This window comes from Serinus canaria, chromosome 5 (genome assembly GCF_022539315.1).
Source record: "Serinus canaria isolate serCan28SL12 chromosome 5, serCan2020, whole genome shotgun sequence".
Lineage (NCBI taxonomy): Eukaryota > Metazoa > Chordata > Aves > Passeriformes > Fringillidae > Serinus > Serinus canaria.
Genome location: NC_066319.1, coordinates 1,334,145 through 1,478,323, shown reverse-complemented (window position 1 = coordinate 1,478,323; position 144,179 = coordinate 1,334,145). Strand labels below are relative to the sequence as shown.

At 41.6% G+C, this 144,179-nt stretch overlaps 1 protein-coding gene across 3 annotated transcripts; it reads left to right on the top strand.

Annotated features, from left to right (window-relative positions):
* Positions 1–23,587: 23,587 nt before the first annotated feature.
* MPPED2 (metallophosphoesterase domain containing 2) lies at positions 23,588–141,058 on the top strand. Of its 3 annotated transcripts, XM_030240716.2 has the most exons (8): positions 24,907–25,828; positions 27,061–27,155; positions 28,587–28,830; positions 65,099–65,280; positions 88,392–88,617; positions 134,602–134,717; positions 137,312–137,425; positions 140,872–141,058. In XM_030240716.2, exons 3-8 carry the CDS (start codon positions 28,703–28,705, stop codon positions 140,988–140,990), a joined length of 885 nt encoding a protein of 294 aa, XP_030096576.1. In that variant the 5' UTR covers positions 24,907–25,828; positions 27,061–27,155; positions 28,587–28,702; the 3' UTR covers positions 140,991–141,058. The 3 variants fall into 3 exon arrangements, with proteins under 3 accessions (XP_030096574.1, XP_030096576.1, XP_050831695.1); XM_030240714.2 differs by lacking the exons at positions 24,907–25,828; positions 27,061–27,155 and adding an exon at positions 23,588–23,701; XM_050975738.1 differs by lacking the exons at positions 24,907–25,828; positions 27,061–27,155; positions 28,587–28,830 and adding an exon at positions 63,564–63,632.
* The last annotated feature ends 3,121 nt before the right edge of the window (positions 141,059–144,179 follow it).

Here is a 144,179-nt window from a genome sequence, read left to right as displayed (position 1 = left end):
AAAATCAGCTCCTGTAACTCGACTTGTTCTCTCAATAATCTTGTTCAGTTCTGTATAAGCTATCAGTAGTTTAAGTTTTTTTCTAACTCCCCAAAGCCTTTATAAAATGGTTTAGGAGTATGCAGATGTATAAAGTGCTTTAGGAGTGTGAATACACGTTTGTGCTGACAAGGCTGAGGATCTGAAGTGGGGCAGATGAGGGTCTGAGTTACCACAGCCATGGCACTGCAAAGCCAAACCTTTATTTGGGCTTTTTTGTTTCACCATTTTATGTTCAAAAATTATTCCTCAAAATCAGGATTTTGAGGAATCAGCATTCTCTTCCCTCACAGACATTAGCCAGAAGGAAAATTTTCCTTTTCCAAGAGGGTTCACAGGGACAATGTGGCAATCCTGAGTGATCACAGTGTGGGCATGGCCTGCCTGGTTGGTGACAGACAGCGTGTCACCACTTAGAGCCTGCTGCAAGCTGGCACTGGCTGAAGGAGTCATTCTCTGACAGCTGGCAGTTGTGTAAACCAAGTTCATGCTTGGCTCACCCCTTGACAAATGCCTGGAATTCCAGAAGCTGCTGTGGTGGTTATCACCAACCGAAAAGCTTCTGTGGGTAATCTTGCACTGAAACTCAAGAATGAGGGAATTATAAGGTCTGAGATGTTCCTTTGCTGCTACAGTTGTAATTGCCTTCCTCTCTGCAACTGAAGGCACCCCAAATGGATTGATAAAGACTCAGGATTCCAGCTTTAGCTCTGTTAGACTCGTGGGAGTGTCTCTCCCTTTATGATTCTTTTTCTTGAGTTTTTTTAATGTGAGCTTGCTGGCTAAAGGGAGACCCTCATAAGGCTCCATGGTGATGCAGGAGCAGACCCTGAGTGAGCTGTGGGTCAGGCTGGGAGAAGGATCTGCCTCCAGGCATGGTCTGAGGCAGAAAAATCTTTCCCTCTGCTGTGCTTGCTCGTGAGAGGAACTAATCCTCCTTAGCAGAGGACCCACCATTATAGGACCCACCACACACACTCTTCCTACACTGTGAGGTGACTGAAATGTCAAAGAAAAGCTTAAATTCATCTTTCACTCAGCCCTGTGCCTTATCTGCGTGAGGAAATGTGAAAGGGCAGCTCTAATCCCCTCTCTCCAGGTGTGCATTGCCATGGAATGAGAGGATGTCATGCCAAGAGCCTGGCCTCTGCGGGGACACTCAGGGACCCCAACCCCACAAAAACCCCAAAACCCCCGGATCCTTGCAGGAAAGACACAGAGCTCACTCCAGAAGTGTGGGAAACCTTCCAGCAGCAGCAATATTTGTGCTTAAACAGCAATATTTGTTTTTAAACAGCAATATTTGTATTTAAACAGTAGTTTACTGAGTCAGTTCTGCAAGTCAGAACTCAGAAAGAAAGAGCTGAGAAAGGAAGGGCTCAGTAAACACCTGGCTTTTGATCAAATGAATAATAATTCGAGGTGGCTGTAAATAGTTTGGAGCAGAGTGTGCTGCCAGTGAGCAAAGCCTGCTCAGGAAGAGCTGTGGTTGCACTTTGAGAGTGATTCCCCACAAGCCCTGTGTCCTGGTTTAGGGCAAATTTGGGAGAAATCCTGTGTACCCCAGGACCCCCTGTCACACAGCCCAGCTCTTTTTGCCTTCCCTGTGCCTGGTTGTGGCAGGGATTCAGCCCAGGCTGTGGGGCCCTGCCTCTGCTCTCCCTAAGAGCTAAAGTAGCTCCATGTACTTTAATTGTGTCAATCCTGATTTACTGTGTCACAGCTGAGCTTGTAATCTGGCTCTGAAATAATAACTTGATGCAGACTTGAGTGGAAAAAGGTCTTGTGTAAAATCAGGAGCATGCTTTTGGTAAAGAAGAACTGTGAGAATTTTTTTTTAATATTTGGTTTTGTGGGTTTTTTTTAATCTCTGGTAAAAAAAACAGGAGTTTCATTTGTCAGACGGGTTTGTCACATCAGAGTGAAGTGAAAGGAAAATACAGTAAATAATACTTTGGGCATTGTGGAACTCAATGTAAACAGTGTATTGTTTGTACCAGTGAAATTCGTGTCTTTTTCAGCATCAGGCCACTTCTGATACACTTGTGTTGGCATCATTATCCTGGGGTAGGAAGTAGTCATTTATTTATTCCCTTTTGGCATCCATATGATTTAGAGATGAGCCATTGCCCTTCTGGATACCTAATCCAATTCTGCAGCTTTTGGTTTTTCCAGTAAAACATCAATAATTTTATATGCTTCTATTGTCTAAAGCGGTTTTGTCTTGATGAAAGACATTTTAAGTGGGCAGTGTTTCAGAACGAGACTTCTCTTATGTAGCTTGTCATTACGTGTACAATACGTAAGTAAATCTTATCTATTAAATTAATGAGAATGTGGGGAGAAGGAAATATTTTTGATCAGTGGTAACCAAACTCTGAGAACGGGGAGGAAAAAAAGATGTGCAAAGAGCTTCAAAATACAGCACGGCATTGTTTGCAAAAAGCCTGCTGTTTCCTTTATGTCTGACTGATCCGTGCCAGAAGCCCTCTTGAATTTCTACAAGAATAGAGCTTCAGATCATCTGCATTCAGTGCCAGAGTCATGGCCCTGGAACCGATAATTGCCTCTGACAGGATTTAATTACCTTCTGCAGGACCTTTTCTCTGTTTGATTGGAGACCACCCCCCGCTCCGATCAAACCAGACAGTAATAACACGCCGTGGCGCCGGAGCCAATCCCGCGAGCGGCCGCCGCCGTGACCTTGGCGAGCCCGCGGCGAGGGGCGGCCACCGGGGCCACCGAACGGGGATGGGACTGTCCCCGAACGGGGCTGGGGCTGTCACCGGAGCAGGGCTGTCACCACTGAAACGAGGCTGGGGCTGCCACCGAACGGGGCTGTCACCTGGGCTGGAGCTGCCACGGAAATGGGGCTGTCACCACCGAAACGGGGCTGTCACCGTCACGGAAACGGGACTGGGGCTGCCACCGAAACGGGGCTGCCACCGCCAAGCCGGGGCTGTCACTGCTCCAGGGCTGCCACCAAGCCGGGGCTGCCACCGAGCTGGGGCTGCCACCACAGAGCAGGGATTGTCACCGCTCCGGGGCTGTCCCCACGAAGCCGGGGCTGTCACTGAGCCCAGAGCAGCCAGCCCCGTGTCCCCTGGTGTCCCTCCGGGGTAGCACGGCGGGCTCAGGGGACCCTCCCGAGCTGCCCCTGTTAATATTAACTTAAAGCCTGCAGTCTCTATATTATTTAGATTTAATGTAGAGCCTAGATGTACTCCGTTCTTCAGGAAAGAAAACCCAGCAGTGGGCTCTTGGAGACCTAAGGCTTTGCAGCTGAAATAGCCGCAGGACTTAAGAGTGTGGTAGTTTTTAGCAAGTGGCTTCTCCTTCTCAGAAATTAGGCAGTTTTGCCTGTCTCTCATTCAGCAGCTGAATGTCCTGACAGCGTGAGTGCTCGGAGAGTTTGAGTTGGCCCATCAGGTGTGCAGAGCAGCCACAGCCCTTGGCCTTGGTGCAGGTAAAGGCTGGGCCCTGCTCCGGGGGTAGGTCCGGCCTAACTTAGCGCTGTATCTGCTGCTTTCTCCGTCTTCAACTCGTAAACGGAATGGAAGGGGAAGGCAGGGGTGATTCGGTGTCATGGTAACTTGCCCAGCTCTCCTCGGGCTGTGGATAAAGACAGGGCCGGAGGAGCTGCATCTCGCTCGCATCACTCCGGGAGCAGCGGGCGGTGCTGCTGCGGTTCCGTTCCTCGAGGCTGCGCTGGGGAGAGCAGCATCGCTCTGCCCTGCACCACGGCAGTGCCCCTCGCAGCCTGAAAAGGAAAACCAGAGAGAGGGATCGCTGACAGAGCTGCAGGAGCAGTGTTAGTTGAAGAAACTGAAGCACAGAGGTGGGGGGGAGCTTGTACAGTTTTTGCACCCCTTTGTGCAAATGCCTTGTCTTCATTTTGCTGCTTATCCCATTTTACCCTTTTCCTAAGTTTGCATATAACTGATGTTCCTAGATGTTTCCATGTGCTCTCAGCAGGAATGATGGTGATGTGAGGCTTTCCTTATCTCCAGGCTAATAAATTTCCATAGGAAGACACTGTTTGGTGGAAATAAGCAAATAAGTGTTTTATACAAGGCAGCATGTGTGTGGGACTGGTCTAACCAAAGCCCAGTTTAACTGAGAGTAGTTTCAGCTTTCTGGTAACAGAGCAGCCTCTGAGGTGAAGAGACATTAGAAAGAGAAATGTGAATGTGTGGTTTTTAAAAATCTTCTTCCAAACCCCTGCTAGCATCTAGCAAATCATGCAGGCTGCTTGCATAGCCGGAGATGGCAGAAATGCTCCCAGCTGCAGTGCCAAAGCAAAGCTCTGAGAGGATCAAACAGACAGCGGTGTGAGCACAGGTCCCCACAGAAACATGAGGGAATATCCACTAACCCCAACTCTGGAAAATTTTTAATTTCCAGAATGGACAAAAATAGTAAGAGAATAAACCAGAGAGAGAGTGTGTGTGGGTGTTGGAGGAGGGTGGATGGAATCTGAGGCAAGTTGCATTTTATTTTTTTTTTCATTTGCCCAGACAGATTCCACTGTGAACATGTAATGGTTTTCACTGAGGCACTGTGTTATTTTAAGGTAAATCTGCTGACTTCAGAATGCATAATCAGTTTCATGATCGTAATAAATTATATCACATCATCTCTGGTGGGAAAATGGAAAGAAACACACAAAGCAAGGGTGCCAGGGCAGCTTGCTGGTTAGCATGCTAGCTTGGAAACCATGTCTTTCTTGCTTTTTAAGGAAATAATTTCAAAAGCTTCCAGGTCAATTAAAAGCTCATTCTGAAAGCTTTGTAGGCACTCACAATTTAAATCTGTCTGAAAGATACTTTTGAAATCGCCGTTGCAGTTCAGTTCTGCAGCTGTAAATTGGGAATTGCAGTACTTCTCGCAAAGGTGGTGTGTGAAAAAAATATATTTGAAAGCAACTGAAGCCAAATAGAAGCTCTCTGAGGAACTGGGGTAGACAGCCAGCCAGCCTACACAGGCTGTGGCACTGGGAACATTTACTCACCAGCAGCCACAGCTTAGGCAGTTCAGGCATCTCCCCCCTCCTGGCAGGGTGTCCCCAGTTCTTGCATTTGCTGCCACAACTGTTTGCACAGCAGTACAGAGAGCTTGATCAAGGAACAGATCCAGCTGGTAAACGATAAAATACATGCTGACTGCATGGCAACACAAACGACTGTGCCAGCCAAAACACTGCTTGGCACGTGGAGCCCAAGCACGGAGGATGGGAGCTGCTTCAGCAACCTGCTGCCAAATGCAAAATCTCAGTCCCTTTTTATTTTCTAGGCACCTTAAATGTTAATCTAGAACGGTAAAAGTTGTGTTCTAATGAGCAAAAAGACCATGGTCTGATGAGACAACTGCAAGGCTTTTGTCAGCGATTTCTATCCAAGGAAAGCTGGCTCTGTGATTTATGTATTAAAAAAACAGAAGCAAAATGAAACTAAAGTTTTTTAACAAGGGAAGTAGCTCACAAAAAACATGACTTAGTCATACTGTTATATTTTGATTTTTCCAAGGAATATAATAGAAAAGTTAAGAATGGACTGCTGTCTTTAAAAAAGGCAGCTATAATTTTTTATAACTTTCCTTAGAAACTTGTGTTATGTGTCTTGTCCAGGATTACTTTTTAATTACCACTGCCCAATTGTGAGATAAATCATTGCTGCATTACCCTTTTCTATTTGAGATAAAGATCCTCACATGTAGATTTTTTCTTTCCGGGCTTCAGTGGTGGTACACTAAAAATGAATTTCATCTATTCCATGTGACACAGGTTGTTTAACAGGAAAATGTTTTTATTAGAAGAACTGGGTTAAGGGTCCATCTGGAACCAATTGAATCCTCTAATGGTCTAGCCCTCTATTTCTAGAGGGAGAGAGGAGAAAAAGCAGAGAGCAAATCCAGGCTAACAGTGTAGTTCTGCAGTGTGAATTTAAGAACTTTCCCCTTTGCTCCCCCAGCCTCTCATTCCTGCTCTCTAGCTGTAATTTGCCACGTCTTCAGCTTTGTGCATACAGCTATTTTCATGACTTGCTGTAAATTACACTCTTCAAATCACTGCTCTTAAAAGTCATCATCAAAAAAAGGACGGGGGGGCACTTAAATGGGGCAAGTGAGGGAAGAGTGAATTGTGCTGGGAGAAAGGAAATGGGTCTGAGGGAAGCCCAGGGCTTCCTCAAGGCCCTGTCACTTGAGGCAGCCAGCCCATGTGCCATTTAATTACAGGCTCAGCCATAGGCTTGGGTGCTCAGCAGCCCTCCTCAGATAATCCTGCACCTCCCAGGCCAGCACGCATTATATTTATATATGAAGCACTGGAAAAATGGAAGGCCCTGTATTGCAGCTGGGTTCAATGTCCAGGGTGGTTCCCAGATGGATTTCTGTTATTCCAAGTGGCTTTGGCTGAGCTAAAAAAGAAAAAAAAAAAAAAAAACGAAAAGGAAACATTTGCAATAACATTTCTTTAGAAAGGAGTTCATATCAAAAAGTCATTGAGGCAGCAATTGTCCTGATGTTGCATTGTTTATAAACCCAGAATTTAGCCTTATTTATTTTCATCTTCGTGCACAATGTTAAGCAATTTCTTTCTCAAGTGCAGAATGGCCTTTTAGATATCAAATGTTTGCTACTTGTCCAGGACAAAAAGGGCTACAGCACATACATTAATGTATGTCCTGGGATTCTCCATGCTTCTGATTATATTACTTCTTGAGTTTCCTAGCAGAAAGTAAGAGTCATTCTGGATATATATCACTGGACTTGTCTTGGCCAAAAACCACCTTAAATGTTTGTTAGTGATAAAGAAAAAGCGATATAGGAAAAAAAATTCTCCCAAAGGAAAATAATTTTCCTTTCTCAAGCTGGCCATTGAAAACATTTATATTTCCAAGTCAGGTTGCATTATTAACTCGTATCAGGGTGAACTGATAGCAAGACGTGGAAAAAGAATATTATGTTTCTAATAGAAAAAAAAACAGCTAGGAAGTCTGAAGCTGTGAATTTTGTGTAGCTCGTGTTCCTTAGCACCACATCTCTGGCAGAAACAATATAGGGTAGAGCATAGTGAGAGGAAATGAACATAAAAAGTGTTGATTGTGTAATAGTGGTGGATGTATTCATGAGTGTGTTTGGGGAGGAGATAACTGTGCAGTTCACTCCCAACCTCCTCTGCCTAAATGCACCATGCAGTTATTTGAAAAACCTTATGAAAAAGATAAAATCCTAAGTGCAAAGAGCCTAAAAAGGCATCCACATTGAGAAACTGTACCCAGTTGATTATTCAGCTGGCAAAATGGGAATTTCAAGTTGCATAGACAGCTAATTGTGGCCTGCCTGGGGAATGACAGGTCTATAATTTTTAGTTTTGTGCACATTCAAAGCCAGTCACCTTGACACTTAGCAGTCCATTATCTGCTGGCCACCAACCATATGATGATATTCAAAGAGTGACAGGTCTTTTCCATTACAGAATGATAAAATGCACTTTGCTTTATTTGGATAAAGCTGTCTTCAGAGACAGCACAAACCAAATGCTTATCTGATCCTTGCATGCAACAATGACACTGAGACACCTTTTACTCCACAGGGCTAACCTGGTTTTTCTTGGATTTATTTTTTGTTGTTGTTGTTGTTCTTTTGGGATAAAGATGAGTGAAATTGCTATTCCCAGTATTGTTTTCTAGGAGAACAGACAAGCTGGCATTCATATCTACGATTTCTTTCAGTATTAAATAAGACAGATTGCAGGAAGCATTGGGACACAGGTCATGCAACTACATGATTCATAATCTAAGGAGAAATGTTTGGGGTTTTATAAAGAGACTGTTTGTTTTCAGTATGAATACAGAGCGAGGTCAAAAAACACGTCCCATGATACTTGCTATCAAATAACAAAAAAACCCAACAAATCAGGCTGAGGCTTGGCATTTGATTGCTGCTCAGCCAAGGGGCTGGATCCCATAGCCAGGGGCTCTGGGTGAGGTGAAGGTGTCTGTGCCTCTGTCCCTTGAGGCTGGTGCTGGAAGAAAAGCACAGCTGGGAGGGCAGGCAGGGCTTGGAGGGTGTCCCTCAGCTCGGGGGTGATGCAGGGAGGGCAGGAAGTGTTGGAATTCAGGACATCCCTCTGGCTGTCCTGCATTGCCAGGACCCCTGCCAGGGGGCTCAGAGACCCTGGCACACAGCCCAAGATGCCTGTGGTTTTGATTATGACCCATGGAGCAAGTTACCAACCTTAGATGAAGATCTGCAAGCCACGAAAGTATGAGTAGAGTAATAATTAGTTTGTCACGGGGTGAGAAATGGATTTTTTTGGGTTTTTAGAATGGGGGTTCAGGGGCCAAGATGGAGGGATCTGGGTGTGTCCTGCTTTTCTCCATCTTCTTCTTGGCCTCCGTCTTCTATTGGGATGCTGGCACTTTTAGACTGGTTTAGTGTAGAAGCTCACTGTCTAACATAGATGATAGGAATTGGGAAGTTATTGTAAATATTGTACATGTAGTTTTTAGTGTAAAAAGATAACACTGCCCCAAGGATGGGCAGAGTGCCTCTGACTGTCCTGCTGAGCAGACCTCAGCAGGCCAGAGAAAGAATTTTATAGATAAGAAACAATAAACAACCCTGAGAATGAGAAGTGAGGAGTTCTGACTCCTTCTTCGACTGCTGGGCTGGGAAAAGAGACTTTCTAACACATCTGGGGGTCACTGTGAGCAGCTAGAGCCCCGAGAGGGAAACTGTGCAGAAGCCACAGTGGGTGGGGGGAGCTGTCCCACCGGGCAGGGAAAGCCATTCCTCCAGGCAATTGGAGCAAATATATTGACAATTGGAGCCTATTTATATGAGCATATCACAGACATCTGGAGCACAGGAGCTCCAGAACCTCACGGGAGGTGGGCCCACATCAGCCATGAGCTTTGTTTGGCCTCAGCACCAGACTCTGTGCCAAACCCTTCTCCCTGAATTTTATTTCTTTATTGCTGAATGTCAGTTCTTAGCTGTGACTTCTGAATGTGCCTTTTGAATAGCTGTTGTGAAACTGTTCTTGGAGTTTCAGCAGAGAGTCAGGATTGTTTTTCTTAGCCAGCAGGGTCTGCTCCAGCTCCCAGGGACATTAGTGGAAAGATGCTGACTGATTCATGACGTGCTGGAGCAAGGTCTATAGGAGTAACCGTGCAGAGATGGGCTTTTCCAAGACATAACTTTTATCAGCACTTCATTTTGTAGTGATCTTAAAAATGATAAAGATCCTGAGAATTATGAATTTACAGAGCGCTTTTCTTGAGCGGTTGGAGTGAGCAAGAGTGACTTTTGCCACTGGAAAAAATAATTAGTGGGTTTTCCAAATGATACACAACTGTCATTTCAGTGTTAAATACTACATACATACATACATACATACATACATACATATATATATATACACATATATATATACACATATATATATATACACACATATATACACTTATAAATATTATCTATATATAAATTTTATATATTTATATATAATACTTATTAATATTATCCATATAAATATATTCGTATATACTATAATAATAAATATATAATAATATATAAAATATATTTATATGTACTATAATACATAATATTTTATGATATATAAATGTATTTTATATAATGTATGTTATATAAAAGTATTATATATTATATATAGTATTTATAGACACTATACTATATTATATATAAAATATATCATATATAATGTATTTTTATATACTATACCAATAGCATATAATATATAAAAATACTTAAATACTTATAAATACTTTATATATATAAATATATAAGTATATATACTATGTATTTATAGTATATATACTTATATATTATAAGTATATATACTTATATACTTATATATTATATTTTATATATTTATAATATTGTATAGTATTTATATATACTATACAATATTATAAATATATAAAATATCTAATTTATTTATGTATACTATAATATAAATATATATAATATATACTTATATTCTATATAATATATATTATATGCATAATATATACTATATATATTATATTTATAATATAGTATCTATAATAAATATATTTATATATACTCTATAAATACTACTTTTTAGGTCCTTGCTTACTCACAAGCGAGTGATGGTAAAGCTGCAATATTTTAATGACTTTTTCCCCACAAAAATACATTTTGCATGCAAACTTTGAATCTCCTGTGTTCTCATATGTCCAGGGCACTGCAAGTATTTCTGCCCAGCTGTGGAGGAAAGGCTGATGAGCAGAGCAGAGCAGTCAGGAGGCTTCATTTGTTGCCTACAAGCTGCAATAATACTAATACACCTTTTACTCTGCAGAATTGCTTGTACTTGGGGAATTGTGCTTTCATCCAATTTTCTTGCAAATAATGAACAAGTTCCTCCAGGTTTATTGGCACTACCCTGTGCACACTTTTTTTTTTTGGTGTAAATTATTTATTCTGCTAATTTAACAGCAAACAGTCCTGGCTAGTGAGCTTAGTGAGGCAATTTCATAGCTATTGGTTGTAGGTTAATTATTTAGGGATTGAGATATCTCTGGTAATGCCAAATAAGTACAGCCCCCGTCAGAGAAAGCAATTGAATGTGTCCAGCTTTTCCAAATCTGGACACTTGCAACCATTATTTGATGGTCATTAAGTTTGGTGTTTTATTCAAAAGAATACAAATGTGTTTTTTGAGGGAGCCCACAAGTTAACCCTTGTAGCTCCTTTCCCAGGAGCTTTTTTTTTCCCCCAGGAGCTCCCAATCAACTTTTTGATCCCTTTGAGCCAGCTGACCAGAATATTCTCATCCACACATTCTGTTCTTGTGGAAATGGAGGCTGTTAAGGATGGTTTTGGATATGTGTCTTGTGGGAGAGCTGAATTCTTTGGAGGCTTTAGACACATGAATGCTGAGGAGGCCACAGATAAATCACATTTAGGACTGCAATAAACACCCTCTGCTGATTTTTCTCCAAGGTGGGGTGCAGACACACACTGGAGCTGGCTTCACTGCTGTAATTGTCCCTGTGTTTAGGGAGAGATTTTGATGCCAATCATTTGTAAAACATTAAATATCTCATGTCCTATAACATCACTGTCCAGTTTAATAGGTATCATGTCATTTCTTTAATTCAATGAGGAAAACATTATTTTATGAGGACTTTTCAGCTGAAATGCCATCACTGGGTGATTCATTTGAGGGACTAGAGCTGGGAAGACAATGTCAGAAAAGCAGAGTGAGGAGAAGGCTGTGAGCAGGGCTTGGTGTGGATAACATGTTGAGGCATGGTTGTTTCTCTTCTGCCATCTTTATTTCTGCAGCAAAATTACTGCTCTGTGCTGTGCCTGCCTCTTCAAAAAGCACTCAAGAAAGCCCGGCAGAAGGGCAAGAAACTCTCATGTTCAGGTTCTAACTCCTCTTCAGTAGCAGCTGGAGGTGTTTTATTTTTTAAGATGGGGTATTCTGCTGGTTTTTGGGGGGCAGTGGGAGTTTGGGGTTTGTTATTCCTTCTCTTAATGCTTGATTTGGGCTGGTTTTGGTGGATTCATTTTTCATGCTAAATTTAAAACCAGTTGCAGGTGGTGGGGAAGATTTGAGATGCTCCTTTTCCTTTCCTAAGGCAGTTCCTTCTGCAGTTTTAGTTCAGCCTTCACAGAGGTGCTTGCTCCCTTGGAGATGAGCTGAAAAGGTGCCCCCAGGAATGGGTTTGTTAAGGTCTGCCCAGGGTTCCAGGTGGCTGTGGGGTGGAATAAAGAGGTGCTTTGTGCAGGAACTGCTGTTGTGTTTGGGATGCAGCTCTCCAGCAGAGTGCAGAGCAGGTAGGAATGGCTGTGCAGAAGGGGTGGTGCACAATTCCCAAGCTGCATCACCAACTCCCAGTTTACTCCCAGTTTTTACCTGGTGGCATGGAGACAAAGCTCACAGCCTCTCTGCCTGGCAAGGAGGGCACAGGGCTGGTTTGGATGCACTCAAACTGATCAGGGAAGCTGGAAATAAGGACACCTGAAAGATTCAGGGGTTTCTGGGTGGAATGTAACATTTTAAAGCCTCCAGAGAATAGCACATGGTCTTTCAATGGCATGAAAATGAACTCTTTCAATGAGTTCCCTCATTTTCACATTGTTCTTTGGTATGAAATGTTTAACAGAGATTCCACCTGCCTGTTCCACAAGTAGGTCAGCATTTGATAACTGCATTAAAATTGTAGTTTCCTAAATCCTCTCTCTCTCTATAATCCTGCCTGTCCCTCTCAATTTTTCTATGTTCTAAGGCGCCATTATGGAGAAAATGTAGAGTCTTTTTTTGAATTATTTCTGAGTTGTCACCCACCATGAAGCTGTTTTGTTTTAGGTTTGGGTCACATCTCTTCCCCAAAAGCCTCTGGAGACAGACATCACAGATGTGATGCCACATAAGAAAGGTTTTGTCATGTAAAAGTACATGTCTTTTTGTATTGTTCTGGAAAAAAACCCACAAAGTGTTTGGGCCTGTGAAAGTGTCTTAAAGAATGTATTTGCAATATTTAAATATATTTGGTAATTTAACTCTTCAGCCCAGCATTCAGCTCATTTTCACTGTAGCCTATCACTTCTGGTGTGACATTACTGAAAAGCCTCTGATTAAAGCCAGCTCTCTTATGCATACTTTACCTCTGTGACCTTTGAGTAGCTTGAAACCATTTGAACTCTGTCTAAATTGGATCCCCCTGGTTGTAAGTGTTACTGCATGTCAGTTCTGTGTCAGTTGGATGGAAATCTTGCTGCAGAGGATGAAAGTTCACAGCTCAGTATTAATCTACTGGGCAAACTACATCTAATGCCTTCAGTTTTCTTGAAATATAGCTCCTGATGACCTCTGACAGGTAAAACACAATGCAGGATTTTCTAATATTCATTTTCAGTGTAGCTATTTAAAATAAGGCATGTATCATCCTTCTGTACCAAATAAATGCTGTGAGAGACAAAATTAAGAATAGTGACAAGTGGATTACTGGACATGGAGACTTTGGTTAATAAAATATGTCTAGGTCCATTACTCCACAATTGTCTTGGAATAGGAAATGCAAATCCTGGCTGTGCTAAAGGAGGGTGTGTAGGGATGAGCTGCTGGCTGGGATTCCCTTGGTATCTCTTGGATGAGACTTTCAAACTGCTGTGTGAGCTTGAAAAAAAAAATTCCTGAAGCTGCATGGCTTCTGGAGCAGGCAGCATAAATCACTGAGTGCTGGTGGAGTCTGTCTCCAACTCACAGCCAGGAACTTTGGATTTAGCACCAGCTACTGTTTTAAAAGAGAATCTGTACAGATTTGTGCAGCTTGGATGACACCATGATCAACATCCTGTGCTGTTACACAGTGACAACAGTGGCACCTCTGCTCTTGTCATTGGTAGGGAGAATTCCAAGCACATTACATTTGGGTTTGCTTTTGAAGGGGCTTATTTGGGCCCAAAATCCAAGCCTATAAAAGGAAAAATGTCCAATAAGTGCAGGTTTGTAAGTCTTCAACTTCCTCTCACTTCTCTTTAAACTAACAGCAACACTCATACCTCTTTCATGGCAGCAAGTTTGACTTCTAAACATTTGTTTGGAGTCTGAAAGGAAGTGGATCCTGCATTCCTTGCAAATCCCAAACTCTCTAAAAAGAGTGGGATTTGGTGGGAAGAAAGAAATCCAGCGCTGAGCTCTGCTCTGCAGGGGGATGCTGCTGGTGCTGGGAGGGATGCTTGTCAGGCACTAGACAGGAATCAGATCAGTTTTTCTCAAAGCCCTGCTGCAGTCCCACTGAGAACTGACAAAGTGTGGGCCTGGAAGGAGCCTTGGGCTCTGCCAGGAGCCTGGGCTTCAGCCCTGTGTTTAGAGAGAAAATTCAGTCTATTGAGAGTGTACCTACTCAACAGCCTCTCTGGAGCCCTTCCAGCTCCTCTGGTTCTGGAGCTACAGTTTGTCTTTACAAACAGATGAGTGAGATAAAACATCCAATCTGATGGCTCCCATCCTGTCACTCCTCCCTGGGAAGTACAAAACAATGGTAATAAATCAGCACTGCTATGGCCAGAGGTATTTTAAGACAGTGGCAGTCAGATCAGTTCTTGGACAGCTCAGGAGCATATTTTCCTCTTGTTTCTATTTTTAAACCAAGGCTTCTAAAATCCTGACAGCTTGGCTCTTTTTCCTGTGACTCACACAAAGAAATAAATTTTTGATTATAACATGTGCAGGGGCCCAGAGTCCAAAACTTTCAAGTTCTCTTCTGTCAGGGGCTCTGAGGCCTGGAATTGAAGGATAGATATCAGATGTTGGAGATGGTCCCTGTGGGTGCAGAGTTGGGGTCACACTCATCTCTGGGAGACCAGAGCTCACCCAGAGGCAATGCCACAGGACTTTTCTCTGAGTTCCTACACACTTTCTGACATAAATGCAGAATTACAGCACAGGGACTCTCACAACAACGTAACCAGGACAAAGTATTTGAAGAAATGGAAATGAAGCAGCTTGCAGACTATGGCAATCTGGTGGCGGGTGGGCTTTAATCATTGATTTTTTTGCTGTGTTAATTTGGCAGTATTGAACGTTCAGACCCGACAAATAGGTGGAAAAGTGCACTCTAATGAAAATCCATCAGAAAATAAGGGAATGCTTCAAAGTACCAGGAGAGTGTGCAGGTGGATTCTGGGCTGGAGGAATCAAAGCAGGGACTGACAGCAGTGATCTCTTCCCTTGCTGTTCATTGGCTCACACTGTTCATTTTGATAGAGACCCCCAGACATGGAGGAGTAATTTTCCCTTTGTAGAGCTCCCATATGTGGGAAATTTTCTTCTTTAGCTAACACAGAGGGCTTTATGACAGGCCAAGCTTGAAAGGGTAGAAGGAAGCCAACAAGAGTGAATAAAATACTCTGGTTTCATGGTTTTTTGCATATGGAACAGCTGGCTAAAAAATAATGTGTACCTAAAGTTTTTTACACTCACAGCTAATGTCTAATCTCAAAACCAGGAGATTGACCTCAAGGCAGGCAGAATGTGTGCTCTTTTCAATTGTATCGGTTTAACTAGGAGGGAAGCCAAGGCTTTCAGTGGCACGAATGTGATCTTGTATTGCCTGCTCAACATCAAGCATAGCCCTCAGCCTGAAGCTTGGACAGAAGATTAAGTATACATGCTATTCTAGATTTGTCCTTCTTAAGGCTAGCAGTTTTGTTCTAAATGGGAAAAAATCACTGATGATTAGCTTATCTTCTGGTGGTGGATAAAGCCACAAGCTGATCTGGAGAAGTTTTGTGGCTGAATTTGTTTTGTAGGCTTGGCCTTATACTGGATATGGGCTTGTGGAAAGCTGGAACTGAACCCCTACTTTTTCCTTTGCCTTCTGCATCACCACATTTGTGTTTTTAATGTTTTCCTTTTGCCTTCTCCCTGTCTGAGGTGGGACATCCTGTGGTGGTGTTTGCAGGGGTCCCAGGATGAGGGAAGAGATGAAAATCTTGACTCTATGTTTCAGAAGGCTGATTTATTATTTTATTTTATATATATATATATATATATATATATAAACTATGCTAAAAGAGTAGAAGAAGGATTTCATCAGAAGGCTGGCAAGCAAAGGAAAGGAATGGAAAAGAATGATAATAAAATCTTGTGACTGACCAGAAAGTCTGAGACAGCTGGACTGTGATTGGTCATTAATTAAAAACAACCAACATAGACCAATCAAAGCTGCACCTGTTGCATCCCACAGCAGCAGAAAATCATTGTTTACATTTTGTTGCTGAGGCCTCTCAGCTTCTCAGGAGAAAAGATCCTAAGGAAAGGATTTTTCATAAAATGTGTCTGTGACAACATCCCAGTGGGTGGGGCACTGTGGCAAGGAGGGTGGCACAAACAGAGCCCCTGCCCAAGGCTGTGCAAATCTGAATGCACAGCAGGAATCCACAGGAGCCCTCCCTGGGGGCACACCAGGGTACCCTGGTTAAATTCTAACTGAGACTTAGAGCTGATCTCCTGAGCTGGTTTTCTCGAGAAGGCAGTTTTCTGAGAGTGGTCCCAGTTTGGGATGGATCACAAAAGATGGAATTGTGATCAGTGGGTCTGAGGGGGCAAAGTAACACTGAAAAACTCCTCATCTGCATGGTCTGGGTTAGCTGGCAGAGAAAATGACTTTTTAACACAAAGGTTTTGAGGTCACCTCATGGGAAAAGAGATCAGAACCCACACCTAGATTAGTTTAGAAACCTGAATTTATTACCAGAAAGTCCTCTCAGGATTCCACTTAGCATTTTCCTACTAAGCCTCCTATCTGTATATTCCCTAGTAGAAATCCCTTCTAGATAATATCTTCTAGATGTTAGATATTATTAGATACCAGCTTTCTAATTAGGCTTATTCATAATTAATCTGCATAAATCCATATGCAGAAACATCTCATTACGATTCTCTCAAAATATGATGCAGGACATGCGAGAGACATTTGTGTGTACTCATTTTCCATTTCATGGTTTTCTGCCATCCCTGGGTGGGGTTGAAGGTAGAATTTAGTTAAATTTTCAAATTTTAGAAGTATCCACTGCTCAATGTTGATATTGCCTTTTGTACATGAAAATGTTGATGACTGTAATGAGAGATACATATTTTAATTTATTGATAACACTCTTTCTATAATTTCTGTGTGTTTTGTTGTTTATTTGTGTGGGTTTTTGGGGATTTTTGTGTTTGGTTGTTGGGGGTTTTTTGTTACTTCCCAGTCTTTGCTCAGCTCTGCAAGCACACTGAGATGTGTCAGGAGGAGTAACATATAGCTTGCAGTCCATCATCTGCATTCCCTTTGCATTAGGTGTAACACTGGCATGAAAATCAGAGCCCCTGCTCCAATTTTTCCAGCTGTCTCTGTCTCCCTGTGATCTTTTTGTACAAATTTTCTGGCAAGTCTACGAATATGCACGCTTATATCCCTGTCTTGGGCATACATACACATTTTTCTATCTCAAAACACGGGTAGAGCTAAATAGAATAATTCATTTTTTTTCCCCAGTAATATGAGTGTGTGTTCACTGATGTAGGCAAACATCAGTAAACAAAACATACATCTAGTATACAAAAATTACAATATCTTCTTTCTTTGTCCTCTTGCTCTCAGATCTCTACGTCAGTTTGTTTTGTTTTCATTCAAAATGTATGAATAAAGCAATATCAGAATCTTTTTACTGCCATCATCAGGTCTTATTTATACTTTTACAGCTCCAGGAATTGTTAACTTTTAGGCAATAAATGTCATCTTACTTCTGAGGTCATATTTATTTTATTCCCCTCAGTAATATTATTGCTTTAAGACTGTAACATGTTTTCTATTTTGGTGTTTTCCTGTTCCCCCCAGGGACTGGAGCTCTAACAAGGATTGGCCACGGTGCTGTTCTCATTCTGCACATGGTTCTGGGTAGGCAGGAGAGAGTGCCAGGGCTGAACATGATATTCTATTGGAGCAGCTCCTGCCAAGGTTTTGGGCTTGAGCAATTTGGAGGAGACGTGATGTCACTGTCTCCATCAAAGCTGTACTGTATATTTGTTTCAAAAACAACAATTAAAATAATTTCTGCTGGGTTTCCCTATTTTTTGTATCTGCTCTCTGGTTTCACAGCCTTTGCATTGCGTTGCTTGTGTCCTGGTGGTATTTCTGTTTCATTATTTTTCAAGCAGAGGTTGATGACACTGATTTAGCAGTTTCTCACAGTTCACTGCTCCAGTTTCCATCAAATTATACTTGTAGTTATGCTAGACACTTTCATCATCAATTTCCATATGCCTCAAAGACATGCAGGGCCCAGTTTGCCAACACTGAACTCAAATTCCAGGCAATAACTGGAACAGGTGATTTCTGTTCTGAGGGTGCCTGAAACAAAGAGTGCAACATCCCTCAGTTCTTAGCAAGTGTTTTCAGCCTGGATGCTTTCAAAATCCAGACAATAACTGGTAAGGAATATTGATCTTTTTAAAATGCCAGATCAAGGGATAAAAATGAGCATTGACCAGAGCTGATCCAGTAGGACCTTCACCATTCCTTCCCAGAAAGCTGGCTTACATTAGAGCACTGCCTGTGGATTTAAGGTTTGCTCTTTCTCCACAGAATGGGAGGATTTCTAAGCCACATGAGCTGTATTTTCTGTACAGCAGAGTCTGATAATGATGATAATTAGCACACAGTAAAGATTTTGGCTCCAGGCTCTTAGGGTTATGTGTACCTTCAGATCAGCAGTGTTACCAGGACATTTAAAGTGACAAGGCTCCTGAGAAAGTCTTTTCCTTCATTTAGGGAGCTCAGATTGGAAAAGATGTCCATGTAGGAGCACCTGACACCTTTAAAGGCTTTCTGTTATGCTCATCCTACAATTTCCTGTCAGGGCACCACAGTTCTGACCCAAAGGAATCTGGATGAACCAGAACTAGCTGCAGATTTGCTGGAGAGCACGGTTCTTCGTGTCTGTCAAAAGCATGAAGTTAATTATGCAAGGCATGAAGTGAAGCTCTATTTGTTTAGATGTAAAGAGGTTAACTCTGAGTAGCTGTTGACAATAGTCATCATCATCATCAGATTAATTTGCCAGTAAATCTGTAGTCTTCAAAAAAAATATGTGTTGAAGATAACACAGGAGTAATACTCTCTCCTCTGCAATACCATATAAAATGCTTTTCTTGCACTGAGAAATAAGATCTATTTCAGGTTTGCAATTTGCTTTCCATGTGGAATTTTGACTGATTTGGAGAATTTCATACATAACTCTCCATGTAACAGGGACCTTCTCTCAGGAATAGAAAGAAGAATTTTTCTCTGTCTGCAGGAAATTTCGGTTTGTGGAGACTGACATTTGAAAAATTCAAAAGAAAACCACTTGACAGAATCTTCTGTCTGAAGCCAGAGGGACAGGGGTAGAGTTGGAGTGTAGACAGGAGGCCACCTGGTATCAGTGTGACTGCTCAGACCCAAGGGGACACAGTTCCTGTTACACCCAGGAACAGAAGCAGTGTGTGGCCAGGGTCTGCCACAGGAGAGATAATCTCTGTGATGAACAGGGCAGGGAGTTAAATAAGGTAAAGGTCAAGGAGAGGAGAGGTTTGTAAGACACTCTTCTCTAGTAGCAATGCCTGTTTTCTGACACACCATCAGATTTTGGTACAAAATTGTTTGGTACAAAATGGGCTATGAGTGCCTGAGCTGCAGGTAAATTAAACTGAAGGTTTTCCCATGCACTGGCTTTGACTCAATGAATAATTGAGTAAAATAATAAACTAATTAAATGATAAAGTGATCACTTGGGGGAAAAGGCCTCCACCTTTTAACAGGCAAATTGAACTGCAATAAATAGGATGTTCAAACACCCACAGCTCACTGACCAGAGTGTGACCCCCAAAACCTCTCCTTGGAGTGTGCCCTGAGCCTCCAGCACCCGGGAGTTCCTGCAGTGATGCCTGTGCAGGAACTGCTCTCCATCAAGCCACACTTGCATCGTTGTGTACATACACAACTGGAGTCACTGCCTTCTCTGTTGTGAGGAAATAAATCACCCATGGATCCTCCTTAATTCTGAAAAAAAGAATGTTCAGTGGAATGTTCAGGGGGGGGAAAAAAAAAAAAGTAATTCTTTCTTTTCCAGGTACCATGACTGTCAGTTACACTGGGAGTTCTTAGAAGGACAAACAATTCTCCTCCAGCTGGGTTTTTTTTGCATCACTTTATTTTTATAGAGGAAAGTAGGAAAATTCCAATGAAATATATAATTTTATTCAATTTAAAGGGGCGAAGCAGCAGACAGGCATTATCCTGTGACAAAGTTCTGGCCCATCAAATGTAAAAGACTGCCCAGAGGGCAGCTGGTGATATTTCCTTCAGTAATCTTACCTGATGCTCTATCAGCAGAATAATGACATGCTGTTGTGTATCTGCAGATTCTGACAGAAAGCTCCAATTTCAGTTCCTTTTGGCAATTGTCACTTTCCTCCCAAAGCTGGTGTTTCTAAGGAAAGGCTGTGGGTTCTTCCTGAAGTGTTTGCTGGAGTATTGAACAGTTTATAGGCCTGTTTGTGAGGGGGGGAAATGTCAGATAAAAACTCAAAATGGGACAGATTATGGAAGTCCAAAGCCATGAGGTCTGGGGGGTTTTTCAGCTCTTAGGATGCAATTAGCTGCTAGTTCCAGCCTGCAATTTTGTTAAGAAGCCCTAAGAGCTAAAAAACCCAACTTGTAAAATTGGAATCCTGTTGTTTTGGATTTTTTTTTTTCTGTTTGTTTGTTGTTTGTAAGTAATACTCTGTTTTTTGGTTGTTTTCATGTTGTTGGCCAGCATGCACACCAAATGCCCTGTGACTTATGGCCTGCAAGTGAAAGGACAGAGCAAGGGAGAATCTATCCAAACACATTCAGCAAATTTGGAACCTTGTGGGGCTCAGTGGGTGAAGCCCAAACTAATGCAGTTTTCTTTTGTTGTCTTCTGTTCCACAGTTAGGGAAGAATTTCTGCTTTAATGGGGGGAACAAGCCTATTAAGATAGTTTTTGGTAGAACTGCACTAGTTTGTGCTGACATATGGTAAATCCAGTGACTTTTGGTGAAGATTACTACCAGTGGCCACCCACTGGACCAAAATCTATTTTGTTAAAATGTCAGGAAAATTAAAATATGTTAGGAAATTAAAATATGCATTGTCTAGTACTGTACCAGCATGTTCCAGTCTCTGCAGGCTGAAACTGAATTGTCTTCAGTGCAAATGAGAACCCTTGGTGCTCTGGTCTTAAAATGGCTAAAAAAAAACCAGGAAATTGAAACAAACAACCCCAACCTCTCTGGTACTGTGTCCAAAGGACAAATAGTGTGAAACACTGGCCTGGCTCTTTCAGGAGGTGCAGCACACACTGTGCCAGCCTTGGTCCTGCACTGCTTTGTGCCAGCACAAGAATTCATGACACTGCTGTGGGTCTGCCTCAAAACCCCCTCTGCCCTTTTGGAAGGAGCCTTTTCAAAATCTGAATTTGTTCTTCACATGTGGTTTGGGGTGTTTGAAAGGGTTTTTTTGTTTCAGTTTGGTTTGAATTTCTGTGTAAAAGATCTCTCAAAAATCAGATTATTTAAGGAATGAGTGCTCAGAGGTGGGCTTGAAGTTAATCGTTCTTGTAGCGCTTTACAGATATTTAGGAAAATTTTTACTGAAGTAAAGAGCAAAAATAGGTAGGTGTCTGTGGTTGAGGGTGTCTGAAGCACCCTGTGTGTGTCTCAAAAGCTGTTAGCTCTGTCCTGTGCTTGGCAGAAACTGGAGGCAGTGATACCTATGAAATGTATTAAAGATGACATAATAGATTGTGAAGAATGGGTGTGCTTTTCTGGATTCTGTAGTGTTTTATAATTTTGAACATGCATCTCCTGAATCTGTGCATTTGATGATAATCACTTTGGATTTGTACACGTGAAAAAAACAAAATCCAGTGCCAACTCTGAACAGAACTAAAGTTTCATATAAAACATACCTTTCACTATCATTAATAGGCAGGGAAAGAAAAAAATTCAGGGAAAGAAAAGCTGTTTGTTCACTGTTTTGAATTTCACCCAGCTAGAAAAATCAGTTCTGTGACACTCAAACACCACATTTTCTTTTTAGGTTTCTGAGTTTATCTCTAAAATCCTCTTGTCACGCGTTTGTTAACGAATTCATGTTCCAGCCACAATATAGATATTTTATTTTTGTGTGCTTGCATTTTGATGCTGCCCTTGTGAATTAATGAAAAAAGGCAGCGGGGTTCTACTCCTTCACTCAGAAAAACTCTACTCCTTCCCTTTAAACAGTTTAAGTAAAATATTTTTTCTTTCCTATAGCAACTCTGGGGCCAGCATGTTTCTCAGGTGAGTACCTCTTCGGAAAGCATACTGAAAACAAGCAGTTTGTGAGAGGGAAAAGTTCTGCTGGGTGCCCTTAGCAGAAAATGTTTCAGAGTTTGTAAAGTCATATATGAACAAAAATGGACTGGGCGAGGAGGCTGACCCACAGCAGAGCAGAAGGTTTTTCCTGGTTCTGAGTGGATCAATTTCCCAGGTGGGTGGGGTTCCCTGTTCCCACCAGAGTGCAGGGACACGGGTGGGATGCTGGATTGCTGGTTTTACAGCTGGGTCACAGGAAGCCAGCTAAAAATACTGTGCAGACTCCATTCCAGGAAGAATTTCCCTGGAAGTGTTGCTTTGATATGGTCAGGAGGACGACTCATCTGTGGGCCTTTTTGTCTGAAACAGGAATTTTCCTGTGGTGGCTCACAGAGCTCACTTCTTTCAAAAGTTATAATGACTGTAAAAAACATCAGAGTGGAAGGGTAAATTTGGGAAAGAAATCTTATGCCATTTAGTCTTTTTCAGGTTGATTTTTCTTAGTTTGCCATGTTTCTAAACAGGATGGTCCATCCCAGTGGATTTCTGCCTGGCAATACAGAATACCCTTCTCATGGCTTTCAGCAACAAAGAAGAACCTGCCTGCTTGCCATGCATATCTGAGGGCTGTCTAGAGTCAAAATTACTTACTTAAAATGTATAGGTCACTTATACTCATTAGTAGAGGCCTGCTATTTATTTTCTCTCTGCTCAACTATTCAAAAATATTTGAGTTTGCTCCTTGCGTCTTTCTTTCCTTGCGTCTTTCTCCTCATTGTAATATATTTTTGGAAATCTCTCCTTTCCGTTTGCTGTCTTGAAAGTAAAAAAACAAACACGTTAAATCTTTACTTTGTTACTGTTGTGGCCGTTGACACAATCGCTGTGATTTTGCAGGGGTGAGGGGGGGGGAAAAAAAGGGAAAAAAAGAAAAAAAAGACAACAGCCACATCCCTGATTTTATTTTTCCTTAGGAAAGCCCCACTTACCCAAAGACAATGCTCGGCCTGAAAGGCGAACCCTGGTGTTTCTGGTCGCTGAGGTGAGCTTACCTACAAAGGAGCAGGGGACCGCATCAACACCCGCTGTAGAAAGGTGCGGCTGAAGATGCCAAAACCCCTTCCGAGGATTTGGGGGTTTTTAATTGTTGCTGTTATTACTTATTTATTTTGTCATCTCGGCGGGCAGCGGACGGAGCCGCTCGGCGATGCGTGGTGCGGGGCCGGCCGTGTCTGGGCTAGCGAGTCTGGGAAGAAAGGGGGTCCCGGGGGGCTCCGGCTCTGTGACCCCGGCTGGCAGAGCCGTGCGCCAGCGCGGGGAGCCTGTGCGGCACTTGGGAAATGCAGCAGCGCTCGCTCGCTCCCTCCCTCCCTGCCCGGGGGGGTGAAGTGCGAGGCAGCGGGAGGAGCCGTGCGTGTCTGTGTGTGTGTGTGTGTGTGTGTGTGTCTGTGTGTGTGTGTGAGCGAGCAGCGCCGTGGCCGCCGTGTTTCCTGGTGCCTGCTCCCTGACCCCAGTGGCAGCCCCTCTCACTGCACCGCGCCCGCCCTCGCCGCCGCCCCGCTGCCGCTCCCGCAGCCGGAGCCGGGCCAGAGCCGGAGCCGAGCCAGGGCCGCCGCTGCCGCCGCCGGGCGCCGCCGCGGGGTCGGGCGCAGGCTCTGCCCCGGCCGCGCCCCCGCAGCCCCATGGAGCGGCCCCGCTGCCCGCGCTGAAGGCATCCCCGACCCGCCCGCAGCGGCAGCCGGCGGAGGGAAGGTGAGCGGCCCCGGGCCGGTGTCGGGAGCAGGGGGGCACGGCGGGGGCAGCGGCGCACAAAGCGGCGGGTTAGAGGTGCCGTGTCATGGGCGGCAGCGGCGGGGGCGGGCGGCAGCTCCGGCGGCGGCGCCGGTCCAGCCTCCCGCGAACAATGCTGGGGATGAGCGCGGCCGCCCGCGCCCCCGCCGTGACCGCCCAAGCCCGCCGGGTCGGGTCGGGTCGGGTCGGTGAGGCGGCAGCGGCGCTTCCCCGCAGCCCAGGCGGCGATGTCGGCAGCGCTGAGCGAGGCTGCCCTGCCCTGCTCCGCTGCCCAGGCCGTGCCCTCGCTGCCCTCCGCCGCTGCCTGGCCGGGCGCGGGGGCGGCGGGGCGCCGGCGGCCCGGGGGCGGCCCGGGGGCGGGGGCGGCGTACGGGGCCGGCGTGCGGGGTCGGGGCGGGGGTTGCGGCGGCGGGGCCGGGAGGGTAGGCCGGGGAGCTTTGTGCTGGCTGGGGCCAGCGGGCGGGCGGCAGCCGGCGGGCGCAGCGCCGAGCAGCCCGGCGGGCGCGGGGACGGGGCTGCGGGCACGGAGGGAGCCGGGGATGGGGGCGAGGGGTGGGGGGACACGCCGCAAAAGTAAGGAGGGAAAGGCGGGTTGGCTCCCCGGCGGAGTTGCCTCTCGCCCTTTCGCCGGCAGAGAAGCCGCTCTGAAACCCTGATCCCGGAGGCCTCAGATACTTGGAGCCTTCGGAGGGGTTGGGGCCGCGGTGCGGGGGTCGGCACGGCAGCAATAAAAAGCGCCGGGCATCACCCCCAGCCCGGCCCCGCCGTGCTCGCCCGCGGCTGCTGAGGAGTTCATGGCATCCCTCCCCCGAGCCGAGCATCCTCCTCCCGCAGCCCTTTGGGTGCGTGGCACCGCGGGGACGGCGGCGATGCGAACTTTTGTGCGGCGCGACACGTAGGGCGCAGACGGGGCAGAAATGCCCCCCGGTGCCGCGGGGCGGGGGCAGGGCAGGGGGCGCGGGGCGGGGGCTGCGGCACACGCCGGGACGGGGCCGCGCCGGAGCCATTGGCCACCCGGAGCCATCAATCACCGGGGGGCGAGCCCGGCGCCCCCCGGGCCGCGGCCGGGGCGGCCCGGGAGCCGGCGGCGGGCGGGAGGAGGTGGGGAGCGGCCGGGGGCCCAGGTACCGGAGGTCGGCGGCGGGGGAACGGGGCGGGCGAGAGTCGGGGTCCGGCCCTCCGGTGCATCCGCCGGGCTCGGTGGGTAGCGGGAGCGCGGAGTTGTAGGCAAACTGCAGCGCAGCATCTCGGGGACCGCTGGCGGGTCCCGCGGGTCCGGGAGCGCTCCGGGGGCCGAGGCGCGGCCCCGGGCGGGTGCAGCGTGCCGTGTCGGTGTAACAGCGCCGGGATAGCGCACGGAGCACCAGAAGGTGTTGACACGGGGTTAACCCTTCCCGGCTCCTGCCTTTCAGCGTTTTCTGCTACAGCCCGAGCCCAGCTAGAGGCGAATTTTTGAAATTCAGATGAGGAAGGCGTAAATATTTTATTTGGAGAAATGGTTTTTTCGCGTGCCTTCTTGTGCATAGGCAGGGCTCGTGTGAGTGGCTCTCTGTGCGATGTAAGGTTACATTGAAATTGACTTAGCTGGGCAGATTTCGTGGCAGTTTTTTGACAGGGCGGCAGTGCACAGGTTTACAGTTATCTGCACCCACGCTTGGGCCAGCCCTGTTCCAAAAAAGCGCCGGTTTATACCTGTAAGGCTGGGCAGAGTGTACAACGGCACATCTCCTGTCTTCCTACAAATACAGACTGCGAAAGGATAACAGCCTGTAGCTGGGAAAAGGCAACATGCTGAAAAAGCATCATTTGGGTTTTTAATATAGCCATTTTTAAAACTGCCTCGAAAGGCGCAGGAGATATTACGTGTGGTTTTCCTTGATAGATGGGAAGATAATCCAACTCTTATTTTTTTGTTTGTAATCTTCAAGTAGTGCTCATAGTTGGAGAAAGAAGAATGGTAGCGATTTGAAGAAGTCTCTTTTAATTTTTTTTTCTTTTAATTTTGGGCCTATGATACGTTTGTTTTAAAGTTTTGAAGTGTTCAGCTCCTTTCTTCTGTTTTCTTCAGAGACGTTCACAGTAAAGAAGGTAATAATTAGATACTTCTCATAGTTGAGCTGTAGTACTCTATGGAGTATTAAACGGAAATTAAGAGAATTGACAGACTAGTCAGCTTCAAATTATATATATATATATATATATATATATATTTTTTTTTTTTTTTTACCCCCAGTCTGGCATTTGTTGTTGAATTTAATTTTAAAAGAATGCTTTCTTTAGCTTTGTCTCAATTTAAGTACAGATTTATTTTTAAAATTAAAGATTAGAACAATGGGAAGCAATTGCATCTTATGCACTTATAATCTGACTGAGAGTCAACTTAAAAGTATTTAATACAGCTTTTTAAGTGTCCTCTTATCATTTGTTTTATGCCAGTTAGTTGTAATTTCTTTCTGTAACATGGACTGTTACAAACATTGTAAAAAATGCCTATTATCTTTATGTATAATTCATTCTCATGAACAAATTAGATTTTTCTTCCATGAGTGAACTATACTATGAAATTTAATGTTCTGACCTTTCTTATGCTGGGTTGTTGAAAACAGTGTCATTTAGCTTTCTTGAAAGCCCAAGCCTATTTTTGTTGTTGGTTTATTGCATTGTTTTATATTGTTGCTTTTAATTGCGGAAAAAATAACATTATGCATGTAATTTTCACACTACTTCTTAACATATGAAGGCTCCAAAGTTCTTGCAGTGTAAAAGAAAAACTCAGGTTTTTTTTTTTTTTTCCTGGGAGCTCTGATGGCCTATCTTGTTAATGACAATCATTTCTCTGGCAGGAAGATGTTTTCATTTGTATTTACTTCTCAGTGCAGGGCAATTATGCTGCTCTGCTGTTTCTCACTCTTTTGAGAAAAAGAACTGCAGCACTTGGAACAGGACCACAGTTTGAAGCAGGTGTTGTGTTTTACTGTTATGCAAAACAACACTGAAATATAATTGTTGTAAAGGAAATTCAGGAAACAGCTGCAAACTTGGCGTGGTAACCACTACATTTTGTGAGCAGTTCTTGCAGCATCTTCCATCACATCTAGCATGGCAAAGATGTGTTCCAGCAGAGCTCACCCTTGCTGGGTTTTGCTGCTGAAACCTTGTTCTCATGAGAGAGGTCTCACGGGGAGGACCAGGCTGTGACCACAGTTACAATGCTCTGCCATCTCTAGTGACAGCTTTGAAATTGCTGCTTTTCCTTTTCATTTCATCTTCATCTTTTTTTTTTATTATTTTTTTTCCTTTTGCTTTTTTTTCCCTTTCAGTGCTGAAGAAGATGAAGGTTAGAATCCAGTTACTAGAATGAAGGTTGCAGAATGTCTCAACCCAACCAACATATGGAAGCCTACATAGGCCTGAGGTGGTAAAATAGTAAAATAAATGGCCTATAGCAAGCCATCTGCCATTTGCAGAGCCTTTTCATAGTGCCTCATGCCAAACTGGAAATTAGTCTTTGTATTAAAAATATATTTTGAATACAAATCAAAGATTTCAAATGCTCAGCCATACACATGGCAAACACATTTCTATCTGGGAGCTAGGGAAGCCCAGGGAAATTGCACTGGAAAAATATTGCTTGGTTGGATGCTCAGGGCTCTTCTCTTTCCCATCCCTTTGTCTTCCCAGTAAGCAAGGATTTACTTTTGTGAAATGCACTCCAGGCAGGGAAAGTCCACTCTTGCACGTGGCAGCTGCAGGGAGGAATTCCAGTGGGTTCTGAGAGTGGTGATTTCACCCAAGTCCTTGCGGCTGGCACAGCGTGTCCCAGCTGAGGACCTGCCTCTAAACGGGCCTGTTACAGAGCTGCTCATCTTGAAAGTGTCCTTGCAGCACGGGCTGATCCATTTCCACTGAGCCCCTCTGAAGGGAAGCAGCTGAGGTCTCCTCAGGTTATTGACCGCAGAAATCCAAGCTCGGATTTTGCGCTGGAAGCTCAGCAGAGCATTTTTGGGAGGTCCTGGCCCTTGGCTTGTGCTGATATCACGGTACACATCCCGGCCTAACTCAAAAGTGTGTTTAAGAGCACTCTGAAGAATCCAAAGACAGGGATGCAGAGAGAGGGAAGAGCCTTTTTCTTTCATTTTACGCAGAAATGTTTATGCGTAAAATCGCGCTAAAGTCAGATAAATAGTTGCTGTCTGCTAACAGCGAGTCCAAACCGGTTTCACTGCTAGTGAGCTGTAATATGGATATTTTGTTAATATTGCCTCCATACTCATCTTTCTCTGGGCACTCAGATACCTCGATTCAAAGGTATTTGGGTGTGCCTTTTGCTGTGCAATTGTCACGCGTTCTTTACATCAGTTTCTTGTAAGTTTCTCAGCTGTTAGTGTTCCAAAGCCACGGCAGCGGCTTGAAAACAAGTCTGCATATTTGTGGAAAGTCTTTTGTCCTTCAGGAAGCTGGGTCCACTTGTGAGTTTTTTGTGGCTGCAATTAACACGAGATGTTATTTAAAATCAAGGATAAGAAATGGGGAGTGTTTAACTGGAGCTTTCAACGCAGATATTTTATTCCCCTTCCCCCACCCCCTGAAGATAAACCCTTACTTTAAGCATTCATCCTTTGGATGTGTCTAATGATGATGGAATTGGATGATGAGGTAATTAAAAAAAAACCAGAGTAGTAACGCATGGAGAGGGGTGATGGGTACATCAGGAATATAGAAAAAGGTCTCAAATCTGAGTAGGTCTCGAATGTGAATGGAAGTCGGGAGAGCTTGGAGCAGTAGGTCAGTGTGTGTTTACATCTCGTGGCTCACAGCAGCGTGTGCTGTCTGTCTCTCCTGGCAGAGGTCACGGAGTTGATGCGGAGCTGCTGGGAGTCGGGATCTGCCCGGAGCACAATGCCCTGCCCTGCCCCTGGCCTTGGGAAGCTGTGAGCTGGCTCATGTCCATAGGGAGGAAGGATGGCTCATGGAATTCCTTCACAAGGCAAAGTTACCATAACGGTGGATGAGTACAGCTCCAACCCAACGCAGGCGTTCACGCACTACAACATCAACCAGAGCCGCTTCCAGCCTCCCCACGTGCACATGTGAGTATCCCTGCCTGCCGTGTGCCTGACACCGGGACTGCTGCTCCACGAGGGGCTGCAAAACGGGGAAATTGCCTTGGTTAGCCACGGGAGCTGAGAGAAAGAACGGGAGCGGGTCTTGGACCCGCTGTGTGTGAGGGCTGAGGAGCCGCGCTCCATCCTCTCCTGGAGGGAGGCGCTCTGTGCCACCACCTCGGTGGGACTCAAGCTTGTCACTTCACTGATGTCGCTTTCACTCGCCTGAGGGACCCATTGCTGTAAGATTTAAGCTCCCTTCCCCCAGCGCTTACACTCAGCTGCGAAATAGGCCTAATTGGGACTAATTGTCCCCCCCGATCAGTGAATCCTTTGTCCTCCCGGTTGCGAGCGGAACGTGTGCCGCATTCCACATTCCACCCGCAACCTGCCGCACAAAGGAGCCGGGGCTGCCCCGCCGCTCCTCTGGGGAGCTGCAAACCCTTCCAACACCTCCTGCAAACTCCAGCCCTGGCCCGAGCCCAGGGAACACCGTGGAGAGCGGGGAGCTGAAGGTTCCTCCTTCCCTCACCTCCTTATTGCTGGCTGCTGGGGCACCCAGGGTCGGCACCTAGGCACAAAGGGCTGCTCGCTCGGCAAAGCACCGGTTCCAACTCTGAATTTCCTTCCCATTGTTTAGTGGGGTTTTGATCTTTATCGGTTATTTATGTGAAGGTTCTTTTTCTCTTAGCATTAATGGACTGAAAAGCACGTGAAACTAAAACAAAGCCGACATCCCTGGACATCCTGCGAGCCATTGTTAGGAAGGATTTTGAACCATGTCACACTATTGAATTTGATAAGGATTTTGCATAATAAGGGGGGAAAGTTGTATGGTACTTCATTGCATTTTTGTTATGTAGAAGCCTGCCGGAAGAGTCACAATGTAGGAGTTCAGCACCTTCTAATAGGATTTCATGTGGTTACAATGTTCCTAAAGGCAACTTTGGGAAGGATGCTGAGGAGTGAGTGTCTGTCCTGAATTCACTTTTCGAGGTGGAAAACTTCCCATTAATTACATTTGATTTGTTACTACCACGCTGATGATGTAACTCTGATTTTTAGAAACATTTCCGCGTCTCGATTCACTTTTCAGACCTTTTGCCAGCAAATTTCTGTTGCGTGTTTTGCACTCCAGGCTGGGCTTCTGACTGCCGTTAAGTACAAATCTTATTTAGAGAACGAATTCAAAGCAAACAAAAGAAAATCAGAAAGCAGTTTTAAAGAACCCCTTCGCGTGGCTATTGACTTCAGTGGGAGCTGAATTTAGGACTAAGGGTGGTGTTCAACACTGTAAAAATTGCTCTTGCTTTGTTTAAAAACCTCACAAACATACTCCTCTAAGGGATAGTGTTAAATGATACTAACTTGATGGATGTCATGAAAGATACTTGTTTGGGAAAAACTCTGTAGTTGAAATAAACACTGAAACTTCAAAGTACTGACAGAATTTTAAATAATTTTTAACTTCCATATTACAACTTTCTTAGGATCAGAAATTCGGGTCCAGTTAAGGGTGTGGCAAATGAAAGGAAGATCAAAATTTCGAAAAACTGGCAGTGAATTGGTCTCAGATTGCCAGTGGAAGCAGAGACAGAAATGTTCCAGTGCAGGAACTGAGTTCAGGTGCAGGTCTGGACAGTAAGTGACAGATTTTAGAGAACTTGTTAAGAAAGGAGAGAGGGGATCCTCCACCAGGTGGGACGAGGACAGCAAGGAAGTGAAGATCTGGGTGTGCTGAGGGTTTGTGTGATGTGAGAACAGAATTGTTGCTGGGGGAGCCTGGATTATGTGGTGGCCTCAGATGGAGCCTTTATTTGGCTTCTTAATGAAGTGTAATGGAAGTTTTATGTGTTCATCTGAAAGAGGTTGTCATCAAGAGAGAAATCTTAACAGAAAATTGGTAAAAGCAGTATTAACAAAGAAACCACGATCTTTTTACCCTGTTCTGGCTCTGTTAGTGCTACATTGCTGCAGCTGCCAGGATTGATTTGGTTTTACAGTCTGCTTTTCTTTGTTGCTGTCTTTTAAAGTAATGCATCTGTGTGGTTTGTTGGTTTCTTTTTCTTGGTTTTTTTTGTTTGTTTTGTTTTATTTATTTTTTTCTTATGAGGGAGTTTAAAAAGGATCTATTCTCTAGTGAAAAATTTATTTTAAAAATCATGGGATGAAGAGAAATGAGTGGAGCAAGACAGGGGCTGAGTTTTGTGCCATGTATGTGAACAGCAGGGCAATCAGGACACAAATCAGGAGCTGGGTGCAGCTGAAGGACAGAGTTCTTTGCTAAAGGAAATATTGGTTTTAAAAGTCCTTTCCTTATGGATACACTGTGCAAAGGTGAGAATTGGTTTCTTGGCCTACACTGAGCCATTTACAAGGTCCTGTAACCTCTGGGTCTAACTCTGATTTTACAGAGAGCCGAGGAGAACCCATGGAATATCACCAGCATAAATCTTGGGGAGTAAGGCGCTCCTGGCACTACTTCACATGTCCTGGGCTCCTTCTGCCACTTTTATTTTTTGCCTTTCATGTAGTTCAATCAGCTGGGATAGAGTTCTATTATCTTTATATGTATTTTTTTTCTCCTTAGTCAGTTTGTTTAAGCATAGCGTCAGTTAACAACAGAGTGTTTATTACAGCTCCCTTTGCTTGGGCTGGCAGGAGCAGCAGCTTTGTCTGTGTAACTTTTGAATCAGTTTGTCCAACCATTTAATTTAATTTAATTTAATTATTTTAATTTCTCTACTAATTAATATTTGAACAGGTATTCCAAAGGCAATTTTTGCTGCACAATTGTTTTGCATAAAGGGATGTAACCTTAAATATTATTTTGTCATCTCCAAGCCATGCTCCCACCCACAGCTTTCAGTTACTTAGTTACACTTGGACTCTAACTTACATTTAGACTGTAACTCTTAGTTACTCAGACTGTTACAAAGTGCTTGTATTTGATTGCTTTGTCCACTTTGTGTTTAGTTTTAATTAACAGCATCATCTTAGTTCCCTGCTTTCAAGGGCAGCTGCAAAAAATAAATAGCTGTAATATAGAGATTAAAATTGTAACACCTGCAACATGCTTCTCTGTGCTTCGTGTTGATTATAATTCTTTTGAAAGTTTTCATACTTTCAAATTTTTTGGCAAGAATTGTGACTTAAAGAGGGAAGTGCTTCTTGCTCCTTAGGTGTATAAGAGTATGTTTGAGGGGTTTTTTAGGTGTCTGTTTGTTTATTTTTTAAACTTAACCAGCTTTTAAGCCTGTTTAGACTTTTTAAATATTCTGTCTGCGGCTGCTAGCAGTGGTACCAACAATACCAGGGTGCAGCCTGGGGACAAATCCAAATGAAAAACTCCTTCCTTTATTTTCAACCAGACAGAAAAATCTTCCTGTTTAGGTACAACACCTCATTCACTTGCAGGGGGAAAAAAAAGGAGAAGAGTGAAATAAACCTGGTGTTTCTATTATGGGAAATGCCCCTTTGGACAGGCCTGTCTGCTGAGGATGAGGGAATTTTGTGAAGATAAAATAATAAAATAGCTGTAGGCTGAGCCTTTTGGAGTAGTGGTGGCTTCTTTTTTGGGGTAGTTTGAATGCATGTTCACACTTTGTTATGGTTTAAATTCAATAATAGGGGCGTGAGAAAGGTAGGAGTTTCTGTGCCAGAGCAAAAGTCCTCTAAATAAGTTTATTCATACCTGGAGATACAGTTTTCAAGCTGTAGCTATATAATTTTACTGCCTTTTCTGTACTAGATCAATCCCCCATGTGAATATTCTTATTTTAAAGAATATAAGCATGGATTTATATTGGTAGAAATATATGTCTGGTTGAATAATATATGTAAATGTCTGTGTGTAAATGTATATATATATAAATATGTGTATATATATCCATAAATATATATCTAACTCTATCTATCTATCTATCTATCTATCTATCTATCTATCTATCTATAAAAACCCTGAAACTTCAAAGTAGGATACAGTGACAGAATTTTAAATAATTTTAAACTTAAATGCTGCAACTTCCTTAGAATCAGAATTTTGCTTAAAAATTTTGGTTTCAAATCAGAATATAATAATAAAAAAATAAAACCACAGCCGTTTGATCATAAAAGGGAAAACTTTCAGCTGTGATGAAACCTTACATTGCTAGAGTCTTATTAGACTACTAACCTTGACAAGAGGGGATCTTGGTTTGTTGTTTTTTTTTTCCTTTTCTTTTCCTGGGGAAACCATCCTGCATTTAATGGGCTTTATAAACTCCCCCTGAGATTAGTGGGAAATCATGGACTTGATTTGCAGCAGCCTGGATTTTTGTTTCATGTGAGCTCTGTGATATTTGGCATTAGCAAAATATGAACATCATTTGACATTTACAGAAAAGTGGAGCTGGTGCATGTAATGTTACTGGTTGAGAGAAAAAGAGATTCAGTCTTAGAGCAGTCAGCTGTACCTTTGTGACTGACTGGGCAGGGCTGTTTCAGCTGCTCCTGATGTGAGAGATGTGAGAGAGCTGCTGTAGTTTTGCTGCAAATTGTTAAATTGTTGGTCTGGCCATTAATAGCACTATATATATATATATATATATATATATATATATATAGTTATTAATATATAAATATAAAAATATAGGTATGCATTACATATAATATGTTTATATATAAATATAAAAATGCATAAATATAAATAAATATATATAACTATAAAATATATATAATATATAACTTTTATATATAAATATATAAAAATTTTTGCAAAAACATACACAGCTTACGGCCATTCATGTTTCTTTTCACTACTGATTTTTCCAAAGAAATAAATATTTATTTCTTATTAAGTAAATAGATATAAAATACATATTTGCTATACATATATTTATTATAAATATTTATTTAATGTAGAATTTTACAGTCAATATTATAAAATTTTATATGTATATAAATAAGTATATATAAATATATACTTATTTATATTATATAGAAATGTATATAATATATATATAATAATAATAAATATATATTTATTATAAATATATAATAGTCTCTGAAGCAATCCAGTGACATTTAAGTTGTGGGAACAGGAGTACTTTGAATGAGTGCACTTCAAGCAGGGATTTTTTCCTGGGGTCCTGGCTCTTGCTCAGCTCACCTTGGTGCAGGTTTAGCCATTTAGAAAACTCTTAGTGGTGCCTGTGCACATCTGTGTGAGTGAAGATCTCTGCCATCTCATTGATTTTCACACTGTTCAAAGTTACTTGTGCAAAAATCTAAGCAGCACCCAAGTTCTAAACTTAAATTTTAGGTGTAAAATGAAAAGCATTTTTTAAAGAAACTACACTTGTTTGGGATGCTGGAGTGTGGAGCATACTGCAGGTGTTCATACAGTGGTGGTGTAAGGCTCAGTTTTGTAATTAAAATTCAAATTTAGGCCCCTTGTATTGCGTTTATACAGTGCAGTCATCATGTGCTAAGCACTCTTGAAAAATTGATTAAATTTCTGACCTTTCTTTTTGTCATTGCAAAAAGGAATAATACCAACCTACAAAAAATGGCCTGACATCCCTGGAAGGCTAATGCTGTAAAAGTGCCAATATTATTATTATTATTATTATTATAAATGTAGGACAGGTTTAAAATAATTTATTTTTGTCACCATTGCCCTGTTATTACTGTCTTGGCACATCAGCCTGCTCTAAGACAGAAGGCAGGTCTGGTTTCAGGTGGGGATTAACCCCTCTTGTGCTGGGGGACCAGGCTGCCAGAGCAGTTTGTGCCTGTCCAAACCAATCCATCAGTCCCTGGAGTTCACAGAGGGGAGATCCCTGCTGCAAGGAGAGGTTTCAGGGCTGGACCTGCTGCTCCTGCCTGCCCCTGGACAGCTGGCAGAGCCTTTTAGGGGCTGCTGGATGGACACAGACAGTCTGTCAGAACCCAGGACATCCCTCTGGCTGCCCTGGATGGCTCCAGCCCCTGCCAGGGGGCTCAGAGACCCTGGCACAGAGCCCAGGATCCCTCTGCCTTTGATTTTCACCCATAGAAAAAATTACCAACCTTATATGAGGATTTACAAGCCATGAAAGTTTAAGTAGAACAATAGTTAGTTTGTCACAGAGTGAAAAGTAGAATTTTAGAGTTTTTAGAATGGGGGCTCTAAGTCCCAGGATGGAACAATTTGGGTGTGACTTGTCCTTCTTTCTCCTTCTTCTTGTCCTCCATCTTCTGAGTGATGGTGGCACTTTTAGATTAGCTTAAAGACAAACCCTCTAACATAAGTATTAGAAAGTAATTGTAAATAAAGTACTCGTAGTTTTTAGTATAAAAAGACAACACCACCCTGAAGGTAGGCAGTGTGCCACTGACTGACCTGCTGGACAGACCTCAGCAGGTCAGGAAAATAATGTTACAGATAAATACAGAAAATAAACAACCTTGAGAACCAGAACAGAAGAATCCTGACTCCTTCTTAGGCTGCCGAGCTGAGAAAAGAGACTGGGCTGGGAAAAGAGACTCTGACACATCTCAGGGTCATCCTGACCACAAAGACCCCCAAGAACAGTCCAGGATACAAATGTCCTTCTAGTGGGATGGGGTTTTTGGTTTTGTTGGATTTTTGTTTTGTTTTGTTTTTGTTTTGTGTTTTTTTTTCCAATGAGCTACTTCCAGTGATCTCTCTCCTGGTGTGGCCTCACCAGTGGAGGGTCACAGGGGCAGCCAGCACAGGGGGCTGGCTTAGTGTGATCTTAACTTGCTGGATTTTTTTTTATTTTATTTTTTTAAAATATCTTTAGCATTTAACACACTGGTTTATATTGTGGTGGGCCTGGCAGTGCTAGATTAATGGCTGGAGTTGATAATCCAGCCTCAGCAAATCCATAATTCAGTCACAGCTTCTTCCTAATTAAGAACAGCCACACAAAACTTCAGCTACAACACACCACCTGAAAGTTTCAACCTCAAAATCGCAGCCCCATCAAAACTGAAAATAAATGGGTGAGACTTGAATTCCCAAATGCCAGCAAGCAAGCTGTTTGTGTCTGCTGAAATCCCTGCCATGAAGAATGTGCTCATGGATCCACCAGTGGGCAGGGAGAGGAGGAAGGGGGTGTTTGTTCACCTTTGGTGCAGAAATAAGCCTGAGGAAGGTTTTTCATTGATGAAAATGTGCTGCTAAAACACCTTGTGCAGTCAGCCTGGCTGCTGGTGCTGAACCCTGAGAGGGAGGGAAGAGAAGTTTTTTTGAGTGTTGGTGTTCTTTTGTGCTGCATTAATCCTGCAGAGCAGCCTTCAGGTCACAAACACTTTATCTGTAAGGCCCCACTCAGTAGCTGAGCACTAAAAGAGGAAATTTTCTTTACATGATCTGGCTCTCCTCTGTGGTGTTGGCTGTAGGGTTCATTTAGTCACACTGAGACACAGCTGAGTTGCAATTCCAAGTTCATGTACAGCCCACAAAAGTGTGTGTGTCTCCCAAAACCCTTTTGGGAGAAGTGTGGTGGGATGTGGCCAGGAATGCTTTGTGCAGCAGGGGCTCCTGCCACACTACCTTGTGCTCACCCAGGAAACTCTTTGCTGTGAAGCAGTTTGACAAAAAAGATGGAAATAGGTGGCAATCAGGATGTTGTGCTGTCCCTGGAAACTTGTGAATTTTTTCTTTTTTTTTAAATACCAAGGCAGTAGGGATATTGTTGTGGAATTGTTCTTGCAGAATTGGAGCAGATTCTTGCTTTTATTTAATGCTTGAAAGGTGAGACACAATCTGTCGTGTGAAGCAACTTCTAGAGGGTGGATTTCCAAACAGAGAGTTAACAACGAAGTCTGCAGGCCCCACACTGCAAATCCCACTGGAGGATTTCTGGCTCATGGTTTTCTCCCAGTGGCAGGATGAGGCTGCTCTGCCCTGGCAGCAGTGATGAGGGAGCCTGTTCCCATTGCTGTGACACATGGCTATTCCAAGCAAAGTGCTGCAGCTACCTACCCATCACACATCTGACTCTTTTCTTTTGCAAACACTTGCTGGAATTTTTTTGTTTGACCCATAAGCAGAAGGAAAGCTCTGTAAACAATGTGAGTTTAGATGTCTGTGTTATATGTTAAATTTTTATATGCTTATGTTTGGTGCAAGAAATTTAGTGGTGCAAGAAGTTTATTTCAGAAGTGATCAAGTCTTGGTTGTGGATGTTGATTTTTTTTGGTACTCAGTGCTGGCATGGTAATTTTTTGAGTTTACATTTCTGATCTTGAGCTCCCAGAGGTGGCTTAATTTTGGAGTCAGTTGCCTAACATCATGGAAAAATTCAGAAATGGAGGGCTAGTGTGTCTCCCTGTCAAAGGAACAGCTTGCTTTTGAATTCTGTAACATGCCACAGTGTAGCTTGAGAAAATAAATGCTTTTAGGCCCAGCAGAAGTACAGTGAGGCAGGGACATACCTCTAAAACATCTCTGAGCATCTCTGGGCAGTGAGCTTGTGAAGCTGCTGCTGGGAAGGCAGAGCCCAGCATTACCTGCTGGGTGGGCAGTCCCCTCTGTCCTGCCTGGGGAAATCATTCCCTGCACAATTCATCATTTCCTGAGTCCCTAGGAGTGGGTTTTCCAGCAAGCTGTGAGTTTTGGTCCTTGGAGCAATGACTTCTTGTTTCCAGTGGTTTGACTCATACTTGGCATGTGCAGCTGCAGTTTTATGGCCTTGAGGAGGTTGTTCCTGCTTGCAGAGGGCCTGAGAGTGGCTCTGAGCTCTTCTCTGTGGTGTGAGTGAGCATCAGAGCAGTGCAGAGGAGGCTGCATGCACAGAGCTCATGGCAGCTACTTCAGGAAATCCAGCTTGTTTGCTGGGATTTGGAAATTCAAGTCTCACCCATTTCCTTTCAGTTTTGGTGTGGGCCATGCAGGTTGCAGTTTGTAGCTGAGTTTTGTGTTACTGTGTGGTTGTTTTTAATTAGGAGGAAGCTGTGACTGAATTATGGATTTGTTGAGGCTGGATTCAACAACTCCAGCCATTAATCTAGCACTGCCACATCCACCACAATAGAAACCAATATGTTTTGGTTAAAAAAACATATAACATAACATTTGGTTAAATGTTAAAAAAATAATTAAATTTAAATGTTCAAAAATTTTTACTCAATATGTTTAAAAAAAAAATCCGGTAAGTTAAGATGACATAAAAGAAAACAGCAAATGTGTGAGCACTTAAAACACTGAAGTCAAACCAATTCTGTCCTGTTGTAAATGAGACTAGTCTCCATTTAATGATTTTTATTTTGCTGCCTTTTTCAGACCAAAAGCTAGGGTAGGATAATCTTGCACCCAGTAATGTTCTTGGAGCAGTACGAAGTGGTTGGAGCGGAAAACAGCAAGTTTGGGTTCCAAACAATAAAGTTTAGGTACCTGGCATTGCAGTAATTTTATTTATCTCCTGAAGAGCTGGCCATAAAGCCTGGTCATAACCTCGATAAAGCTGGAGGCTCCCCCAGCCCTGGGGCTAGATGTTGATTCACTGGAAGGAAGGAGGGCTCTGCAGAGAGACTTAGATCGGTTGGATGGATGGGAAGAGTCCAACAGCATGAAGTTTAATCAGTCTAAGTGCCCAGTTCTACATTTTGGCCACAAAAATCCCCTACAACGTTACAAGCTGGGACAGTGTGGCTGGACAGTGCCCAGGCACAAAGTGACCTGGGGGTGCTGGTCCACAGCCAGTGGAACACGAGCCAGCAGTGTGACCTGGTGGCCAAGCAGGCCAGTGGCTCCAGGCCTGGATCAGGAATGGTGTGGCCGGCAGGAGCAGGGAGGTCATTCTTCCCCTGTGCTGGGCACTGGTGAGGCCAAACCCTGAGTGCTTGTCCAGTTCTGGCCCCTCAGTTTGGGAAGGATCTTGAGATGCTTGAGCGTATCGAGAGGAGGCAACAAGGTTGGAGAGGGGCTGGGAGCATTTGAAGGAGCTGTGGCTGTTTAGCCTAGGGAAGAGGAGGCTCAGAGGTGACCTTATTGCTCTCTACACCTTCCAGAAGGGAGGTTCTAGACAGGTGGGGTTGGTCTCTTCCACCAGGCAGCACTGACAGAACCAGAGAACGAAGTCTCCAGCTACATCAGGGAAGGTACAGGTTGGATATTAGCAAGCAATGTTTCACCAAAAGAATAATAAAGTCCTGGAATGCTCTTCCCAGGGAGGTGGTAGAATCACCATCTCTGGATGTGTTTAAAAAAAGACTGGACATGGTGCAATAGTCTGTTGGAGGTGTTAGGGCACAGGCTGGACTTGATGATCTTAGAGGTCTCTTCCAACCTCATCATTCTGTGATTCTGTGAATGCTGCAGGATCTGCTGCTGCTGGCACACAGGGCTGGGCCATGGGCAGTGCTGCAGCTTTCAGAGTGGGGCAGAGCAAGCCTACAGAGCAGCCCATCATCCAGAATTCATCAGCCCCAAATACAGTTGTCCTCCTCATAGCTGATAGATCAGGCCCTTTTTATTTCTGCTGCCAGCCAAGTTCGCCTGTGTTTTCCACTGACAGAGAAATGCTTGCTCTTATTTTTATGTGCCCTGTTTTATAGTGGGCATATTTTCTAAATTTAAATCATTATGTGGAGGGGAGTGACAAATAAAATCCCAACTGTCTCCTGTCTTCCCTAAAAGATTATTTAAATTACTGTGCAGTGTAGTATCTTTCAAGGTTTGCTTTTGTCACAGGTTGTGAATTTCATATTCCCAGACCCTCTCTTCCTTGCACCCTGGCTGGCATTAGGGCTACAAAGAATTCTGCTGGATGTTGAAAAAACCAGCACCAGAGGCTTCCTTGCAGCAGAGTCTCCACTTACTGCAGTGGGCATTAACTTATATCCAGCACATTAGACTTAAAAGCACACAGCCATTAAGGGGAGCTCTCCCTTCCCAGGGGGGCAGCAGATGGAGAGGGGCTGGGGGAGGGCAGGAGGAAGGAGTGTGTGAGATGGAGGCACTGGCTGTGATGGAGCTGGAAGGCAGTAAACTTGTATTTACCACGTTTACAATTTCCCTGGGATAAGGGATTGAGTGTAGTGGCTGTGAGCAGGAAGGTCAGCACATTACTCCTCAATGTTTGCCTATTCCATCAGGTGATGGGAAGGAGAAGGTGCCAGTCCAGTCCATCTTCCCTCCTGCTCCTCTCATACAGGGAGCACAAAGAAAAAAGTCATTACTTTTTAATTACTCCAGCCTTCCTCCTTTCTTAAAGCCACTTTTGGCCAGCAGTGAGCATTAGCAATGGGTTATTTGCTTTCCTGTGAATGGTGAGGTAGTAGTTTTGGGGAAAATAATGTTCAGAATTAAAATTTCATGTCAGCCAGCATGTTTAATAAATAGGAGCCTTGTCCTATACTTGTGAAATGCAGTGATTAGTGACATCATTACTGCTTCCAGTGGGACAGGACCTGCCACTTAAAAATGCCAGATTAGGCAGCTCCCTCAATTTTAAGCAATGATTCTTTCAAGGACTTATTTTCTCTGGCTGTTAGCAGTGTGCATATAAGATTATGGTAATTGGCAGATATTAAGGAAGAGGGAAATTTCGTCTTTGTGCTGTGTTTATTTTGTAAATTTAAAATCATCCAGGCATTTACTTTTCCTCTTGGTGCAAAGCAGTGAATAAATTCAAACTAAAAAAAAAATCATATATGAAAAAAAAATTTACATATAACCCAGGTGTAATCTTTGAATTACTTGAAAATTTGTATATGTAATTGTTTCATTTTGATCATATCTCTCTTGACATTGGTTTGATTTTTTAATCACCTGGTTTGTTAAACAGGGATGTTTGCAAGAAGAATTAATTTTGTTCTGTCCTCAATACTATTCTGTACCTTGAAAGTTTCCACCTATGTGGAAAAAAACCCTCTTTGGGTTTTTGAGAGAGAATTATTATTCATATTGTGACTTGTTAGATGTTTTGGAAGTTAATTTAATTGTTTGTAACAAGTTCTGAGGACAGTTTTTTTCCTACAAATGCATAATGAGACTGCACAGATCAAATGCTGTAGTAGGAATTTTAGACACCCTCAGAGAATTAAAATGCTGATGGTAATGCTAAGAGTGGTATATGATTTTTTTCCCCCCATTTTTTTATCTCCACTGTGACCTTTGGTGCTGTTCTGCTCAGCTGCTCTGCGTGGCTGCTGCCTCAATGGCAGGATCACACACACACTGCTCCTCTCAGAACCTGGCACATCTCTGGCACAAAACACAGACTTTTCATTTCTTGTTGGTTATCTGCCACCACCACCTCTGTGCCTTGGAGAAGACAGGTTGGTTTAAAAATGTGTGCATGTGGAATGAAGGCTTCATTTTCTTTGAGTGGGGCAGGGAGGAAATGCCTGGTCTCAAGGAATTAACAATGGTCTGAATTTGGGGGGATTTGGTTTTGGCTTCTGCCTCGTTCATTTTAGATATCATTATTACAGAGTTATTTTCCTGAAAAGAATCTTTGCATCCGGTCTCGATTGTCAAGAGAAAAATATTAATTGAGGTTGAAAATGAATTTTGGATCACCTGGCTTCCTTGAGAGTCTGTTGATACCATTATTTCATGCTGTCATTACTTTCAGAGAGGTTCCTCTCAGCAGCTTTCACAGATGTCATTCCAAGGCATGAGAAAACCTCTTGTGAATCATTCATTCAGCGGAGAGTTAAAAGGTATGAACTGAAGCTCCTGGAGCCAGGAAGTTGATGGATGGTTTTTTTTTATTAAGTAGTTCAAATTAAATTATTAGTTCTTATTAATTAGTTCAAATTAAATGGGGTCCTGTAGAAGATTTGGAATAAGAAAGACATGGCAATTTTCTGTATATCTGTCTGTAAAGACACAGTGCCATTTCTTTGGGTCCAGACACTTACATAACAAAATACAGGAGGAATGTACTGGAGATGACCAATAAATGGAAGTAAAGAAATGTATAGATAATCTCAAATACCTAGAAATAACCTGAGATAAGCTGTTGACCTGAGGTAATGCTCTTATCACAGCTTGGACATATAGCCATATTTATTTATTACAATTTTACTGTCTGCCCATGAGTTTCCAGCCCTAGCATGAAGTGCACCAGTGTGATATATATATGAGATATATATGTATGAGATATATCTATATTATATATATATATATATATGATATATATTGCTGTGTTGGAATCTGTCTGTCTTTTGTGTCTTTGTATGTGTTTCATTATTTTCCTAACAAAAAGGGTTTTTTAGATTTTGAACTTCCAGACTTATGCCTTGTAGTTGTTTTCATGGGAGCATGGCCATGCTGAGCAAGAGGGTGTTTATAGGAATTAAAGAAGGATATTTTCTTGGGTTTTGTGGGGTTTTTTTTTTGGTTTTTTCCAGGCACCAAATGGCTGTCAGTGGGGTAGAATTTCTGTTTGTTTAGTGTGTTATTAGATAATGAGCTCTAAATGAAAAATCAAGCATCCTGCTAAGTGTCCTCTGAGTCACCTAATCCTAAGCAGCATGCTCTGCATTCATAGAGCAGAGACAGTGCTGGCAGGTGTGCTCCAAGAATTCAGGGATCTTCTCTTTTTTTCCCTCTCTATTTTACAAACAGAAAAAGGCAGAAATTTAAGAATTTAAATGTCAATTCTCTCATGGTATAACCAAAGTAAAACGTGACATATAACATAACATATAGCATATAACATATAACATAACATGTAACATAGCATTTAACATATAACATATAACACCTATAAAGTATAATATATAATAGAGATATAATATAATATGTAAATACATTATACTAATAATATAATATAATATAATATAATATAATATAATATAAATATAATATAATATAAGTAAGATAAGAGAATAAGGAAGTAGAATATAAGAAATATAATATTAATATAATATAATGATAATAGAATGATAATTATAGTATAATATAATATAATATAATATAAATAGAATAATAATAATATATATAGATATAATTAATAAAATAGATATAATAACTATTTCAACTAGCATGAAAAAGTTTAATATGAAACATGTCCATGAGATATAAACATTTGCTACCTGAATGCACTAATAGGTATATGAAAGTTTGCCGGAGAGCAGTGGAAGCAGGAGTATGAACTTGGTAGCCTGAACAGTGGCTATGAAAGAGAGGTGACCAACTAGGACACAGAGAGTAACATACCACATTGGACATAAACAATAACCTACTTTTTCCTTACGTGTAGTGGTTTTGGTTTGTTAATTCAGGATTTCTTTAATGCTGAGAATTTTTAACATTTTAATGAGTGTGGTGGGTTTCAATGTCGGTTAATTACTTAGATATTATTATTGTTGTGAGGTAGGAAGACAGGATTAGGAGAAAGGTAAAGTAGGTTTAACATTTTAAAAGGGGATAAAGAAAATTTTTTTAGATGACCAATAAATGGAAGTAGAGAAATGTATCAATGATCTCAAATACCCAGAAATAGCCTGAGATAAGCTGTTGATAACTAAAGGGAAAAAATGTAGTAAGAATTAAAACAGATTTTTAGAATGCCTTTCTTCTCTTTGCAACTTTTACTGATAATGTAAAGAAACAAACCCTAAAATTTATAGTTAGTTTACTACATTTAAAATAGCCTTTTTTTTTAGTTTACTTAGGGGGAGAAATCTCTCATGTTAATGTTATGGAGATTTCTCTACAAGATGAAAAAAATAGGGTTTTGTGGTTCTTTTACGAGAACAGTAGCTGCTGGGGGAAATTGGTTATTGTGAAGTTTTTCACAATATGCTGCTGCCTGTGTGTTTGAAATCCTCTGCAGAGCTGCACTTGTGTTTTCTCAGGGGAGCCTCGGGCCTGTGCTTTGGGTGTGCCCTCTGCCATGTGTGATCCAGCTGCCAATTGACCTGGCAGCTCCATCAGCTCGGGAGGGCAGCAGTTCAGGGGAGAAAGAACCACCTTCATTAACCCCCCAGCATCTCCTGGCACTTGGCAAAGGTGGGCTGGGTAATTACAGCAAAGGCCTGAAGCTGAGTGGAGACATTTCAGGAGGTATTTCCCCCACTGTGAGATGACACAGGGAGGGGACACCAGTGTACGTGTGCAATTTAGATAGCTCTGGATGCTGCATCATAAATATGCACCGGATGCAGGGGAGGGAAGAAAAAAAAAAAACCCAGCACGTTCTCTCAGGATGCTGTGAGGGCCAAGCAGCATCTCATTAGGGACAACTTCAAAGATCAGTTCCTCATGTCCACAAAAACAAATGTAAATTATCTTCTGTGAGCCTGCTGTTAGCAGTTGCACTGTTACATTATGCATGGAGCCTAGGCTGCACATGGTATCAACAAACTGTACTGGGTTTCATTTTATTCAAGGCTGTTTATTAACTTTGCTGTTTGTTTGTTGTACTTTTGGCTAATACAGTATTTGACTTAAAATTTCCTGCTGTATTAGCTGTTAGCAGTGTCACAGTGCCTGGGAAGGGCTTTGAGGGTGCCTGTGTTTTCAGAGAGGAATGGCAAACAGGCAATTCCCTGTATTGGCAGCTTCACTTGCCTTCTCATTCTTCTGCTTCCTGCACTCACTGAGAGCGTGGTTGATCCTGTTCCCTCCTGGAATGAGACTTGAAGGAGCTTTCAGTGATGCTGCTCTGCAGCACCTGACTTTAAATGTTTATGGGAATGGTAAAGGGGGTAGAACTTCCATGCTGTGTCCTTTCACTGCCCCATCATGCACATTAAGGCCAGCTTGCAATTGTTGCTGGGGAAGTGTTTTGAAGTGGTCAAATGCAGCTTCTGTGCATGGAAGGTTTTGTGGCAATTTCCTATGGGATCAAAGTTTTTGAGATTGTGTTCACTGTCCTTGCAGAAACAGCAAGATGCCGTGGAATATTCTCCTGACCTGTAGTGCTGAAAAAGGAAAAATTAATATTTGTGTGTTTTTCTTTTCTTGTGGTACTTTTGCCTTTTTTTATGGCCTGATCAGTGATGAAAGGAAGCATCCACTTGCACACCCATTCAAGGCTTGGGTGTGGTGTTGAACTCTGGGCCAGCAATGTGATCTGCACAGGGATTCCACCCAGACCTGCACCTTGGGGCTGCCTTTGGCTGCTCTGACTGAGCTCTCTTGTAACATCCAGCACGGCTTGAGTGCTTCCAGCCATCCTTGTTGTACTCACAATGCCAAGAGGTGTGTGAAGAGAGCTTTTATCAGGTCTCTTTTGCCCTGCTTGTTTGGGGGTGGTGGTGCTGCTCCTGGAGCAGCCCACGTGCCTGTATTGTGCAGCAAAGTTGGGAATTCAGAGAAATCCCTGGAGTTTGGTGTCCAGTTCAGCTCTGGTCACCATCTGTCCCTGTGCTGGCACAGCAGCCTGGAGGAGGAGCTGGGCACAGCAGGAAGGGGACTGGGAGCTGCAGGGTTGGCCCTGGTGGTGGAAAATGAGGTTATTGATCTGTATCCCTGCACAGATTGGGATTCCCTGTGTTTAATGTGTGCCTGAGGGTTTGCAAAGGTGCTTCACAAGACACAGCTGTGAAGTGGCTGGGTTGTGCTGTCCTGCGGTGCCAGCTGCTCTAGAGTTCACTGTGTGAAGTCCAAGGGTGGAATGAACCCACACGAGACCTCTGTCCCAGCAGGACATGAAGAATTTCCCAACATTGCTCAAGGTTGCTCCTTTAATATGAGATATTGCTCCTTTAATATGAGGCAATTTCTATGTCCTGAAGGGCCTGAGTGCACCTGTGGGGGGGATCAGTGAGAATCTTGAGTTTCTGCAGTGCTTTTGGAGCGTGCAGGGTGCTGAGCTGCCAGGTGTTGCCACAGTGGTGATGGTGCAGGGATTGGTGCAGGAATGCAGGAATGCCAGTGCATTTTGAACTGTGGGACAGTGTCTGCAGAGCCCAGAAGGGCTCAGTGTTTGTCTCAAACACCCATGGTCAGCTGGCTGTGGAGCCAGCCAAGGGTTGTTGGTAATAACATAACGTGAGGAGGGACAGGATGTGGCTGGAGACAGGGGCCATGTGGAGGTGGGCAGCACTTTTCTGGGACAAATACCCTGGAGATAAGCACAACACAAATGACAAATGAGATTCAGAATAGGCATGAGCTGTAGGAGGGAACAGGACCACCAAACACCCCCAGAGTCCTGCAGCCCATTGCCAGAAACGTCTGGAAGAGCAGACTGTGCAGGATAAACTAACTTGCATAGCAAGTGAAAGACTGGTCTCCAGGATGAAAATTCTACAGAAATCTATAATCCAAATAAACCTCTAATCTAAATAATATATAAGAAGGTACCTACCCCCCACAAAGCCCCACAGGGGCTCTGCAGCTTGCCTGTGCTGAGGCTGTGGCCATGGTTGTTGGATCATATCTACAGGAAAATGGACATGGACTGAGTGAACCAGCCTGACCTCCTGGAGCTAAAGAATGAGGTCATTTTCATGGATAAAAAAGCTGATGCTGTGAGAAGAAAGAAGCAGCAGGAAAGCTGTTAACAGGCAGAAGGGTGTCAACCCCGTAAAATGATGCTTACAGCATCTACCAGTCAGATTAATGAAAAGATCCCTGCGTGCCTCATGGACAAAGCAGAGCTACCAATCAAACAATGCATGACAAGATAAGAAGTAAATATAATAAACAACGTTTAGAAGCACAATAAATGGCTTTTTCTTAATTGACATTGAATCTGCAGAGTCCTTTGTCTCCTCTCCCCACATGGTCCCACTGCAGGTGGAATGAGTGGGGCCTTGGGCAGGATGGGATGTCTTCCACCCTTGGAAACCCTAAATCTCCCTTTAGAACTTGTACCAGGGCAGTTAATCTGAGCAGAGGCCAGATGTGCACTTCAGTGCAGCTGGTGTACTTCTGATGTTAATCATGTCAACAGATCTGCCCAAGAATGACCCAGGTTGTGCTGGTAAAGCTTATGGTCTTGGTAGGAAGTAGCCTGATAGAGGCAAAAGTCTTGCTACTTCCTGGGTTTAGGGGTTTTGTTTTGTTTCATGTTTATTGGGTTTTTTTTACTCTTATAAAAATATTGAAACACTTATTTTCTCTAACAAGCATCACATTCTAGTGCAGAGTTGTCTGAATTTTAACAGAATTTAAAAAAATACCAGCTCCTTCCCTTTGGAAAAGTTGCTGCTTCTTCAGCTGTTTTTTCAAGTCTAATGAGCTAAAATGCCTCCTTTAATTTTAATATTTTTTTTTTTAACAGAGAAGAATTTGAGGAATCCAAACATCCCCGTGGTGTATATTTGTTATTTGTTTCCACATGTGTCTGTGTGTGTTCATGTACATGTAGCTGGTACCCAGAGATGAATGTTTGCATGCACTGAGAGCTTTGCTGTTTTTTGGAAGCCTGCTTCCTATTTGCATTCTCTTGAGCTGGATTTCAAAGCCCTTAAACCCCCATCAGGGCTCGTTATCTTGCTGAGGAGTGATCAGTTGGATCAGAAGTTCAAGACTGTGTGGGGAGGAAGCCTTCACTTGACATCATTGTTGAGGGCTGGCTCCCTGTCTGCCCCGGCAGACAATGTTTGAGCAGATAAGATAAGAGGTGGCAGTGATAGTCATGCTGCAGGGTTACTGGAAGGGCACAGCCTGGCCAGGGGACTTGAGAGTTCTGATCCTTGGTTGTAATGGGTGATTGAGATGTTCTTCTCATGGGGCTGGCAGTTAATGTGGCATTCATGTCACTGTGTCCCTTGGGAAAAATGAGGTGACTGCAGGAAAACAAAGAAAAAGCAGAGTCAGTGGAACTGGACAGAACATCACTTGGATTTTTGTGTGTAGCATGGTCACTTGGTGCTTTTACTGCTTCAGGAGCTACATGAGACCTTGTGAGGATACAGTTTTGGCCAAAGAAGATATGAAAGGAGTGAAGTGACAGAAAAGCCTGTCAGGTCAGGGCTGAGATGGTGTGACTGGAAGGTGTGAAGAAGGTTGTGAAATACAACCCCTTAGAACAATTAGGAAACTGCAGCCAGGACTCTTATTATCTCTAATATATTAAAAATATTTGCTTTACTTTTTTTCTTCCTTCATTTGTTTCGTTTGCTTTTAACTTGCCTGCTCAGGGGTCTGCTTCCCACCCAAGCCTAACACCATCTCTAACAGGAGTCATCTGCAAGCCGAGCATGCAGAGCAGGATCAAACTGTGTCTGCAGATAGAGAAAACTCTCATTAGACCAAAGAGCTCCTCATTTTTGCCTTAAGAGGAAAAAACACCACCCCACTCAACACCTGGGAGAATGGCTGTGCTGATGGAGTGTGCAGCAGAAAGGAGGCAACTGTGCCCTGCTGCTCCTTTGCTTCACTTGTGCTCAGACCCAGCAGACTCTGGTGAGCTGAATCCAGCCCTGGAGGGGCTAGGCAGCTTCCAGGAGCAGCCCAGTCAGCAGCCGCCCCGTGGGAAGGGGCAGGTGGAACACAGGAGGACAGGTCTGCCTGGCTGCTCTGGGAATCCTCCTCTCTGGGCTGTGATGTGCAAGTCTCCATTCTCAGTCAGGGGAGCAGCTGCTCTGTGAGTGGGACTGGGAGGAGGTTTATGGGAGGAGGTTTGGCTGAGCACATGCCTGCTTTTGGGAGGATGTGAGCTCCGGGTGTAGGTTCTGGCTTAGGGGGAGAAGAAGAAGGAACAGTGGCCTTTACCTGTGAATGGAATGGGTGTTCAAGGCCTTTAACCCTTGACAGCCTTCCTGATGGATTATCTCCCCTGGGCCAGAGCTTGCTCAAACACTCATAAAAGAGAGAATCACACACTAAGAATGATCAGGGAAAATCCAGGGCACAACAGGTCCTTGTGGTTATCACTTGGGTCTGTTTTGCTTAGCAGTGTGAAAAATGACAGCAGGGTTTGAGTTCAGCAGCACTTCCCGTGCTTGCTCCTAGCTGTAAAAGTGGCTGTGCATTGTCTTAGCCCCAGAGTGCAGCTCTGACATCTGATGCACTGGTGGCAGTCCCAGGGCTGAATTCTCTTTGTCCCACACTCCCTCCACACGTTCCCATCCGGCTCGGACTGGAGTTCCATTTTTGCTTGGACTGGAGTTCCATTTTTGCTTGGACTGGGGCTCCATTTTTGCTTGGACTGGAGCTCCATTTTTGCTTGGACTGGAGCTCCATTTTTGCTTGGACTGGAGCTCCATTTCTGCCATCAAGCTGGGAACTGAAAAGGTGAGTGGCACATGCCACGAGCCAGAGAGCTTGTTAAATTCCTGTGAGGCTAGGTTCCCTTCAGACAGCTGCTTGCCTGAGCTGAGCACAGCAAGGCAAGCCCCTGCTCCCTGATGGCTTGGTGCACACCCCTGGCAGGTTGCCTCAAGCTGTGCCTCAAAGGCAAGTCTGTAATTCAGGCTATTTTCTGGGCCTGCTTGCTTGGCAAAGGTCAAGGGCAGAGCCATTGGCTGGCTCATGTTTGCTGGGGGGGACACAGCATGGCTTGTGAGGACAGGTATGGTGACAGAGTGATCTAAGTGAAGTGATTTTGCTGTTTTTGCAGAAAATATGCACCTGTGCTTGTTAAACTGAGTGTATTTGCTGCTCTCTGGGTGACACTGTAAAGGGTATGCAGCTCTCAAGCCACAGTAACAGCAAAGTGTTGCTTTGGTGAGGAAGGGTCTTTGGGGAGATGGTGATGTTTCAGATAGCAAAATGTCATTTGTGTGGGTGAGATGAGCACAGCTCTTTGGAGCTGCATGGGATTCTCTTCATCACTTGAAGGGGATTGTTAAAAAATCTGTCATGTTATTGACAAGGAGAGGAATAGATGTGGTTCTTGTTACTGTAGGTAACAACAGTGGAAAAAGCAAGTGCTAGAGATGGGTTCTGAGGCAAAAGGAGTCACTAGTGGAAAGCCTCTGAGCATGTCACCTTTCATTTCCTACAGCAACATGCAGGCAAAGCCCTTCTTGAGGAAAGATTTAGATCTGAGTTGATTTTCCAGGAGGTGGAGAGACCAGAGCATTTTAATTCTAGAAAGGCATGGGTTTGGCCTTTGGGAGTATAGTTAGTCTCAAGTCTTCACAATCTGCAGAAGATGAAGGATCTCAGGATTTTATAGGCTGGAGTAAACCAGTAGAGTAGACCTAGATGGAATAATGAATTGCAGAAGGGATTTCTGGAACAGGCTGGAGTATCTTGCCAGTTTTACCCTTAAGGGCTGTATTCATTATGAAACAGTCCCTAAGCCTGCTCTTGACTGCCAAAACGTTTGGAGGGAGGAAGGAGGAGAAAGGTTGCAGGAAATTAGTCATTTCAGTCAAAGAACTGAGACTCTTAACTGCTAATTTTGTGTAATGTAGGTGACTGTAAGAGTATTGATGTGAACAGAGTGGTTTCACCCAGCTCACATTCCTGTCCTATTATGGTCACTGTGAACTTTGGCTTTATTGACTGCAGGCAGTCCTGGTGCTGTGCAGCTGGGGATTGCACTGGCACTGCCAAAGTACAGAAATGTACAGAAAAACTACAGCCCAGTGGATCCAGGAAAGAAAGAAATGGTTAAGACAGCTGTTTCCCAGGCTTTCCATGTTTTTTCAAGTTTTTTTTCTCTTCTTTTTGTCTCCTTAAGGAACTCAGAGAATTAGCCTGTTTCCTTAAAAACTACCCTAATAGTTGTGTCTTTTACAGAGTATTCAGTAATGATTTTTTGCTGCAAGCTCATAGAAGCATTCTTTTTCTTTTTTCCTTTGCACTTCCCCATAGCCTTGCAGAGCTGTGGAATTCTGTTGTAGTCTGTCCCTGGAAGGTACCTTTTCCTGCTCCTTAATGGATGAAATCAAAAGAGCTAGGATTTCCTTTGCATTTACTGAGAAATATGACTGTGGATGGGTAGGTGGGTGCAATTTTACATGTATTCTTAGTCAAAGCAAAAGTGGTTTTGATTGTTAAACTGAAAAGCAACAAGCCCAAATTAGTAGAGCTGAGTGCCCTGATATTCCAGCTATTTGTGTGTTTTGGTTTTGTCAGTGTCAGTTTTATTGCTAATTTTCAAGAAGCTGAAGCTTTTCTGAAGTTTCTATTATTGGACCACCTATTAAAAACATATAATTTTCTTCTCCTTTTAAGTACTAAGAGGAGTATGAGGCTGGAAATCAGTGCTGTGTATCCATATAGGGGAACTGACTCAAGACAGTTCCTATAGAAAAAGGCTGTTCTGCAGCTGTTACTTGAAAATTCCTCTTGGTGTGGGTAGTGATATTCTCTAGGAAAAGTGCTTCAGCTAAATCAGAAAACAGGCCTGTGCCTAATAAATGGATTCCCCAGGGAGCCATATAGGGAAAGCAATGGTACTCTTAATTCACACAGCCTGCCTGATTTCGGAGTAACTGCCTGTTTTCAGGCTTTGAGAGACCAGAAGATAAATAAAAACTGGAAAAGACCCCTGTATAAAAAATAGGTGTGCAGTTTTGGGGTGGGTTTTTTTAGCGGTGTTTTGTTTTGTTGGGGAAGACACTGGTTTGGGTTTTTTTTGTTAGTTTTGTAGTTGCTTGGGGTTTTTTACCTCATGTCGTGTGGGTTCTGAGGTATCTTTAGCTCATTTATGGCAGATGTGGTGGAATTAATCTCTGTGAGTGTCTGGGTGTAGCACAGACTGTGTGAGCTTAAAGGCTGCACAATTCAGTTTATGCCTCCCCAGCACCCACCACCAGAGAATGCATTTCACCCACCTTGGTTGCTCCCATCTAAATGGGAAATGCTGGTTTCTATTTGCTCTGCTGCAGATAGGATGTTTTGTGATTTTTGCATGTCTAATTGCACTGGCTGAAGTAATGAAATTCCCTCTTTTGTTTTGGAGCATAATCAGTGAGATTGCATTTGCATTGCTTATAAAATGAATCACGGAAGTGAAATTGCATTGCCCACATCTCATTTTGTATCGTAAAATGTTATGTGCTGCAGCTCGTTTTCCTCCTTCCCAGGGCTTCTCCTTGTGATGTTCTTTCTCTAAATCTCAAACTGCAACTATTTGCCTTTTGTACTTGACACAGGAATTACTTTCTGCAGTGTGCTCCTACATCTGTCATGCCAGCTAAAATCCTGGTAGTGCTCAGCACAAGGGTTGGGGAACAGTGAGTTTTCAAAGCTTTCAAGGGCAGCATTGAAAGCAATATTCTGTTGCATATTCAGCATTATTCAGTTGGTCTGTACGATTAGCAGCAACCTCTGAGTCATAGGTGGCAATGCCTTCCTAGCCTTCACAGATGGAAGCTGGATATTGAGAGGTTTGGCTTTGGAATTTTCTTGTAGGAAACACTGAAACCAAAATGATTCTGTTGTTCTTCCCCCTTTTCTCCTGCCTTTGTTGCTGGCACAGAGGCAAAAGTAAATGTGTTTTTAAATTGGGTTTTCTAAAAGTATCCCTGAGGTAAATTTCTATCTTGACTATAATTCATTCTTGGATTTATTTGATTTTTGGGGATACATCTTTGGAAATGAACAGTTTAATGCAATAAGAATAATTGCTTACTGCAGGAGCCGGTAACAATTCTGATAAATATGAATGTCCTAGATACTCCCACTGAGGACTTTGAAGTCATTAATTTTTATTATAGAAGTATAAGCAAAACACAAATGTTCTGAGATAACCTGTGGCACTGTGGCTGCCCACAAACACTCTGCCTATTAACTCCATTATAGATAAAACCTCCTGATCCTGTATGCAGCACTGCTTCTCTTAATATTGTATAAACGTGATGTGTGTCAAATAAATGCCACAGTCAAGTTAAAGTGATGGCACAACTGAAACAGTCAGTGCTGGTTTTTATCCATGAGATATTTTGTATTTTCCATGAGAAGATGGTGGTCTGGATTTCAGCAGCCTCTGCCACATAGAAGTACTCATGGAAAATGAATGAGAACACCAAATAATAAGAGAGATTTGAAAAAAAAAAAATTAAAAGCAGGGAGAAAGCAAATCAGAATGAATTGTGCATTTCCAAGGAGTATCTCCAGCTGGAGTTTCCTTTGTGCAGCTTTCTGCTAGTGAAGATATGAGATTTTTTGTTCTGTCCCACAGCTTTATCCACCAAGCTTTTTCTCACTTGAACTAATGTTTGTATCTTGAAATATTGTGGAATGTGTACTGTTTGACCTGAGGTTTTGTGGTCATAAGTTCTTTAATACTGGAGAGAGAGAGAGAAGGTGGGGAGAGCTATCAGGTAGAATCTTTTTAGCTGGGGATGCATTTGGCCCAGTGTTTAACAAATAAAAGAACCTGCTTTCAGTGCCTGTGGCCCAGCCCACTGCAGCCCCTCCAACCCAGCCACCAAGGAATTGCAGTTTTGTTGATTGAATCCAGTTCTGCCTGGGACTGGATTTCATGTTAGATGTGTGTCAGGGAGACTCTGTTAGCTATAATGAAGACAATTATGTTGGAAACATAAAGGGTAGAAGGATTAAAGTGCTAAATTTGCTCCAGCAGAATTTTAAGCCCAAAGTGGTCTCTTACCTTTCTGTGTCTCCAGCAAAGCTCCTGTGAAAGGTTGAGAGCATATCTTAGGAGCATAAATTGGGTTTTGGCAGTTAGGTGGGGATTTTTTTTCCCTTGCTTTTGTTTTGTTTCATTGGGTTGGGTTTTTTGGGTTTTTTGGGGGTTTTTTTGGGTTTTTTTTTTGTTTTTTTTTTTGTTTCCTCCTCTGCAGCAAAGAAAATTTCATGAGATAATTATATATTTTTCTATACACCCTGGGACTGCTTCAGATCTCTCACTAGTCTAAATCTAGAGTTCAACCTGAGCTTAAGACAACTGGTGTCAAATTTTTTTGCAGTGGAATTTCTAGGAGTACACAAATATTAGGCCAGCTGTGTGACTACTAGGGCACGAAAGCTTACCTGATTCCAGTTTTTAATGTGGCACTGAGCTTTTTGTTACCCTGGATGCTGGGTAGAGACCTGTGTTTGGTGCTGGTAGAAGGCAGTCCATAATCTCCTCTCTATTCCTGTTAGACTCTAGGGCTTAACTTTGGAGGGAGAGCTAAATGGTGTCTGAATATTATCATCTTCCCTGTGGAAAGCTCCTTAAACCTCAGGAGGTAGACAAATGAAAAGAAACCATTGACAAGGGCTGAAATGGCTCATACAGATGAGACTGAGTGCCTTTTAGGACAGCAGGGCTGTTCTGCAGGGTTTTATTTAGTAGGAACACAGTGTTAAATGCTCGTGGTTTGATGGGAAGCATTTTATGGCTAACACCTTGGAGAAGCTTGTTAGAGCTCAGGTGCATCCTAACAGAGACAGGTTTTTGTACTGGTTTGTGGATTCTGGGAGCTAGTCAGAGAAAAAAGTCAGATAAGCTTTACCAGGCATTCGTCTGGGAAGTTTTGAGAAAGCTCAGAGTAAGAATTAAAGCAGTCCTACACCTTGTGTTCTGAACTTCTTGTTAATTGTAAAGTATTTACAAAAAGAGTGTTATTCCTAATTAACCAATGGTGTAAAGAGTATTAATTAATGACCAGTCAAGTCCAGTTTTATCATAACTGCCTATAAAAAAAAAAGTGTAGCTTTTAAGAAGCTCAACATTTTACCTTCTGAAACCTTAGAGTCTGTATGTCACTGTATTCCCCCATCCTCAATGCAACAGCCACACTGGTTCACATGCACAAATTCATATTGCAGGTAACACATGATGTCTGCCAATTCACTTTACAGTAGTATGTGATGTTTAAAATGTGTGTCATGCTGCACAGCTGCTAGGACACTGCTTTTTGAGTTCTGTGCTCCCTTCTGTTTGTTCCTCCTAACATCAGGGACAGTCCCACAGGCATGCTGGTGGCATTCTGTGCCTTCAGGAACTCAGGTGTTTGGTGGCATTCTGTGCCTTCAGGAACTCCACAGTGGTGTTTGGTGGCACTCTGTGCCTGTAGTAACTCAAAAGTGTTGTTTGGTGGCATTCTGTGCCTTCAGTAACTCCAAAGAGGTGTTTGGTGGCATTCTGTGCCTTCAGTAACTCTGAAGTGGTGTTTGGTGGCATTTTGTGCCTTTAGTGACTCCGAAGTGATTTTTGGTGGCATTCTGTGCCTTCAGGAACTCAAGGGTGGTGTTTGGTGGTATTGTGTGCCTTCAGTAACTCTGAAGTGGTGTTTGGTGGCACTCTGTGCCTTCGGGAACTCAGAAGTGGTGTTTGGCATACTGTGTCTTCAGGAACTCAGGAATGGTGTTTGGTGGCATTCTGTGCCTTCGGGAACTCAGGAGTGGTGTTTGCCCAGCATGAGTTGCCTCTCCTTTGAGCAGGGCTTTTGTGACTCATTTCCATCAGCCCCGTGGAAGCCAAGCCAGGAGGGAGAGCAGCAGGGAGGCCCGTGGTTGGCAGCGTGTTTAGGAGAGGATGGAATTGCATCCCATCCCTTGGAGAGGGTGTTACCTGCAGGTCAGGGAGCAAAATGACTGAGCAGGCTGAGGAGGGAGGTTCTGGCTTGCACTGTGTCCTTAACTTGTGGCTTAAAGAAGAACACTTGTGCTTCTGGAGCTGAAATTTCAAGTAGCCACTATGTCTTAGACCAAATATGTGCTGGGGGGAAAAAAGAGTCAGAACCAGCCTCAAGTGGTTCTTTGCAAACACTCTGGGCTTAGTCCTGTGGGTATCTGAACCATGAGTATTTGTTTCTGAAACTTGAAGAAAGGTTTCACATTTAATAGCAAATTCCAAAATTTTATGCACCTTCAGGTCCACTTGCCCCCTTTCCCTGTTACATAAGAGTTATTGTCTGTTTGGAGAATTTACCATCTCCAAGGAAATATAATGAATTATGCAGATGAATTATACAGGTATGTAGTGAATTATATAGATGAATTCTGTGCACTTTATGACATTCCAGATATGATTCTTAATATAAATGGGCATCAGCAATGGAATACCTGCTGCAGTACCTGCTTGTGCAGTTCTGTTTTGGCAGAACCTTGTGACCTTGGTGCCCCTGATCAGAATTGCCCTAATTTCTGAGGAGGATGGCATGTCAAGTTAGAGCAACGTGATCTGTCCTGGAGATCTGCCTCTGCTTGTTTTGGGGTGCCTTTTTTTCCACTGCATGTTGGAAAAACTGTTTTACTGTTGAAAGAAGGGCTCTGTGGTTTCCACCCTAGCAGTAAATCCAGCACATTTTATGATTCCTTCAGTTGCAATGAAATTATTGGAGGGATACCACACATGAATTTAGCCTTGCTAAATATACCAAAATGTGCAGTTTTCAAACCTCATTGTTCTTAAATTAAAGTTGGATCTAAATTTGGTTTAGATTATACTTTCTGTGTGTATTTCATTTAGGTTGTACTTTCTGAGTGTATTTCAGGAGTTGGTATTTGGATAGATTATAGTAGGGAAATAATAAAAATCTTTCAGTGTAGAGAGCTTTTTGACTTACCCTCCTAGTAGGTGCAGTTTTGCCAGCAAATAAGTTCTGTCAGGGTGGGAGATAGATAATTTATAGCAGTCCCCCAACAACAGCAGCAAAAGAATAGGGGAAAGGGCTTCTTAATGAATTTGAATTGAAACCACACCAGCATAAGAAGGGTTATTTTATTTAAAGAAAACTTCTGTCTGGGCCCTAGAGTGATGCTGACACTGGTATTGAAATTATTTCAGTTCTGTTTTGCTTCTCTAACCTTTATAAAGCCACTGATAGCTAAATTTTAGAAGGTATTTTGTTGACTTAAAAGGAATTTTTTTCTTCAAAGGGATGATTAGTAGGATTTTCAAAAATTCTCAAGCAATTCTGTTTCTGAATTCCCATTAGTATCAAAGGAGAGGTCAGGTACTTCAGAAAAGACCAGCTGTCTGTTTGCCCCTCAAAGAACACCATGGCAAATCTGGATTTTAGCTCTTTCTGCTTTTATTACTGACCAGAATCTGGGTTTAGCAGAGTTTGGAGTCTTTAATTAGTTAAGGTTTAAATCGGGCTGAGAAGATCTATTATTATAAATTCCTTGTAAAGGAGAGTTTTCTTAAATTTGCCCAGATGATGACAGTGGGTAATATAGGTCTTTTCTGTTTAATCTCATAAATCTCACTGGAAGTAAAACAGCTCCAGAACCTGTAATAAAAAGATCCATCATTTCCCTGCAGCTATAATTGTTGGAAGCGTTGGCAGTAAGCTGCTGAGCGCTGCACTGAATCCTCCTGTGGCTTTGGAAATGTAATTTATTTTTTTCCCCCCCCACATTGCAGCAAGACACAATTAATGCCATTTCTGTAATAAATATCAGACCTCTGCTTTACAGCTCTCCAGACCCCTCTGAGGCTTTGGTGGGTGACACATGTACGTGGAGGTTTCCAGGAGAGGTGGGGCTTTCCAGCAGGTTTGGGGGAGTCTGTTCTCACATGTGTGTGCTTGCACAAATCAAATCTACCAGGGAGAGTGTGGAAAGGTATTTGCATCCCTTTGTTTTCAGTCAGACAAGAAACCAGATGTTTGGCTTGGTGTTTGAGCAACTGGAAGACAGATTCAAGTTAACAAAAGCATTAATATGTATGATTTAAACAATTAATGGCTGACAGTGGCCAACTAAAGCAATGCTAAATTTGGGCATTAATTTTGTGTATTGAGAGGAAATTAGTGTTTGGCTTTGTGTCTTCAGCATGTGTTGTATCACAAAATCAGCTATGGGCATGTAAATGTTTTTCTGATGGGAGAACTTAAATGACATTTCTGTGCATGTTTTGAAGGTTTGGAAATTAGGATATGATTTTTTGTTTCAAAATGTAGGCACATGTACAGTTTGCTATAGTCCTTCTAGCCTGTGGCCTTAAAAACTCAGTTGAGAATTGTGAAGTTGGCCTAGTAGCATTGAGGTTTGGTTGGTTTGTTTGTTTTAAATAAGAAGAATTACACATCTGTTACTCTCATTCCATTTCTTGGATGCTGCCAGGCATGCAGGTGCACTTCATGCTTTTTTCCTTCAGCTGAGAGATTTACTGATAAATTGTAACAGAAATTAATGAAGCCACGAGTTTCATATGATTGCCCTATTCCAGGACTTGGGACTGGCTCTAGGAGCAGTAACAAATATCACAACACGACAAAGCTGTGAGGTTTGGATACAGAAACTAATAGATTTACACTGCAGTTCTCACAGAAAAACCCATTATTTTCTCCTGAATTTTCCATGCCAGAGGGAGCATGTGTAGAGACAGAGGTATGAATTCAAAGGAACAAAAAACTGAAGATATAGAAAATATATTGCTTTTGTTTTCCCATTTCAAAAAAATTTCTTCCATGGACTTAGCTGAGGAGGGGGAACTAAGCACTAAGAAACAAGCTTTTAAAAGTGGGTTTTTTTTCCAGAAAATATTTGTATTTTAATCCTAAAATAAACACACCAAGCTAATTGGCTCTTTGAAGAAGTATTTTGTTTGCAAATTTTGAAAATAGGACTAGAGAGAAAAGTATGAAATTATACGAGAGGAAGCTAAACTGTAAATAAATACAGTGATGACTATTCACTGGAAGCATGAGTGGGATGCTTTTTAAAAGCTAGATATAGATCTGTTTTAAATACCTAGGTACCAGAGAGGAAATCTCCAAGTGACTCCCAAAACAGAGTAAGTGCAACAACACCCCTGGATTTGATGTGGCACACAGATGTGAAGCCTGTGCTGAAATGGATGCATAATGAATACTTATTTAGATGTCATAAAGAATAAACCCACAAATCCAGTCACAGATATACCCAGTGGAGTAATTAGTGAGATGAAAAGCCAGCATGTGAAGTGACACGGGCTGGGAAGGACGTGGGCCCATGTGTCACGGCACTGTTCATGCATCTGGAGTGCCTGGGGACAGGAAAATGTCCTGCTTTGCTGGTCACCTGTAGCAGAGCCAGCCTGCAGAGGGCTGGGCTGTGAGCAGCAATGATGCTGGTTTGGGCTCTGGGGCTGCAGGAGGGGTTGGTTTGCAGCATCTGGTCGTGTTCTGTCCATTGTGGGTGCTGGGGAGTGATTTACTCCATGGCAGGAACTGGAAACTTTCCTGGCTCAGTGTTAAAGGTTTTTATTCCTTCTCCAAGGATGAATTGGTTTCTTGGGAATCCATCTGTGAGAGGGGCTTTGGAGCCTGCATATCTCAAAACCTGAGAGAGCAGGGCAGTGAACAGTCTGTGGGTTGGGCTCTCTAGCCACAGGCATTCCCAGGCTAACCCACCCCTGCTAGGTTAAGTTTTTTCTGACTCAGAAAGAAAATAACTAAAAAGCATTTTAAAAGCTTTTGTTCTATTTTCAGTCTCACGTAAAAATACAAATGTTTCAATTTACAATATAACAATCAAAAACTATTCCTTAATTACAATACATTGTTTCTTAATTTATTGATTTTAATCACATTATGCTACAAATGTTTTAAAACTAATCATCTAAAATGACCCCCTCATAAGTCTTATTACAATACATCTTCCATAGTTTATTTCTCTAAAATATCTAGTCTTATTTATTAAACCAACCTTGAAAGCTTATTTGTAGTTCTATTTCTCTCTCAACAACATCTTATTCCAAAGTATTTCTAAATTAACATTTCTTATCTCAAAGCTTGTACACAAATACATACTATATAAACTTTCAAATAAACGTTAAAAATTCTCTACAAATTCATTTCCCGCACACTCCAAGACCCTTATTTTCAGCATTTGAACTCACCCATGCAGAATCATCCTTTATCATCAAAACTGATTCCTTTCAGGAAGGTGGTGCTTGTGTGTTTTCTGAGGTTCTTTTGCAGCAGGGTCCCAGTGTGGCTGCAGCTGTGTCTGTAGGAGGGCTGCACTGCCCTGCCTGTCTCAGAGGAGCTTTCCAGCCCTGCTGATTTATAAGACATCCTTATGAGTAACTGGGGTAGGCTTGGGCTGAAATGCACAGTTAACATGTCTCCTCTGGGGCAAGACATCTTAAATCAAGTCCTTTGCCCCTGTGTTGTTGTTGCATTAGGGGTGGCTGAATAAAGCAACACAGATTTTGATGTTGTTAGAAGGTAAATGTGAAGTTTGTTATACATCACATTCTTTTTATAGACAGCTCTGAGAAGGTCGGACCTGACTGGTCCTCAATTAACACTCCTCACATTACTGGCTAATTAGGAGCAGCACTCTTCTTGTGCACACCTTAGAAATACAGAAGTGCAACAACACCCATGGATTTGATGTGGCACACAGACTTGCAGCCTGTGCTTAAATGGATGCATAATGAACACTTATTTAGATGTCATAAGAAATGAACCCACAAATTGAGCCACAGATGTACCAGTGGGGTGCAGGATAATAGGAACAGCACTTTTCTTGTACACATGTAGTGTACTTAGAGTGGTAAAAAGAACAACACTCTTCCTGTACACATATAGTGTACTTAGAGTGGCTTAGTAAGAGCAGCACTCTTCTTGTGCACACCTTAGAAATAAAGTGCAGCAACAACCCTGGATTTGATGTGGCACACAGACTTGAAGCCTGTGCTTAAATGGATGCATAATGAACACTTATTTAGATGTCATGAAAAATGAACCCACAAATTGAGCCACAGATGTACCCAGTAAGTACAGGAGTACAGGAAGTAGGAACCAACACATTATTATTATCCTGAGTACCGGATGATAGGAGCAACGCTCTTCTTGTACACATGTCGTGTACTTAAAGTGGCTAATAAGAAAAACACTCTCCTTGTGCACATCTTGCAAGTAAACAACCAGTTTAAAACACCAGTTGTAAAGATTTAGGATTCTTTTAATTCTTTCTCTGAGCTTTCTCAAAACTCCTCAGAACAATGCTTGGGGAGTTTTATCTGGCTTTCTCTCTGACCAGGCTGTCAGCATCCACGCCCCTGTGCATGTGCAGTTCCTGAATTCAGGCCCCACTCCCTTGCTGGTCAGACCCCCCTGGTATGGCATGTGCTGCTCATTCTTGCTTGTTTCATCTCCCACTTTGAAAGCCAGGCTGGGGTTTACTGCCTGATGGGTGAAGGCAGGGTGCAGCCCCAGGATGGAGCAGTGCCTGGGCTGCTGTGTGCAGAGCTGGCAGGGCAAGGGGCAGCACTCAGCCCCTGACCTGCACTGATCCACCTTGGGAGGTGCTGTGGGTCTGGGGAAGGGACTGCTGGGTACCACCTGAGCAAGCCAAATCAGAGCCTGGATAATGCTGTCCTTTCAGGCAAGGTGGGAGGAAATGCATATTTTGCAGGAACCCCCATATTTTGCAAATCTGAGGGACTCTTGGACTCTAAGTGAGAACCACTGGTGGTAAGGGCAGTTTGGTAAAGCATTTATCTGATTAACAAGGTTCTTGCACAAGTGTGTGAAGGTTACATTGTCCCTTCTGATTGCTGGACCCTTGTCATAAATGCATTAAATGTGACAGATCTTACATTACTGTCGTGATCTCACAAAGCAGTCATTGCTCAGCTGCCTTTTGGGATTTCATTCTGGGTCTTACATAAGCTTTTTAAAAACCAGACAAGTGCCTGATTTTCTGAGGTGCAACATATCTTGTGTTGTTTCCTGTTTCCTGGTTACTGTATTAATCCTAATATATGAACATTTAAATTATTCTGAAACATCTCTTAGTGCATCTTTCCGTGAGCATGCCGCTCCAAATGGAGTAATCAAATAATCTGTGAAGAGTTTCAGTCTGCCATGTCAAGAAGACTGAAAAAACCAAATTGGTGGTGGTGATGGAGAATGCCAGAGTAAGGTAAATGCATTGTGTTTTCAGCAAAGGTAAAGAACAAGCTGAATTTCTTAGGTATGTGCTCTGATTCAGCAGAATGGTGGTGGACATAAATAATTTGGATTAATTATAATTATTGTTATGACTAATTATAATGATTAGGGCCAAAATAATTATTTTATTTTATTATTTATCATTTTTCCTGCTTGAACTGCAGGAAGGGTCAGATGCAGAACTGTCCCAGAGATTTCAGCAATGCCAGTGTGCAGCCCCCAGCTGCTGGGCTGTGAGTGGATCAGAAAGAAGGGTGAAAGTAGAAAAGGAAGAAGGTAGATCAGGAGGAAGGGTGATGCTCACAGCCCAGGGTGTCACCAGAGCTGTGGCAGGGCAGTGCCTTGCCTTCAGAGTCCAGTCCTCTCGGGGTGCAGTGGGAAGGGAGGCTCTCCTATTGCTGTTTGCCATGCTTCAGTCCTGGGTGAAAAGAAAACTTGAGCCTTTAGGGCTGGCAATAACACCTCTGTTATTAAGTTTCTGCTGAAGGACTGCTTTGAGTATGATAAATGGATGGACTGAACACAATCACCTGCAGTACCTCGCTTGGAAATACTCAGTGGAGAAATACTGAATGAGAGAAGGAAGCTAAGACGTAGAAAAAAGGTTACTTGGCAACATCATGGTGTTTGTAAAGGAGAGAAAGAAGGGTCAGGGACTCAATGAATTTTGATGATAGACTTTTCTGTAAGTCACGGCACGAATGGAAAAATCCTAAACCAGGTTTCAGTGCCAGGCTCTAGTGCAGAACAGGCTTTGGTTGGAAGCTGAGAGAAGAGCAAAGCCTGGCTGCTGTGTACAAACAGAATTGGGCTCCCCAGGGCAGGCAGTGCTGGTTTAGCTCCAGCAGAGATGCTCTGAACAAGTTGTGTGCTGATGATGGAAGCTGGTGTTCATTATTTGTGCTGTCTGGAGTAAACATGCTGGGAAATAGAGAAATGTTGATTTGGGGACCCCCATATTTTGGAAGGAAGACACCATGTAGGAAAGCACTATGATTGCAGTTCTGCCCAGCTTGCCAGTGCAATTTCGATGGGTAAATTAATTTTTCTCTGGAATAATAACTGAGTTAATTTCAGACCCTTGCTGAGAAAATAAAATCCATTGATTGTTGGATTTTTCTCCTGCGTTTCTGCAGTGGTAACAGTTTCATGGCTCAGGTAATTGTACCTGGTGCTTTGGGTGGAACAGGAGGTACAACACAGAACCCCAGAAGAGTCATCCACCAAATTCTCTGCTCTCCAGTCCAGCTGGCAGTATAATCTGGTTTTAAAGTAAGCATCACCTTGGAGAGCCTGAATTTTGCAAATTAATTCCGTGGCCCATGTTAACAAGGGATGGTACTTGGATACAGCTTGATTGGAAAGACCTAATTATGGTACCTAGGAAAAGTCAGTCTGACAAATATCTCCCCCCTACTGCTTCCCCCACTAATATTTTTGCTGTGAATATTCTTAACAAATAGAATAAATATTTAATAATATATAATCTATTAATGTAATATAATATAGATAATATCTAACAGATGTAACAATCAATATAATATAATTTAAAATTTCCAACAATGTTAAATTCTAGCTCAGTAAGATCTTGTTAGTAAGTGCATTCCCACGGGCAGTTTTTCACTGGAGACCAGGACATATCCATATGGAGTCTGATTTCTGGAGCCACTCTAAAGCTCCCCAGGGCAGGGAACTGATTTGAACCCTGGAGGATGCTTCTGGTCTTTCTCACCTGTGCAGGGAGCTGAAATTCAAGGCACTGGCAGAAATTTTCACACAGTTCAGTGTACAGTAAAAACTAAATGCTAATTTAGTTTACAGTTCAGTAAACAAAAGCAATACTTCAAAAGTCAGTATTTTCTTCAGGTTTGTGCTTTTTTTTCTATTACTGACCATACATCTCATCATAGCTGTGGGGATTTAGGACAAACAAATTCACAGTGATGTCTACTGGTGTTTGTTTTCAGTGTGGAGAGCACAACTAATAAAACCTGTTTAATTTTATTTTTACTTTCAGGCACCGATTTTTGAATGCCTATTGTGCCAGTTTGCCCAAATAAATCTTATGAACAGAATTATTTTGGGATGCTTTAAAGTAGCTGGAGCTTGGTTTCACTAGCCTGATAATTTGAGATGTAAGTGGACTATTATTGTGACATAACTCCTAAATACCTCAACATTTCTAGCTGAAGCTAAGCTCTAACCATGATCAAAGTGGCACATCAATGGAATGAGCTGAAGTTTTGTGGAATTGGGGTGGGATTTTCTGTGGCACTAATCCAGATGCTATGCTATTCAAGTGTTGAGCAAATCAAATTATGGTAACTCTGCAGAGAAATAATTGCTTTCCAAAGTAGGCAATGGATTGCCATTTGTATTTAAGTTTTTCTGTTACAAATTAGAGCTTCTAACCACTAAGTGTGCATAAAGCATTTTGATTACCTATTTTTTTCCTATATTGTGCTTTAAAAAAAAAAAAAGTCACCAAAACCCAAATGACGAGTCTTCCATGATGGGTCACATGTAGTTGGTAAGATCAAATTACCAAATACAGCTTGCAAATAACCAGTTGAACTGAATTTCTAGCATTGTTGGCTATAGAAAAAGAAAAGTTTTGTATGTGTGATAGCACATCAGCCCTGACTTTATAGATTCTGGGATGATGAGCTCAGGATTTTGTTTAAGTTTAGGAAGCTGCCACTAGACTTGGTTCAGGAGTTTCCAGCCTCCATTAAATCACTCCTGAATGTACTTTATTGTGTGTAAACAAATGCTCTGTGCTGGGATCTCTAGGAGAACCTGTGCCCTTGAACAAAATCAGCTGCTGAGTATTGCATTTGCTGGGACCCCCGTGGCAGGAAGGAATGATGGATCTGACTCCATGTTCTTAGAAGGTTAACTTATTATTTTATGACACTATATTTTATTAAATACTAAACTAAACTATACTAAAGAATACAGAAAGGATACTTACAGAAGGCTAAAAAGATAATAATGAAAACTCCTGACTCTTTCCAGAGTTCTGACACAGCTTGGCCCTGATTGGCCAAAGAGTCAAAACAATTCACATGAAACCAATGAAACAACCACCTGTTGGATAAACAATCCCCAAACACATTCCAAAGGAGCAAGACACAGGAGAAGCAAATGAGATAATTATTGCTTTCTTTTTTCTCCGAGGCTTCCCAACTTCCCAGGAGAAAAATCCTGGGGGAAGGGATTTTTCAGAAAATGTGAATGTGACAGCTGAGCTCAGGTGAGAGCCGTTCCTGGCCCACCTGGCAGACTGGTTATCCCATGGCCCCTGTGCCTGCCCATGGATAAGGCACAGGATGTAAAACATCCCAATTCAAAATCTCCTAAATCCACTTTTTCCCATGTTTAAACACACTTTAGTACCACAGAGTAGTACCTTGTGTATATTTCATCTTCCTTTCCTCACCAGGTAAGTTTTTAGCAGCACTGGGTTTTTGGCAGAGCGCGGCGTGTGCCGGTGGACGCGTGGCTGCTTTCCTGGAGGGAGCAGCCTGCTGCTATCTGCAGTAATGGATGTGAGGGTTTGAACCTTGTGACTGTTGTGGGATCTTTGTGTCTGCTCTAGGGTCGACCCCATCCCATATGACACTCCAAAGCCAGCGGGCCACACGCGCTTTGTCTGCGTCTCAGACACGCACTCCAGAACAGATGGCATCCAGATGCCCTACGGGGACATCCTGCTCCACACAGGCGACTTCACCGAGCTGGGACTGCCCTCCGAGGTTAAGAAGTTTAATGACTGGTTAGGTAAGGAATTACTGCCTTTTGGTGACCCCAATTAACCCCTCCTGTCCCAGTGTCACTCACTGTCTGCTAATTGAATTAGGGCGCTCGAGAATCTCCCCCCGCGCTCGCTCCCCTTGTCTGAGTGTCATGTGCTGCTTCTAGCCTCACTTGTTAATAATAATAATAATAATAATAATAATAATAATAATAATAATAATAATAATAATAATAATAATAATAATAATAATAATAATAAAGACAAATTCAGAGACTTTGCTGCTCTTCTGCATTCCCTTGGGGAAATGATTCATTGCAGCACCCTGGGGGTGCTGAGGAGGTGGTGGCACCTCATGCAAAGGGTGCAGTTTGTCCCCTCAGCTGGTGCTGGGGTGTTCTGTGTCCAGTCCAAAAGCTGCTGCTCGCTGTGTTTTGGGTTTGCTGTAACTTACTGCAGAGCTGGAAGTTACAATGTATTGGAAATGATCAAAGTCCTTCTTCCCATGGGGCAGAATCAATAATACTGTTTGGAAGAGTATTATTATAAATATATAATAATAATAACAATATTTATTATATCTATAATATTATATATTATAATAATAATAATTATATATATAATATTATAGATATATAATAGGAAGGTATTATTGTAAATATATAATAATAACAATATTTCTATATCTAAATAATGTCTATATCTGTAATATTATAGATATATAATAATACTATATATATTATATAATTTAAATTATATAATTATTATATATTATATAAATTATAATGCATAATATATATAATAGATAAAATGTAAGAACTATATACAATATCTATAATATATATTATATAATATATATTTTATATATTTACTTATATAAAAGTATATATATAAAATATATATATATATATATATATATATATATATAAATATATATATTATATTTGGAGAATTTTTTTATCTGTGGGGGGTGATATTCACATACTTGTCCCTTTGATTTGGAGTACAGACATTTTATCTTTGATCATGGGCTGTCAGCTTCTTTTTGGTAGAATACTGTCTTTAGGGAGAGAAAAAAAAAAAGAGCTCTATTCCCAGAGACAAAGATAATTTTAAAGATAGATAATTAAAACCTTTACCTTGAAACAACTCATCTTTAAGAAAGTATCCCATAAGTTAACACAGGCCATAAAGACAACTGTAAAAAAAGCTTATAAAAAATAGAAGAAATTTCACAATTACAAATTTCCCCAAGCAGATACTATCCATAAAAAGAAACACAAGAAATCTATTTTCTTATAGAAAAGTCTCCATAACACTAACAAAAAAGGCTTGTCTCCCTAAGTAAACTAAAGAAAGATTATTCTAAAAGTAGTACACTAACTAACATTTTAGGATTTGTTTCTTTACATTATCAGTGAGAACGAAAAGGTTATAGAAAGGTGAGAAGTGTCCTAAAAGTTATTTTCTAATTTTTGTTACTTTTTCTTTTAGTTACTATTAAGAAATTTCTCTTTATGCCCTTTGGTAGTTTTAAGCCTGCTTTACCTTTCCCCTAGTCCTACCTCACAACAAGATATAAGGGAGTACATCCTAGTGAATGCACTGGTGATCAGCCAGCACTAAACCCACCACACTCATTAGTACATTAACCCCAAAAAATCTCAAATTAACAAACCAAACCCACTACAAACACCTTTAATATTCTGCTATATTTGACAGCAGTGCCCTGACAGCATGTTGCTGGAACTGAGGGCAGTTAAACAGCAAGAGCAGAGAACCAAAAGGAAGGAGGGGAGCTTCCAAAAGGAAGGTGTGGGAGGCTCCTGTTGTTGGAAATGCCACTGGCAGGTTGGTTGCAGACTGCCAGCTCTCCTCTTGCTCTAAGGGCTGAAAGTGACTTGAGCAGCTGATTTTCAAAAAGCATCAGAATGGATTTTTAAATATATTTTTAAATATAAAAGGTATTTCGAAGCAAATCTCTGTCATCAGGTTTTACTGCACTCTCTCTTGCCTGCTTGTGATGGCAGCATCTCTGCATATTTTATCCTATGTGTATCTTGCCTCTTTTATCATCTCTACATACTTTTATTGCACTGGAGTTCCTTGGCTGACCCTTCATATCAAGAGATATGTAAGGGACATTTGATTTTACAAAAGGAATATTTAAATAGAAGGACTCCTACATTGTCTGTCTTGTCACCCTTCTTTGCATTTTCTTCATACTCTTCTTTTTACCTGACCTCCTCTGATTTCCAAAACCCTGTTTGAATTTGAATATTTTATTGCTGTGCACATAGGAGTGGGCTTCTCTAACCACACCACTGCAACTTAGCTGTATTGTTCCTATTTCTAGAAGGAAATAGAAATTTCTAGAAGGTGATCCTAGATTTGATAGGCTCAAACCTGTCCTTTTTCTGTGTGCAATTGCAGCTCCAGAGGAGGAATTGCCTCTTGGAGGGCACAGATCTCCCTGAGTGCATTGCTGAGAGCAGTGTCTGGCCACCTGAGTTCCTCTTTGGCCCCTGAGTAATTTCACAAATTTCACAAATGCTCTTTAGGTGCAGCCAGAGCCTGTGGCCAGTGCTTGGCATTTGAAAACACTCAGGGCTGCAGAAAGCCAGCCCAAATCATCTGCCAGGGCGCTTTCACCCTTCCCTGGGGAATCCTGCAGAGCTGGCAGCCTCTTGGCATTCCTTGCATCTAACAGAGGGGGTTCATGAGGATATTATTTTAGCACATGGGTCCTTGGCTTAACATTCCCAACAGAAGATTATAACCCTTTGGATAGGTTGTGTTCCAGCCCCAGTAACTTACCAGGGGGTTTTCTTAGCATATATGCATGGTTTCTTGTGGAACACAGAGTAGTGTTTATTGGAAAAAGCAAATTTTGCAGGCAGTTTCACTGAAACTGGAAGCTCTGACTGTGTGAGGGCCTGCTGGCTTTGGCCTCAGGCTTTCATAGTTCAGGTACAAAGAAAATCTGGTTTTACATGCTGAGAGCTCACTTGCATCTTCTCATATATATGTCTATATGTATGTATATATATGTGTGTGTGTATATAAATATATGTGTATATATATGTATATATATATAAATGGGTATATATACACATATATGTGTATATATATATATGCACATGTATATGTATAGATACACATATATAAGTATATATATGTGTGTGTATGTATATATAATATATTAATATAATATATATTTTAAAATATAATATATATTCTTATACATATAATATATTTATATATAGCATAATGTAATACAATATAACATAATAGAATATAACATAATAGAATATAACATAATAGAATATTATACATATATATATATACATATATATATACACACACATACACACACACACACATATATATATATTTTAATTTACTTATTTATATATATATATATATATATATATGACAATACCAGTTATTAGGTTCCTGGCTCAGGGCAAGCCCAGCAAATTGCTTCACCTGTGGGAATGTTGATAAATACTTGCTTCAGTGCAAGTATTCCTCACCAGGAATCAAAACACCAAAGCCAGCCATGTCCTTTTGCCTCTCTTTTTTCAGACTCCTGTCTCCAAAATGTGTTAATTGTGTTTTACCATTTATTATGTTATTATTTTCTGTGTGTGTTGTGAAGATTTATTGCCTTCAAGGATGTGGGGTGATGATGTGCTGCAGTTAAAAAAATACATACGAGGAGCAAGAAGGATTCCTTTTCCTTCCTCAGCAGCATCTTTTTTTCATTGTAGTTGGTAGGAACCTTGTTCCAGGACTACACACTGAGAATGAAATGCATCAAATACAAGGTGGTCCTTACAGAAAAATGTTTTTCTGTGTTTCCTGGCTCTGGTTTTCTCCCCTGGCAGCTGTGTTGTGAAGCTGCAATGTAGACAAGGCGTCTGTGTCATTTGTGTCATGAGGGAGAGAAGCCAGATTGAAGCTGGCTTTCAATCTGCAGCTTAGCTTACCCACTCTGTGGTAAAAACCAGGTCTTGCTTACATTAGAATTATATCATGGCAAAACTAAAACACAGTGGCTGTCCACAATTTCTCCTGGCAGTAAAGCCAAGGGGAAAGTTGAGAGGTGATTATTCTGAGCTCCTGCCTTGCTTGTCCTCCACTGGGCCTTCCATATCCCAGTCACACAGGGCTGAGAGCACTGCCTCAAGCCCTGCTGGTTTATATCTTGTGAGTTTTGCATCCCTTTGCCACAATTTGGGTCTTTCACCTGGGAAAAGTGTTCAGCATTTTGCCTGTCCATTTCATCCACACTCATCCTTCTTCCTTGCCTCCACAGCCCAGCCATGGACCTTGCTTTCCACACTCCCTTTCCCATTCTCCCCAGTTCTCAGCCCTTCCAGCAACTTTTGCTAGTTAAATGCTTTTTCCCTTTGGCTGTGACATTTTCATTATTGGTTTTGTGTGGAAGTCAGCTGGTTTATACATTGAATAACCTCTGTGGTCACTTAGTGATTGCATCCCCTGGCTGAGGTAATTTATTCACTTTGTTTTGGTGTGAACATGTCCCTCGGGTCTTGTAACTGCTGTAATCACTTGACCTTAGGGACTGGTAGATGCTTTAAACACAGTTATTTTAAATTTATAATTGTTTTCATTAAAAATCTCTTCTGCTAACTTAACTGATTTTGTAGTAAACACAGCATTACGTGCTGAGGAAGAATTGAGATGTTATTCTGTGCCAAATGTATTTTTTACTGAATGTTTCAACTTGCTATTATTATCTCTGCTCATATTTTTCCCATCCATTCTCATTCAGTCATATATGTGAAATGAAATAGAAGAATATCTAATTATAGCTCTGTCTTCATAGTGCAATATTTCCTTTTCTGGGTGATGGGAAGTGATTGAATAACCCATAAGAAGTGAAGGGAAAGCAAAGATAAATTCAGGCAGATAGATCTTTAATGAGTTGATATGTTTATTTTGCTCAGTTACTGTGGGCCTGATTGTGCATATCCTTGCTTGTGTGAATAATTTGAATTCAGTTCAGAATTTTTCCTCAAACAGCCCATTTTGTACTTTTTTCTTTAGTGTTTATATCACACTGTGTTCATTTTTTGGTTCTGGTTTGTTTGTTTTTCCCCCCTGCAAGGTTTCTGTTATAAAGAATATTTCTGCACGAGCTTCCAAAATCTTGCAGTGGTAGACTTGGATAAATTCACTAGGTGATCTTGCTCCTGGTTATTGTCTGTGGGGCTGAAAGTTGAATTTAGCTAGGGTTTTCCTAAGTTGTTCTAGGATTTAGCAATTTGCCTCTTTCATGTTTAAGTCTTGCTTTTGTTCTGAATGTTTATTTCTTTAAATTTCTTTATGATGATGACTGTAAAAACTTTGTGGATGGTTTAGTGGCCAAATACATATGGGTTTGTATTGGAGCAAATATTTCTTTACCTGTACTATGTACTTGCCTCAAGTATAAACATTGTTGCTAGAGCTAAAAAAAAAAAAATCAGCTTTATTTTTCTGTGCTGTAGTTCCTTGACCATGTTACTTGAAGTGAGAAGAAAAGAATGATTATATAATTTTAATGCAGAGTTTTTCTTGTTGCCTCTACATATGTGGATGTGGTCCTCAGCAAGTATTGTCAATTATTTTAAAGTTCATTTTTTGTGTGACTATTTGTAACTGAAAATAGCAGCATCACCTTGGAATTGCTGGTTGTTACGTGGATTAGATGACAAAATATAAATGTGGTGCTGGTCTCAGAACTAGGGACAGACACTTGGTTCCAGTCTACAGTTAAATTTATGCATTAGTGCTGTGGAAATTTGAAATTATATTCAAAACTGTTAAGCCAGACACCTGCCAGAATGTGTTTGATATTGAAGATAGCATAACTCAATTTGAAAAAAATAAAATAAAAAATGAACTGGACCAGAATAGTATAATAGCAAGATCAAGCTCTTTTCTTATCAGTGTTTAAAAATGCAGGGTCACATTCCACTTTTATCCTTTCTCAATCTCTCTGGTCTGGCTTAGGTATCTGGCTTCATCTCCTCCCCAGGCATGGCTCATTCAGGGTTTAGAGTGAGTGTGTTCATTTTACTAATGCACACTGAGGTCAGCTCCAGTGTGATCAAGTGTTTGTTCCTGAGGGCTTTTGCTCCCTGAAAGTGTATTTCTGATTAATTTGGCATCTGACATCACACTATTTCATATAAACACACAAACCAGTGAGTTTTAAATTTCTCCAGAGTCAGAGGGGTATTAGCTCAAAGTATTCTGGGGTAATTCAGAACCAGAAGGAAGCCTGTGAATATTTTAAAGTTAAATTATGGCAATAAAAACAAATCCCTTCCTTTTTTATAAATTGATTTATTTCTGATTTGTGTTTTTACCATCTGGAGCATATTTTGAACTCTATATTGCTCTGCTTGTTAGAGCTAGAATGAATAATTGACTAAACATAAAATACCATTTTGATGAACAAAACTCTGAGCACTTGAAAAAAAAAATTGCATTCATTGCAAGTGAAAGAAAATGCTGAGGTGGCTTTAATCCTGTAAGTGTGTGTGAGTTTGGCACAGCTGTTCTGGGAGAGAGGGAAGCAACTCCCTGAAAAATCTGTTAATCCAATTTTGGAAACAACTTTGTGTTCCAAGATGGGCCTGGTGAGAAGCTTCAGACACTGGGGGGGAGTGGAGATATTTTATTTACAGGTTGAGTTGGTGCTGAGGACTTGTGAGGTTTTTTTAGTGATTTAGGAGTTCTATGGGTTTATGTATCTCACTCTGTCCTTACCAGAAAGTTTTAGAAACTTCTTCCTAGTTTATTTAGGGTTTACTGCTATATTACTGCTTAAGAATATTTCCTTTGCTTTTGTTTTAACTCAAATTGTGTTTAATGTCATCTTTAAATTCTCATTTGTACTTAGTTTTCAATTTCCATATGGCTTGCCTGAATTAATAATCTCTGCTCAGCTTTTACTAGCATATACCTTTTTATGATCTATTATTACTAATTTTTATCTTTGTTTTTTCTTCTCAAAATAATACAAAAATACAATTACAAAAATAGTTTGAATATTTCATTTTATTATATTTATAAAGTAGTGGGAAAATACAACCATATTGATTTTTGATAATAGGCTGAATAATTTTTCTTGATGTAGCAAGCTGTAGTGCAGTGTGAAAACAAAGGCAGGAGAAAGTGCAAAATTCTCCTTTTGTGCTGGGGTTATAGCTGCTTTTTCATATTTATCCTCTGTTCTGGGTCAGATGTGAGATGCTTTGTGGCAAACAGAACCCCAGAAGTACAACTTAGTAGGTAAAATAGAAGCCATTGGATAAAATGAATGTTGAGGTAGTAAAATTCCCACTGACTGAAATGGAATTTATGCCATTATTTAATTGCCAATGTAAAATATATTATGAGAAGCAGTGTAGGATCATTCCTATCTGATCAGTTCTTTCTTGTTCTGCTCTTGTTATTCCTGGCAATTCTTCATAAAGAGATTTCACCAAAAATCCATTTTTGCTATCTCCTAATGGTCTCTAGAGAAATTGAGGGTTTTAAACTGTTTGCTGCTAAAGTGTAAAATTCTCTTTACGAATTGCCATGGTCAGTCAAAGCAAATATAAAGGTGTTATTTGACAGCCATTAGAAAACTTGGCTCAGGTAAAATGTGCTTTCAAAGAGAATAATGTTCTGCAGTGAGTGGCTCTTTATAAGTTTAAACTAATATATTCATTTGGTGATTTTCAATGAAAGGAAGGAGCCAGTGAGCACTGCAAAGTACTGCACAATTCTTGAATGGATTTTCAATCACAATAATTGCTTGGTCATTTCTTGGATCTGCTTCCCTGGGCTGCTAATGTTGTCTTAGAAGGGGGAGGGGATGATCAGGTTTCTTATAACAAGCTATAACCAAACCAAATGTATTAAAAAAACCCCAAATAATTCTTCCTTTCAATTCCCCCTTTCTCACAATCCACTTTGAAACAGAAAAGGGATTTATGGTTGTTGTATTCAGCAGGCATGGGACAACCAATGCCCCTCAAATAGAAACTTTTTCATCAGATTCCTCCTCCAGTGCTGCTGCCACAGCCACCTATTGAAATGAGAATGGTTTCAGTGGAGAGCAGTCGAGGGATGGATTCTTTGTACACCATCAGTTAATTCCTTCACTTGCAAATTTAATGTTGCATCAAAAATACAAAGTGCAAAAGTACTTCTCCCCTACATTTTCACACCATGCACGCCATTTTAACAATAGCTAATTAAAATGAGCCCTTCTGTTAGCAGAGCATCACGTTGCAGGCTGGGAAGAACAATGGTTTAGGGGTGGAGGAGTTGCTTTGAGCAGAGAGGGGTTGGGGCTGGGGAGAAAGCACTGCAGATTTTAGTATAATGTGAAGTGTTCAAAGAAATTTTATTTCATCATAAAGATTAGCAGGCTGTGTAATTCAATTTAAAGCTGGTTGGTGGTGTTCTGTCTATTACAAAGCCTTTTTTTTTTTTTATTGCCACTATTTTTTAATGTTGTATGTGACTACAAAACCTCATAGACAGCAGGAATGATCTTAGGGGTTTTGTGCTTCCCACCTGCCTTCCTCTTTTCCATTCTGCATGTTAGGAAATATGTGAGATTACCTTAAACTGAGCTACAAAACAGTCCCTCAGTGAAGCACCATCCCGGATTTTTTTTTTTGGCTTGTGTAAAATAATTATTTTTGTGGCCCAACAGCCACTGAAAGTAAAGACCTGTTAAAAATGTACGATGGAGAGGATGGAATTGAGCTTAAAACTCAAATGTTAGCATTTTTTCACACTGGTTGTGGACATTACTGTGCTGTAGAAAAGCAACATGCAGCAATTTATGGTAATGCACGACTGGCAGACCTTTCTCTTACAGTAATTGCCTATACTAGGGGGTTAATAAATGTTCCAAGAATTACTGACTTCTTTTTTTCCTTGAAGAAAAACAGAGAGCTGCTTATTGCTGGCTATAACCAGCCTGAGTAGCTTGCTCATTAACCCTCTTGTTGCAGGGGGCTGACTGCTTGGGCTTGGGCAATTCCAGCATGGGAAGGATGTGTCTTGGCACACAGGGGCTGTGAAAGAAAGTCCTGTCTCCCATCCACCCCTGTCAGGTCTGCTAGGAGACTTTCAAGCCTTAATTGCCTGTATTTAGGGAGTAGATTGGTTTTGGAGGGTGGGTGTAATGTTTGTGGGCAACAACCACTGGTAAAGGAGAAAAAGAAGAGGAGAACCACTTTTCCCAGAGCTAAAGGAACTTTTGTATTCCTTGTCCTGCTTGTGCTGGGCGTGGCAGTGAATGATGGCACCTGCTCTGTAGGGTGGCTCCAAGAGCCACAGGAAGCACCTTCAGCCCTGGGAGTGATGCCCTGAGAAGGCTGAGATAGAGCAGAGGCTGGACAGAGCTAAAGAATAAAACAGGGATTTGTTAAAAGGCCTCCAAGGGATACACCTTGGGCAGTACAAGAGCCTGGCCAGGGCTACACCCAAGATGGACTCCAAGTCACAAGTTTTCACACTTTTTATAAGTTTTGGTCCATTTACTTGTTGGGGTTAATTGTTCAATTACAGCTTCAGGTTATGAAGTCCCATCCTCCCAGTTTCCTCTCCTCAATTTGCTGCTGTTTGACACTTTTTGGGCCTGAAGCTGCAGTGGTGTCCTTGGGCTGGAAAAGGAGGGTTTTGTCTAACTAGACTGTGAAGAGAACTTGCTAACACTTAATATGAAGTTCAGAGTTACACACTAAAGCAGTACAAAATCTGGAAAATATGAAATCTAAACCTGAAAGCATCAGGTTTAATGATGCTTTAATCATGCTAATGATGCTTTCTGTAGGCTGACCTAGAACAGAGACTAGAGAGAGTTAAAGAATAAAGCAGGGATTTATCCAAAGGATCTCCTCCACGGACCCACCTTGGGCAGCACCAGAGCCCAGCCAGGGCTGCAACCAAGATGAACCAAAATGGCCCCAAAATGCACGAGCGCTCCCGGGGTCTCTCCCTGGGATCAGTTCTGCTCCATTTGCACCTTGCAGTTCATTGTCCCATCCCAGCTTTAGCCCAGGCAGTCCCACCCTGCTTGTTTTTCTCTCTCCAGCCCACGGGGTTTGTGCTCTTGGGCTGAGATTTGGATCATTTGTCCTTGGTGCCCAGCTGGAGCAGGAATTGTTTTGTCTCCCTGCTCTGTGCACAGAGCTCACCATCCCCTCATGTGAAGCCCAGACCCACCCACTAAAGCAGCACAGAATGTGAAACATAGAAAAGCTGAAACCTGAGGCATCAGGAGGCCTCTCTGTGTTCCTCAGCCAGTGACACCAGGCTGGGCTCAGTGCTGGCTCACGGGAGGGCTGGATTGTGGTGGCCCTGCCCCAGCTTTGGGAATGTTTGGGCTGTTTCTCAGGACTTGTGGTGGCTCTGAGGCTCAGGTCACATCAGTGCCTGACTTCACTAGGCTGTTCTGGTCTCTTTGCCCGTCCTGCACCCCAGCTGAGAGGGGACAGTCACCAAAGCCCCTCTGGCCACTGATGGTGCCTTTGGTGGAGAAGGAACAAAGCAGCACATCAGGGAACAGCAGTGTAAGGAGAGAGGCCATGGAAAGCCAACACGGGGAGAACAAAATAACATCAAACGGGGGGTGGGGTGGAGACTACAAAGAAGAGAGAGACAAATGAGAGCACAGGAACACAAAGTACTGGACCTGCTCTTTTTCACTTGCTTTTTCCAGAGCTTCATCTCTTCTTGGTTAATAAAATTAGGATATGAGAGCTCAGGAACACTCTGTACTTTGAATTTCCTGTAATTTTTGGTAAGTGAACCATAAAGACCTCAGAATTATGTGCATCTTTTCTAATGAACCAGAAGCTTTCACATCACAGGGCAGGCTCAGGGTCTCAGAGTGCAGTAGCTCCTTTTCTCTTGAATGTTGCCATTACATTTTTTTGGCATAACCAGCCAACACAAAGGGTTCTAAGTTTAAAGCAGAGTTGCAAATGATAAAGAATTACCCACATGTTCTTACTTTTCCCTGAGCTGCTCTCCCCCATCTGTTCCTCTGAAGGCTCCCTGCTCCCTCAGCAGTGCTTGGCATTTGCCTTTACTCCTGAGAGATGAGCAGAGAAGCTGCAAGGATTTGCTGCAGCTTTGTGCAGGAGATGTATCCTGAGCATGGCAGGGAAGGAATTTGCTCCTTCTCTTCTCTTCTGCCCAAGTTTCAGTGGCTGCAGGGAATAAAATGATGCTGTAGCTAGACTTGTGGTGCTGAGAGTAGAGGTCCTGGACTGCTGTCCCCTCTCAAACCCCATGAGGCTGCTGAGGGGCTTGGAACACAAGCCCTGTGAGGGAGCTGGGGGAGAAAAGGAGACTCAGAGGTGACCTTATCACTCTCTACAGCTCCCTGCAAGGTGGCTGTGCTCAGGTGGGGTTGGGCTCTTTCTCCAGCAACTGACAGAACCAGAGGACACAGCCTTAAACTGCACCAAGGGAAATACAAGTTGGATATTAGGAAAACATTTTTTGCAGAAAAGGTGAGAAAATTCTGGAATGGCTGCCTGGTGGAGTCCCCACCCCTGGGTGTGTTTGACAAAGCCTGGATGTGGCACTGGGTGCCAGGGTTCGGTTGAGGTGTTGGAGATGGGTTGGGCTCCATGATCTTGAAGGTCTCTTCCAACCCGGTCATTCTGTGAATTATGGGAATTTTGGCAATACCCAAGGAGGTGGTGGAGTCACCATCCCTGGGTGTGTTTAAAAACAGGCTGGATGTGTCACTGAGTGCCAGGGTTTGGTTGAGGTGTTGAGGATGGGCTGGATTTGATGACCTTGAAGGTCTTTTCCAACCCTGTGAATTCTGTGACCCACACTGCACAGAAAGCCACTCCCCATTTGCTGTAAATGACAATCCTGTGCCGTTAGCTGGAGTGGGAATGGCAGGAGGGGATGCCCTGCTGTGCTGGGCACCCAGGCTGCCCAGGGACAGGGGGAGGAAGCAGACACCTCTGCTCTGGTGCTGGAAGGGGTCTGGCATTGCAGTGAGGTACCAGAGTGTGTCCAGCTAGAGGGCAAGCAATACAGCTGTTCATAAACAACTGCTTCCCTGAGACCAGCTGTGAAAACAATGATGCTTGCCTGCGAGGTGAGAGGGCAAAACCTGGGCAGAAAGGAGAATAAATAAGGAATAAATTGTTACCTTTGCCTTAAGTGACTGAAATAGCTGCTCTCTGGATGCTTTGTGCCAGTGACCAGCTCTGATTCAGTGTAGTTGTCGTGTTATTCAGAACTTTGCCTGCATATCATGGCTTTTTACAGCAGCTTTCTCATCCCATTTTTTTTTGTTTCAAAGGCTAGAAAAGATGGCTGAAATGGGTAAGTCAAGAGAGATTCCTACTCTGCAGAAAGCACGCTAGGTGAAAAATTGCATGCTCCAACAGTTACCCATAGCATTTAATTACAGAGAAGTATTTATTGGTGGACCAGAAGAATTGCCAGTGTCCTCCTCTGCACTAGGGTACAGCTGCTGCATCACACACATTTTCAAGCACCTTGTGAAAATGTTGCTTGAACATTTTCAAATTCACAACAATAAGTGCCATAAATCTCACACATTGATTTTATAAATGTTTCCCTCCTAGGTTAGAGGCTTACAATTATCCTTATTGAGAAGCAGAGATGGCAGCAGCAGATCTTTCCTTTTCCAGTATCAGGGGCAGGAAAGATCAAGAGTTTCACCTGAATTCTGTCAAATAAAAGCATGCAAACTCTCTGTTGCAGAATGGGGTTTACATTGCATACACTGTTTTTCATTTTTTCTGTTTTGTCCTGCCTTTGGAAGGAGAATTAGGAGGTATTTCATTTTTCTGCAATGAAATTCAAAGATCTGGATTCTTAAAGAAAACTTCAGTGTGAATTTGACTGGTCTGCTGCGAGGTCCTGGGATGCTGCAGCACAAATTACAGCCAATAAACTGGAAATTAAACTTCTGCAAAGCCAGTAGAAAAGAGGAGGTGGCAAGAAACAGTAGCAGGGATGAGACAGAGAACTGGGAAATCACTGCTGCCAATGTCCACAGTTACCACTCCAAACCTTTATCAGGCTTCAAGCTTCCTTCTCAGTCTCTTTTTAGTGTTTGTGCTCAAACTCACAAGGAAGGGATCTGTGCCCTTCTGCTCAGGGAATTCTGGAATTCCCTCCTGCTCAGGGAACTCTGGATGGCCAGGAAGAAAACCTGCACAAGAGGAATTCAGCTCCTTGCAATAACATGATACAGCTGGAGTGACTTGGTTCTCTCTCTCAGTAGCTAAGGAACCTCTCTGTGAGCTGGGTTCCTCTAAAGGAATTTCCTTAGGGGGCTCAGGAGATTCCTGGCATCCAAGTTCATCTTGGAAGACTGTAATGGAATGTTTAGCTTTTCTTTGGAATAATAAATTTAAACAGGGGTTCAGAAGATAGTGCTGGAGGTTCCTAAAGACCTGCCTGGACATCTGAGCTGACTCATTTCTGTTTTTCTCTGTGCACCTTCTCTTTGTGTTCTGTGCTCCACAAACAGCTCAGAAAAGGCCTGGAAGGTGGAGGTGGGTCTGGAACACACATATCCCTGCTGGATATTGCACTCTGGAAGTGGAGTTTAGGCTCAAGCTTTTGATTTCTGCCCTTTCCAACTTAGAAAAGGAAGGAACAATTAGAAAAAGAAGGAGCAACAGGAAGGAAGGAAGGAACAGTTCCCAACAAGCATCAGTATTGCCACGTGAAAATATGTTTAAAACTGCCTTGGAATATCAAACTTGCTTCTTATACTTCAGTGTTTACAAATAAAAGCACAGGCCTTGGTCACAGGGTAAAATCTCAAGAGCAGCTAATTGCTTTAGCACACTGAAGAATGTTGCATTCTCAGAGTTATTAAAAAAGCTGTAGTCTTGCTTTTAGGCAGTAATTCCTGCTTTTAAAGCCTCTGGGATATTTAAAAAAATATTTTATCTTATTTCTTCTCTTTAAGTTTATTTTCCTTCTGATTATTCTTGCTATCCCTGCCTTTATCTTTCCTCTTATCATTATGGACATTTATTCACATAACACTGGTACTGACAGCTGGATAATTATAAACCCCAGTATGTTTTGTAGTTTCCCAACAATATGCTCAAAAATAATAATTTTAAAGGAAGTATTTCAGTTCCAGGTATAAAATCGAGAAGTTATGCAGGATATAATGTATCATATAAAGAAAATAGTTTTTAGGAGCTTCTTGTTTATGTATTTTGAGATTTTTCTCTTTGTAAGAAATGCTCTGGATACCTTCCTGGGATACAGAAAAAAAGGAGATATTTGAAGGGATTTTTTTTCCAGAAATACTGACTGGGCTCTGCCAGGCCAGGAGACAGAGGAAGGTGATTTCCTACTGCTTTGTGCATTTGTAAGTCCTAGAGACTTCTAAAAATGAGAAAACAAATGATTGGAACTAGCTCAAGGACTTGGGAAACAGGAAAATGTTTTGGAGATCATGTGTTTCCCTGGTTGGTGCATGTATTTGTTCATATTTAGATAGGTGGGCAGGTACTGGGAGGATCCTGATGGGGGGGTTGGGGTGTGTTGCTCAGTCCTGTGGGCAGAAAGGGAAGTTCAGCTGCTTGTTTGAAGGTCTCTGTCAGTAAGATAGAAGAATTTGGGGCAGAATCTAGATCTGGGTCCTGCACTTGTAATTCTCATTTCCTTCACTAAGTAGTGAAGAAATGATATCAAAACTTGTTTCTGTTTTAAATAAACTTTTTATGGAAATTCTCGTCCTTTTAGCTTTCCCTGGCCTTTTGCAGTGTGAAAATCCATGTACATTAAAATACCAAGACATTGTCTGTGATAATTATGATTAGCTTAATTACCTTCTGTATAATTGTTTCTCAAGATGACCTCCTTTTTGGTGGCTTTATTCATTTATTTTAGAGGGGGGGGAAAGACTTAATTGGAACTGTAGATGACAAAGATAAAGGGGATGTTCTGGGAAATAGGTCCAGATCTGTTTGTGTCAGGCAGTGGAAGCTGGTTTTTTATATTCTTAAGATTCATGGAGAAAATAATTTAAATTGATACAGTACGTGCGTGCACAAGGTAATATCAACAACCAATATATTATTTCAAAATCTGGTGAATTTCTTCATGGAGGATTAGGTTATATAGTGTGGTGGGCTCCAAAAAGAAAATAGAATTGTGTATTGATGACTTTAGAAATATTATTTGAGGGCAATAAAATGTTCTCTGGAATTCCCTCCTGAGTGGAGAAAATGGAGTTTGTTTGCAGTAATTGCATTTTCTAGCATTTGCTTTCGTGCTTTCCAATATGAGTTAAGCCAATTGGAACCTGTGATTTTGTTTTGCTTATTGGCAAAAGCACCATGTAAATTGATCCGTGATGCATTTATAGAGAATGCTTTGAAAGTTTTGAGAGAGAGATGCCTTTCTCTTATTAGATTTAGATAGTATTAGGGTTCATTTTTATGTTTAAGCCTATTGCAATAGTAACCAAAAACGTTTCTTTTCAATTAAGTCTAAATTAAGTCCAAGAAGGACATTTCTACTTAGCCCTACTGGCACTGTGAAGGCAGAGCTGAAGCTCCAGACTTGGTATTTGGAGTTCAAGGTCACAGGCATTTGGAACCACACGAGGTCCTGAAATTGGTCTAAAATTGGTCAGCCCTGCTACATTAAGGTCTCGATTGCAGGAGAAGAATCCAAAGTTCTGTTGGACAAAGCAGGGTTTATTTCTCTGTGTGCACAGTGCACACACAGAGCCTGAAATGCAGGGGCTTGATGCAGGTGGCTCTGTCACTGTAAATACAGGGAAATTCTGTTTAGGGAAGCAGCCTTCAGCTCTGCCAGACAAAAGGTCTTCTGGCCTGAAAAATCTCTGATGGTTTCCCTTAAAGGATCCCTTGGAAGGGGCACAGGGCAGCAGCACAGACCTGGGTATATAAATTGATACCTTCAGGTACCAATTTGCTGTGGCAAAGAGGAGAGGAGCAGGAACTCCCATGAATGCAGGAAGCACTTGTGAAAATTAAAAGGGACAGACAAGGCTATTGGGATTTCCAGGTAGGGTGGTCTCAGAATTTGCCAAATTTAAAGAGAAACTTCATGGCTGCCAGCTCCTTTGATTTTAAGTTATGTGATTTGTTTTTTCCCCTCTTGAAAGCTGTCTTTTAGGTTGCATAATTAAAAGCCTGAAAAGAGAGCTTTTCCAGGGACTAGCAAGCAATCTGTGCTGCTTGCGTTTCAGATTTCATAATTTTAAAGTCAATTTGGGGGGACTTTTTACACCTAAAGTTGGCAGTGCTGTGAGCTGCAAAATCTGTAGGTTTTTTTTTTTTTCTTTTTCCTTTTGCTTTTGAGGTTAGGCTGAACAAAACCTTCAGATTCTGTTTTGAAACAAAGAAACTCCACATATTAATTGTTAAAACTTTAGTGAAGATTTCCATGTTTCAATAACAGCAGCCCAGTGAAGTTCAAAACAAGCTGGAGATCAAAAAGCAGGACAAGTTATGTCAGAATAACGCAAAGGAAGCCGTGGAACGCTGAAGGGAAACAAAAGCTTGTCGCTGCATTTCTCATTTCAGCAGACAGGAGGGAGATATTAATCACAAACAGTTACATTAGAATAATGTTATGGTTGAGACATAAAAACATCAAAGCAAGGAATGGTGACAAGTGCAAAAGCGTGGTTAGATCAGACCTGTGGCTGAGCAGGTTCTGCAGCGCACGTGAGGATGTTTTGGCCTTGTGCTGTGCAAAATTCACTAGGTTGTCTTGTGGAAGAGAGAGAATGAGTGGAAACTTGGTGTTAGGCACCGGTGATGGTGCACATCGGAGTTGTGTGCAGTGCCTGCAGGGGTGGAGCAGCACCTGAGCTCCCTCGGCACCGCTCAGCCGAGCTCCACATCCACCCAGTGCTTCCTTGCTTTCATGGGTTTATGGCTCAGCCCCGGCATTATTGTAACGTAGTTTTTTGTGTTTAATGTTCCTTAGACTTGGTTTTCCATTGCCAGCATGGAGGAAATCCTAATGCATGAGTTTGAGAGGAGAAGGCAGCAGACTCTGAACCTGCTGTGTGGCTCGATCCGCAAGCGTGAGTATTAACGCTAGAGCTGTCAGGCCTTGTGGAAATTAATGAAGCCTGACGGCTACAGAGGGAAAGGTCACAGGCAGAGCTTGCACTCACCTAACATTTCTGTTTTGTTGTGTCTAACAGTGCTCTCAACAAAGGGGAGCTTTAATGTACAAGCGTTGGATTTATCGCAGGGATTCCAGGGCCCCAGCCTTTGCTTCTCCCTGTGCTGCGATGCGATGTTTTCTTTGCATAAAGGCAAAACAGTTTCGTGTTCGTTCATCCTCTCCTCTTGCTGTGTTGCCCACGTGTGTTTTGCCTTTATTTTTTTTTCTTCTCCAAAACTGGAGGGGAAAAGAAAAAAAGAAAAAGAAAAAAAGTGGCATCAGAATTGATCTCGGAATACTTTTTCACTGGGAAGACTTTGAGAGATCTCGTGCTTCAGTTCTTTGTACTGTTTTAGAAGCATGCTCTGGTTTTGTGCATGTTCTGTTTCTTATTTGCTGCTTTTTTTTTTTTTTTTTTTTTCTTTTAATTGTTTCATTGTGTAGGTTTCTACAGACACAGGCAGCTAAGCTGCATAGAAATTCATGGGCTATGTTTTCAGCCATGTGTTGGTTGATACCAGTTTGAGCTGTTCTGTTGAGGGCTTTTTGTGAAGGCCGACTTGACTAAAACAGCCAAAATATTTTCATAGTCAGTTGGTCAGTCTCATCTTGGAAAAAGTGTTTTTCTTGCCCAGTGTTGGATCTCAGAACCTGAAGTGGGTTCTTGGTGGGATAGGCCCAGCTTATCCCGTGGAAGCTCAAGTCTGTATAACTGTACTTATGCAGTCTAACTCACTTACTGCTGCTGAGGGAGAAATAGCAGCCTTTGGGCCATTCTGCCTTTGTTTTAAAAAGCTGGAAGGAACCTCTGTGTGTTGGGACTGTGCTGTAAATGCTGGGCAGAGAGAGTGACCATGGCCCTGTGATGCCAAGGGCTTTCCATGAGAAACCTCTCAGGAAGAAGTTGCAGAGCTGCTGACCAGAGCTGGGCTCTGCTGGTTGCCCTCAGCAGCTGCAGCTTTGGGGACTGAAGTGTGCAGGAGCACCACAAAATCTGCTCCTTCTGTGTTTACCCCTGGCTGTGTATGGGGCTGGTTATAGGGGAATACTCCATGACCAGTTTTGCACTTTTGGGGCAAACACAAAATACTTTAAATTTGAGATGATTCACTTGCATGCACATCTCTCTCTCTTGTGCAGTTTTCCCTCTTTTTAAGATTTATACTTCAAGGCTTCTCAGCCTGTTTCTCAGCATATGGCCAAAGGGTTTATGAGGCTATGAAACAGGCATGAATAAAGCTCCATGTTTCATGGAAGTGTTGTGTGGTTTGAATAGTTAATGCATGTGTATGCATATTCAGAGCTTTGCATCAAAACCACTTGCATTTACATTTGTGTGTAAATACAGGTTTCTACCACTCTACAGACAGCCAGTGTCACATTATTTCTCATTCCCCTACCTCCCTGTGGGGTTTGCAGGTAACAGTAGTAGAAAAATAATGTGATTTTCTATTTTTATAGGGGCTCAGCAGTTAACGTTCACTGCCAGGCACACTCCTTTTCATGTCTGGCAGCTCTGCAGAACTTGGGTTGTGTGACTAAACTGTACTCATATGAAGCATGCTATTAAAATGGGAATGGCTGTTCAACAGATTAAGGCTTCCTAGGCTCCAAGTGCTTAAGGGGAATTTAAAGAAAGCCACTGAAACAACTCCTTAGGTAGGTTAAAAAAACCCCACAGACCCCTGGCCCCAAGCTTGCCCTCTTGTCCCATGTAATAGATCTATTTAAAGTCAGTCTGTTATTCAGCTGACACTTGCAGTGGTGTAAGTGGCTGTAGCCAGCAATGGAAGTTCTGCCTTAGCAGCATTCAGACCCCCACTCCTTTTTTGCCACATCATTTTTCATCTTTTGCCCATTTTTCATTTTCATCTGATGCACTCTGCTCTGTGCCCACCAAATCCTTGTGTGGGCAGGAAGGTGTCATGGCACAGGCGTAAAAATGAACCTCTGGGGGACAAAGGTACCTGGGACTATAGCCTGAGGGTTGACTTGTTAGACCAGTCACAGAAGTTTTCTGAGACTCCCAGATTAATGCATTTACTGTAAACAATTCAATTTTTCCAAGGCATTCAGAGATAACCATTGTTGCCTTTGTTTGAGCAAGAGCAGTATTGACCTTTTGGCTTCCAGAAGAGAACATTTTAATTGCAGTATTTTCTTGATCAATGATTACATTGTGCCCTGGCTTGGACTGTTAAGAGCTGATGAAAAACATCTGAACCAAAATAATAGATATATTTTGAAGATACACATGTGCACACCCTGTGTATGTGTGTTTACAGACACAAATACTCCAGTATAAATGACTCTGCTTCACAGACTTAGTGCCCTGCTTGTTTTTGGTAGCTGTAATTTTAGCCTTTTGATCTCACCTATTAAGCATTTTAAATAAACTCAGTTATTATGCTGAGAGTTAATAATGGGGGTTTCTGAAGTGCTCAGCCCAGCAAACAGATCCCACTTTTTCTAGCTTGGAAAAGGATTCTTCTAATTGTTTTCCAGAGTCACAGTATAAGTTTAGAATGGATGATGTTGCTGATGCATAATGGAAGATTTGATAGTTGGGAAATCAGACTAATAAAGACCAAAAGTGGCTAATAAAGACTTAGTGAAGGAAAATGAGGAAAAGCCTTCCAACCTGTGTGTTGTGCTGTACAGGCAGCACTGATGCAGAGACACAGAGATTAATCTGGTCAAGATAAATCTAAATTATCATGGAGTAGGAGATTTTTGAAGATGACTGTTTCTATTTCCATATTAAACACAAGGTCAACAGATTATAGACAAAGGGCAGGTCTGCCAAAAGAAAACAAAATATTTCAGAAATTTTATCAGAGAGAGTGGATGTTGGGCAATGCCATGGGGCCTTTCAAGAAGGAAAAAACCAGAATGTGATGAATAAATAGCTGATCTGATTGCAGGTAATTTATTACTGTGATTAGTGCTATATAGTCCTTCTCCTCAAGGAAGAGAGAAGAATTGAATGAGACTTTGCCTTGTTGCTGCCCTGGCTTTTGATGTGTCTTAGTCCTAAAAATACCAACAGCTGTCTTCACACCAATTGCAAGAAATACTGTCTGGGTCCCCCCTACAGATTTCAGGTGCTTATATAAAATGTCTAATGCTAGATTTATGTGTTTTAATAATTACTGATGTCACCATTAGTTTGCCTTTGCATGTCCTGTGTGCCTCCAAAGTAAGCCCTTATTTTTAAAATGTCAAGATAAAAAAATACTGGGCAAAAATGCTCCAGGCTTAATTGGGCATAATATCAGCAAAACGTGCTGGTTTTCTAGTCTATCAAAACAAATGAAAGTGTAAAGCTTGGACATGTATCAAGTAAGATGAAGAGTTTTCTGTGTTAAAACAGGCAAATGTTGATAACTTAGCTGAAACCTGAATTTAACTCCTCCATCCTACTTCTCTGAGAATATTATCACACCTAGCTTGTTTTGGGGGATTGATGGTTATGACAAGTGTATCAAATTTCATGCTGGTGATATCTTTTATGTTTCCTGGGAGAAGAGAAAATAGCAGTTTTATCTTGTGCCCAGGAGTCACAGAGAGCAGGAATTGTAGGTACATGCTGCACAGAGTTTTTAAATAAAAATGCATTGCAGAGCAGCACGTAGTAGAGATGGGCAGGGGGAGGAAAGTGGGAAAGGAGTGAGTCAAAAACAGTAGAGGAGCATTTATTGCATCTCCCCAACTTTTATTTTAATGCAGCACCACAGAGAGTTATGAATATGTATTTTATTCAGTCCTGAGGTGTCTATGAAAAACACAGTCTGCTTGGTTTTTTCAAGGGATTTGTAGCTTTTTGGTTTTCCATCCAGAATTCACTAATTTTGCAGAGATGATGTTTGCACCTATGCCTCGTGTAATTGCTGTTTCTGTGCTGTAAATGCTGGAAAAGCAGAGGGTTCTGACTGGTTCCCCTGTAAGTCCTATTTAGGGGAAAAGTTAATCTTGTTGTACCTACTTACAGCCTTACTCTGAAGCTCACTTTTGAAAAGAACCCAAACCAAACAGTTTCAAAAGTTGAAAGACAAGTTTTAAACTAGCAAAGCCACTTCTGTTCAGGAGCACTGTACTCACAAGAAATGTGTAGCATCTGATTCTGTCTTCCCTGGGACAGGTGTTGTGAGTTCCAGACCTGGAAGACAAACCCAGAGATTTCTATTTCATTTTGCTGCCTTTCTGAGGAAAAAAAAAAAAAAACCAAAAAAACACCCAAAAACAAACTGCACAGAAATCCCCATAACAAACCCAACCATTTCTAAATCATTCTTAGTAATAAACACCAAAATGAAAGATAAGGTATGAGACTGAGAAATCAGGCTTGTGGGGAAGGCAGGAGCAGCTAGCTTTGATGCAATCCTACGTGGGATTTTTGGCAAGTCACAGTGGGACAGATTTTGTAAGAGAGCCTAACTTCTGCGAAGACACCACAGTATGGGGCTGCATTTTTAAGGGAGCTCAGCACCCAGTATGTTTATTTGGAAGATCTGGCACTGATTGCTGGTACCAAGTGCTTGAAAATCTGTTCTGAGCTCCAAAAATCTGGCTCTGTGAGCATGATCCATGCCTCCTTCCAAACAATGGTATTAGTTCCTCTGAATTGAGGGGAGCAAACATGTGATTCCTTACTTCTGACTCTGATGGTAAATGATTTAATCAGATTTTCCTTTTTTCTAGTTTGTCTTATGTGGCTGAGTTTCATGGTTGCTTCTACTTTTGTGCTTTTTACAAGAAATGAGATACTAGCATAAAATTAACATAAACATAAACACAAACATAAACATAAACATAATAATAATAATAATAATAATATAAAAGTATGTTGCAAATGAATTGAAGCTTTTGGGAATAGGTCTTGAATAAATGTGGATTCTTTGCTTTTTTTTTGCCAAGGTCAGGATTAAATGTGTGAGAAGGTATTTTTTGTTCAGACTCAGATGTTTATTAGTTCTTATCTATGTTTCAGTCTCACAAGCTGTGAGTTCTGCAGCACTTCACTCTAACAAACTGAAAATGGAGCTGTATCTCCCTCTCTACAAGGCCTTAAGGATAAACTGTCCAATTAAGAAATGGCACCTAAATTATTGTTATTTTAAACCCAACAACCAACCATGCAATGTGGACTCTTCTATCCAATTACACAAACCCACCCAAACCCATGGAGAAGAAGGTGAAGAAGAAGGACCAGCCTCCACCCTAAAACCTCCATCTTGCTTTATATATATTACTGTATTCTAAAACCTTAAACTCTGTTTTCCCCCTGTGATATTACACACTTCTATTCAAACTCCACACCCACAATCCCAGTTCTGTCATTCCATTTTGGAAGCTTCTCCACAGCCTCAGGTCAAATGCAGTGCTCTCTTGGGGGTCAGTACCTGTCAGCACAGAAAGTCTGAAATTCTCAGCAACCAGGGGTTCCAACAAATAAATGCCACTGGAATACAGATGAATCCAAATAAAGCCATAATTTAAAAAACCAGCAGCCCCAGCAGTCTGCTCTGGTGCTCTCAGGACACGGCTGGCAGGCATCCTGCACTCCTGTTCACCTGCAGGCTCCTCACTGCTGGTCACTGCTGGGGACCGACCTGCATGAAAGCCTGGTGGGCACATTCAGGTGAATAACCCAGCAGTGCTGTTCCATGCCCCCTTTGGAGCTGGTTTGGCTGCCAGCAGCTGGTGTTGCTGAGCCCTGCAGCAGGGGCTCTGTGCTGTGCCATGGCTTTGTGTGCCATTCTGTGCATTTTCAGACCCTGTTCCACTGAGTGCAGGAGGAGCAGCATCCGTGTGCTGTGCCCAGCACGGAGATGCTCCCAGGCCTCGGGTGTTCCGCTCTGTCACTGCTGGCTGGCTGCTTGTTGTGGGAGGAAATGTGCTAATGAAGTCCTCTTTTTTGTTATTTCAGGAAACCTACCATATGAATATAAAATAGTGATTGCTGGGAATCATGAACTGACATTTGATAAGGAATTCATGGCAGACCTTGTTAAACAAGATTACTACCGCTTTCCCTCTGTGTCCAAATTGAAACCAGAGGACTTTGACAATGTTCAGTCACTTCTGACAAATAGTATTTACTTACAAGATTCAGAGGTAACAGTTAAAGGATTCCGAATATATGGTGCCCCGTGGTAAGTCTCAATTTCAACTTTCTTTGCTGTTTATTGCTTGAACCCCAGCAGGAATCATTCCTGCTGAACCTGCATGAAGCTGCTTTGTTGCATTGCCCTGCAGAATAGAATCAGACCTAGCTGTAACCATTCTGACACAGTTGCTTTTCTTTTTAAATTTTTTTTTCCTTTTCTTTTTGGATAGATAATCTCTATTTAGCCATGTGTGTGAAATAAGACAAAAGGAACTGTAACTATTTCTGTTCTGCCTGCTGAATGCACCTAAACTGTGGAGTCAATACTGACTCTGTGCTTGTGGATGAACTGTGGTGGCATTTTGGGATGCATTAGGGAAACTCCATTACATTCTACAAAGCTAAGCTATTTATATCTGCTGTGCTAATAGATTAGTGTGGTGGCATTTAACACCCACACAGCACAAGGGCACAAGGCAGCAGGTGCTTTAAGCCTTATTTTTGAGCAGTTCTGGGCATTGTTTTCTTTTGCTTGTAAAGCTGTGATAACAGAATTTCAAACCACTTTTGGTCTCATTCCACCCATGTGTCAAGCATGTCACGCAGGAAAGATTGCTGCCCAGTTTTATGCTGAGGAGATCTTGCCTTGTTTTTTCTACATGTCATTTAATTGTGATGCCTGACATCTTTCTCTGGAGCCTTGGGTAGCACTTGTTCTAAATTCTCATGCTAAGAACAGCCACAGTCCTCTCAGGCTGTACCAGAGACCTGAACTTGAGTGATGGTGATAATCACTCTGTTGCTTGGAATTCTCAATTGTCAGCAGAAGCACCGAGATGCTAATTTATGCACACCTATAAGAAGGGCTTTTTATGAGCTTATAACTTATTTTTGATGTCAGGCTTGCTTTAAAGGTGAAAGCAGGAGAGGGGTTGAACCAGGAAATGGGACAAACCTGTACATGCAGTAGAAATTTTCCCCTTAGCTCATCCTGGTTGCCTTGGCCTGCAGACCTTGGTGGCTGGTGGGGCACCACACGCACTGATGCTTCTGACAGTGCTTTCTCCTGGTCCTGTTGTGTGCATCAGTGCTGGCTGGAAAGCTGTGATCTAGCTCTGTATCTCACATTCTTGACTAGAGCTGCTAATCTTTTCATTTAAGTCATAGCCTTTAGCTACTAGTTTAAATCAGCCTGACATTGCTTAGCTAAAAAAAGAGTAATGCTCTAAATCCTTGCAATATCAGCAAATTGGGAAAGATGGTCTTAATTCAGGTTAGGAATCATCTCCTGGAGACATTTCAAAGTAATTTTTTTGTAATAGCAGCACAGAAGGCCTTGGGTAGTGAGGTGGGTCTGAGGCTTGCTGCAGGGTGAGGAGCTGAGGAAGATGTGCTGCTGAGGTTGGGGTTGTGTTCAGCTGCTTTGGTGTGTGTGCATCACACTTGGAGGGCCTCTCCCGTGATTAGGGAGTGCAGGCATATTTCCAAATTTATTTGGATCAGATTTAATGAACTCAGCTTCCTGCAGCACTGCTGGAGAGACCTGGAGAACACAGGAGAGAACTGTGTGATGCACCTTTACATTTATATGTGCGGGCAACTCATGTTCCTTTTTCTTCTCTTTCCCTTCCCAAATCTGTAATGGAAATCTGTCATCCTTTGGTCTCCAGCTGCATTTAGAAGTTCTTTCAATTTGCAGGTGTGCACATGGATTTAGAATGTTTGCTCTGCAATATTAAGGGACATCACATCAAGGCCCTGAGTTGTCTCAGCTGTAAAAAGTGAATGGCATGTGTCTCCTGACCTAGTCATGGAAGACAAACCTGAATTAATCTGTCCTATCATCCATTGATAGCTGGATTTTTCCCAGTAGTGATGCATGATAAAGGAAGCTAGATTATTAGAAATTGACAGTGAGCTCGAACCAAGTGAGGACTTCTCTCTCCTGGTCTTCATCTGTGTTTAGCTGCCAAAAATCGTTGTCAAATCATGTCCTGAGCAGCTGTTGGTGTGGAGTTGAAGCTATCGTTTTCAATTCAGCTTTTTAGATCCATCAGCCAGTCTGTGTTGAGAGCAGAAATGTGGTATTGTCCGTGCATTTCCCCCTTTTTAAAGTTTAATGATGACAGTTTTTAGAAAATGTGAAAATTTACTTTTTTGTGTTTTAGCCAGTCTTTCAGAGGAAGAAAAAGTCCCATCAGATATTAGTAAAATCTGCTCTGATTTTGTTTTGTGCCTGGAAACTGAGACAGAATGACCAGACAACCATTTCACCACTTCTTAAATTTTTGTGCTCTCTCTCCCCTCCAATCACGTCTTACTCTATTCTATAAATCTTCAGATTACCCCAAAGGAGGAGAAGTGGTGGGATTTTGTGTGTATTTACAGGCTCCTTACCCAAATTAATTCTGTCCCAGAAATGGGGCACTGCTCATTAACCCAGAAGATGTGCCAACCCTAACAAGAGATAAGTTGGCATGTTCAATTTATGTGCAGTTTTGTAAGTATTTCCAGAGGGGAGGAAAAAACATTTTCTCATTTGCTGATAAAGCTACAGGTTTTAATTTAAAAAAGAGGGATCAAACCAAGAATAACAGATGTGATTCTGGAGGTTTGAGCCTGTCAGGGGTTTCTAAGAAGTAATTGCCAGAGTACTGGGAAGGCTGGCTATAATTCATCTATCTAGAAAATGTAAATTGCCAACTCAGTGTAAATACAGAGAGGAAATATCAGTTCATATTCATTATATGCTATTACTCAGGGTACATCTAAAAGCTTTCTAAAGACCTAAGAGAATTCCAGTAGTGCCTCCTAACTTACAATTTAGCAGGATTTGTGAGTAAAAAAAATAACTTACAATACATGGGAGCATTGGTGTGTGTTTGCAATTGGAATGTGCTGTGGTGCATAACAACAGCCTCTGAGGAGCAGAAAATTTGAATTTAGCTTGATAGTTCTGAGAGCATTAAATGGCATTAGCTGGAGGGAAGTTGAAAAGAAGAGTCTCAGCTCCTAAAAGAGAAAAGTGCAAGGGTGGGACATAAATCACATTCAGAGCTCTGCTCATTTTCTGAGGTGAAGAATGTAAGTGACATTTTCACACCTTAAATAGGAGATTCTTTGATGTACCTTGAAGGAACAAAATGGCTGAAGATTTTCCATTTGGTCTATAGATAACAATCCACAAAAACATTCCCCTCCTTTCTCTTCCTTCTCTTTGCCCTATGAACCTGGCTTGTTTGCTGGGAAAATAATTGATAGTTTATGCAGTAAAAAATTCTGTAAGGTTCCAGTGAAAACGTTTCCTCCTTGGGAAATTTGAAATTGAGGTGTGCTATTAAACAGGATGGAAAATAAAACTAGATTTATGAATTTTTAAATCTTCAGACTCCCTCTGTGAAGTAAACATGAGCATAACTCATGCTGTGAAAGGGTAAGGAGACAGTCTGTTTTTACTGCAGCTTTGGGTGCTGAATATGCATAAGTGAATTAGTGTAAGTTTTACTTATATTCAAATGTTATTTTAAAATATGTGTTGTTTTTTTAAAATTACATTTGAAATTGTTCATCTGAGCTGAGGGCTGAATTTACCACAGTGTGCTGTAGACATTTGGATACAAATATTCTCTCAGTGTGTGTTTTCTAATGAAGCTTTAAAAGCACTCAAACCACCAGAGAACTGCAGTTAACTGGAGACAGAATTTGTTTAAACCACATTCTGACAGAAACAATTGTTCAGGGAGAATATTTTTCACTGTTTTATTTCATTCTGCTGATCAGCTCTATAACTTTTGTATGTTTTTGCCTATTTGAAAGAGAAAAGTAATTGAAAAGAAAAAAACTGTCCTGATGTACTTTACTTTGTGTGCATTGGAATTCATGATTCTTACCCTGATGAAGAAGGAGGCAATAGGTTTATTTATGGATTTTAAATTCTGTTCTGCATAAGAATTTCACAGAAAACGTCAAAAGTTGCAAGTGTAAAATAATCTAACAAATCAATCCTTTGCATCATTTTCTGCTATGACAGTATGTGAGCTAATTCCACTCACAGAGTGAGAAGTAAAGCTGCAGGTCTGGGACTTTCAGCCTATATATTTGTTTAGATAACTGGAGATACATATATCTTTTTGAAGGAAAAAATGCGTAGGGCAAATATATATGTATAAATATATAAGCAAATATCTACAATATAGCATATAAATGTATATAATTATCTATATAAATAATATATAGACTTTCAGCCTATATATTTGTTTAGATAAGTGGAGATACATATATCTTTTTGAAGGAAGAAAGGTGTAGTGTAGATATATAAATATATATAAAAATATACACAGTATTATATATATATTTATATATAATATTAATATATATGTATACAGATATAAATATATATTAAAAATTATATACTTTTAGCCTATATATTTCTTTAGATAACTGGAGATAGAAGTATCTTTTTGAAGGAAGAAATGTGCAGTGTAAATACATATAAATATATAAATAAATTTTTACAATATAATATATATATTAATATATATATTCTACATATACATATTAAAATATATAAATAATACATATATAGACTTTCAGCCTATATGTTTGTTTAGATAACTGGAGATAGATGTATCTTTTTGAAGGAAGAAATGTGCCGTGTAAATATATATAAATATGTAAATATAGAAATAAATATCTACAATACAATATCTATAATATAGTATAGATAATATATACATACATACATATATAAATAAATAAATAAATTATATATATATATATATATATATATATATATATATATATATATATATATATATATGTATATAGTGCTTATATAGACTTTCAGCCTATATATTTGTTTAGATAGCTGGAGATAGATGTATCTTTTTGAAGGAAGAAATGTGTAGTGTAAAAGCTAATTCAGTATAAATCCATGGATGCCAAAGGTTACCAGAATCAGCTTTATGTGGATAACTGAAAAGCACACAAAGGTATAGGATGGCAATCAATTATTTAAATAATGCCTGAAATCAGTGATTTGCATTGCTGTGATGGACATGAGTTCCCCCAGAACGCAGGTGGGAGTGAAGCTCTCCCCCCCTTCAGGACAGCAGAATTGTTCAGCAATATCCTGCACATTTGTCAGGCTGGAGCTGGTTCAGGTCTCGAGAACAGAAGCACAAAGCTGGCCTCCCACTTGCTTTTAATGAATCCTAGTGGGTTTTTCCTGTGTCCAAGAATTTGATCTGGAGGGTGATCCAGAGGTCAGGAACAAACGGCTCACTATCACTCACGTCTGCGCAGCCAAGGCTTTCATTTGCTTTTTTTAGTAACTCCAGAGGAAGTGCCTGAACTCTTTTTTCAGAGGCAAAGTTTTAATTGGCATAGATAATGCAACCTTAAGAAAGCAGAGGCAGGTTCAGCCATCTCTTTCAGAAATAATGTTTTGTGCAATCTTTTCTTTTTAGCCCAGTGTAAAATCGGGGGTTTCATCAAATGATTTTACATCAGTTCAAAATGATTTCTCTGACTCAGTTTCTTTCTCTGCTTCATTTGCAATAATATTTTAGTACAGGCAGCTCCAAGTTAGTTACTTCTGCCTTGTTCTGATCAGTGTTTTCAGACTCTCTGTTTATCCTGTCAGAGAAGTGTCAGAAGGTTTTTTTTTTTCCTTTCCAATTATAAGTTTTGTAATGCATCATGGGTTTTGCTGACAGTCTTCAAGTTCTTGAAATAGCAAGCAAATTAACAGCAGATATTGAGCGTGAGGACTGGAAAACCAATTGGCAACTCAAATGATGGGATTCAGATACACTGATGGGTTGGAATGGATCTCATTTCTTTTATTTTCATGGTCTTAGCTGGCAATTAGCTCCTGTCTAAAAAAAAGGAGGGATAGAAATTGGGCTATTCAGCAATAAAGTTCTTCTTTGCTGTTTAGTGGTGAGGAAACCAGGGGAGCCTGGACAAGGCTGTGTGTGTTGCACCACTTTTTCAGGAATTCTGGTGTTTATGCAGTAGAAGTCAGCAACTGAGAGAATTATTGGCAAAGACTGAAGTCTCCTGTCTGTATGTTAAACAAACACAGCACCACTGCAGCGTGGCTGTGTTTAAAGGTGCAGGCTTCTGTTTCGTTTTTCTTGGCATTTCTCCTCCAGGTCTCTCAGTTCAGAATGGAAGAATGAATTCCCCCTGGTCTAGAATTGCAAAGGTTTGTTTACATTTTTTGCCTTGTTGGGAATGTGGCTGATTTTTCTTTGGTCTCCTTGATATCAGATTCACTTCCAAGTAAAAAAATTGTCCTGTTTACTTTTAAAAGCTTTCTTTCTTTTTTTCTTCTTTTTTTTTTTTTTTTTTTTAAATAAAGAGTGGGATGTCTGGCATTTTAAATACACTCATTCAAAAGTATTTTTTAATCCTGTGGCACAAACCTGCCCTGTTTAATTCTTTGGACAGCTCTGCATCCTGGCACTGGGGAAGATCATGAAGTCTTGATCTTTTCTTCAGGTTTGACTTCAGCAGGAATACGAACTTTAGAGTATTTTTTACTAGTGTTAACAAATAGACTGTGCCTGTTTGTGAGTGGAATTCTAGCCAGTTAAACCAGATATAAAATGGTAGCTCTCCTAAATCATTCCTGGTGTGGAAACAGGGATTTGAATTCTTCCACAGCAGTACAGACAAATGATTGTGGAAATCTGCTCTGAGTCTCTAATTCTTGCTCCATTTTCCTGGAGTTCAGGGAAAAAGCAGAGAGGCAGAAGGAGTCAGAATGAGCTGTGGTGGTGGGGTGCTCATTATTCATGGTGGCCTCCCCATTTGTAGGTTGAAGTATGGTTTGCTCAACAAGAAGGACATTTTGATAGACAAGCTGTGCTTCTACTTGTAGTTTTGCTTTGGTTGGTGTGCTTTTAGTTGCCAGAATCAGCAGTTTGCTTTCCTTTAGCTGAGCACTGGATAACACAGTGGTCACTGTGGCCTCCATGTGCAAGGAGCAGGCTGAAAGTATTCACCCCCAACCTGGAGTTAGCAAGAGAAGGAAACAGAATGCTGCAAAACTCCTGGCATTTTTAACTCTGGAGCGCCAGGCTTTGTCTTGGGAAGGGGTTTGAAGCCCCTTAAAGAATGGGAGCTGGGAAAGAGGAGTTGTTAAGGCAAATCTGGAGATAGGCTGTTCTGTACAGGGCAGGACTCCTTGCAGTGTGTTGATGCTTGCTTGAAGAAATTCTCCTGCACTTCAGGACTCCTGCTTTTCCATTTCCTCTCACCTGCATGTGCCCCACACCTCTTTGTGGTGGTCTGGTACAGAAGGGAAGACAGACATAGCTGAGAACAACATGCTGTTCAGGTTAACTGCAAAATTACCTCTCTCTAGGACAGCCACCTTCACAGCAGGAGAGTGGAGAAGTAAGAGAGGGGCTGCAGCTCTGACAAGCTGACACCAGGATGGATTTTGCATTGCGTGGTGCTCTTCAAGCCTCATTACTTTCATTGCTTCATTTCCCCTATGCCCTGAGCAAGAAGAATTAGGGAGCAGGTGGATGCTCTGAGTGGCAGGCAGAGAAGCCTGTTGGAGGATGTGCTGGGTCTGGCTGAGCTGGAGCTTGTTCCTCACAACACCATCCCAGCCCTCTGCTCTGCCCTGGGGGCTGCAAGGGTCCTAACAACAGGCCTGTGTTTGGCCACAGCATCAGCACTGCTTTCTCCAACACCCCTCCCCTCCATCAGGAGGCTGGGCAAGATTTTGGAGAGGAACATAGTGAGACACTGACCACAGGAATATTCCATACCATGTGATGTCAGCCCAGATAGAAAAGCTACAGAAAATGGGGGGATGGTGTTTGATATTTGCAGTGTTTGCCTTCTGGAGCAAGCACTCCATGTGATGAAGCCTGGCTTCCTGGGGAGTGAAATGAATGAAATTAGGATGGAGGAGGTGACAGGGAGGAAGGTGGTTGGGTATGGGAAACAGATGCAATCTACACGTGGTTTGTTTCACAGTTCATCTATTCAGGACAAACAGGAGAAATGTGGGAGAATTTACATTGCAGGTAGAGTTGACAATAAAGCTCACGTGATGTGATGGGGGTAAAATGCAATAGAAATGGAGAGGCAATTATTTTTTATTTTTGTAAATCCAAAAGTAAGTGACTAGATTTTGTTAGCTCCCAGTGAAGGGTAAGATTTGTCATGACTGTCTTTCAGATGATTTGGGTCATGTTTATCTAATACTTATTGATCACAATGCTAACTTTACTGACATGTGTATAAAATGCTTAGAGTAATTCTCAGAAGCTATGAAATAAAGCAAAATAGCACATGCACTTTAAATAAGAGACCACTGATTGTGCATCTGAGCATAGACATAAAGGTCAAGAGTGACAACTGCATTCATCAGGATTTTCATGAGAATCTGTTCAGTAGAATAGATCTGGCACCTCATTTCAGAAGTGGTCAACACTCATGGATTCAGCTGAAAATCAATGAGATTTCATTGGGTATTTATAACCACCCCTACAAGGTTTAGCTGCTGGTCTGGATTGTCGTTTGTGTACCTGTAAAATGTGAGGATTGCTGACATTTCTAACACAGCCACTAGGACAAAGGGAATAATGCTTCCCAGGAGGTGATCTCGTGGTGATTTGAAATCATCTGACACCTCTGCCATCGTGTTCATTTTGCAAGTAGTGCAAGCACTTGAGTTTTGTGTCTCAGATCTGCCAGCCTGCCTGTCCTCTGCTCCTGGAGGACTCTCACCTTCAGGTTTGCTCCTTCACCAGCATTTGTAGGATGGGTAGAGCTTGCAGGAAGGCTCTGGGGTCTGGTCCTTCAGAAAGCCAGTTGATTTTTGTGCATATGTGAATCAGTGTGAATCACTGACAAAAGCTGATATTTGCAGCTGCTAACTGTATTAATCTCTTGAGTCAGGTTTGTTGTTATTTATAGTTGTGTATCACCTCCAATTTTACATAAAGCAAGGGAAGGCTGTCTTTCAGTCTCCTTTTCCTGGCACAGATTTTAATGCATCTTGTTTTCAAAACTGGGAATGTAATAAATTTCAAGAAAGGTGTTCTCTTTAACACTTCCCTTGGTGTTCCATCTGGGCTGCTTGGGACACTTCCCTTGGCCTGCACTGCAAGAAAAAGGAGAAAGGCAACCTGAGTTGTTAGTCTGAAAGCTCTAAGTGTTCCCATTTTTGAACATGGGATGCCCTAAAACACTGTAATCTCAGTTATGGCTCCCTGAATTTGGTTTTTCAGTTTTTAGCAAGCTTGGCTCCTTCTTCTGTTTATGAACATAACATAAGTTTCATGTTTTTTGAGAAACCTGCAAAGTGCTATTTTAAGGAATATTGTCTTCCACTGCCTAACCTGCAGATCTTTTTTCATAAGCTCCTGGATTTATAGGGTTCAAGAGCTTGCATTGCTGCATGTATAGAGGTGGAACATTTGGGACAGCTTGGAAAATGACAGAGTAAACAAAGTATAGATCACTCTGCAGAGCTCCTTGCAGGGCCAGATGGGGTATGGGGCATCTCTGCTGGGCTGCAGCATCTGCTCCCATATTGCAGGGGTTCTGAAACAGTTCCTCACGTGCCAGGATTGAATATCTGACCCACAAATGCACAGCTGAAAAGTGTAGTTGCTACCCACTTTAATCACCTAATATCAGCCCAGAAATCCAAGTGACCTGAAAGAGTGAGAGGAAGAGAAACAAACCAAATAAACACCTATTTTGTCATTGTTTTGTGGATTTTGGGGACAGAACATATAGACATATATATATATTTATGTGTGTGTGTGTGTATATGTATGTATATATATGTGTATGTATATATATATATATATATATATATATGTATATGTATGTATATATGTGTATGTATATATATATATATATATGTATATATATGTATATATGTATGTGAATATTTGGGGACATACTATAATTTATATATAAAATTGTTAATTATATATCTAGTATATATTCACTATGTATAAATTATTAATTATATATTTATATATAGTAATAATATATTATATATATTAATAATATATATTATGTATAGTAATAATATATAATATATAATACATAATATATATTATATATATATATTATATATTATATATTATATATTATATATTATATGCTTTATCTTATATTCTATTATGTTATGCTATATTATTTAATATACATTTTATATACTTATTATAAATATTTAATAATGATATATAATTATATATCATTACATAAAATTAATACTATATATTATATGCATTTATTATATGCACATATAGATATATATTTTCATATCTATATATTTGATATATTTATTATATCTATTTAATAATTGTATATTATTATTAGCATAGATAGATATAGATTATATAGATGATATAGATATAGATATAGATATAGATTAGATAGATATAGATTAGATAGATATAGATATAGATGATATAGATATAGATGATATAGATATAGATATAGATATAGATATAGATTAGATATAGATGTGGGGACATGCACAGACTGGTGGTTCATCTGGAAATGAGCTGTTCCAGCACACAGCAGCAAGACCTCGCTGTAAGGATGTGCTGATAATTACTAGCAGTCAATCTGCCTAGAATGTACACCTTTTCTTATTTATATTCCAGTCCTGTAACCTTCCCTATTCTCTTGTGCTTTTGTCCTATTAATCTACAAAACAGGGCTTGACTTGTGATTAGTCCTCAGAGGTTGTTTCTATTAATCAGGCTGCAAAACAGGTCTGCTTGGATGTTCTGCTGCAAGTGCTTAATGTGCTTTCCTCATCAGCCCAGAGCACAGAGCTGCTGGGCCTGTCTCCAATGGCACTGAAATCAGGGAGGTGTCTGCTGCACTTTCTTTGTGTTCACATCTTGATTGTGGGGCTGCAGGAGGGGGAAAACAGAGGGAAATAATTGCAGTTCTCCAGAAAATGGCACTAATAAGTGACATTTGTAGCTACGTGTTGCAGGACAGGTCCTGTCACAGCAGAGCCACTGCTTTACCTGTGTTTTGGATGTGAAGAACCTGCCCAGTTATAAGTGTGAGGATTAAAATTCAGACCTTGCTCACAGGTGGGACTAAGTTTTAAACTCTTGGTAGAATTTGAGGGACAAGTCTATCCCCATTACATTCAGTGTTTCATTTAAGAGAATGTGTATTTCTCTGCAATAGGTAGAAAGCCAGAGAGATTTTTTGTGAAATATATATATCTTTAAAAATAGATTTATTTCTAGATAAATATATATATTTTATATATATATATAAAATTTTGTATATATAACAAGTTTTGCTTTTATATATAGATTGATATATATATATATGTATATGTATATATGTAACAAAAGAATAGTCTGAGAGCTGGTTTAATACCAACCCCCCCCCCAAAAAAAACAACCTCCAACTGAACTGTTTGTAACACTTGAATTATTAGAACTTACCATAAAACTTGAACAATAAACAGCGTGTGTAGTGAGAAACTAATCTAGCTTCATTGTAGAAGAAACTGCTAACTATAAAAATGGAATGATTTATTCTTCTAATTAAATGCAGTGTTTCTTGCCTTTAGGAGGAAAGCACATATTTTAAATGTACCAAAAGAAACAAACCAGATCAGTAGTTATTTTTTCTATTTTGTTCCTTTGGCTTTATTAATTTAATTTCTTTTTTTAAGTTTTTGTGATGTTGATGACATACCCCTTAGTCAGCTCAATCAAGCTCCCGAAGGAGATTTTCACAGCAGAGCAGGAGAAGGGGTTCCCAAACCAGATTTCCACGGCAGGAGAAGGGGCTCCCAAAGGAAATTGTCACAGCAGGGCAGGGGAAGGGTCCCAAACCACTTTTTTCCACACCAGGGCAGGAACAGGAGCTCCCAGGCCACTTTTTTTCACAGCAGGGCAGGAAAAGAGTTCCCTAAGGAGACTTTTCACAGCAGGGCAGGAGAAGGGGCTCCTAAACCAGTTTCTCAGAGCAGGGCAGGAAAAGAGTTTCCCAAAGGTTTTCCCCAGCAGGCCAGGAGCAGGGGTTCCCAAAGGAATTTTTTCACAGCAGGGAAGGAGAAGGGCTCCCAAAGAAGATTTTTTCCAAGCATGGAAGGAAAAAAGTTCGCAAAGGAGATTTTTCCCAGGGGGGCAGGAGAAGGGGCTCCCAAACCATTTTTTGTCACAGCAGGGCAGGAGAAGGGGCTCCTAAACCAGGTTTTTTCACAGCAGAGCAGGAGAAAGGGTTCCTAAACCACATTTTCCACAGCAGGGCAGGAGAAGGGACGCCCAAACCAGATTTTCAGAGCAGGGCAGGAGAAGGGACACCCAAATGAGCTGTTCTTTGTGAACTCCTCCTGGCCAGTCTTTGCTGGGGGTGGAGCTGGAATTTGGGTGTGCCACCCCCTTCTCCCTGTGGCTAAGCCCGGGTGCTGCAGAGGGCTGCAGAGAGGAAAGCCATTTTTCAGAGGTTTTAGTCACCTAAAGCAGTAAGTTGGAGAGTTTGCACTGTCCAAAGTGACTCATCCCAATTCTAACCATGGTTAAATAGAACTTTAGACTTTTTCAAAGCCACCACTGTGAAATTTTACATATACTGTTCTTATTAGGAATAGAGAAGAAATAGGTGCTCTAACATGGTTTTCTGTAGTCAAATTCTCTGGTAATTTCATTTTCACATCTATTTCTACTTTTTTTTTTTTCCCCTCCTTGCTTCTTTTTTTCCTCCCTCCTTACCATTTCCCCAGTTATCAGAGAAATCAGTCTTCCTGCATTGATTCATTTCGACCAGAGTCTGGAAGGCACAGGGAATCAAATTAACTAATATTTTACTTTTGCATGTGATTAATGCTAATGCTTACAGAGAAGAAAATACTTTGCTGTGATTTAATTTTCATTCTCCAGTTGAATCCCAGTGATTTAATTTTGCAGAGGGTTGTCTCTCTGCTTCTTGTCTCTTAAGGAATCATGGAATTCAGAGATGGAGAAGACCTATTAAATCATCCTGCTTTTGCAGGATTGTCTCCTCCACTGTATTTTTGAATATTAAGCCCAGTTTTAATGAATGAAGAAAAGCAGTTTCAGTTAATTCTTTTTGAGGTTATACCTCAGTGCAGTGAAGATGTTACAAATGGGAGCTCATATTCTGCTTATACGTTTTCTAGGTTTATTTTATTTTAAAAAATAAAACTGAGCCATGTTTGATGAGGAGCCTAAAGATTTCTTGTACCCTGCATGATGTTACTTTTCTAGCCTTGTGTCATTTATTTTATACCCCCAGCCTTCATAATCCTTTCAGATTTCTCTCTTTTCCTCTTTGTTATTTCTGGTGAGGTGCCTGATATTCTGGGGTATTTGGTTCATTGATTGTCTGGGCTGTAAAAAGAAATAATTTGGGGGAAAAAAAAAGAAAATATATTTTTTCCCCCAAATTTCCACAAAGCTTAGACCCAAACTGCAGGATTCTGGCACTGCTGAATGATGAAGGGATCCTTGGATGCTTGAACCCTGCTGAAGGATGGTGACTGTGTTTTTCCTCTGCTTCTGCAGGAGGTCCAGGCTTGCATCAGGCTCTGATGGGGTGGTACAACCACGTGTGTAGCCCAGATCATTTTATTCTCTTCCCCATTCATGTTGCAAGCCCATGCATAATTTGCTGTCGGCTGCTGCCCCTGGGTCTTTTATTTTAGCTTAGCAGGTTTGGGCTTCTTCCTCACACTGGTTCTGTGTGCTTTTCAATTCTCTTCAGATGTATTAGCCTGCATTTTTTTCACAAGGAATCCCCTTCTCTTCCTTATCTCAGTGTTTTTAACCTCCTTTGGCATCATTTCTTCCCCCACTGTCATGTTTATAACACTTCTCAGTATACTGAAATCTGTGAATTTAATTAATGCACTGTTTACCCCTTCTTCCAGATCATTAATAAAGATGTTAAATAAAACTGATCCTAATACCAATCCCTGTGGCAATCTGCTGGCACCTCCCTTGTGCTGCTGCAATTTATTTATTTATAGCCTTTTAGCCACTATTCAGCCATGTGATAGTCTTCACAAGCAAGCCAATTTTAGGGGTTTTGAAAAGGGATGGTGTCACATTTTTGCCAAAGTCTGGGTTGATACAATCTACTCTATTATTTTAATCTACTGATTTGACTGAATTTAATATATGTACAAAAATTAAATGTGATGAAATAGAGCTGTGGTTTTGGAGTGTTTTGAGATCTTGGCAGCTGAGTAGCTCTAATTCTGCTTTCTTAGAGCAATTACACCTCCTCCACCCCCACCCTCCCCGCACCCCAGCTACACCAGCATTTTATTCTGGGCTCAATTTAGATTTACTAGGAGAGGATTCTCAGCATTGCTCTGTAACTCAGAGTGTGCTGAGCAGTGCCATGCTCCTCACTGCTTCTCCAGGGCTGGATTTTAAATACAAAACTACTGTGGATGGAATGGTTCTGGTAGTATTTCAGTTGTGTAGTGACAATTTGAATTGTCTACTGCTTGTTTGGCTGCAGTCATCATTTTGTGGTTTTTATATACATATTTAAAAATATATATCTATATATAATAGATAATATAAGCTCAAAATTATATATAATTATAAATATAATTAATTAACTATAATATAATTAAATTATTTATAAATAAAGTATTAAATATAAATATAATAATTATGTATTAGTATACATATGTCTCTTTGAAATTTTATTTTTATTTGTTTGCAAAAGCAATAGCAAACTCTTGTCTTAATTTTAAGTACACACTTTCATCTTTGTGAAATTTTTCAGATTTAGCTGTTTAAGTTCAGTGTTGGTTTGAGTGCTTTCTTGCTGTGCAGCTTGAGGGTCTGTAGAATTTGTTTAATAGCACACTGAATCTGGATTTCCTTTAAATTCAAATGTATTTAAAGTGGAATAGGAAAAATTTTGTGCTTCACCTCTTCACTGTGTGCATCAGTACAAACTGGAATAAGGAGTTGTGCCATTGAATGAAGTCAATCTTTCACTTTCTCATACTAAGTTTGGCTTGATTTTACAAGCTTTGTGCAAAAACCCCATTTTTACTCTGCAAATTGTATTGTGGAAAACTCATTTATCCCACCTTGGCTGGAATGGCACACCCTGCAAAGCACCACTGAATCACCAAATCTGGGCTAAGAAGAGGTGTTAAAATCTGGCTGACAGGCCTGATTTAGGTCTGTGCTAGTGCAGAGCTCTAGAGGAGCACAAAAGCAGAGCAACCTGGCATAAAGGAAATGACACAAGGCTAGAAAAGTAACATCTTGTAGGGTACAAGAAATCTTTAGGCTCCTCATCAAACATGGCTCAGTTTGGAGTTCTTTTAAAATAAAATAAACCTAGAAAACGTATAAGCAGAATATGAGGTCCCATGTGTAACATCTTCACTGCACTGAGGTACAACCTCAGAAAGAATTAACTGAAACTGCTTTTCTTCATTCATTAAAAATGGGCTTAATATTCAACCCTGCTGGTTGGGCTGGGCAGCTCTGAAGCCTGAGCCAAGCCCCAGTGGGACTGTGCTCAGGAGCACTTGGAGCCAGGATTTCTCCCTTTTCCCCCAGCACTGAGATGCTGCAGTCAGTGCCTTTAAACACAGCGATTTTGGAAGCATTTAAGCACCACTGGAAGCATTCAAACACCACTGGAAGCATTCAAACACCACTGGAGCTGGAGAGAGGAGGGTAGGTTGGGACAGGCTTAATCTCAATTCCACAGTCTTAGTCTGAGCTCTGCCAAATTAACCAGTAACAGCTTCCTCCCAGTCAGCTGGGTCTCTGTTTTCTTCTCCTGAGTGCAGTTAGGAAGTGTGTGCTCCAAATTTTGGACTGGCCAGGTTTATACTGGGTCAATACTTTGCTGCAGTGCCTTGGTTTGGGGTTCAGGGACTTGACAGAGTTCTAGTGTCAAGTACACCAAAACAGGATTTACTGTCTTGTTGTGGATGGTGGCTTCAGAATAGAATTAGTACTTCAGTAAGGCCTGCATCAGCAGGGATTGGTATTAGGATCAGTTTTATTTAACATCTTTATTAATGATCTGGAAGAAGGGGTAAACAGTGCATTAATTAAATTCACAGATTTCAGTATACTGAGAAGTGTTATAAATATGACAGTGGGGGATGAAATGATGCCAAAGGAGGTTAGAAACACTGAGATAAGGAAGAGAAGGGGATTCCTTGTGAAAAAAATGCAGGCTAATACATCTGAAGAGAATTGAAAAGCACAAAGAACCCCTGTGAGGAAGAAGCCCAAACCTGCTAAGCTAAAATAAAAGACTCAGGGGCAGCAGCTGACAGCAAATTATGAGATCAATAGTGAGTGATGGCCCTTGGAGGGCAGTGAAACATTGGCACAGACTGCTGGAAACACCCAAAGCCAGCTTGAATGGGGCCCTGAGCAACCTGGTGAAGGTGTCCCTGCTCGTGGCAGGGGGGTTGGAATGATTTTAGTGTGCTGTACATTAACGCAGTATGGGGTGGAACTGAGTTTTTAAATTTGTTTGCAGACTGCTGTGCTTGCTGTGAGTGTGCCTTCAGTGAGGAGAAACTTGTGGGTGCCAGGAGGGTGAGAATGTGGGTGAGGGATCAGGGAAAGGGAGTCCTAGCTTTTTGTTTAATTTCTCTCTCTCCAAAACAAGTAACAGTTATATGACTGCCATTTAAACAGGAATTTCAGCGCATGAAACCACTTAGAAAGGGCCAAGTATTGCTGTTAACTTATTTTTAGCCAGGTGAATCCAGCAAGGTTCTGAGCAAATTCAAGCCTTTCCTCCTTGGTTTCAGAGGTGAATCCAGCAAGGAATCACCTCTGAAATTCACAGGAATTTCAAGCACATGAAAACACCTGGAAAGTGCCAAGTATTGCTGTTAACTTATTTTTAACCAGGTGAATCCAGCAAGGTCCTGAGCAAACTCAAGCCTTTCCCCCTTGAGTGGTTTCAGAGGAGCCAGAGGGAGGTGATTTTTGTCCCTGGAAGTCTGTGTGCTTGCAGGGGCTCTTGTCTGGATCGTTGCACTGCGGAGCTAAGGAGGTGTCTGGCTTTTGCAGGATAAGAAGGGGCGTTCTTGAGATACTGTTGAAGTGGAATAGATAGCTGTGTTACTTGAAGTGGGAGCTGATAACGTGTGATTTCAGGACACTTGAAGCCCTCTTCTCCAAAAGAGGAAGGTTAATAAATAAAAACTGCAGCGCTCTGAGTTTACTTCCTGAAATTTCTGCTTTGGGTGGTAAACACATCACTCATTAAGAATTGGTTTATTAAGGAAGATTGGAAGAATGCAGAGAGGCTGCAGAGGGGATGGGGTCAGGGAGAGCCATCTGGCACAGAAATCTGTGCTCTCCTGTGCTGTCCAGCCCAGCTAAGCTGGCCTCCTGCAGAAACTGGTCCTGGGCTAAGCCTGTGTCTGGCTCACTGCTGAAAACTTCTCCTCCCAAGGCACAGGTGAGCTGGACAATCCCAGCCGTCCCAAACTCCAATTCCAGCCCGTTGTTTCTTCCCCACACTGCTGCTGTGCTGCTGTGGATTTTTAAATTACACCCACCTTGGCACTTATTATCTGTGGGGAAGATACTGAGACTTCAAAGGAATGGAGGGTGGGCCACACGTGAGCACCTGTGGGAAGAAATGCACCTTTGTGCCCCACGAAATAGTACAAATATTCATTCCTACCTCCTAATAACCACCTCCTGCTCTTTATTTAAAGCCAGACTAAATGTAGAAGATTCAATCTCCAAGGAGAGGCACTTAGCAGGTATTTGAGCAAAGAGTCCTGCAGTCCAGGCAGTGAAAACTGACACTGCTTCTTACCTTCCATCAAAAGCCCTGTTGAAATGTAGGGCCTGTTCTTGTATATTTATTCAGGCATCAATCACAATCAAGCCTCCTGCTGGTTCATCTGTGAGGGCATTGTAATCCTATTTTTATCAGTTCCTTCCTGTACAACAGACAGTTAAAATAGCACCAGTAGGGCTCACAAATATCTTAATGCTTCAGTTCCCAGAGATATCAGTGACCAGAGGAAGAGTTTTGCCCAAATTTCTTCCTGAGCTGATAAGGGGGATAAACAGGGCTGAGGTGCAGGGCGAGGGCAGTGGGAAGGGCAGCCTGGGATGGAGCTCCAGGAAGAGCAGGCAGCTCTGCTCCGAGAAAATCCTCGGGAGCACATGGAAACAGGGGCTCCTCTTTGGGGAAGGGTTCTCTCTTTTCTGCAGGCTGGGCTGGGTCAAGTGATTTTTGTAATTTATTTTGATAAATAAATTACCTTTGTTAATTACCTTCTTTTATTTATGTATTTTGGAATTTATTGTATTCTTTAAATTCTCATTTATTTATTTTTTATTCATTATTTATTTATTTTAAATTTTGTTTGTAATTTATTGCATTCTTAAAATTCTAATTGATTTATTTTTATTAGTGATTCATTTATTATTTGATCTCACCTATTAAATTAATGTATTTAATATATAATTATATACTTAATTAATTTCATTTATTTATTTATTAATGTATTAATTGTATTTCTTATTATTTAATTTATTTTTAATCTCACTCAATTCCAATTAATTATTTATTTAATTGTTTGATCTATTATTGTACATTTAATTAATTATTTCATTTTATTTGAATTAATTATTTTATTATATTTTTAAATTTTATTATTAATTTTATTATTTAATCTTACCTAAATTTAATTTATTTAATTTATTATTAAATCTTAATTTGTTACTTAATACTTATTTTATTTATTTATTTATTAATAATTTAATCTTAATTTAAATTAATTATCTAATTTTTCAATCTATTAGTAAACATTTAATTCATTATTTTATTTATTTATTTATTTATATTCTGATTAATTTTATTTAATATTTAATCACACTTTAGTTATTTAATTTATTAAATCGATTATCATTTTTGCAATTCATTATTTTATTTACTTATTTTTATTTTGATTAATTAATTTTTTAAAATTTATTTTGTAATTTATTGTAATTTTTTTGTAATTTTTTCCACCTCTTTTTGCTATTTTACTTCTTAAATCTGCAAACGATTATTTATGTGAAGGAAACTGAGTGACAATAATTGGCAATAATGTCTTTTTTTTAAACTTGGGACAGTATGCTGCTGACTTTATTTAAGAAGCAGCATAAAAATGTTATTTAATAATATTTTTGCTCTTCTTTTTGTACATATACTTAAATATTTGCTAATTATAAAGTGATGAATTATGCTTTTTAATATCTTTTTTCATTAATTCCAGCTGTCTTTTGATGCAAATTATTGGAAATAATTTATAAATTACCACAGAGAATGTTTTAAAATGCATTCTCTTACCAGAATGAAACTAGCTTAGGACTGTGAATGCATAAGGGAAAAGTTCATTACAGCAAATTTTATCTTATAAGGCAAAATATTGCCTTTGTCTCAGCTTTTTCAACCAATCTATTGTTCCTGGTCAAGCCAGTCTTTCAAGATTTCAGAGATAATGGACATAGTGTTTTATACTTAGTTTTTATTCATAAATTGTTGGTGGTACTTTTCCTGGTTGGATTCCCAGGTTTTTGGGTTTTTTTCCTTTTCATTTTCATCAAGCATTAGCATGTAATACTTATATGAATTAAACCAAAACATGCATTATTTTCTAGAAAAGCAGAAATGAATCCTGTAACAATTCTTCCAACAAACTGTAATTCTAAGAGTTTATTCAAAGACTTCTTTCAGTTAAGTGGCTTGACCTTTAATTTTAGGAACAAGTAAATATTGCTTATTTTTGGGGATATTAATAGTTTTATTGTATTATTCTAAGTGTAGACTTTGTGTGGGTGGTTACACCTTTAGGGTAAATGTTGAAAACAATTAGCTGTCCAAACCAGTAATAATGTACTTTATATAAACCAGAATTTGCTATGTAAAAACTCCAAAAATCCACGTGAATTAAATCAGAAATATGAGTTTGCCTTGCTACCACCCTTTGTTTTTTGAATCTTAATTTCTGCTGCAAGAGAAGCCACGTGTCAGGCTGCTCTTCTCCTTCCTGTAGGGTCTTTTGTCCCCCTTTTCTTCTAGGGGTGGCAGCTGCTGGTGACACTTGGGTTTATGTTTAGCTACACAATGTGAGAAGTTTGCACCAAAAAAAGTGCTGAAGATTTCAAATGGGGCCCCACCTGATTTTTTTTTTAAATTTTGGCTGTTAATCATTCCAATTGTGCATTCCAAAATACCCTTTTCCATGGAAACTTATTTAAAATAATTTGTGCAAGAAAGCAACCAGTCAGTAGTGTCTGAAATATTTCTGGAGACCTTTTGCTAGAGATAAAGGAGGCATCAGTGTTCTTCCACCATGAAAACAGGCAACAAATAATAATGAGGCATCCCACTCACTGCAAACAGAAATTCAGCGCACACAGCAAGCTGGAATTCAGTGTTGCTCTGCTCCTGGAGCTCTGTGGCAGAGATTGGCACCAGGGACACCTCCAGGGAAGCTCCAGTGCTCCTGGTGGTGCTGGAGCTCATGGATTCTGTTTCCCAGGCATTGATTTCCCACAGATTTTCTCCTTTGCCTCTTTTGTTTCTGTCATGGAAGGGCCCTGTGTTTTTCAGCCCAACTTGAGCTCCCCCAGGGGAAGTTTAGGCTGGGAGAAATTCTTGACAGTGCCATGGTCTGGGTGACAAGGTGGTATTAGGTCAGAGCTTGGACTCAATGAACTCAAAGTTCTTTTCCAGTCTAGTTAATTCTGTGATTCTGTCACAGAAGCATCATGCTGAATTGTGCACTGAAAACCTTAGATAATCAGAATTTTGTAGCAGCTGACCTTACAACATGGTCAATTAAATCTTTCTGTCTGAGGTTAGGTCAGGAAGAAATTGTGCCCATTTACAGTAATCTAGGTTTTTCTTTTGTTGCCGTTCTTAACTCTTCTTTCAAGAAGAATTAATCACTTCTGGAGGTGTGGCATGTAAGTTAATTTAAAAGTTGGTCTGACTTTTTCTTCAAGTGACAAGAAGGTGAATATTGGCATGAGCAAAGCTGTGATTCTAGTTGGAATAAATAGTGGGGGTGGAGGGGGTTGTGACTTTCACATCACAGCTTTAACTTTGGTCCTAATAATATTGCACTTTCTTCTCACCTCACTCTGGTGGTTATATTTCAGGTGAAGTCATTTTTACTTCAGCAGAACCTGACAAGAAAGGGCAAACTTTGTGAGGGAGCAGGAACTGCTCATTTTGGTATTCTGTCCCAGCAGCTGGGTTTTTGGTTTTTTTTTTTTTCATCAGGGTGGTGATTCCTTCAAGGCACAGGACCCTGAGCACAGGATCCTGCTGTGCTGCTGCTCCTGGCCAGACACACTGAGCTGGGGGAGTTGTGCAGGCGGAAAGGCTGCTGGTAAAACTCCAGGTGGAGTCTGCACACTGTGGTCTCTGTGCTTGATTTCTCAAATAAGGCATGGGGTGGCTGAAAGTAGGGGGATGAGTCCATCCTGCCAATAGTGGTGTGAAAAATGTCACTTGTTAAAGCAGCTCCCCTGAATGAGTGTCAGTAATTGTGGGTTTGTGGAAACAGGGTCTCTTTCCTCTCCCTCACTGTGTTTTCACCATTCATATCTACTGTCTAATATTTTTAATGGGGATTTTAAATAATACCTATTTTAAATAACAGGTAGCATGCCACTAATCCTCTGTTTAAAATTTTACTGACTCTAAAGAAGGTGTTGCTTTGTAAGCAAAGTGGGGTCCTGAGCTCATTTCCATGGACTCCCGTGAGCGTTTTGTCTTTCTGATTCCACCTTTATGGATTTCCAATGCTTTAGTATCATTGTCATTAATGAAATGTGTTTTGCAATAACTCTGCAGTAAATGTCTTGCCAATAGCCACCTCAATTCAATCTTGATCCACTTCAAATCCTTGGGCAGAGCTCTCCTCCTTTCAGTGGGAGGTGAAGTCTCAGTGTCTGGAAGTGTCGGTCAGACCTGGGATGAGAAGACAGAGGAACGTTGTTCCCTCCATGCCAAGACAAACAGGGAGATTGTTTTGATATATCTTGCAGTCAAGGAGAAGTTAAAACCTTGCACAAACCTTGCCTTGTGTGCCTGGAGCTCTCCAGCTGAAGAAAGCCATTGTGCCTGGAGAGGTTTTGGTGAACACGTGCTTCAAGGTTAAAGGGGAGATTATAAAACACGGGGAATGGCAAAGTTTTTTTAAGGATAAATTGGTTAATTAGGAAATGGCACCTAAATTATTTTTACTTTTAACTTAATAATTAACCACTTGTGGCCCACAATGTGGAATTTTTTATCTAATTACACAAAACCACCCAAACCCATGAAGCAGAAAGTGAAGAAGGACCAGCCTCTACTCTAAAACCTCTATGTTACTGTAGTCTAAAACCTTAAACTCTTAAGTTTTTTACTACGTGATATTACACACTTTTATTTAAACTACCCACCCATAATCCCAATTTTATCATTCAATTTTAGAAACCTTTCCTACAGCCCCAAGCCAAGTGTAATATTCTCTTAAGAGTCAGTGCCTGTCAGCACAAAAAGTCTAAAATTCTCAATAGCCAGAGTTCTAACAGCTATGAAGTAGGATCTGATTTTGGTATCATGCTATAAAACATGGCACTTATTATAAATAAATGTACTGTTCATCATAATGAACTATCAAATAATTACCCTGTGTGAACTGCTTTTCATAATTTAGTTTCTTTAAATATGCTAAAAAGTATATCTGCTGCCATGAATACTGTGAGCAGAGGCCCCTGATAATGAAGTCATTTTCTCTTTGGGAAGAATAGAATTACCATCTAAAATATTTATAGGAAATATTTCAGTGAGTGTAGCAAGTTCACTTTGAAATCACCATTTCCTATAGCTTGAGTTCAACAGCAGTTAAAATATCTTTGTGTAACACTAGAAGAAGTTAAAAGTGTTATTGGTCTCTATTTTATCATGAGTTCTGTTGTCAGTGATAAAATTCCCAAATGTACCAAATAGAGAAGAGAAGCAGAGCAGAAAAGAGACATTTGATTATTGAATATCGAATATTAGATTTTTGAATAAATAAAATGTCTGATTAGTAAAGTTTGGGATTGAAAAGTTGAGATAAAAAAACTAAGATGACCAGAAATTTTGGTGCTGAGCTACAAAATTGGCCTAGAACTTGCTAGGTGCATTTTCCAGCCCTGGAAAACTTTCTGAGTCTGGTCCTCTGAGTCTCATCCAAAGCTCCTTGAAGCCAATAGGATTTTCCCACTGATCTCAGTAGGCTTTAAATCATGTGTTTGATCCTGGGGTTCTTAGACAACTGATGAGAAAAAATTTAAAATTCTGTACTTGGAGTTCTGACTGACTCAGGACTCAGATTTGCACTGTGAAATGCAGCATGCAGGCTCAGCCATGGCTGCATCTTGGTGCCAGCCTGGGCACCTAAACAGCTCAGAAAAACATATTGGAGTCTCCAGGCCTGTAAGAGTTTACAAAAGGCTTTTTCTTTATGCCTTCATTGCAGCTATAGTATGAAAAGTCGTGTGACTGCTGTGTCTTCTGTGGTTTCTCAGTATTTCAGTGTATTGTTTAAAGAACTTCCTTACACTGAGCAGGTTATCAGTTCATTATGCAGATGAAAAATAAAAGATTAAGGATGAAAGTCAGCTCTCTCTGAAATCAGTAGCGTTTGCTCCTCAGTTTTGTAAAGAAAGGATGTCATTTCAAAAGCTAGTTTGGAAGACAAATTCTTTCCAATAAAGGCATGGCCAATAAAGTTTCACACTGGAGGACTAAAATTAATAGAGTACCCTTCTAATTCTGACTGCTTGTCAGCCCTACATTACTTGTTGGAGATGTAAACACAACTATTTAAAACAGCATGTGAAATGCTTCTGAATTTCCTAAAAATTATCCAAACATTCAAGAAATCATTTTGCTTCAAAAAGAAATTTTTTTTTCAGCTTATGCTTGTGCAGGTGCTGCAGCCCAGTACAATCATGCTTTGGGAAGGCTAAGGGAAACATCCAATCCACACACCACCTTGAGAATAAACATATTTGTAATGTGGGTTGAAGAAGAGAGCTTTTTAAGTTAAATTGTGTGGACTTGAAAGCATCAATGCTGAATATTTTATGTGAAGCTTGTCAAGGGCCCTTACTAAAATAGCTTAAAAGCAGTATCACAGTTGCCTTCTTAGAAGCATTGCACACAAGAGGCATGTTGAAGGGTTTTCAATATTGCCAGAAGTTGATATATATATTTTTTTGGGTGTCAGATTTTATGTGCTGGATATATACGTGCATGCTCGTGTGAACAAACACCTATCTCACCACATTTCTGCAGAAGCTTTATTTTATGTAATGCATCATGTCCCTTAAGGTGCAGTAAATCTGGGGCTGGAGCCTTGATATTGGTTGGTTTTTTTTTTTAATTTAAAAGTTGCAGTGTGAAACTAAGCAAGAGTTCCTCAGCTCCCTGTTTTCATGGAGGAGACTGAAAGCAGCACTTGCAATCCACCCCAGCTGCTTTACACACTGCACCCTTTGCAAAAAGGGTTTTTCTCTTGCTCTGTGGCCCATAAGGGAGCCAGGGAAACTGCCTTGCACCAAATATTTCACTTCTGAGCAGCTGAATTAATTAAGTAAGAAACCTATTAAGTATTAATAGGCTTGCATGCACTGCAGCTAATGAAAACAGGTCATGTTTGGTCCTGGTGCATTGTAAGAAATAAAGTTACCTCTGTAAGGGTGTCATGAAAGTGACTGAAGCACTGCAAAACCTTAAATGCACTGGAAAAATGACTGACAGCCATTGCTTGTGTTTTAAACACTTGGTAATTCAACTGGCCAAATACACCTTCCAATGAAGCAACTAGGCAGAGGCATGGCAGTGAACACTGCTCTCCCCTTTGTAAATTCTATAAATTTATAAATGAATTTATAATTTATAAATAAATCTAAAAATTATAATCAATAATAGAAATTCTAAAATTATAGATAAATATTTATATTATTCATAAATATAAATATTCATTATATATAATTATGGATCATATGTTATAATAATATAGTATAAATATTTATATTATTTATAGATAGAAATACATTTATAAATTATAAGTGACAATAGAATTTGTAAATATAGGAGAAATATGTAATTCAGTTATACATAAAAATATGCTTGAATACAATTAGGTGTAATATATTATTATAGTATATTATAGTGATGAGTATATTATAGTAGATTATATTATATTATATTAATTGATAATTATATGATATAGTAGATTATTCATTTATATTATATTATATTATATTATATTATATTATCTTATCTATATTATATTATATATATTATTATATCTATTTATATTATATTATCTTATATTATTATTTATATTATATTATATTATATACATTTTTATATTATTTATAGATATTAGAATTTCATAAATAAAAATTTATACTAGATTTTTTCCTAATAGAAATTAAGTAGAATAATAAATTTAAAACTTATAATAGAAATTTCAGGCAGAAATCGAGCTGCTCTAGCAATCTGGTGAACAAAGTTTGGTAGGGCTTGTAGGTTTTGATGTGCAAAGTGTGTCAAACTCCTTCAACATGCCAAATCCTTGTGCTGATTTCATGGCTTGGTTGCAGCCTCTTGCCTATTTATGTGTAGGGGCAGAAATGAGAAAATAGATGGAGTGTGCTGCAGGTAAGGATAATAATGGTGCATGTAAGTGTAATAGGGGCACAGTGTTTCTGCCTGCATGCATAGGGTGCTGCCTTTGTGTGTAGGACATGTTGAAACTGTTTCTCTCATTTTCTGTTTGGTTTTTAAAGAATATTTTGTTCATACCTCCTGAACTGAGCTTTCTGAGGGAGTATTTTTCACCACTTGTATTGGTTCAAATACAGTTGGAGTAAAATATAATATATATGTTAAATATGCAAATTAAATATTACTGGAGTATTGTATGGTCTGAATTCACCATCCCAGCAGCCTTCCCTTTCCCTTTTTCTCTCAGGTGTGGCAAGGGAAGCTGAGCTAAGGAGAAAGCCAAGCTGGCGTTGCTGTAAGCTGAGGGTCTGAGGGGGGCAGGTGTGACCTCCTGCATCCCTGGGAGAGGAAGGTTTCAGGTGCATCCCACTGTGCTCTGAAAAGACACCCCCAAAATATGGTGTGCCTCACTTGTGTCATCTCAGCCATGGAGGATTCTGGGCACCTGTGGCCTGGGTTTTGTGCTTTTAAAGAAAAGGGTTGTGCAGATGATCTTCTTCAGGGGAATGCAGCCAAAATACAGCACAGGACTTGATTTTTACCCCATCTTCCACTAAAAAGTTTGTTTCCTAATGGTCTTAAAAGACATCCTGGTGACCTCTGGGCTTTATTGTGCCAGTCCAAATGATTTCTTCTGATGATGAAGGCAGGGGAAGGCTGAACAACAGCTTGTGTTGGGGAATGGAAGGCAGCAGGGCCTTACAGAGAGGGTAGCATGCAAAGTTTCAAAGTGGATGCTGCTAACAGAAATGCACCTTTTCATGTCTTCTGTGCTCTCAGAAGCAAAGAGCAGGACAGCAAGAGATGACTTATTGAAAAATAGATCCTGGGTGAAATTTCCAGCCCTGGCTTGGGTGAGAGCAGCATTTCACACACTGGTGGAGGATGCTGCATGCCATCCCAATGCTCCCTGCTCCTTTCAGCACCACGCAGGAGGAGGCACTGCAGGCAGTGGCAGCTCTGCCTGGCTGCTGAGGGCAGGCAAACAGGAGGGGCAGAGTGAGCAGTGCCTCAGGTGGGACAGAGGAAGCAATATCCAGGTGAGAATTGCTAATATAACCCCATCTGTTCTTCTCCCACTGGTTGTCAGCTCTATGGCATGAGCCAGCCTGTAGAAAGGAGCTGCCTTTTAGAGGTAGAAGATTGTTGTTTCACTACAGCAGGATTTAGCAAAGAGAAACCCCAGTTCTCAGTTTGGTCTTGAAGCAGTTGATAGAAATTCCTAAGTTATGGCAGTAAGAAACGTTCCTGTGCTCTCCTCCCTGCTGCCACTGAAGGGATGTCTGTAGGTTCTGAAATCCCTGGGAACAGGAGGCATCATCTCCTACAAAAATGTTTTCTGAAGGGTGTTTAGTTCTTTACCACTGCCATCTAGGTCTCAGTCTGTTAATCTGCATAAAATATGTATTATGGCCACGTGACTTAATCTCCTGTATCCCAGGGTGTTTGTTGCTGTCAGGATCTGATAACCTGTGGTAGGAAAGCAAAAAAATATTTACAAGATTTGACTCTTAGTGGTGTTTTTAAATAAGTATTCATAGGAGTATTTATATACATATATACAAATATTTGCAAGATTTGACCCTTAGTGGTGTTTTTAAATAAGTGTTTATATGAGCATTTAAATGAGTGTTTCTATACATACATACAGACTTTTCTTACCTCATGCTCTGTGTTTCAACCTGTGTGAAGTCACATTATTGAGCTTCCCCCTGTCACCATCAATACCTGGGAGTGGGCCAGGAGCCAGGGGCAGAAGTGAATGTTCACATTTGCCAGGCATGGTTGATTGGAGAAAGCAGCTCTGTTGTTTTCTTGTGCCTTTGCTCATCTGTCATTGTGGCAATGCATAGTGACATTTCAAGCTGCTAGCATGGAAATAAGATAAAAAGTGTTTGGGACAACTGGGAAATTTCATTTAGACAGAATGTCAGACCCTAGTCTCCAGCTAAAATACTGTAGGTTTACCATGTCCAGCTTTGAGATATCATTTGATGTGAAATTAAATCAGAGGCCAGGAACAGGAAAGCATTTGAGCCTGCTCACTTTTGGTTTGTTGTGCAGTTCTGCTGCTCCTGATGCCTTGCAGGAGTAAGTTACAGTGGGTCACCATTTATTGAGGTGTTCTAAAAGCCTGATTCCCACAGAAATGTCTTTTAATTCCTAGCTTGGAAGTTTGAAAAGTTTGCTAAATCTCCCAGGTGCTTCTTGTGGCCCTCATTGTTGCCCTGGATGGAGTTGGGGCTGGCTCACAGTGACGTGGCTCTGCACAGTAACCTGACACTGATATTTCAGAACAAACAGGCACCAGTGTGGCTCCTGAATGGGTGGCTTACACGTATTCATAAGCTGTGCCATTCATTTCTCTGACATGGAAAAAAGGGTAGGGCTGCTTTCATCCTCCTGCCAGCCCTTTTATCTCCAAAGAATCAAATTTCAGGAAACCTTTCTGCCTAGGTCCCAATTTCAAAGGGGCCTGTGATATTTTCAAAGTTGAACGTCTCAATTCTCATAATTTGAATTTCTTTCCCCACTGAGAAAGCAAAACAAAGAAGCCCCCCCAAAACAAAAGAGAAACCACTGAAAAAACCTAAAGCAAAACACAGGTTTGGAGACGTGGGGCTTAGTAAAAATGTGTTTAGTGGTACTTCACTTCCTACTATTGAGGGCAGCACATTGTTGGAGCTGGTGCAGTGTTTATACACTTTGTGGTTATGGCTGCAGTTAGGGCTATTGTTGAAGGATGTTATACAGACATTTATCATGGTATGTCAGCAAACCCATTGTAAAAGTGTCCTGGTAGTTAAATGAGGCTTAGATTTAATGAGGCTGTAAGAAAGGGCCATTTTTTAATCCTACTGTAAATAAGGTTCCTGTAGCAATGTCATTGGGATTAACGTTCTTTTGTTTCAAAATAAGAGCAATATCCTGAGGTTGGGCAGGCATTTTAGGAATACACTCTTGCAAAGCCTTTGGAGCAGGAGGTTTGTGCTCATACTTTGACTACACAGTGTTTCTAGATGAAGTTGTGACATTACAAAAAATTCAGACCTCCCCTCCTACAAGCTAATAGTAGAGTATAGGTAATTGTACTAGCACTAACAGAGTACTGTGGTGATGGCTAATTAATGCACTGTCAGTGACAGAAAGCCCTCTTCAGTACTTTTTTAAAAGATGCTCAACATAGTTCCAAATTTCTGTACTGTTCCCTTTGCTAACAGTGAACTGACTTTAATGTTTTTAACACCACTGTTGCTGAGAAATATAAAGATGCAGCTCATAACCATTAAGACCTTACACATCAACATTTCTATTTCTTGTGGCTGTGACAGCAGCCATCTCAAGGTTTCAAAGATAGTTATTTTAACCACATTTTACCTTTCTGCATTTGTTTTCAATCTAATGTATTTTCTGTGCAGTATAGGTGCTGTGCCTTATGTTTAAATTAAAGAGTATGCAAGTGTAAGGGGAAATATAACTTTTACCATTCAAAAGGGCAGTGTCAACAGCAGAAGATTAGGACAGGAAGAGTGTTTTTCTTGTTCTTCCTATATTTCTTTTGCAGCAGGAGTGCATTGTTCTATTCCAAGCTGTAGTTTGGTGCTAAGGCTGTGAGTCTTGCTGTCAGGGAAGCAGCTCCTGTCCTGAACAGCCAGTCCTGAGCCCAGTGCTCTCATTCTCCAGTCCCACATTTGGGCTGGTTGAAGTCTTGAACCCTGTAAAACCAAGCAACCAAAAAGTTCTTCCCATTTTTGTTGACAAGGGTGCTGAGAGTGGCCTCAGCTCAGGCTCATCAGGAAAAGAGAGCGGTGCCTGTGGCAGGGGGAGGCTCAGGAGAGGAGCAGGATGTCTTGTCAACAGAGAAAAACACCTTTGTGCAGCCTCTGGAGATGGAATTGTGCCTGTCCACTGTCAGGGGGCTATTATTGATGCCTTAATGAAGGGATGGGCCTGGTTTTGGGCTAAAAACCATTTATTGCTCAGATAAACATCAGCCTCAGAGGCTGTGAGATTTTAGAGAAGCAAGAACTCAGCTCAGAGTAGTCCCAAGTTTTTTCATTATAAGGCAATACAGAACTTCTTAATCCAATGGAAAGCAGCCACAAAGTTTACTTTGCTTTTCTAACCCATCACCTTTGCTTCATTCTGCTGCACTGTGGGTACTTTTATCCAGTGGGCTGCTATCACATGTGCACACACATGTGCTTCTGTTCTAACATCTGAACTCTTGTACAGTCACATTACTGCACTATAAACCCTTCACAAGCTTACCCAATGCAGCTTCTCACCTACTTAAGGCATATTCTTCCTTACAGAAACATAAGTTTATGATTTCTCCGCTTTATGTCTGTGTACTTTTATTTTTGCATCAACCCAAGGCTGCAAAGCAAACCCTCCAGTGTCTGTGGAAGTTTCTGTCTTTCCATTTCCTCCAGGGGCAGGTGTTCCCAGAGGGAAGGCTGGGAACAGCTCCTGAGTCACCCCAGTCAGAGAGAACTTGGTTCTGAATCACCTCATTCCACCTCTAGTACTGCTGCCTTCAAGAGGAAGACCCAGACAATGGAGAAAAGAAAAAGATAATTCAGGATGAGGATATTTTGAGCAGCCAAAAGCACAGTAGCTTTCCTTTTCTACCAAGAAAAATTTTGACTCAGCTGGGGACTTGCATGCCCTGTTAGTGCCCGAGGTTTCCCTTTGACAACATATTTCCTTTCAGCTGCTTAAACCTTTCTGGGGGCATTGCTGGGGTAGTGATTGCAAGTGCTTCATCCTACAAGAGCAGATTCCTGCAGCTCTCTGTTTAGAAGGCTATTTAATGTTAGCTCTCTGTTCATTTGGAAATAATGGTGTTGGGGGGGGTGATAATTAAAATGGCTTCAAAAAGTAGTTAATTATAAAGCCTACCATGGCCTGCAGTATAAAATACATTGCAGTCTGAGAAATCATGGAGGGGAGCATTACTAAAATAATTAATTTAAAATTTTACATCTATCACCCACACAGCAAATGCCTTGGCTGCTGCTAAAATGAGTCCAGTGCCCTTCAAAAACTGAGCATCTCTTATTTCTCCCACTCACTTCCTTCTAGATATCCTGATTTTCTTCTTTACTCTGGGGGGGCAATTTGTCTTAAGAACATCAGTTTTGGAGAAAGGCTTTGGGCAAGAAAGGCAATGTTCCTCTGTGTTGATTTTAGCATTACTTTAGCAGTGTGTCCTGTGGTTTTTTGGGGGGCTTGATGTGGCACAGCCCTGACTGCCCCATCCTGCCTGGCTCTGGCTCTGGCTCTGGCTCTGGCTCTGGCTCTGGCTCTGGCTCTGGCTCTGGCTCTGGCTCAGCTAAGCCCAGCTCTGGTGCTGGCCTGGGAACATTTCCAGTCCTGGCAGCTCTCAGAGGGCAGCAGAGCTGTGCTGGTCTCCCATCAGGGCAATCCTTTAAGTTCAGCACTCCTGCACCAAATTTAGGGGTTTTTCTAAGCCACTGTGTGTGCCAAACAGGGGAGCCAGGCAGGTATTGAATATTGCAAAGGCTCACCTCTAAGTGCAGGGAAAAAAGCTGCTGGATTTGGTATTTTTATGGTGAGGGGTGGCTTTTTTGGGGTGGTTTTGGGGTTTTTTGTTTTTTTTTGTTTTGTTTTGTTTTTCTTTGTTTGTTTTTCAGGTTTTTTGGGGTTTTTTGTTGGTTGGTTGGTTTTTGTTTTTGGCTTTTTGGGGCGTATTTATCGGATTTTTGTTTGTTTTTTGTTGGTTTTGGGTTTTTGTGGCTTTTTGGTTTGGATTTTGGTCTTTTTTTGGGAGGGGTGTTGGGTTCTTGTGTTTGTTTTTGGTTTTTGTTGGTTTTTTGTTGTTTTTTTTTTTTGTTTGTTTGTTTTTGGGGGGGTTTAGGTTCTTTGTGGTTTTGTTTGCTTTTGTTGTTTTTTTTTGTTTGTTTTGGGGGGTTTTGTTGTTTTTTGTTTGCTTTTTGGTTTTTTTTGTTTTTGGTTTCTTTTTCTTTTTTGTCTTTGATTTTTTTTTGTGTGTGTTTTTTTGTTTGGTTTTTTTTCTGTTTATGGGCTGTTTTTTCTTTGTTTCTGGAGTTTTGGGGTTTTTTGTAGGTTTTTTTGGGTTTTTATTTTTTTGGGGTTTTTTTGGTGCTTGCTTTTGGTGGGTTTTTTTGTTGTTTTTGGGGGGGTTGTTTTGGGGTTTTTTTTGTTTGCTTTTGGGTTTTTTTGTTTTGTTTTTTGTTTGGTTTTTGTTGGTTTGGGGTTTTTTTTTTGTTTGCTTTTGGGTTTTTTGTTTTGTTTTTTGTTGGGTTTTTGTTGGTTTGGGGTTATTTTTTTTGTTTGCTTTGGGTTTTTGTTTTGTTTTTGGGTTTTGTTTGGGTTATTTTTTTTGTTTGCTTTTGGGTTTTTTTGTTTTGTTTTTTGTTGGGTTTTTGTTGGTTTGGGGGTTTTTTTTTTGTTTGCTTTTGGGTTTTTTGTTTTGTTTTTTGTTGGGTTTTTGTTGGTTTGGGGTTATTTTTTTTGTTTGCTTTTGGGTTTTTTGGTTTTGTTTTTTCTTGGGTTTTTGTTGGTTTTGGGTTATTTTTTTTGTTTGCTTTTGGGTTTTTTGTTGGGTTTTTGTTGGTTTGGTTTTTTTTCTCCCTTTGATTGTTTGTTTTTGATGTACTCTTGTAGAAAGGAGCGTGTGTCCCGTGCAGGCTGGGGCTCTGTGCTCCCCGCCAGCCCCAGCTGTGCTCCGTGGCTGCCACCCCAGGCTCTGTGCTGGCTCCTGCCCCTGGTGTGCCTGAGCTGTGCCTGCTGCAGGCTCTGACACCCAGGCCTTTATCAAACACTGCCTCCCTGGCACCTATTAGGGCTGATCTCAGCATTGCTAATAAACAGCAACATCAAGGCCATATTTTCTGGTTCCTGTCAGAGCCCTGCTTTCCTGGGTGAAATAAAAGTCCCATTAACATGCTCCTCCTCATGGGCTCTGACAGTTTGATTAATTGGGCCCCCTCTTTAGATGACCCCTGCACTGACACGACAAGGAGGTGAATAGAAAATGAATCGTTTGCCCACATAATGGCCTGCTGCAAGTTTCAGATTTTTATCAGATCAACCTCAAGTCCAGGGCCTGTGCTAAACCCCCCAGTGCACAGCAATATATGGCTGTGGGTTATGAACTGCAGGCTTTACAGCATGCTTAAGGAATTAAAACCAAACCAATCCTAGCCATCCTGATATATTGACTGACTTCTTCTCTAAGAATTAATCTTTCCTTTACTCTCTTGGCCATACAATACAGATCTAATTCATTTACATTATCAAATAAAATGACCTTTTGTTTTCAAAGGGTTTTTTATTGCCAGAAAATACAGTATGTTAACTCTGTGGTTATTCAGCCTCCCATAAAATACTAATGTGAAGCCATTATTCTAGTGCCACTCTATTTAAATGTCAGCCTGTCTTTCTGTTATAAACCACCAGTTCATAGGCTGGTAACTCATCAGTAAAAAATTTACTTCAGCTGGGAACTTGTAATATGAGCTCACAACTTCTATTTGAATGCAGCTTTTAAAAAAAATTATGAGTATATAATATCCCAAGGGGTGAATATGTAATTGTGACACTACAGCTTGGCTGGAACACCTCTCCTGCAGGGACAGGCTGAGAGAGTTGGGGTTGTTCAGCCTGGAGAAGGGAAGGCTCCAGGGTGATCTTCCAGCTTTCAGTGCCTGAAGGGGTTACAGGAGAGCTGGAGAGGGACTTGGACAAGGGCATGGAGTGACAGGACAAGGGGGAGTGGCTCCAAACCACAGAAGGTAGGGTTAAATTAGATACTGGGAAGAAATTCTTTGCTGTGGGGGTGGTGGTGCCCTGGCACAGGCTGTCCAGAGAAGCTGTGGCTGCCCCTGGATCCCTGAAAGTGTTCCAGGCCAGGCTGGATGGGGCTTGGAGCAGCCTGGGACAGTGGAAGGTTTCCCTGCCCATAAGGGTCATAAAGAAAAAGCTGAAAAGACTGGAGAGAGCATTCAGCCTCACAGAGGCAAAGAGAGCATTATTTTAATTGAAAAGGATCTGTTTCAGCAGATGGGTCACTTCTTTTTGTTGATTTCAAGATTAAACAAGGAACTCTATGACAGTTGGGTCATTTACACAGCATTTCATTTTAAGGCCCCCCACCTTGGTGTTGTCATTCTGACACCTTGTGCAGGCTGCCCTAGAGCAGAGGCTGGGCAGAGCCAAAGAATAGAGCAGGGATTGATTCCAAGGATCTCCTCCATGGACCCACCTTGGGCAGCACCAGAGCCCAGCCAGGGCTGCACCCAAGATGAACCAAAATGGCCCCAAAATGCACGAGCGCTCCCGGGGTCTCTCCCTGGGATCAGTTCTGCTCCATTTGCACCTTGCAGTTCATTGTCCCATCCCAGCTTTAGCCCAGGCACTCCCACCCTGCTTGTTTTTCTCTCTCCAGCCCACGGGGTTTGTGCTCTTGGCCTGAGATTTGGATCATTTGTCCTTGGTGCCCAGCTGGAGCAGGAATTGTTTTGTCTCCCTGCTCTGTGCACAGAGCTCACCATCCCCTCATGTGAAGCTCAGACCCACCCACTAAAGCAGCACAGAATGTGAAACATAGAAAAGCTGAAACCTGAGGGGTCACTTCCAATGAGGATTGTGGGAGATGGGGATTACCACAGACTGAAGGAGAGTTAATTTGACTCTTCTGGTGAAAAAAACTACTAATAATAGAATAATATTTGTAATATTACTCATGGCAGGGAGCTGGAACTAGGCAGGTTTGAAGGTCCCTTCCAGCCCAAACCATTCTGTGGATTGCAGCACCAGGAGCAGCAGTGCTTGCCCACTGCCTGGTGCCTCTGGCTGGAGCTGCTGCTCCGTGGCTCCAGGAGGAGCAGTTTCATCAGCCTTTGGAAGCACAGTGCAATCCTCTAGGAGGCACTTCTAATAAAAGCTGGAATTTTGGCTGGTGGCCACTGAGAAAGGCATCCTTGTTCTGCTGTTTGCTCCCATTTAATTATTTTCCACTAATACTCTTGAGAGGAGTTAGGTGTGGCCTCAGAGAGATGTGGGGGTCACATCTTCTGTCCCTCAAGGGGAGACCTGGGAGATCATTTTGTTGATCAAGTAATTGACACGGATGCAAAAGTTCTCCTACATTGGTTTCTAATCATTCTGTTATTAGAAGTATTATTCTATTATTGTTAGTTTTTTCCACCAGAAGAGTCAAATTAACTCTCCTTCAGTCTGTGGTAATCCCCATCTCCCACAGACCTCGTTGGAAGGACAACACCAAGGTGGGGGGCCTTAAAATGAAATGCTGTGTAAATGACCCAACTGTCAGCAGAGTTCCTTGTTTAATCTTGAAGGCAACAGAAAGGAGTGACCCATTGCCTAAACAGATCCTTTTCAATTAAAATAATTCTCTCTTTGCCTCTCTGATGCTGAACGCTCTCTCCAGTCTTTTCAGCTGCTTTTCCTTTATGACCCTTATGGTTTTCCCTCAAGCTCCCCTGCCATATCTCTCCCTTGGTGTGCATCTGTTGATCAAGGAGCTGCATTGCTTTAATTGATTTGCTGAATTGGCTCCTACATGAGACAGCTCCTCCAGGTGATAACCTGGAAAGGTTTGCTCACATTCCTGTGGCCATGCTTGAGTGCTGCAGCACTTGGAGCTCTCATTGGTTTGGGAGTGCACTGAGCCATTTCTGCAAGCTGCTTTTCAGCTTCCCTGTCACAAGGAGGGAATGAATGTTTATTTATATTACACATATACATAGATATAGCCACGCACAAGTGCACATGTTGCATGCACCAGGTATACATCAGGTGTGGGATTTGCTGTTTGTGTGCACTTGGTTTGCAGCTGGGTCTCCTGAGGCTTCCTGGGCTGGGAAGGAGGTGTGATGTGCATTTTGAGAGCCGTGATCATCCCTTTCCCCAGATGGCTTTGCGGAGGAAGTTTGTTGGGAGGCAGAATTTGACAGATGAGGTAGTAGTGGTTTTTGATGAAGTCTGGACAGGAACTTTAACTTTCCCTTCCTGCAGTTCCAAGGTGGATCACATTTTTCAGCAAAGGTGGAATTTTGAGTATGCCAGGTGTTAAACTTCTGCATGAAGCAAGGTCTGTAATAAATAAAGAAAATGAACCAGCCTGCATAGCTTTCACATGAATGACACTTCCTAAAACTTACAATTGAACAGTAAACCAGTAAATGATGGCTTAAGACCAAGCCATGGCATTTTGTACTGTACCTAAATGCCAGCTAAGCAAGTGACACTGGGAACTCAGCTTTCATCTGGTTATTGGGGATAAGAGACTTTACATCAAAAAAAAGCTGGAACAGAAGGTAGCACAGACCTCAAGCAAACATGAAATGCTGGGAGTATCCTGTGACCTAATTATAACTTAAGTGTTTCCATTCTTTTCTGTAAATATTTAGAAGATCACGTTACAAGTTCCTACAATTAAATATTGTGGGCTGTGCGTGGTTGGAGGACTTAAAGCATGTGAGCCTCGTTTGGTTTTCCTAGCAGGCATTCTGGAAAGTTTCAGTTTCTTATTGAGGAATGCTGGCCAGCATTTGGAGCAAAACATAAAGGAAAATAGTGGTGGTATTTAGAGATAAACAGCACCATCTGGCAATAAGCAATCTCAGAGTCTTCTTTTAGGTCATCTGAGTAGCTCAGAATAATTGAGTTATTGGTAAAGACTAATGGTGAAAGAAGCCATGGAGGGCAGAATTCTGTGTCTACTGTCTGATTGACTTTATGCAAGTTACTAAGGCGTGTATTCTGGCAAATTTATTCTTGGGTTAGCCAGCCTAGTTCTGCACCTCTGTAAACAGTGCTCTGACTGGACTGTTCCGAGCCTGAATTATTTACTGCTTGTAAAGAACCTGGAAGAGTTTTTGAGTTCCTGTGATTGTGATGTAGGTTTGTGCTTATGGTGTTCCTTTGGGTTGGTTCTGGTTTGTGTATTTTTCAGAAACAACAGAGTGGTTTGATAACTCTGGGAATTAAAATGGGAAAAGCACAGGCAACTAAGACATCCAGACCCAAACCTTTTTCTTTGTGATGTTATGTGGTAGGGCTCCTCAGTGTAAAAAAGACACACCTTTCCTGTAGGTGTCATTAAGTGTTGTGTACATTAGGAGCAGCACAGGCTGCAGATATAAACATATAAAAAGGTGCTGAAAACTACATAAAAATATGTGTCTGGAATTTGTCTGGTCTGTGGCATTAATTAATGAACAAGCTATCACATCTGCCTACCCTCAGAGCCTTTTGGAGGAACTACAGAGACTTTATTAGTGCTAAAGAATTCTGTTTTAAGGAGCATTCCAAATAATTAAACATCTAGAGGTTGTTTCTTAGGAGCAAGAACCAATTTCACTAATAGGGCAGGTTGACATAACTACTTTGGAGTGTTTTATTTGTTTCACTAACTTACATCTGGCAACATTTCTTTCATAATTCACTGAAATGCAGCTTATTTGTTTTAAAGGCTGACATATTTCTGTTACTATTTTCCAAATGCTGCCTTTACAAGTATATAAAATATTCAACTACTGGATGTAATTAGACCTGTTCAGATGTTGCTGTTTTACATGTCAAGCACACAGCCTACCCCAGTGGGTTGAGGATATGCACTATTAAGTGTGTGTTGGGGAAGAGCTCTTTACTTTTCTGTTTTTTTTTCTTTAATGTGTGTTGTCATCACAGAAGCAGGACTGCTAGTAAAAGCCTCTCCCAGACTGACCTGGGCTGGAAGCTTTGTCAATTTACATTTCCTGCACAGATAATAAGAGGAATTTAAGGAGGAAATGAATTTAAGATGTGGTACAATAGCATGCTATGATCACACTTACTCTGAGAAGTCAAGCATCCAAGCATCATTCTCAAACATGCACAGTTGTTGAGCAAAATTGAATCAAAATTTTAGACAGCTCTTTGGTTTTTTTTCTCTTTTGTTTCCTCTTTCCCTTGGCATGTCCCTGGGAGCAGACATCTGATTTATGTTGTGGTGAGCTTCAGGACCAGAGAGCTCCTTCCTCTGGACAGATATTTTAAGGTTCTCTGTGTTTTTAAGAAGACCAAAAATTTTTGCCATAAGAACTTGAGTCTTTTAAGTTCTTTTCCCTGCTGCAGCATCCTTTGATGATTCAGGGGCACATGTGCCCTGCCCTGGGATGCAGTGTGGGATTGAAGGACTAAAAGGGCTCACTCCACAATGAGAAGCAGTTCTAAAAGTCAGTCCTGAATGTACTCTGGAGGTCTGAGCTGCTGCCACAGTGCAGCACCACTGCCATGTGGGGAAACACAATGCACTTAATGTCTGGATCCATTTGAGTCTGGTCCTAACTTAGGCCAGGTCTATCCTTCCAGGCAGCCCCAACTATTACAGAGCAGATCTGTAAAGTCTGGTACTTGCTCCTATTCCTAGGCCTTTGTAATTCTGTGCTTTTTAAAAGTAGAATGAAAGTAGCCCTTGGGTCAAGTTTGAATTATTTTCAATTTTTGGGGGGATATTAAAATATCTCCCAGGTCTCATTAAGTAAAGCCCTAAATAAAATAATTGCAATACAGTTAGGGATTGGGAAGCCCCAGAAGGTTTGGAGGAAATTTCCTCTTTGATGAGCAATTCGGATACTTCAACAAAGGTTGCCTGGATCATAAACTTGAGAAATTCACCTGCTCCCTTCCTCTCCTTTGCAGTGGTGGTGCCCACTGCTCTGCCTCATTGTGCTCTTTACTGCTGTGCTCTGTGTCCTGCTGTCCTCAGTGTCCCTGTGACATTACTGGGCTTCCAACCTCCTGCCTGCCTGCTCCTTTGCTCTCAAGTCTCTTAAGCCCTGGTGTATTTTTATTTGTTTCTTAACTGTTTTTTTGGTTTTTTTTCCTTTTTACTAAAACACATCATCCCCACATCCCCACAGATGAGTTTACCTAAAAACTGTGGTGTTCTGGTATTGTTAACACAAAACATGTGAACTGAATTGAGAATCCTTGGCAAAAAGGGTCACTAACCATTGCAGACATAGGGTAGGAGATGCCAGGGGCTGGTGTGGACCATCAGAGAGGAGAAATAAGTGAGAGGTATCCACAGAGGTAGTAGATTTGGCTGTAGATTTGGGGACCAGAGCTCAGTTGCCTGTCAATAACAGCTGAAGCAGCCTGGAGGCAGCGATGTGCAGACACTGAGAGAGGGGAGATGCAGGAGGGAATTCTTTCCATGTACCATGTGTATGGATGGCTAAAGCTGCACTTGCTGCTGTCCTGCTCCTGTTTGATGTGATAATCTGGTCCAGATCAGCACATCCATGGAACATGATGTATGGCAGCAGTAAAGGTCCTGGATTTTTCACAGATCCAGGCCTGAATCTGTGTCTGACAGGAGTTGAAACTCAAACCTGCACTGGCCAGTTTGTACAGTCAGAAATTGAGAATTGCCTGGTGCAAGGAGTATGCCAGGTCATGCTGGCTGCTGAGGGGATCCTGCAGCTTCTCATTCCCTGCTCCCCAGGGAAAAGGCACTGCAGGGCTCCTTCCCTCCAAACTCATGCAGGATGGGGGCTCCTGCTTCTCAAATGCTTTGTCATTTAGATAACCAGAGGTTAGAGACTGTAAGTTAGAGAGAGAAAACCTGCAAAGCAGAACCAATCAAAACAACCAGCAGGTTGTTGAGGTTTCAGGTTTTTCTGACCTTCTGAAAATAGCTGAACTATGTTTTAGAGACTTCTGAGTGAAGTGCAGGCTGGTAGTAAGAAGGTACATGGCTAACATAATTGCAGCACTGATAATTCACTTCTGTGAGAGCTTCAGCTGTTTAAAGATGCAGAGTAAGCAAAATCCCAAGGAACCCAGTGCTCCTTTCTGTTCTGTGTTATTATTCTCACTTTCTAAATGGGACACTGAGGCACAGCAGGTGAGTGCTGGTGGGAATGGCATTCAGCTGGAGCCCCCAGGCTGTGCCTCTCGCCCATGTCACAGCGCTGCACATAATGAGCACATCTCGGAAACAATTTAGCCTTTACCATTTCCTGCTGGTTGTTACATTATGAAAAAGGATTTGACTCTTCACTATAAAAAGGAGCTTCACCCAAAAAAAGTACTTTAGTGGCGCTGAAAGCAGGTTTCAGTGGCTTTACAGAAGCTGCTGTAAAATGTGCTGCTTCAATATGATGCCTTGTGCAGGCTGCCCTACAGCAGGGGCTGGGCAGAGCCAAAGAATAGAGCAGGGATTTATTCCAAGGATCTCCTCCATGGACCCACCTTGGGCAGCACCAGAGCCCAGCCAGGGCTGCACCCAAGATGAACCAAAATGGCCCCAAAATGCACGAGCGCTCCCGGGGTCTCTCCCTGGGATCAGTTCTGCTCCATTTGCACCTTGCAGTTCATTGTCCCATCCCAGCTTTAGCCCAGGCAGTCCCACCCTGCTTGTTTTTCTCTCTCCAGCCCACGGGGTTTGTGCTCTTGGGCTGAGATTTGGATCATTTGTCCTTGGTGCCCAGCTGGAGCAGGAATTGTTTTGTCTCCCTGCTCTGTGCACAGAGCTCACCATCCCCTCATGTGAAGCTCTGACCCACCCACTAAAGCAGCACAGAATGTGAAACATAGAAAAGCTGAAACCTGAGGCTTCAAACGTATTGTGCACGTGCCCTGCTCGGTGTTTTGTCTGGATGATGCCTCAGGCTCTCCCCTCCTGCCCTTGTCCCTGTCCCTGTGTGTGCATTCCCATTGGACAATGTGTGCTGCTGGCCATGGCAAACCCTGTGTGTGTGCCCTCGGTGCCAGGGGACACTGAAACCTTCTCCTTCTCCCTGCACAAAGTCTCTGTTGGTAGCTGTTTTGTCACGTTGTCTTGGGTTTCTCTGATTGAGATGGCTCCCAAGCTATTAAAGAGTCTTTTTTCCCAGCCCTGTGACAGAGGAAGAAGTCAAGATTCTTTGGTTCTGCTTTTCAAGACTGTTTATTTTCTCTTATCTGTTACATTTTTTCTCTGCTGAGGTCTGGCAGGCAGGTCAGGTTGTGGCACACTGACTGCCTTTGGGGCGCTGTTAGCTTTTTATACTAAGAACTACCTGTACTTTATTTACAATAATTTTCCAAATCCTATCACCATGTCAGACAGTCTGTGTCTACTCTAAACCAATCCAGAAGTGCCACAATCACAGCAGGAGATGGACGACAAGAAGAAGAAGAAGGAGAAGGACAGGACACACCCAGATTCCTCCATCTTGCCTCTTGAACCCCCATTCTAAATCCCCAAAATTCTACTTTCTCACCCTGTGATAAATTCACTAACCTTCTATTCAAACCCTTGTGGCTTGTAACTCCTCACACAAAGTTGGTAATTTTTTCCATGGGCTAAAATGGAAGGCACAGCTGGTTTTGACTCTGTGCCAAGGTGCTCCAGGGCAGCCAGAGCAATGTCCTGGGTCCCCAGAACTTTGCTGCCCTGCAGCCTTGGCCCAGAAGTGGAGCAGGTGCTTTGGGGATGTGTCTGTAGGGTGGTCCCACGGGTCCAGGGTTGCACATCCCTGTCCTGTGCCACCAGTTCTGCTCTGCTGCTGGAGCTGCCTCCCTCCCTCATAAGCTGCCTTTGAATGTTGATAAAAATAGAGAACATTTCAATATTGTCATTGGTGGTGTGGAAGTGCTTCCCACTGGGATGCCTTTTAGATGCTCCCTCAGCTGTTATCCTGTGCAAGGAGACAGAATGAGAATTTTGCCTCCTGTGCACTTTACTCATTGGATTAAAGATAAAATTGAAGCTTTCCTAAAAGACTGTGTACCCTTAAAAATGAATGAATACATGGGATTAAAGACCTACGAGGTAATTCATTTTTCTAATCCTGTTTAGAAGTAACTATTGAAATAAATGGATTTACTGGTGGAGTTAAGAGGAAAATGTGAATCTAGAAGGTCTCACTGTACATTTACCTTTTGAGCTGTTGAGCTCTGAGGATCAGGTAATTAAATTCATGAGTCAGAGAAGAGATGAAAGTAGGTTGTAGGAGCTGCCACCCTTCAAAAGCTTTTAAGTTGCAGGAGGAGTTGGCATTTCTGTGCTACCTGGGTGAACTTGGCTGTGGCTTTGTGTCCCCTTTCCTCATGTGAGTGTTGCTTCTGAGGTGAATGCACCAAGGAGCAGTTGTGATGTCATGAAATCGTGCTCCATGGCTGAGCTTTTGTTGCAGGTCGTTTTGGGTTTGTTTGGGGTGTTTTTTAATGTATTAGTAAAATAATAAAGCTGTACAGTGCATACTTGGGAGAAGGGAGATCTGGTCACCTGCTGAAGCCTCAGCTCCCTGCTGCTGAAAGCAGATGGATTTGTGTGTCCTGTCCAGGGCTTCTCCCAGTGCAACCTGGAAAAATTTCTTAATTTGTTAAGAAACAAATTAAAAATTAAAATGAGGATGAGTCTTGTTGGGAAGCTTAGCATTCCCTCCCTCCTGGCACGATGTCCAGCAGTGTCTGCATCACTTGCAGCACGAGGTGTGAAGATAATTTGCAGCCTCCTCCTTTGAATTGCAGAAAAGGTATCTTCCAAAAGGCCAGGTGGAGGGGGATCTGTGGGGATTCCTGTGCAGGAATGAGGAGCTGAGGAGAGCAGGGATGGGCCAGGTGTCTGCCCCTCCTGAGGATATTCCCTGAGCCACATCTGGTGCCAGCACAGCCACCCTGCCCAGGTGATGAGGGAGCTCTGCAGCCAGGGAGGGCTGAGCTGTCAGGTGAGCTGTTGGGGAGCAGAAATTCCTGTGGGTGTTTGCTGGCACGTGGGGAAAGCTGTGAGCTGTGGTTCTGAGCAGCAGAGCCTCAATTAGGTTCCTCTGCACATGGGCTGTGAGGACGTGTTCTGCTCCATCAAACCTAAAATGACAAAATCATTTGTAATCTCTCATTACCAGCCCCTCTGGGTTTGCCATCCACACCTCCCTTGTGGCACTATTCAGCATCATATTATCCATTAAAAAAACTTGAATTTTTTTATTCAATTCAATATCTTCCTGCTGTTGCCAGCTATACTTAAAAAATGAAGTTTTAGGAATTAGCTGAAATATTTAACTCAGAGATCCGTAGGAAAGAAAAATTAGGTCAAATCTGAAATATTGCTGCTAATGACTAAGTAGACTTTATTACTTACTTGTGCTTGATTGTAGTTTATAGGCACAAGTGACTGTATGTGCTTTTACCCCTCTGATTCTCTCTCCCACCCCATGGGAGGTAAGGAGAAGGGCTCTGGGGTTAAACCATGACAAAGTTCATCACCTACATTTCTTCCCAGACAGGAAGTGGTTTCTCACAGTAATCAGCTTGAAAACGCCTTGCAGAAGGCACCTAACTCTGCACAATTCTTTTCTTCTTAGTTATTTAGACATTGAGAGTGACTACTTGACTCTTGTGTATGCAAAAAAAGGCACTAGTAGCAGTAAAATATCTCTCTGTGATCCACAGAGCAGGCTTTGTGTTTCCTGCAGGTATCTGGAGTTTGCTGGGGTGACCAGCCACTCCCAGGGCTCTCAGCACACCGACCCCATCCCGTGCTCACTGCAGCACAGCAAACATCAGGTCACCTTCCCTGTGCTCCCTGAGCCTGTGCCACCCAGCCCTTTGGCTTCTTGGGACTGTTCTGAGCACACCTTGGCTTTCTGGCATGGCCTGAACCCTCCCCAAAACAGGGACCCTCAGTTTGTCTGGCCAGCCTGCAGTGCTGTCAGGAATTATGCACTGTTTCATGTTTTCAGTGCCTGAAGCCTAAATCTGTAATCCAGGTGTTCTTCAGCAGTGCCTGCTCTTCTCTTTGATTTACCCCTTTTGTATAAAAATCTTTGGTGTATTAAATAAGTACTTGACCATCTTTTTTTGTGCATAATGAGGAAGGTTTCTCAAAAGTTTTCTTCCCATGTGGCGCCTGTTAGTCACAGCTAATTACAGAGGTTGGTGAATGAGGAATATCTCTGTGCTCAGGTTCCCCTCCTCCTCTTTCCACAGTGCTTCAGAAAAAAATAAAATAAAATAAAAATCCTGCAGACAAATCCAGGTTTTTTTTCTGTGGTCGTGGTCTCTGAAGAGCTCCAGAGAAATCACAGATGTGGTTTCACATTTCAGCTTTAACTATGTTGTAATAACTACAGTCTTATCTGCAGGAGAAATGCTAGTGGGGGAAGAATCATTAATTGACAGTGAAAAGTTTGACCCCAACTCTTTGTGTTTGTTTGTTTTAAGCAGCTGAATGTTTAGCCAAACCATATTTTAACTTCTGCCTGCAGCCCTGAAGGTTACAATAATCTCCATAGGTTAAAATCCAGGAATGTTGGAGGAAGGGATATTTTAATCTCCATAGGTTAAAATCCAGGAATGTTAGAGGAAGGGGAATTTAGGTAGGTGTTTCAGGAAAGCCAATCCTAGGAAAGCAGAAATTCTTGTGGTTTAGCTAAAGCCAAGGCACAGCCTTCAGTTTTAATGCAGCTGCACATAAACCTCCTGCAGGGTGCATGGACCTTGCTTTAAACACAGGAGGGATTTTGGGTGTTTTGGTGGGTGCAGAGCAAGGCAGCTGTGAGAGGTGAAGCCTCTCCTGTGGCTGAGCACACGGGGAGCCCACAGCTCACATGAAATGTTTGGCTAACATCTAATTTTCCTATCTTTTGTCAGTGTTCATTCAGGAAGTCTGCTGGGCTGAATGAGTTCCTGTGTGTGTGTAGTATGAGCATTATGCAGCAGGACTACATGGGATATGTCTATTATTTGTCACAAAGGCACCAGTGACCTTCCTGCCCCTATATTAGCAGTGCCTGCTGCTTTTCCATACTGCCAGTTGTCAGGAATGCAGATCATCCACAGAGCTGGGTAGAGTCCTCGTTGGTCAAACTGCTGTCTCAGCAAAACAAAATGTTTTCACTATAAAAAACCAAAAATTAGAGATGTCATCTCTGCAGGACATTCCCACTCAAATGCATATTTGAGGCTGGAAAAATGAATAATTTAGAGGGTAGGGGAGGCAGATTACATAATGAAACTGCACAGGACTCGAATGATCTCTGTTTTAAGAGGTATGGGTATTTTCAAGGTTCATTTGTGGCTGTTCTTTGCCCCCAGTTTTTGTTTTCTGTTTTCAGAACTGCAGCACACAGAAGACTTCAGGAGTAGCCAGAACTTTCAGAAATATGGGCAAGTCAGGAGAATCCCACCTAGAACTTTCAGAAACATGATCAGGGCTAGGACAGGAAAATCCTACCGAGAAATCAAAGTCTAAAACTGTTGCCTGAGCTCTAGGAAACACACACACAGATGGAAACTCTTAAAATTAGTACAATACTAAGAAAGGTTATTGGTAACAAATCTAAATAGTCCTGTATTTCATCAGAGCAATTGTGTGCTTGTTTGATAGGGAAAGGCTTTATTAAGTTAGATCTGTCTCAAAATTATGTGTTGAAAAAGTTCTATGTTAAAAAGCTACTAGAAAATGTGCTTTTCATTGCTACATGCTTGGGTTGGTGGATAAAGTGTCTCAGAACAACTCTGTGCTCTCCTGGAGAGCACTGAGGGTATCAATTTCCCTTGAGAAATGCTAAATGAATTTTAAATTATAAGATCCCTTTAAAGAGCCACTGTAAAGCTAAACATTGTGTGAATGTTTATTTCTTTTAATATTTTCTTTTTTTTTTTTTTTATTATTTGTATTGGTTTTCCTGTGTCTCTAGGAGGCTCAGGGGTTCAATGCCCAGTTTTGTGACAGTGTTGTGGTGACAAAAGTGTTGGAAGGAGCAAGGTTGAGTCAGTGAGATGCCTCAGTGGCACAGGTGGTGCTGCCCCATGGAGCCTCTTGTTGGACTGCTGCTGCTGCCCTGTGCTGGCAGAAACTGATTTTTGCCTCCAAAAAAAGTTTGGGTTGTTTTGTTAATTAGCATAAGGAAGGAGTTCTTATGTTTGAACATTTGATAAAAAGCTTGAGATTTAGACTTTGTTATTTCAGTGGTTTTCCCTTTCTCTCTAGTGAGTAAATGCCCCCAGGGCTGAATGCACTCAAAGTACAAAAACAACATCAGACATTAATCTAAACTCAAATGTACATTTTATCATATGTATGTATTTAAATCAGTGTGTGTTAGAGGCATCCCCTTCAAAAAGGCTTTCTGCAGGTAATCTCTGAAGCACAGAAATTGGTTTAATTCAGAAAAAAATTGGAAAAGGGAAGAGATTTTTTTTTTATTTTACACTGATGCCATTTGTCTTATTTTCCCCAAAGGACACCATGGTTTAATGGATGGGGCTTTAATCTACCCAGAGGTCAGTCTTTGCTAGACAAGTGGAACCTTATTCCTGAGGGAATTGATATACTAATGACACATGGACCTCCCCTTGGTAAGTGAAACAAAAGTTCTGTGTGATTTTTTTTTTTTTTTTGCATGAGAAAAAAAAGTGAGCAAAATTGATAATGCTGTAAGATATACTGTAATTGCACCCAGAGTAAAAACTGTGGATTGAAAAACTTTCTGAAAGAAGTGGAAAATTCTGATTAGGCTTAGCTGATCTGTTGAGTTTCCATAAAAAAAAAACTTGAATTTTTTAATTAAATTCAAGCTAGGGAAGATCAAATATCTGACACCATAACCATTATAGTATGACATTTTATTTAAGAGTAGTATTCATCTGACAACCAGTTTTCAATCCCTTATGACTTTTAGAGATTGACTAAAACTTTTGAAACCTTTTCTCACTACAGTGTCGTGTCATTTAAGGTTTGAGAGTAGCAGTCAAGAGTTTGGAACTCTGCAGTCACATATTCTCCTTGATAATGTCCTTGTAAACTTGGAATATGTAAGAATAGTTTTAAAGGTATTAATTGGCTTATAAAAAATTTGTCAAGGAATAAAATTATGTTCTTAGATAATTGTTCCTAACTTGATCTAATGACAGTTGAGCACCAGCCTCTGAATGCATAATTTGTTTCTTCATTAGTTAACAAAAGTTTCTCATTTAGTTGAGTTTTGCTTGTCTTGTCAGTGTGAGTCATTCGCTGAGCTCAGGTTTAAGATTTAAACTAAGCTCTGCTATTCCCAGGAGGACCCCAGGACACTCACCCAGCAGAGGCAGCAGTGCTCACTTTTGGCATATCTGAAATCCTTGGGAGCCCTCACTAAACCCTTTTGGGAAGTCCCACTCTCCTGTCTCCACCCCACGAGGCAAAATAATGCAATTTTCACTGCCTTTCCTGCAGACACACGTGGCAGGCAGCCTGGGACTGTGGCTTCACTGTCTCAGCTGGGCTTGCAGCAACTGAGCCTCTTAGAAATGTCACTTATCAGGAAGGGTGGCAGTGGCTTCGTTGCCCTTACTGGGAGAAGAGTGATTTTTGTCAGGGTTTTAGGGTTTTTGCCAGGGTTTTAGGAAGTTCTTGTAACCCAAGGGGGTCACACAATCACAGGAAGTGGCCAAATCACAGTCACTTACTACATTTGTGGTAGTGAACATGTAAAATCTGCTCAGAATTGCATGGGGCATTTCAATAAAATTAACCAGCATTTTAAGTGCTTCCAGGCTGGCTCAGTGTTCTTTTAGAGCTTCTTGGTGACTGTGGAGTCAGGTGCTTATGGTTTTTTACTACAATTAAGTTAAGAGTCAGCAATCCAAGCTAAGGGCAAAAAAAAGAAAAGTCCAGGAAAAGTTTTTGACCAAGGTACTCACTGCTCCTTTTATATTCTGGTTAGTTTTTTAATGCTACTTAGAGAATGTTGTAAGAAGATCAGCAAATTCTCTTTAACCTTGCTGGAGCTGCCAGTGGTCTGCAAACCAGGGCCTTGTACAGCACTCTCTTAATCACCTCATTTTCCCAAAGAAGCAAAAAAGCCCCCCAAAAAACCCCAACCCTCAAGTGTGTTTATATTGTTTCATGGGTGCTTTTATATGGGTTTTATATGGGTTGCTCATCCACCTGCTCTGAACTGGGTTCATACAGAAATACTGAGATGCTGCAGACTCCAGTGAGTGCTGCCATTGAATAAGCCTGCTTGAATTTTGTGTTTGAAGGAGATAATGAAGCTCAGTTTCAAAAGGTTGGCACAGATTAGGTGTCAGTACTGTCCCTAAAAACAAGAGGCTCTAGGTCTCAGCCTGCAGGATAACACTGATAAAATACTGGTTTTTAAATAAGTGCTTACTTATTAATGTAAAGTGAATATCAAGGAAGGTAGAGCTGTAACTGGACTCTTTGGTCACTCTAAAATGTAGCCAAGTTCATGTCCCAGCGTGTTTTTACTAAAGTCAGTGGAATGGTGCTACAGCTGGACGTGGCTCCTGATTTCCCTTTCATTGCTCATTCCCTTGTCCTGCTGATGTTTCCCATGCCAGTCCAGGCAGCAGGCTCCTGCAGGGACTGATGGCAGCTTTCTACACTTTTCTGAACTGTCCAGAAGACCAAGTGGCGGCGTGGTCAATTAGCAGTGGCTTGTTGGGAGCTGCTTTGCAATTTTTGCACAGTGTTGAGGGCTCAGATGTGACCTGGTGCCTGCAGACCACACTCCTCCAGAAGCTGCAGGCGTCTGTGTTTTAAATCTTTGGGATTGAGTGGTGGCTCAGCTCATCTTCCTGAGCTGCTTCATTTCTGGAGTAACCACAGAGCTGACTGCTGTAAGAGCCAGGGGAAAGGGAAGAAAAATCTGCAGCAGTGCCAGGAAAAATCTGCAGCAGCACCCAGGGTTTCAAGGTGGAGGAAACCTCTGGTTCAAAGAAACAAATCACATCCAGGAAAAATATTCATGCAGATGGAGGGAGGAAATCTTAAGGAAGATAAAGTGACAGTGAAAAACATTTCTTAAAAGCCATTGTGTGCTCTAATGGAGGGGTTATGACTGGAGATAATGGAATAAACCCTGTGTGAATGATGACTTCCTGAAAGACTGGGTGAAACCTCACCTGAATAGGGGAAATTGCCAGCACTGATTGCTTTTTGCCTCCAGGTTTTCGAGACTGGGTTCCCAAGGAGCTGCAGAGAGTGGGCTGTGTGGAGCTGCTGAACACAGTGCAGAGGAGAGTCAGACCCAAACTGCATGTCTTTGGTGGGATTCATGAAGGTAAGGAGCAGAGCTGTTCCCTGCTTCATCTCACATTTCCAGAGGCACACTTTGGTGGTGTATTGCAGTGGGAGATGGCAGATTGGATTAAAGTAGGGAGGGAGTTCAGGGAAGTGATTGCCTGCGTGGCACTTGGTAAATCTATTCCAGAATTAAAGCAGACTCTTTCAGGAATGTGTGCTACATTTAGCCACCTACATCTTTCACTGTGATGCAAAGGTTGTTCCATGCAGGTTATTTGAAAGCAATTCAAGTTTTGACAAACTCAGTTGGAGAAACAGATGAGATTCCCCACACTTCTGAGCCAAAATGAAAATTATCCCCTTTACTCTGAGCAGAGGAGCTAAGAAAGATGCTGGAGGAGAAAAAGGAAATGTGCAGATAACTTGCTGCCTCTGCTCACCTCCCTCAGGGCATGAGGGGAAGCAGAAAGGGGGGCATGTGAAGTCATCAGTCTCATGTTTTAGGGGTGATATTCCCCCTCTGTGATTGCCAGCACGGGCAGTGTGAGCATTGTGTCAGCTTCAGAAACAACCAGCTCAGTTTGTGGCACTGAGAGATTAAATACATTCTGGAGATAGTTAAATATTTAATACAATTTTGTGGCTTTCATGTGGCTGAGAGACAAACACTAGGAGTTCTGCCTGAGAGAGAGTGGAAGACTTCATGACCCCAGAACTCAAAATTACACATTAAATGTTTTATATTCCCCCCCTGGAGGTTTCTCCATTGTCTCTAACTAGGTTCTCCATAGGCCTAAAGATTTCAGGACTTCATAAAAGCAAAATAAAAAGAGGACAGCTTTCTCTGCCAGTGGTGTTAGTTTTTCTGAAGCCTTTGTGACTTCATACAATAATTTCCATGCCTGGCATCTGTAAATAAAGAGTTTTTACTGGGAATACTGACATGACCCTCTGATAGAGGCATAAATAACAGTCCTTTAATGCACCCATTAAAAAGATTGGGCATTTTGTACAAATATTAGTCCTCACATATTAAAAATAGATGAATGTGGCAAGTCTTCCAGCTGAAATGTGTAAATTGTAAATTTGGGTGGTGAAACTTGTGGTTGTAATAGTGCTAAGGGTGGAAGAGGAGGGTGTCTGAATGTACAGGACCATCATTATGAGAAAGCACCACGTTTAAATCTCCTGGGAAAGGTGGCAGGACACATTAAAAGTGAGCATTCAAATAAATTCTTGTAAAAATACCAACAAAAATTTAAAAGAATTTCTAGTACTTACACAGAAGACATAAGAATGGTTTGTTTCAGTACAAGAAGAAATAGCCAAGTGTAAAGACTCAGAGTGCAATTAATTTCTATCCAACTTCAGCTGGGATGAAAATGCACCACATTCCCTTGAACCAAGAGAGGCCATCCACACATTTTGGTGATGTAGGTTTTTCCCCCTGGTTGATAAGCAAAACAACCACAAACAAGGTTTTTCCCACCGTGAGATGATCTAGATCAAAATTGCCAGTCTAAATAAATAAAGTGATACAGGTGGACAGGGAAGCAATTCTGAAGTGATTATTCTTTCTGATAGGCACTGTGGGGAGCTGTATTTATCTGAGCTTTCAGACTGCAGTGATCTGCATTCCATCATAATGGTCTAAAAGGAAAAACCTTTTTCCTCTGTGGGTTTGCAATGGGAAGCTTTCTTCCTCCATGAAAGGAAGGGGGTTTTTTCCCCTTTTTTTTTTTTTTTAAGTACATTTGGGCCAAATACTTCCTGGATGTTTTCAAGCTTCCTTGTTGGCTTTCTGTGGATGTCAGCTGAAAACACACACGCTTTTCTAAAATTCTTTTGAAATACATATATAAAATAAATAATGGAGCCACAGAATGGTTTGGACTGGAAGGGACTTTAAGGATCATCTCATTCCAAGCCCTCTGCCATGGACAGGGATGCTTCCCACTATCCAAGGATGCTCTGAGCCCTGTCCAGCCTGGCTTTGAACACTCTGGGGATGGGGCAGACACAGCTTCCCTGGGCAGCCTGAGGATGTGCATGTGTGTGTTTTTAACCTGAGGAGCTCCTGAGGTCCCAGAAGCTGATGTCTCAGGTTTCAGCTTTTCTATGTTTCACATTCTGTGCTGCTTTAGTGGGTGGGTTGGAGTTTCACATGAGGGGATGGTGAGCTCTGTGCACAGAGCAGGGAGACAAAACAATTCCTGCTCCAGCTGGGCACCAAGGACAAATGATCCAAATCTCAGCCCAAGAGCACAAACCCCGTGGGCTGGAGAGAGAAAAACAAGCAGGGTGGGACTGCCTGGGCTAAAGCTGGGATGGGACAATGAACTGCAAGGTGCAAATGGAGCAGAACTGATCCCAGGGAGAGACCCCGGGAGCGCTCGTGCATTTTGGGGCCATTTTGGTTCATCTTGGGTGCAGCCCTGGCTGGGCTCTGGTGCTGCCCAAGGTGGGTCCATGGAGGAGATCCTTGGAATAAATCCCTGCTTTATTCTTTAGCTCTGTCCAGCCCCTGCTCTAGGGCAGACTGCACAAGGCATCAAGGCAGAATGAGCAGCAGCTGGGCAGTGCTGGGATGAGGAACTGGGTCATAAGGGCCAGCACAGGGGAGGTGACAGAGTTCAGGTCGTTTGTTTGGTGGTGTGGCTTAATTCAAAATCTTTTGCTTCTGAATGGTCTTTTTCTTCTGACAGGCATGCAAGCTATAACTCACTAATTATGTAATTAGAAAAAGAACATGTGTGGTTTGTGTTTCTGCCACACCCTGTTGCAACAGAGGATTTTCCAGGGGTAAAAAAAGGTTTGTACATAAACCAAAAGTGCCTGTTCTTATCTCAAACACAGCCCACTGGGATTTTTCCAGTCGAGCATATGTGGCAGAGGTACCAGCAGGGGCTGGTGTCATTTTGAAGGGGTCAGTTTGGTTTTATTGCACAGCAGGGATGCCCCAGCAGCCTTGGGGTGCTCCATGTGTAACTGGCAGTTGATGGCTTGGGAAGCTGCCCTAGAGCAGGGGCTGGACAGAGCTAAAGAATAGAGCAGGGATTTATCCAAAGGATCTCCTCCATGGACCCACCTTGGGCAGCACCAGAGCCCAGCCAGGGCTGCACCCAAGATGAACCAAAATGGCCCCAAAATGCACGAGCGCTCCCGGGGTCTCTCCCTGGGATCAGTTCTGCTCCATTTGCACCTTGCAGTTCATTGTCCCATCCCAGCTTTAGCCCAGGCAGTCCCACCCTGCTTGTTTTTCTCTCTCCAGCCCACGGGGTTTGTGCTCTTGGGCTGAGATTTGGATCATTTGTCCTTGGTGCCCAGCTGGAGCAGGAATTGTTTTGTCTCCCTGCTCTGTGCACAGAGCTCACCATCCCCTCATGTGAAGCTCAGACCCACCCACTAAAGCAGCACAGAATGTGAAACATAGAAAAGGTGAACCTGAGGCATCCCAGTGAGTGTGCCCCCTTGTCCCCACAGGTTATGGGATCATGACAGATGGCTACACCACCTACATCAACGCCTCCACCTGCACAGTCAGCTTCCAGCCCACCAACCCTCCCATCATCTTCGACCTTCCCACCCCTCAAGGATCCTGAAGCACTACTGGGGAAGGTCTATAAACTGCCATTTTCTAATTAAAAACTTACATTCATGTTTATTTCAAATAGGGGCTAGGGGGGTTTTTGGGGGAGCTGTGGGGGGGTTTTTGTTCTGGGGTGGGGTTTGGGTTTTTTGTTTTTGTTTGTTTTGTTTTTGTTTTTTTATTTGTAAATTGCTGGTGCAAAAGAAACAAGAAGAGAAGTTAGAGGTTGTGCTTTTTGGAAATGCAGCATTCATTTTAAATTGATAAAGCATTGTGAATTTGTAAAATGAATTTTGTTTTTCAAATTTGCCATTGTAAATTGTTATAGTGTTCTCAAAAGGACAGCCAAGCTTTCTTTTAATAAGTGAGAGACCTTATTTTAATATTATATTATAAGCTAAAAAATAGGCAGCATTTAAATACACCCAAATTTGCACAACTTTTGTTATTGTCGGGGTTTTTTTAAGTGTCTTCTTTTTCCCTAGGTTTAAATGTTAGCTTTTTATCTCAATTTATATCAATTTTTTTAGTAGCACAAACAATGTTTTGGGGTCCATTTACCTCTTGACATGTGTGCATGTACTTTAACTTGTTTCTATTCATGGTAGAATGCAGCAAGGGGAGAACAGACTTCTCAGTTGTTTGTCTCTGCCTGCTTTATAAAGACTGATCTTGATAGCCACAGCCTGTATGTGATATCTACCTTCTGTTGTTCCTTTTTTTAAATTATTTTAGCTTTAAAAGACTGGGGGTGAAAGCTGCAAAGAGCAGGTATTTCATGCAGTAAAAAAAAAAAAGAAAAAAATTGTAAATGCGGACTCCTTTTAAATATGAATTTATATATATATGTATTTTTTGTGCATTATAACTAAGCTAGGATTTAATATTGCCAGTATAGCATTTGCAAAATTATGCTGTACAGCACATCTAAATTATGAAGGATGTGACACGTTTTTCCAAGTGCTCAAGGCCTTCAAGAGCCCGAGTTAAATCTTTGTTGTAGTTCAGGCATGTATAGAGTCATATGGATACAATCAAGCCTAAATAAAATAAGGCTTAGTTGTCCTTTATATTTAAATATTCTTCTTGTCTTTTTTATTTCCTTTCTCTTATTTTGCACTGTGTGTAAATGCAATCTCACTAGCACAAAATATTGTTGCAGATAGTAATTTTTGTTCCACCACTGTAAATGCTATTGAGCTTCGTTCTGTTTTATGTTACCTTGTTAATGGAATTTAGAAAAGCAGTTGTTTCTTTAAATTTATTGTGATATTATATCTAGCGGCCTTTATATGCAAATAAAATTGCAAGATTTTTAAATACCTGGTTCAGGGGAGTTCTGTGCTTTTTTTGTGGCATGAACAATTTTGGGGAGTGATGACAAAGGTAAGTAAGAAGTTTTCTATTTCTCAACACATCTATATTGCAGCCCATTCATCAGATTTCAGCTGGGCCAGTGGAGCACTCAGAGTTTCCCTTCTGTTTCTTTGCCATCCATCTCTCATTCCTTTTGAGATTTGCAGTTGTTCCTTTAATTTTTTTCTGCTATATCTGGCGGCCTTTATATGCAAATAAAATTGCAAGATTTTTAAATACATGGTTCAAGGGAATTCTGTGGGGTTTTTTGTGGCATAAACAATTTTGGGGAGTGATGATAAAGGTAAGTAAGAAGTTTTCTATTTCTCAATCACATTTATATTGAATATATTATATTCATCAGATGGCAGCTGGGTCAGTGGAGCACTCAGAGTTTCCCTCTGTTTCTGTGCCATCCATCTCTCATTCCTTTCAGGCAGAAGGGATTTTGTCTTTGAGTGTTGTGTGCCCAAGTTTAAGCCTTGTGGGACCCTCCTCCAGATGACACCAGGAGGAATTGATCAGGCAATAAGCTTTTTGCTGCCTCACTGGGTCATGAGCACCGAGCTGCAGGTGTCTCATGCTGTCACCCACTCTGGGTTTAAAAATTAATAGTCAGTGGGTGAAATACATACATTTTTTGTGGATCTCCAGTCAGTTTTGTGGCTGCAGCAGGATCCAGCACTGGCAGGGCAGGGGGATTCTGGGCATGCCAAGGGGATCACAAACACTGCTGGTGGTGCTGCATACAGGGCTGTAGATAATAACAGAGTCTTCTCCCAAACCAGGAGCTATGGCTGCAAAAATCTGCTTTCAGACATGAGAAAATAAGGTGCAGTTTGCATGAATCTGCATCCTCAGTAACATCAACACCTGAACAGAGCAACCCCCTTACCAGGTTGGTAACTTTGGACATTATTTTGATACAAAGCTTAGAAATATTAGACAAACAAAATAGACAAACAAATCCAAGGCTCTTACAACAGAGTACAACTTAGAGGGCCACTGTCTGTATTTTGATGCAACATGCATGCCACAGATCGTGGCCAAAATCTTCAGATTTATAAGGCTGCTATACCAAAGTCATTTTTGGGGAAGAAGCTGCTGTATGTCTTAAATCTAGTTCTTGTTGTGGATGTGGGATTCCTTGTCAGGTTTCCTTAGGAAATACAGACAGGTACATTCACTCCTTAAGGATATCTGCCTCACTTTGCTTGCAGTGCTGCTTATTTTATCAACTGAGCCAGAGGAAGAAAGGTCACCAAATATTAGTCCTTACTTTTGGGTCTAGATGCAGGGTCTGTCTTGTGGGGGTTTTTTTCAGCTAGCAGTGAGAACACAAGGAAATTGGTTTTGACAACCACAGCTGTCTGCTGGCAAAGAGCTTTTGAGATGGCTGTCCTTGGAAGAAAAGCAATTCTTGGGGCACACAGAAATCATGTGTGTAGCACACCTTGCATTATTCTGTCTCACTGATCTCCTGCTTGTTGTCACTGCAGAAGGAGGAAGTCCCACAGCCTCAGATGCTCTGCAGTGCCATGAATTTTCAGGTGAGCAGAGAATAACCACTGTTGCTCTCCAGCCTTCTGGAGAGCCTGGCACCTCTTCATTAGCTACAGCAGGAGGCCCATGGCACCAGGCTGTCGTGTCTCTGCCTCTTACAGAAACTGGGTTATCACAAAAGCAAAAATCCCAAGCCAGCAGCTTTGTTCCAGCACTTGAGCAGACTTCTGGCAGCAAAAGGAGTGGAAGCTCATCCAGGAGTCTGCCTTGGGTAAGACTGGTGGTGAGGAGACACCAGAAGCATTGCTGGGAGGGAGCAGATTTTTAGCAACATCTGGAAAAA

Excerpts from the sequence above, each read along its gene's own strand:
- MPPED2 (XM_030240714.2), top strand. The coding sequence starts at position 28,703 with ATGGCTCATGGAATTCCTTCACAAGGCAAAGTTACCATAACGGTGGAT. Across the intron at positions 65,281-88,391 it reads GAAGTTTAATGACTGGTTAG|GAAACCTACCATATGAATAT; the intron begins GTAAGGAATTAC and ends TTGTTATTTCAG. Across the intron at positions 88,618-134,601 it reads CGAATATATGGTGCCCCGTG|GACACCATGGTTTAATGGAT; the intron begins GTAAGTCTCAAT and ends TTTTCCCCAAAG.